We start from the raw sequence: 136679 nt of genomic DNA, 5'->3' as shown, positions 1-136679 counted from the left end.
AGCTATTTATCTAATGGCTGACCGAAAATCACTTTAAGGAAGACGTGCTGAGAAAACAAATTAGAGCAATATCGGACAGAAACTACTTTACGAAAGTAGTTTATAAAGTGATCAACTATCTATAAGTACATACTTAAATAAGTTGGTCATATTCAAACGCACGACGATAAATATATATCCTACATAACTTGAGAAGCTAGTTTTAGACGTAAAAATAATGTCTAGAAAGACTTATTTATTCACTGTGAAGCATTAATGTTACATTTCAAATATACCTAGCTATTTTGTTTGTGGGATTCCCGTATAGAAAACATAGAACCATTGTCAATTAGCCCTATATCACACCTGCTTCACAAATTCATTTTTTTTTTCTTTCATTTGACTGCATGCAGAAAGATTTTGTTCCCACTTGGAGCCCAAGTTTGTTTCCAAGTTGATTCCAATCAGTAATTTTACCGAGTCCATGCTCAAATTACCACATGGTCCAACCTACTTTATGTGGAATATGGTAGCTATTTATCTAATGGCTGACCAAAAACCACTTTAAGGACGACGTGCTGAGCAAACAAATTAGAGCGATATCAGACAGAAACTACTTTACGAAACTGGTTTATAAAGTGATCAACTAGCTATAAGTACATACTTAAATAAGTTGGTCATATTCAAACGCACGACGATAAATATATATCCTACATAACTTGAGAAGCTAGTTTTAGATGTAAAAATAATGTCTAGAAAGACTTATTTATTGACTGTGAAGCATTAATATTACATTTCAAATATACCTAGCTATTTTGTTTGTGGGATTCACGTATAGAAAACATAGAACCATTGTCAATTAGCCATATCATTTAACAGACGATTGTCCTGAAAACAACGGAGGGCATCAGCATCCAAAATCTGATCTTTTGCTTTGTAAGAACTCTTGAGGAATGAACATAGGCCACGTAGAAAGATGTTGCCGACGACAAAGATTAATGGCTCCATGCTGCTTCTCAGGATGGGACGCTGGAAAGTCTGAATGACGACCTTTTTACCTGCCTAATTGGAGAAATAAACTACTCAGCCTATCGGGTAAGGTTGATCTCGGTGAAATCAGAGGGCCAGACCACAGATTGAAAGTTGAACAACAGATCGATCCACAAGTAGATTCATGCTTAGAGGAGGCATGACACTGGCGACGTAGAAATTATAATACAACGTCGTTTTCCGCCATTTAGTAAATATTTTGATGAGATTGCGCCAAAAGGCAAGTACTTAAAACATTCAGCAAATCTAAATAAACATCAGTACCCCATGCGTACCCCTTATACCTCCACGCTTGCACAACCATCTGCGTTCTAGAAAAGGTCCAAGAAGTTGCTGTGAAATTTTGTGGAACCACTGTCAACTGTTTTTAAAGCCTAAATTGTTCAAGAAAGCGTGGTTTAATATTTAAATATTTTATTGTTTCCCCTCATGCTTAGACTAGTATCTTAGACTAATACTAAGCGTGGGCATATTAAATTGACAAGGCAAATGAGGCCCTGAAAAGATTTGAACTCGGTATCTCCTACTTTGATATTAGTACGATTGCCAAACATCTCGGAGATAGATAGAGAGGTAGGAATTTATTAAATGAACCACACTCCTTCGTATACATCAGGAGTCCATTGATGAGAAGGGCCTAGGGAAAGCTTGAACCCAATTCCTACAGTGATGAATAGAGGTGCAATTAAAATTCCTAGGGAGTTATACATTTGTGTATTGATAAGACCATGCACTATTTCTTGAAGCTCGATCTCTCCCCCGGATGAACCATATAGCCAAGAGAAATCATGAACCAGAATAGAAGAGCTTGCCCCTCCCATGAGTAAATATTTTATAGTAGCCTCATCAGACCGTACATCTTTCTTGGTATATCCAGATAATAGGTAGGAGCATAAATTAAAACGTTCTGGAGCTACAAAGATAGTTATTAAATCGTTAGTACCGTATAAAAACATTCTTCCTAGAGTAGCTGTTAATATGAATAAGACAGCTATTATTAGCACAAACACTGGCATGTTGATGCTATGCACATTTGTCTAATTTCCCTTTGCTAGCCAAGAAACGAGCTATGGTCAATAAAGGGGTAACGTGTTTAACTTCTACAGACCCTTGGACACGTTGATTCAGACATACAATAGGTTTAAACATTGACAACTACCTATCCTGGGAAAAAACAAATTGTTTCAGACTTCCAACCCTGGAGCCTTGGGAGTCAAATCTGTAGTTTCTCGCTTCTGCCTATACGATTAGAAAATATTGTAGCATTGGTTGAGTTTTTGCCTGCCGTATAGACGGCTCTAGACAATCGTAATTGCTTGGATATACTGTTGAACCGACAGTGAGAAAGACCATACCATCAGTCAACTCGACGCCTGTATGACAGCTCTAGACAATCGTAATCCGTTCCTTTTTTCTTTTTATTTTTCTTTTTTTCGCAGAAATTATTAATTGTATAATTAAATAACTGCTCATCAAGTATTATGATTGATAAAATATCAACTGGTACATCATTAAAATTGAAATAATCCAATTGTCAATTATGTGGTTGATTGGTATATTGTTACATTATAACCACATAAAGTATTAAGTTATGAATTAAAACGAGTTGTGGTTACAAATGAAGAGAAGACATTTTAGTGCACTAAAAAATATAGCCATAACTTTTAATATGGAAGTAGACAGAATTTACTATGGCCTATTAAAATCTTAGGTTGATTTCATTCGAAAGTGGGACCGTGATTGTCCCAGACACGGGGTCAACCCGGACGGTGGTTGTTGACTATTTTCCGAACCAAGAATTCTAACAAGCTATGCACGTTAGACCCGCCTGTCTGGTTGTCCTCCATTTGCTGCTGGATTTTTCTCCGAACATTTTCCATCTGAATGTCGCCTTCCACACGAGTCGTTCTCCTTTCCCTTTTCCCAGTCTCCCTGGAGAATTTGGCTCACGCTTGGTTTGACTTGGGCCGGTTAGCCCGTGTTCCAGTCATTATCATCGTTTTCTAAAGTCAAATAGGACTTATCTAGAAAAAAATAGCGAAGTCAAGGAGGAGCAACGCTGGTCCCACCATCGTTAAAGCCATGTTCAAATAGGTTTAATAATTTTTTGCTGGCACAAAAAAGTGATCAACTTTTGGTTATTTATCGTCAAGTGACAGATCAGTCGGTGAGAGCACAGTCTGGTAAATACATCAATGTCATCAATATCAACATCATCTTTATCCCAAACTAGTTGGGGTCGGCGGTCGATGAACTCAAAAATAAATAAAATAGAAGCAAAACCGATTGAGGGAAAAGAAATAATTATATAAATATATAAATATATATAAATAAAAATATATAAATATATATATGAAAAAAAGACTAAAAAGGATAGTCCGGAGTATAAGAATTATGCCCCTCCACAACGCTAATAGCTTTCCTCCACTCCATTCTAAGACAATTATACCCCAATCTATTTCCCACTTCATTAAATCTTGTTTTACTACTTCCTCCCAGGTAAGTTTCAGCCGACCTCTTCCTTTCTTCATGTCATGCTCTCGGTAACAAGCTTCTGTTCTTACCGGAACACGCTTTGGTAAATAAATAAATAAAAAATCGTTGATGAACAAAAAGATCAACAACTTGCCAATTTGAGTCATCGAGAACATAACGTGGAAGTTATCGGGGAGAGCCTTCATTGAGACTTGAGAAGTTAATTGACAAAGTGCTCGAGAACAAGCAATCGACTCAAAAACATAATGGCTCAGTGGTTATGTCCATAGCCGCTAATTTAGGATTTTATAACTTCTTGTAGATAAATACTGGTTAATAATAGGAGATTGTGAATAGTGTAATTTTGTATAATCGTGGATATGATTAGGAAGTTATTTGTTCACCCAAATTCAATAACCGCTTGTAACTGTCGATTTGGGGTTATAAATACCTAGATTGTGCTCTTTGAAAAGACCCCCTTAAATTACATAACTAAATGTTCTTTTGTAAATTTGTTCTTTTCTTTATTTTCCCGCAATTGACATTGCTGGCAACGCCTGTTCCTAGCATTCGTACCTTTAAATTCTATATCATTTACTATTCTATCCAAAATCAATAAAGGATTTTTTTTTTATAATTTTTGTCAACTCATATTGATTCATGCATATTCTAAAAGGTCTATTTGCTATTTTGTTGATTCGAGAAGACTATGATAGCAAGAATCAGGAATCAACCATAGTCCGACAATGCTGCTAACAATAGTCCAATGCTACAAACTAATGATGAGATTACTGCAACATGGTGTTTTACATGAGAAGACTGCTCGAAGAGCAGCAAAATCATATGGCTAATTACATTGTGAATCACATAGTTGAAGTGATCAAGCCAATCATCATTAACGTCGTGAATAATGCTTTGTCGAGACCACAATCTTCAGATGCGTCCCTAGATCCTTTGTTTATAATTATGTTAACAATGTAGGTCAGACTGGTTAACCCATATAGGAATAATACAAAGGCCTGAGTTACGAATCAAGCCAAAATAATGGAAACAATGGTGGTCAAAATAATCAAGTTGGTGACAATTTGGCAAACTACAACGATGTCAAATTTCGGATATGTAAAACTTGAGGCCTGCGGTAGTTTAACCACCACCTAATGCAAATATTCTCGTCAGGCTCTATTTGCCGATTAATATTAACATTGGTGGGGCTAAGATGGCTAACCATACCCACAACTAAATGCTGCACGATTTGCTGAAGAAGTTCAAGAACTACTGGGGCCAGATATGGATGTTATGGGGCTTGTTTGCAGGAAACCACATCGTGAATGGGTCAATAATCAGCCTTTTTGAAAAGGGCTTCAAAATCTCTAACATGTCATTTTTACTGGCGAAGAAGAATAATCGACCATCGAATACATTGGTCGACATATAAGCCAATGCGGAGAAGCATGGACAATTGAGTTTTTAGGATCATGTTTTTTCTTTTGTCTTTGCCGGAAATTGTCCTAACTTAGTATGCTAACTTACCAACCAATTCTGTTGATTACTAGGTTGTTTTTTTTTTTATAACTAGGTTGAGATGGAAAGAAAATTTCATCTTCAGTTTTATAGAACAATCCTGAGCTATTGACTACTTATTTGGCCAGAATATTTCAGTAAAATAACAAGTCCGTAGATCAATTTGTTGCTCTATTTAAGAAAGTTAGAAAAAAATGTCCGTCCTACTTCAATTTTAGAGAAAGAGTTCATGATTTTGGCTTTCGATGGAATAAAATTTAACATAAACGATAAGTGTCTAAGTACGAGCAACTACATAAAGAAAGAGATAAATGATCACATGAAGACTTTACATAGAGCATGGCTATAATGGAAAGATACAAGTCAAATGATGAATTTGACCAATATGAAAAATATTCAAAGAAGATTTAATAAACAAATAGATATTGCAAATGGCACCATTCATGAAGCCATAACACGGTAAATTTTATTGTTTTCGGTAAAATAATTCAAGAGACAATTATGCAAGGATAAATCAAGTAGGCCAAATGATTAATGACTCTTGCTTATGTAAATTAAAAGAATTGAATAACTTAATGAATCATTAGATTCTTTTGAAATTTGGCATATGTTGACACAAAAATAACAAGATTTTGTTATTATAGACAATCTACAGACTACTCAATGAGACCAAAGTTTGGTAAAAAAAGAAGTCATCAATGAAGAAAACGGTCAAAAACTTGAAGGGAGTCGACAACTTGCTAATGAAATAATTGATAACATGATAGTCATCAACATGAGCCTTCATCCAGACTTGAGAAGTTGATCGATAAAGTCATCAACAAGGAGCAATGATACAAAAACATAATTTTTGGGAGATGATGCCCACAGCCATTAATTAAGGATTTTTAGAACGTTTTGTAGACAAGTTTTCCTAGATAAATAAGACATCGTGAATAGTATGACTTCTAATAGCCGAGATAGGATTAATAAGTTATTTGTTCATTCAAAATTTAATAATCGCTTGTAAACATCGATTGTGGGCTATGTTACATTGTACTCTTTGTAATCAATTTGAGTAAGAGAAGAGGGGGCGCAATAAGGCAAAGGATAGAGAAGTAGGGGGACAGAACGGCAAAGGAGAGGAAATCTCTTAGGCAAAAATCAATTCCTAGCGAGGCATGACACCAGATAGGCGGGACAAGAACTATGAAATGAAAGACTTTTCCTTTCCCCTTTCAAGCACTTTTCTTTCATTGTGTCATCGAGCTTAGTTTAAAGGTTAGGGGAGAAGCTACTTGCCCCAATAGGGGAACTCATCTCGGAAATCCTTTGATTCATAGTACATGGGACTGCCCTTTTTTCGCTCCTCTTGCTATCATGAAATCCTGGATCAGGAACACAACACCAAGCCACTCTATTTCCAGCTTTGGGAGACCAATCAATTACAGACTTAACGTTTTTCTATAAATTTAATTTTTATTTTTACTTTCCTGCAAATTACGACTCTGACAATAATTGTTTTCAGTGTTTGTACCTTTAAATTCCTTGTCAGTTACTTTTCTATTCAAAATAAATAAAGGACTATTTATAACCTTTATTGATTCATCTATATTCTAAAAGGTTTTTAGCCATTCCGGTGAAACAGTTTCCAACATTGCTTAATGAAATTCCTATAGATTAATCCGGGAAAAAACACATGCGAAGCTGATTTAAGGGTCATATGTCTATAAGATAATAACAAGCATTGTGTTACGTTTCTTTTTTATATTTGAAACTCGAGCCAAGCTTATTATGTGACTACACCGATCATCGCAAATCCGATTCGACCCAATAAAGCAGTTGGAGACCCCGTAACCAGTCATAGTAATTAACAAGAGACACATACTTCACATTAAATATACAATAAAGTACCAAAATTTGCAAACATAACCGTTTGTTCAAAAGCTATGCACTAAACCCGGTTTTTAAGAAATGCAATATTTTCTAAAATGCCGACGATCCAGGAAAAGATTTGGGCCCGATATTCGACTCGCCAATTGATCAGGTCTAGGCCATAGACTGCCATCAATATATGAGGAATATAAAAGTTGGTGCCTTAAACACTCGCACTTAGACTTGTTAAACGGGTGGTTGAGTCGGATAAAAAATTATCCGACTTACATTAACTCATTCAACTCATTTTGATTCATTTTCATGTATGGTATTACAAATCTAATGACACATACCCAACTCGACCTAACCTATACTCGACCCGACTCATATTACTAAAATATTTCCATACCCAAAGTAAGGTGAGAGCACGGACTGAGCAAGAACCCATACCATATAGTAGCAATATAAAAGTTTAAGTTATTAGATGAAAACGTGATTTAATATTTAAGTACCAAACATAGGCAAATGGGGCATAGAAAGATTTGAACTGAAAACTTCATACTCTAATACCATGTGAGATTTTTGTGAAGCTACTACTGATTGTTCTAAAAGTTTAAGTCGTTAGATGAAGACATGACTTAATATTTAAATATTTTATTGCTCAGCCATCAAATATGGGTTAATGACAATTTGACAGTTCTATGCACACTAATATAAGGCAAAAGCCAAGGGAAAAAATTCTGTTTTTTTTTTTTTTTTCAATCAATACAAACTAGAGGTGTAGCTAATAAGTACTCCAAGGCAACGATTTAGCCGAATAGTTTAATACATAAACCTTTTTTAAACTTTGTTATGTGCTTACTTTTTATAACCTTAAATTAGTCCCCTGTGAGAAACTATTAAATTAGCATAGTATATAAGTCCCATACGAAGATGGTGGATCTAACTTATATGTAAGTCCTATAAGATCTGACGGTACATGAGATCCATATGAAGATGGTGGATCTCGTATGAATTTTATGTAAGTTCCATCAGATAATCGAATTATATATATATGTGTGTGTGTGTGTGTTAATGGAACAGTTCCTCGTGACTTGTAGACACTCATTTCTGAAGCCCCTTTTTGTAAAAAAAAAAATTCTTGAAAGATTAAGGGGTTCTCACTCTTGGAGACTATGGCTTTGTTCCCCTTCAATTAATATTTCTGTTCCCGACATGTAAAGCAACCTATTCAAGCTCTATGCGTTTAAATTCGAAAGCAGCCGCGCAATACTTCAAAATTCTTCTATCGACGTCGAGATGCTAACTTAGTGATGAACTATAGAAACATTTGCATGCAATTCAAAAGCATAAATGCAAACGTATAGTTCCTCGCGCCATCATATACAAACAACCTCATAGCTAAACTATCAAGTATCCACGAGTATTGTATTAATTTGAACTTACCGAGTTCATAGGGTTATTAATGTATTTAGTTAATATAGACAAATCCGACTTTGGTGAAGTAGAAAATGAAAAAATCCTTTAGCTGGGTGGGAATTTCTAGAAAGATCAACGAGTTTAGTGCATGGCATGACCATTTGTGAAGCTATTGTGCAGGCCGTCTAAACCAGGGGCGGGTTTCTTTCGCGAGTCATCGTTGTAAATCACCTTTTGAAATGGGAAAGCAGAGGACATGGAAGTTTTGAGGGAGAAAGCATTAGTAACGACCGGCCGGTAGAGCAAATCCTAGGGGCTAACTCAGTAAAAAGAGATGCAGGGCAACGGCAAACCATACAGTTCCCTTATTTCTGAGGCTTGATTTTAGTATAAGTTCCCAAAGTTCTCAGCATTTGAAAGTTTTACCGAATAGAGCTGGACACAAGGAATTTTGCACTAGTTTTTAGGGAAAAATGTCAAAAAAGTTCTAAACCTCTTGCATTAGTGCTAATTCAATCCTAAACCTTTTTTTTTTGTGCCAATTCAGTCTCAACCTTTTGTATTTGTGCCGATTAAGTCTTAAACCTTTTATTAGTGTCAATTCAGTCCTAAACATTTTACAATAGTGCCAATTTAGTCCTAAAAATTTTACATTTATGTCAATTGAGTCAATTCGATCAATTTTGATTGGAAACCACTAGTATGGACGTCAATTATCCTACGTGGCATGGTTGGCACTAATGTGGATATTTTTTTTTATTTTTTTATATTTTAAATAATTTTTAAAAAAACCAAAAAATGTTTACAAAATTATTTAAAATATTAAAATAATATTAAAAAAATGTCCAAGTTAGTGCTAGCCATGCTATGTAGGACAATTGATATCCATGTCGTTGATTTTCGATCAAAATTGGCCGGATTAACTCAATTGGCATAAATATAAAAAAAAAAATTAGGACTGAATTCGCAAAAATGCATAAGGTTTAGGACTAAATTAGCACCAATAAAAGGTTTAGGACTTAATTGGCATCAATATAAAAGGTTTAGGACTGAATTGACACAAAAAAAAAGTTTATGACTAAATTGACACTAATACAATATGTTTATGACTTTTTTGACACTTCTTTCGGAGTTTTTATCGGGGTGTGGTACATACTTTCTATCAATAGGAAATCAAAGGAGATGATTATAATTGAATCCTAATGTAACTGAAGGGAACATATCTCAATAACATATACGTACATATACGCAGTAGATTACACTAGATTACATGCCCTAGAATCATCTTGAATCACCGATCGGAAAAGTATATCATGTAAAACGAACATCCGTCGATAGCCATAGATTAAGAGCCCCAATCCCAAGTGAGAAAGAGAATCCGAATTCGACGATCGCTCGTTCTTCGAGAGAAATCACAAAGAGTTTTTTGGAGAGTATAATTGCTTCAGAACTTACGTTTGTTCCGACAAAGAGAATGTATGTATTTCTCCTCTTTTAAAATCAGAATAAAATCTATTAAATTTATGTCTCAAGTTTAAATCATCTGCGGGTATAAATCGGTTTGTTAAGGAAAAAGAAAATCTTGGAAATATTCACGTTTGACCGGTTGACCAAACGGTGGGCACCTTGAATGACTACAGTGGATGAGGCATAGAAGAAATCGTGTGGGTCAAGAGTATTAAGAGGAAATAAAATAAAAGAAAGAGATTTGCCACGTAAAGTCACGCCGTACGGAGCGCAGAAAAAAAAAACATAGATCGTTTTTTGTGGAGAAGCTGTATGTCGAGCTTCGCTTGGTTTTAAACATGTTGATTTGTGTCCGCGAGTATTATTATTATTATTATTATTATTATTATTATTATTATATCCAATTGTGAGTTATTCATTTGTAAACATTTTGAGTTTAGATATAATCTAGGTGCGGGAAACACGAGCGTATTAAGCGATTGTAATTCCAATTCTCTAATTATAGTAGATTGTTCATGCTAGTTCTCCCCGTGGATGTCGGTACCGACATTCGGATCGAATCACGTAATCTCCGGTGTCATTTATCGTTCCTTATTATTTTTTTGGCTTTCCGCATTGACTTAATTTGCAATATCTTGGTTAGTTTCTGCTCGTTTTATTACAACAAAATCTCTAATTATTACAATCAAATAAGACTTGCCTATTTCAATCTTATATTATATGATAACTGCTACCATACAAAAGCAATCTTTATGTTTGGCATTAATGGGCACAATTATTTTCAAAAGTAACAAGAGGTACGTGGTGCTAATTATAGTGGAATGCTCTGCTGGACGTAATCCTAGTTCACAGATGAATCAAGATAAAATCTTATGTCTCGATTTTACTTTCTCGATTTACGCTCTAAATCATTGTGATTGTGCGCTGAATCCTACCGGTTTCTTTATTTAGTTACTTTATTAGAAAGAGATGCAAAGTAGATCAAAGTCATCCAGACTCTAGGCAGAATTTGTGGTTAATTTTTTTTTTTAAATGAACAGTTGTATTGGAGCTTTTGGCAGGCGACATCTAAATGGTACATAACATAACAGGACTTGTCAAGAAGAGCGTCAAGGAACAGCATCTGAGTCTTCTTCAATTCCGGCAGCTATTGAACGCAAGCAATCTGTTCAAACTGCTTCATTCTCGGGCTTTTACCATCTGACCAGGTCCTCCAAAAGCCACCCCCTACGCAGCGCGCAGTCGTTTGGCAATTAACATAAGAAACACATGCAAATCTACTATCTCATTGACTGCATTCGAACACCAGAACGTTTGGAGACTGATACTTTTCTGTAACAAGAATTTCTTGTGGGCTTCAGGGCTTTGGTTGCCGCGATGGTCCGTCGATGTTAGCCGCCTTATGAGTACACAAGGGTCGGGTTTTAATATATCAATTAGACATACTACACAGGACAGAAAACTAAGTCTGATTATATGAACTTAATCATGCATATTTAAGGATTGATATTGATTAGAGGTAAGGGAAACCAATCTCCTGTTTCTCTTATCTTAGGCCATCAATTGAATATCATAACGAAACACAATCGGGAGCCGCAAGCATAGACAAGAGTCGACGTAGAAGATTGCTCTGATTACCAAACATGCACGGTATTTGCACGAGATCGTCCCCCGTCTAGCCTAGCTAACCTACTCATGTCCGAACTTCTAAACTAAGCAAACCATGACTAATCATTGTGGCCAAGCTTTCTATGAGATCGAAATTAAGAGGAATATCAAATGAATATCGTGTGCAAGATGCCATATACATAGAGTTTGATGTATCTTGAGAACATTGACGATTGCAAAGAGTTTTGTAAGCAATGCCTTTCACAGAAAGAATGACGATGAAGCTACCATTTCATATCACCGTATTTAAATCTGAAGCTTTTGAAAATCAATTTCATCTCTTCATTGCAAATTCGAAGTGAACTCTCTCTCTGTGTGTGTGTGTGTATATATATATATATATATATGTATATGTATGTATATATCAATTTGGTAGATCAAGCATCAATGCAAGTGCAAATGCTAATTTGAGAGCGGGAAGTGAATGGGGATTTTCTTTTATCTTTTTTTGGGCCAATTTGTCGATATTACTTTGTTCGTGCCGCCAGTGCAAAGAGATGGGCCTGGGCTTGGTCCAACTTGAGTGGTGGGCCTTCCGAGCAGAATGTCTTCTATTTAATGAAAATCAACGTCTTTGAACCTTACCCAAAAAAAAAACGTCTTTGAATGTTAATAAATGTACAACCAAATGAATGGAACCGAGGAAATATAGATGCAAAACTAACATTGAATTGTAAGGACAAAAATAGCAATTGTCGGTCATCTTTGCTCTAATAAAACAAAAATTTCGAAATGAAGAAGATTATTTGATTGATGAGATGGTAATACATCAATCTGTCCCCGCCTCCAAGTGATGGAAAGAGGACCCATGTGACACATTGACCTTCACATCCCGCATAATCGCCCTCCCCAGCTTCATCTCGGCGTTGAGCGTCGGTTCTTTGATAAGGGGACGCAAATCCATCCGCAGGAAAAGACCGGCCCTGTCTTCCAAGTCTTTCTTGTCACGCTCCGATCCCGAGCCCACAATAACTCTACCAAATCGCCTCGGGTCAAAAAGGACGACGTTTCAAGCATGTCATTGACCCATTATTTTTATTTTATTATTAAGCGCATGCGGAACGTGTAACTCCCAAACAATTATAAAATCTACAGAGATAAAAAAGTAAGATGTCAAACAAACAATCACATCAATTAACAAAACAACGATCATTTTTATTTATTTATTGTTAACCATGGAAAGTACGTACACAAACCCCGTCTCTAGGCCACTTTCTACGGTTCTCGCAAAAAATACCCGTTCAAGGTTGGAGGTTAACACTGCTCCATGCTACTAAAAAAGAAGCCACGCTTACTTCTAGCTTTTCATAACTAAGGCCCGAAAAATGGTTAACAATAACGAGATGAGATATAAAATCTCCATAAGTCAACGCCTAAGTCCGAGGAGGAAATTGACTTGCTCAAGACAGTCTAAACATGCAGGATAATATTGATAACATATCAATAGCGCGCGACTCTTGCCACACTCTAGCTACCACACGACCAAGTATAATATCACAGTGAATCTTCAATCACATGCAAACTTACCCCGCCTTAGTCTACATGACGAACAGTTCGTATCATAACAGCCAACAACATATAAACCAAGATATTCAATCGAAACACTCATCACAGTCTCATACACAATATATCACACGTGTTCCGGTTATTAGAGGTCATTAGGCCCAGCGCACACGACCGGTGTGACTTAAAACTACGACCGGCAGTGTCTACCGGCATGACCAAGCTTCGTCCCTTACTTCCGGCGACGACGTCCGATAGTTTATAAGATTCGTACGACTAGTACGACACGTAACTACCAAGAATCCCTATAGGGGCTTCGGTTCTTCATAAGCCGCAACCGACGTCTAATAAGTCATGTTATTTCGTACGACCGGCATGGCACAAACTTACTAGAAAACCGTACGACTAGCACGATATAATCTCATCATATGAGCACCCAAGCACATCAGACAATCAAGTCAATTCTTATCTTTGCATTTAATTCAATGCACTCACAAACAATCGTGCTCAAAACTTGACCGAAGGCCATTTTTATGCTCAAAACTCGGTCCACACGTAGCCACATAAATATATATATATCATCCACAAGATTTTGCAACCATGAACAGGGTGATCACTCACATCAATTCGGACAAATAGCAGTCATTATACAATCACCCAATAATAATACAATAATCGCCAAATAATAATACCGTAATAATTAATTAAGGTAAATAATTATTCCGATCACATTTAATTAATCTGACTTGATTAATTAATCAAGATTCCAATTAATATTACCAAAATATTTAGCAAGCTCGATTTCGGATAAATAATCCAATCACAAGCAATTAAATTATCTGGCTCTTGCTAAATAATCTAATTAGTAGTTAATAATATTAAATCTATACTTAAACGCAGTTAATTTTCTATTTAGGATTTAGGGGTTAACTCACAAACTCCGATAGTCGGTGTCAAATTGAGTACGACGGCGATGACTTGGGCTTGAGGTGTTGCGGTTCAACTTCGGTTCCATCTCGGTTCGGCTTAGTTTGTGGACGTCATGGGCTCGGGTAAGATTTTCGGGCAAGGGAGCTTCGGTTCAGGTCTCGTCATCGGCACGGGCACGACCTTGGACATGGCTGGATCACGAGCTCAGAAACTCGATCATGTGGGCCCAAATTCTCGACCACTTGGCCCACGATCTCAGCACATGGGTTTGGCCACACAGGCATAGGTTCTCGGCCATTCGGCCCAATTTTTTGGCCACGGCCCAGGCTCACGGGCACACTTTCCCGGCTTAGGGCCTAGGCTCACGGGCACACTTTCCCCACTCACGGCTCAGGCTCACGGGCACACGGGCCAGAATAGGGCACGGTCTGGTTTACGGGTTTGGGTCGCGGGACTCGGCCTCGGTTTGGCTCGGGTCGGGCACGATTCGGGTTTTTGGGTCCAGAAGCAGAGGGCTTCGACGGGGTCGTGGGCCTCAGCCAAGCTGTCGCGGCGGCCCGGATCGCGGCTCGCCGTAGTGATGGGAAGCTCGGGTCAAAACGCTGGCCGACGGCTTGTGGGCTGTGTACCTCGGGTGAGGCACGACTTGTAGTCTAAGATGGCGCAACAGTAGAGCAGGGGGTTCGGGTGAAAGCGTGACGTGGTCGAGATGTGGGGGGGTCGAGTGAAAGTGGTCAGGGAAGGAGGACGGCGGCGCGAGCCGCGTTGGCTCTCGGTCCCTGAGATCCCGCGGGTCCAAGATGGCGCGACGTCGTTGGGGTGGAGGCTTCGGGGGTGGTCGCGGCTGGTGAGCTCGAGTTGACCGCGACCAGCGGCTTCTCGGGCTTGGCGACACTCGGGCGACGGAACGGAGGGCTCGGGGCTGCAGGCTCGCGGGTCCGACTCGGCTGATGGAGCGACAATGGGTCGCGGGCACGGCTGCACAGCGACGGTCGAATGGGGGAGGCAGAGAAGAAGAAAAGAAAAAGAAGATGGTGATGGGCGACGACGAAGACGAAGCAGAAGTGAAGAAGAAGAAGAAGAAGAAGAAGAGGAGGAGAGAGAGAAGTGGGGTCACGTCGTTGGCGTGGGGAGGGGGAGGGGGAGGGAGGCTGAGAGAGAGAGAGAAAAACGTGGGGAGGGGGAAATTTGGGCGGCAAGAGGGGGGAAGAAAAGTCAAAAAAACAAAACTTGGGGAACGGAACAGGTGATGTCAGCATGGAGAGAGAGGGGGGTTCACGTAGGCGGCCGAAAAATTGGAGGGGGTTTCGGTCAAAAATAAAAAAAGTGGGGCCCATAAATTCAAAATCAAATAAAATCTAGGGACATTTTGGCAAATTGCTAAAATGATATTGAAAGTCATTTGGCTCAATCGACTAAGGATAAAATTGAGATTTTTGCATTTAGAGTTCAGACAAAATTAAATTTTTCGCGCAATTAGTCTTTATACTACGAGTCAAAGTTTGACGATTCAAATTTGACTTTTTCTAACAAACGTTATGGAATAATCAATCATCGTCCATTAAATTTTCAAAATTCAAATTTATTTTTCACGCTGGAATTTACAATTTTCTCATGGATGTTGAAATTCCAGGACGACATATTTCTCGAGTCCTTTGATGAAGTAACTGTGCCTTTCGGCCAATGTCCTCCTCTCTTCCAGGAAATTCTCTACAAAGACCTCATCGGAGAGCATGGAAGCAAGTAAATGCTGAGTCTGCAAAGTGACCAATCTGAAGGTCGGGAAAACCCATGTTCCTAGACAAACCGTAGATAAGGTGGACGAGATCGGGATTGCATTCGGTCTCTTGCATTATTTCCGAGGTGCTGGTGAAGGCGAGGAAATCGAAAACCCTGGCCAAGTATCTTTCACCGTGGAGATTCTTATCAGAAGTGAAGCCTAACAGGCTAGTGAGTGTTTCTCTACTCAAAAGTGATTCTCAGCAGTTTAGATGGGTTCGTTAAGATCACTCCTTTTACGTTGAGGTTGGCTTCTATGGCCTTGGTATGCGCAGATTCCATCTGTGGCACGGTTACTTGGAAGTCGTTGGAGCCATCACAGTTAATCGGAATCATCTTAATGCCGGTGAGCCGTCTCATGTCCCTATCAAATCATTTGAACTGAGAAACATCAATATTCCAAATCTGAAAATGTCATTTGTTTTGACCTAGGAACGTTAGGTCAGAGTGATACTTTGTAGTAATGTGTGGTTGATCAAGCAGGTAAATATAATTGAAATACCGCATATTTATGAGCTTAGTATAGCGGCCTTGAGGGGACCCAGATCCAAAATTATTCTCATGTATACTTCTCTCGTTTGTTAAGCATGTTTATACATACATGTCCCATGATTTTATTCTCATGTAAGTTTTCGAATTTTTTTCCCTCAAATTTGATAGGGACATAAGATGGCTCACCAATGCGTGGATAATTCCGGATAACTGGGACAGCTCCAACAACTTTCAAGTAATCCTGCCACAAATAGAATCAGCGTACATCGGGGCCATGGAAGCCAACATCAACGTAAAAGGAGTGATCTTAACGAACCTATCAAACCTGCTGGGAATCACTTTGAGCAGAGAAACACTCAATACCCTGCCGGGCTTCACTTTTGAGAAGAACATCCACGGCGAAATATACTAGGCCAGTTTTTTTTATCTCCTCATCTTCACAAGCATCTCGGAAATAATGCAAGAGATCGAATGCAATCCCGATCTCGCCTGCATCATCTACAGTTTGTCCAAGGACACGGTTTTGGATTGTTCATCGGGGCTATATATGACAAAAATACTTGATAAACAATATAAGAGAGCACAAGAAGGGACGGTACCCTACGCTGGATGATACGAGGAAGGATCGAGGAAAGCATCAACAGGAAAGCCATTAATGAGCGTCTCGCTGGCTCCGGTCGCTCCATCGCTCATGACAATACCATTTGGGTCAAAAGTCGCCTTATCACGTCGGACCCTTCCCATCAACTTGGCGACAGGAGAAGCAATGTAATGCCCTAATAATTAGTAACAAGGGCAACACCCCTTTTTTTTTTTTTTTTGGCGAAATTAGAGAGACAATGTTTATCTTTTGGCTATCCACTTCCAGGAGGCCGTGATAGTCTTGGAAATTGGCGACGTCCTTGAACTTGCCGGCCCCCGTCTGAAGTGCAAATGGATGCCGCAGGTCTGTTCTTTATACGCCCTTCTATCAGATCGAACCAAAGCTGCAAACAATAACGCAAAACAAGGTGAAAAAAATGCGTGTCATTCACAAAGTTGGGAAGCCATGTCTGTGGGAGCTTGCGAATGGGGCAGCGCATGCTTTGTACCCGGCGACATGTTCCCACACATCATCACCAAAAGCGGATTACTAGACAAAGAGCTTTGGCCACTACCAGACCTGATTCTCGGCAAGACCCATCTGGATGACTCCATCAGGATTCCGAGTTGGGTGAAAGGGGTTCTTGTGGAGAATCCTCGTCTAGCCCTTCATTCCCCGCAACCTTTGAAGAGCGGCTGTGTTTTTCTCTCTCTCGAAACCCGTCGACTCGTGTATGTTAAAGTCGTGTTCTTTTTTTTTTTTTTGGCTGGCTTCCAAGATAAGAGGGGAACTACACTTTAGTGAGTTCTCAATCCCAGGACGATATTGAGAGACGGTACAGGAGATTTGCCCGTTATTTATAAGCGGCGGACCGATTTACACTCCCGTGGCCAATGCGTGTGAAAGCAGAATGACACTGTTCAATTCAATGGAGTTGTTGGAAGATCAAACGCATTTGCTTGCGTGTCTTCCTTCCTCAACGTCATCGAGAGTAGTAGGCCGTACGCAAACGAAAACAATCTTTGCATCTCTATAATCTAGTGCTGATTGGTCTAAAAAAAACGGAAAAGAAAAAAGAGAGAGGCTGGTGAAGAAATCGTGTTACAGTATTCAACGCAAAAGTGTTATGGAGATAATTTGTAAATAAATCCCACTAGATTTTTTGGTTTTAACATTCTTACATGGACTTAGAGCTAGGCTTCCGAATTCGTCACTCACGCACCATGTTTATTTCGCATATGCGTGGCTCCCCATTGTTCTATTTCACGAGGCTTCTCTCGTCGGTTTCGAATAATTTACACGCGATGATATGTTAACTTATTATCCCACGTCACTTAACTATTTCACACGCCTTTCTTCCAAATGGTTCTAGAGATACTTGTACATGAGAATGGACGTGGAAAGATAATCACACATTATCACTTGATTATTATGCTTGATTGGGCCACCTAATAACCTAAGTTTTTGAGTCGAGCATTTTAACAATTCCGTGCACTTTTCATGTATAGAGATGGTATCCTAAATGACTAAAGGGGTCGCGGTTAAATGAGAATTAAGAATGGAAGCAGGATATATTTATGGCCTCATCTAAAGCCTGTCTTAGCAACCCTTAATTATTCTCCAAACCCCTCCAATATCAGGCGCTGGTTTGACATAAAACTTCAAAGTCGAGTCTGCAAAATAGTCGGATTTCCACAATTCAAATGAAACCTATGGAAGGGTCATCTAGATAACAAGTCACGTCGAGGGTCGGCAAGATTTTCAATGCAAGATTGTCAAAGTCTAAGATCAAAGATCACAAAGATTTAAGATCTGAAATGGGAATTTAGGCCCGAAAGTACAGTTGTTGCAAAACAAAATTACAAAAGCAATTTAGGTTTGTCGAGAGAGCAAAATCAAGGGCAGCTGTGTGACAATGGAATGGTGTCACTTAGCAGCGGAAGGATCACAGAAGCTTCGCCACGAAGAAAAGGTCGCTGGGGCCCGACTGACGTCCTTATGGGCGGCGGCTCTTGGCTGTCTTTGCAAATAAGCAGTCCTTTTCTCGCCAGCTATGTCGCACAGACACAACAATTCTTTTCTCGTCAGCTGTGTAGCATCGATACGATACAATATGAGATATGAAATACTACACGATACGATATGCAGATATTTGATTTTTTAAAAAATAAAAAAATTTGATTTATTATGACACGTTATATATTAAATATGTATTTTTTATTTTATAATTTTTTTTATCGAATTTTTTTTTATGATTCCACGTATTAGATTTCATAATATTATTTTTATCAATTGGTTTTTTGCGAGGTCTCAATGGTAGCTGTCACTAGTCAGTCATAAATTAGGGGAAACGTAAAGCTACCATTACCGCCCTTTTGTCTCCCCATCGACCCTGACCGGGAAAACAACACCCTCTCTCTACTTTCTCTCTCATCTGCGCATCAAAGCACCCCAAATGTTTCCTGCATCGACGAACCTCTCGTGTCTCTCTCTCTTTCGATTTCAGCTTCCAATGGGACGAGCTCTATTTTCGTCTAGTTTCGCTGTCCATCTTCAACTAATGAGCTTCCCACCCATTATCCTTTGAAGAAGGCGAGCTGAGGCGAGGCCGGCGGCCACGAGGCGTCGAGGGGCCTGGTCTTCTGATGCGAGGCAGCTTTCTCCGCTTCCCTCGGAAACGACGGCCGCCGAGGCGTCGATGGAAGGCGATCGTTGAGCTTTTATTTTTTGGAGAGAACCTATAATAATTGTGTTAATTCAAGATTTAACCCTTTTTTTTTTCAATTCAATCCTAACCTTTTTATATTTATATCTATTCAATTTTTTTTTGGCCAATTTTCCTGAAAATCGCTAACGTCTCGTGGCCGGCGCTTACGTGGCGCAACCGATACTGATGTGAATAATATTTTAATAATATATTTTTTATTTTAATTTTTTTTCTTTTCCTTTTCTAGCAAGGTCGACCTCGCCAGGTCAAAGGGAGAAAGAAAGGGAAGGAGAAGAAAAAAAAATATTAAAAATTATTCACTTCAGCATCAATTGTCAAAATTGACCGAAAGAAATGGATTGTCATATATGTTAAAAGTTTAGGAATAAATTGACAAAAAAAAAAGATTTAAAACTGAATTGGTATACTTGCCCTAGGTTTAGATCTTTTTTGTAATTTTCCCAACTTTCTTCAGCAAATCTTTTAGCTGATTAGCCTCTCTTCCGGGCATTTCATATGTCTCGGTCCCGACAAGGTTTCAATTTTCTCTTTGTTCTTCGAAGTTTGAGATTCAACTCTTGTTCAAGGTTGCAACGTTTGCACTGCTTGGATGTGCCAAAAAAAAAAAAAAAAAAGGAAGAAAGAATAGATTCAGAGCATACAGACCCTAAGTATAGCCATTTGTCCTGAACATGTAAGACATTGTCGACACTAGCCAAATTTTTGACTTAAACTTGAAAAGGCGAATGGCCCAAATCAAATCATAATAATATATTGGGATAAGTATCGTGGAAGTTTTAAAACTTATCACGAAAGTACAACCGAGTGCTAAAACTTTTAAGAAGTATAATCAAGTCCTAAAACTTATTACGAAAATCAATTTGAGTCTTAAAACTTTCCAAATGTGCAATTTAGTTAAAAATTTCTTACAAAAGTATAATTGAATCCTAAAACATTCACAAAGTGCAATCAACGGAATGACTTGATTTTATCAACTTGACAAGTTTTATGACTTAATTGTACTGTTAAAATGTTTCAAGACTCGATTGAACTTTCCGATAAGTTTTAGAGCTTAATTGCACTTTTTGAAGAGTTTGATGACTCAATTGCTCTTCGATAATAATTTTTAAAACTCCTAACACAGTTTGTTCCTCATACCTTTAACCCATTAAGCTCGCTCGATGAAATGCCTGACGACACTCATCAATCATGAAGGACGTCTCTCACTTATTCCATAGTTTATACTTTATGCCTTTACCCATCCTATATTGTCATATCTCATAGTTTTCTAGCAAAGTATTTGTACAGCCAAATGAATTGAACTAAGGAAATGCAGATGCAAAACTAACTTTTTTTTTTTCGTCGAAATGCAAAACTAGCTCTAAAATGCGTATGCATTATGTGAATGAATCTATTTATATCTCTTAATGTTTTTTCCCAATTTTAACATTTAAGAGACAAAGAAATCGAAAGGGCTAAATGGTCAGAAGGCTAATGATCGTACATTCAAAGAATTGTGTCTTTTTTTGTTTTTTTTCAAATTCTTTTCCTATTTGCAATCAATGAAAGAAAAAAGATGAAAGAGATAAATATTAGAGAATGCATTTGAGATACGTTCTCTTCTTGGTCCATTTTTATTCCTTTAAACTTAAACCCAATAAAAGACAAAATTTTCGAGGATTAAAATGAATAATTAAATTTTTATAATTCGAGCATGAACTACTTGGCAGAAGCATACCATGTTCTCTGCCATATGGCAACGATGGAGGGGAAATCAAAGCGCCGCGAATACGTGAGAATGCTCTCTAAACTCCAGCTTATACTATATATAATAATTGATAGCGATTACTGTCATAATTTCCTGTTCTAAGGATGAGAATTCTTCGTTAGGCGGATCATAAACAAGAGACAACACAATACATACGAAAGGAGCTAAAACAAAGCGGCTGGTCGGTTAATGTTTACGATCCCCTCCCCTGTTATTGTAATAACAGTCTTTCATTGTTGCCCATGCCCAATTCCAAATCCCATAAAATAATCAGCAAACAAAAGCAAAGTAAATAAACAAATAAGTAAATAAAACGAAAAATGTGACAGAAATCGCAGCTGGTATTCAGAATTATAGAATGTCATAAATGACCTTGGGATTTTAGCTCGTTCGTAAAGTATCCCAAGGATGAAATCGCCATATTGAATCGAGTGATCTCTCTCATTGTAGTTTTCGCAGGAAAAGTAGTCTCTCTCTCTCTCTCTCTCTCTCTGTAGCGCTCTCGATCTGCTCCTACCGGAGGACAGAGGAAGGTGGAATCCATCTGCAGCATTTCTTCATCTCTCTCTCTCTCGCTCATCTAGCACGACGAGGTGCCCTTTCTCGTTGGTCTTCCCCTTTACTTTCTTATCTAATGCCGAGATCGCTTCTGGGTTTCCGTTTTCTCGTTCAATTGTGCATTTCATACCAATTCGCGGAAAGACATAGCGTTATGCATTGGTTCCAGTTTGTTAGGATCGCATAGCTGCTGAATGTAGCGTTCTTTAATCTCGGTTCAGCTTAATCTGCTTTGCGAGATGTGGGAATTGTATGCTTTGTTGTTTCGAAGCAGTTGAGCTCAGTTCGAACCCAGTGCTTCCTTCGTCGGGATTCTCGAGCCATTAACGGAGGAACTTGAGCTGAATTTGATTACTAGAGCTGGCAGTTGTGTTCATGATAAGAGCTTGAAATTGTGTGACTGGATTTAGAGCTAGAAAATGTGTTCATGCTGATTATTTCTTTTGGTTCGCGAATTAGATGAAGGAGACTAGAGATGGACCCAGGAACGATAGAAGTGCGAAATCTTCATCGGTCAGTTCGCTTCCGCTTATTTTGGATATGGAAGACTTTAAGGTAAATACCACGGAGTCGTGCTTTGCTCGTGTGAATTTTGTATTCTAGGATGATCTAAGTTTGGTCAACTGGAAATCAATGCTTGTTTCCTTGAAGGGGGATTTCTCCTTTGATGCATTATTTGGTAACTTGGTCAATGATCTCCTCCCATCATTCCAAGAGGAGGAAACTGATTCAGCAGAAGGACATGGTAATATCATTGCAAATGATGTTTTGCCGAATGGGACTCTTAGAGCTTCAGCCGATGCTGCTAAATCAGCGCAAGGGCTTTCTACTCCTTTGTTTCCAGAAGTTGATGCTCTTCTGACCTTATTCAAGGATTCATGTAGGGAGTTGGTTGATCTTCGAAAACAAGTATGACTTAAGGAATATCATGTAATTTCACAGTTTGATGCAAATTGTTGTATCAGGTTTACTTTTGATCTTCTCCCATCAACCTGAAAACAAGTATTGCATTCCAGGTTGATGGCCGACTCTATGATCTCAAGAAGGAGGTCTCAGTTCAAGATTCCAAGCATCGTAAGACACTCGCTGAGGTTCGTAGACATGATGTCAAGTATAGCGTCCTCTAATAATTTTGAAGGACTAAAAAGCGCAGGATAATCTGGAGTCATGTTGCTGTCCAAATTCAGTTTCCAGGGACACAAATTCAAGTATTTGTGATTCTTGAATTTCTTGGTCCATTGTGCGATGGCCTTGGCCCTTTTGTTGTCCCCACTTCTGGAATCAATCAATTTATCATTGATTTTCCTATCGCATGATAGAGCTTCTACCATGTCTGTTCCATGTGGCCTTTGTGGACTTTATTATGACCGTAAACCTCAGTTGCTCTTACCGTGCTTTGCTACCTGACCTATTTTTCAGCTTGAAAAAGGTGTAGATGGCTTGTTTGATAGCTTTGCGAGATTGGATTCCCGAATTTCCAGTGTTGGGCAGACTGCTGCAAAAATTGGAGATCATCTTCAGGTGAGACTTGGATAATTATGTCGCTGTGTAAATGGTCATTGTATCTGCAGCCACAGTATAAATTCATGTTCAATGGTCAATTCAACCCTTACCCGTTGAAAAGTGAAAAGAGTCTTTCTTCCCCTTATCTTAACTAACTTAGCATTATTTATTAGAGTGCAGATGCTCAACGTGAAACTGCAAGTCAGACAATAGATCTTATAAAGGTATTTCCACATGTATTTTATTTGATCTTCCATTGCATGGAGATACCATCCGATTAAGTTTGGTAACATTAATTACTATTGCATAGTGCAGTACCTGATGGAGTTTAATAGCAGCCCAGGTGATCTAATGGAGCTTTCACCTCTTTTCTCTGATGACAGTCGTGTTGCCGAGGCCGCTTCAATTGCTCAGAAATTGCGTAAGTGGAATCTCAGTCATGTAGCATTATAGTGCTCGCATCGATGTCGCTTTTATTTTTGAAATGTTATTCCTGCAAAAAGCTTTCTGAGATGCCTTCTTCGTTGTTTGACTGGTGGTTCCTGCTGTTAAAATCATGTGATTGCATGCCTGCGTGCCTTTGTACATATATGTATTGAAACACATGTTCATGGGCGTGCGCAAAGAGAGAGAGAGAGAGAGAGAGAGACTACCAACCCCCCAAGTTTTGCTTTTTAAACTAAATATTTGTATGCCAGTGTTCTCCTTCTTTCCTAAGGCAACTCTTTCTTTTATTTAGATCCGCCATCATCCCCTTTACCCTGTGAAGTGAGTTCCTTCAGCTCTGTTCATTTTTGCTGTTCTTCTTTAAGCATGAAGCACAATCAAAATAATAACAAAATAGATGAGTTGTGTGTGCTACTATCCAAGTAAGGGGGTTTTATAAATAGAAATGTCTTTAGTTAATGGAGAAATGAATGCCCTATCATTTTAAGGAATGAGTAACGTTGAGGCTAGCAAAAAGTCATGCATTTGTTTCTTACCGGAATTGGAAGAGGGAGCAGAGGATTACTGTGCAATCCATTATGAGTGCTCTTGCCTGATGATGACAACGCAGACTCAAATTAAAAGGCACAAATGTTTGCTGAATCATTGAAAAATTGCCCTTGCTTTTGTTTGTGAAATTCATGAGCATGAAAAATTAGCAAAAGAATAGGTTTAACAAGTTGAATAAGGTTAGAGTTGGAAAGGTTTAACCTTCAGAATAGGGACGTTCGACAAAGTTAATGATTATGTCATATCTCTTGTGCTTGATTGACATGCAACTATTAAATGAGTCTTGCCTTGGATGTGCGGTCGTTCAGCTTAGTGCAATTACTTCAGTACATGAAGTATCCTAGTTTCCCTTGGATTTGGGAAAGAGATTTTTGGAGAAAGAAAGTCAGATGATGTAAAATTCAATATCATGGCATGAACCTTCTAATAATTTTGATATACATCACTATCGCTTTTTATGTCTTGCAAAATTTTTGTGCCAACACCATCCCATGGAGATGAAAATCAAGCTATATCGTCCATTTTGGCCATTGACTTTGCCTTGAATACCCATCCTGTATTTTTTATTTGTTACCCTCATTTTGAACAAGTAGAATTTATGATATTATTTTCTGGTAAAGGGTCATTTGCTGAAGAAGATATTGGAAGACAAGGCATAGCTGTGTCCTCAGAAGTGGGAACTGCTACTGCTAGCCGGGGGCTGGAAGTTGCTGTTTCTAACCTCCAGGATTACTGCAATGGTATTGTTATTTTTATAAATTCCTGGATTAAATATCTTAAAGTGAAATAAATCTAATAATAACTTGCCTGTTTTCTGTTAAATCTTCAGAGTTGGAGAACAGATTGCTGGCGCGATTTGATGCTGCGTCACAGAGAAGAGAATTGTCAACAATGGGTGAATGTGCCAAAATTTTATCTCAGGCATATCTCTTTATACTATCTTCCATTGGCATTGTTCTTGAGTGTCCACTCATGAACACATTCCCGTACTTCCATTGACTGACGCACAATTGATGTAGTACTCCTTTTGGTTTTGTCAAGTCGCCATCCTTCACCTCACCATCTCATAATCATGGGATATGTTTATCCTTTCCCTCTCTTTGTTGCCTTTCCTGTTGATGCTATCTCTTGGGAATTGCTTGAAGCTAAATGTAACGTACCTAAATTTATTATTCCTTAATAACACGGTCAGTATTAAAACATTTTTGATTTTTAAACAAGGAAGAAACTGTCATTACTTCACACAACCATCTTGCTTCATGTCCCAAAGGCCCTGGGATACAATGCAAAGATCAAGGAATTTCACATATTTGCATGTTGATAGTATTCATTCCATGACATCCTGCAATGGGCATTCCAACTTTAAGAATATCTTTGGTTTTCTGGTACTGAAGTCAAAACCGTGGCAGTTGCCACCATCTATATCATATATATCGTTTTGGACAATAACAAGAAGCACATATTTAGATGCTGCTACATGATGGATAAGATTAGTTTAGCAACAATTTCAACAATCCCCTAGAATTAAGTGAATGGTCATTAACAAAAGAAGAAAATCGGTTGCTCAGAGATGTCTCTGAGATATATGCTACCTGCTCTTTTGAAATCCTGATTTTGTTGAACCTTGTAGATTGAAATAGTTCTTGCATTTTGTGTTCATTTTTATTAGCTCCTTGTCATCTACTGCTTCTAGATTTACTTGGATGGATCTGAGATTGTTTATACGGAATTCCAGTCTGTCAAGGGCACTTTTCTTTGAATCATACCTAGTTGCTTCTGTATCGCAGTTTAACAGGGGAACCAGTGCCATGCAGCATTATGTGGCAACACGACCTATGTTTATTGATGTGGAAGTCATGAATGCAGATACAAGGTTGGTTCTTGGTGAACATAATTCACAGGTTAGCCCAAGCAATGTGGCTCGTGGCCTATCATCCCTGTACAAAGAAATTACAGGTTTGAAGCATTGGCATAAATCCTACATCGAGGGTCCTAATTATAGTGCATATTGACATCGTCGTTCTTGTTCTTTCTTTCTTATTGTGGAGTAGATACTGTGCGTAAAGAGGCGGCCACCATAATGGCTGTGTTTCCTTCACCCAATGATGTAATGTCAATATTGGTTCAGGTGCTGTAAAACACTCTCTCCTTTCTAACTCTGTACTTCAGTTGTCTCTGACATATTGGATCGTTTTTTTACATACATTCTGTTCTTGAAGTGCTTCAAAAATTTTATGTTTGCGCAGAGAGTGTTGGAGCAGCGAGTTACAGCCCTTCTAGACAAAATACTATTGAAGCCATCTCTTGTAAATTTACCTCCAATGGAAGAAGGCGGGCTATTATTGGTGAGTAATCACCAGGATGAATGTTAGCCTTACTCCTTGTGCGATTCTAGCAGGAGCTGACTTTTGTTTCTCATCTGCTTTGAGGCTTCAGTACCTAAGAATGTTAGCAGTGGCATATGAGAAGACACAAGAACTTGCTAGAGACTTGAGATCTGTTGGCTGCGGTGACTTGGATGTTGAGGGTAATGATTTGATAGTATCTTCATTTCTCTGCTGCATTTTTAGAGCTTTCTGCCAAGAGGAAATTATGTATCACTTGGAAAAATAATACATGTAAAACTGAAAGCATGTTACTTTCTGTTTTAACTTATTCAAGAGATGACAGCTTAGTTTCAAGATGTATTTTCCTTCTAATCCCAATCATTGTCACATATACGTTCAGTTCGTTCCAGACATATTCTAATGGCTAATCTCTATTGAATTCTTTAGGCCTCACGGAGTCTCTGTTTTCTTCACACAAAGATGAGTATCCTGAACACGAGCAGGCCTCTCTTGGACAACTTTATAAAGCAAAGGTAATCATCAATATTTTTTCATTTTCCTAATTCATTTTCTTTTTTTTTTTCACTAGCATGTTTCATGCCTTTTGCTTCACAGATGGAGGAAGTACGTGCAGAAAGCCAGCAGCTTTCTGAGTCAACTGGAACAATTGGCCGATCCAAAGGAGCTTCAGTTGCATCTTCCCACCAGCAGATATCAGTTACTGTTGTAACAGAGTTTGTGCGTTGGAATGAAGAATCTATATCAAGATGCACCCTGTTTTCCTCTCAAGTAAAGCTTCTTCTTGCTGACATCAGTTGCAAAACTAGGCAGTGTCTCCTATGTTAAATCATAATTGTGGCAGTGGACTAGATTGTAGGCATGCTGGATAGTGATCTTCCAGGACCAATTTGAGAAGATAACTAGTTTCTCATGGCCAAAAGATCAGGGTAGCTAATGAGCATTAAGACCTTTTTAGTGTAAAGAGATATTTTAGAATGTTCATTTAATAAAACGTATGTAAGTTGTTCCAAAGATCCCAGTGGCAGTTGTCTGATTATTAACTTCTACGTCTCCTTTTGTGTGTGGTTTGTGCTGAAGATCTCATATGGTGAATAGTGCGGTGCTCAAAGTAAAATTTACAGATGTGAGAGATGCATTGGGAGCAGATCTTAAGAATAACAAATGAATCAACTTCAATGAAGTGCCATAAGATATTAAGATCATAGTGTCTTTACAATCTTTGACATATTTATTGTGCATTTTGGTGGTAATTCTCATCGGGAACTTCAATATACACAGGAAGAATTGTGGAAAAAATTGATGGAATATCTCCAACGGCACAACAGTTTTTGTTGCTTGATTTATGTGATGGGAAACACATTGCTTAGTCATAGAGGTTTAGTTATTCCTTATGCAATGATGGAATAATCTAATTACGAACATTGGTTTCTGATCGATTCATTTTCTTATTTATATGCAGCCTGCTACACTTGCAGGTAATGTGAAAACAGTTTTTACTTGCCTGCTAGACCAGGTAAGGTCTTTGCCCCGTATTACCTTGCAATTTTTTTTTTTTTTTTTTTGCGTGGTACTTATATTTTCTTGCAATCCAGGTGAGTCAGTACCTAACAGAAGGGCTTGATCGGGCTAGAGACAGCCTCACCGAAGCTGCAGCTTTGAGGGAAAGGTTTGTGCTGGGCACCAACATTAGTCGAAGGGTAGCTGCTGCTGCTGCTTCTGCTGTAATTATCTGATCACAGGCCTTCCATTGGATTTTGTGTCCACTCTCTATGACTATGCACTTTGTTGCATCTCCTTGTGAATTTCCTACTCTAATTAAAAAGATGGATCGAATCTTGTGTAGGCTGAAGCTGCTGCCGCCGCTGGTGAGAGCAGTTTCAGATCTTTCATGGTTGCTGTACAACGCAGTGGTAGTAGTGTGGCTATAGTCCAGCAAGTATGTCCAGATGCCCTTTTCTTTTTGTTGTTAAAATCAGCTGCATGAGGAAATAGCTGCTGATCGATATCTTGAACTGGTTCGAATTCTTTGTCAGTACTTCGCGAATTCAATATCTCGGCTCTTACTACCAGTGGACGGTGCACATGCTGCTGCTTGTGAAGAAATGGCGACTGCTATGTCTGGTGCTGAATCTGCTGCCTACAAGGGTCTTCAACTATGCATCGAGACAGTAATGGCTGAGGTGTGTGTCATTGAATGTTCTATATGATGTGTAGACTTCTCATAAAATGAAATTTTCATATATCATGTGTAACTCCTTCATTAATGAAAAAATTGTGAAGTAGGTTGTCCTAGCTCTGCAGGTGGTTCTTGAAATCAGTAGGTGTTTGTTTATAAAATTTTTGCCTTGTAATGAACCCTTCATATATTATTTTTCTTGCTCTCTTTTCCACATGTTCATCAAGCCTCACCCCTCCAAAAAATTCTGGGGAACTCACCACCATGATGCAGGTTGAAAGACTGCTATCAGCTGAACAAAAGGCAACAGATTATAGGTCACCGGATGACGGCATAGCTCCAGATCATCGGCCAACGAATGCCTGCACACGGTAGGTTCATTTTGATAAAGATTGGTTCAACTTGTGAGAGTAAAACTCATGTGAACCTCTGAGAACATTGTTATTTTTTGTGACACAAACCTTAGGAGCAAATAAAGCATGCTCATGTCTCATCCTTATTTATCCAGATGACATTCTGTTTCACCTTCAATCTACTGTACTTACGAGAAGAATCTGAAATTTCTGTCTTGTGAGTGTTTTCGGGCTCATCCTAACGTTTCTCTTTTGTACTGACTAGGGTTGTGGCCTATCTTTCTCGTGTGCTTGAAGCTGCATTCACTGGATTAGAAAGTCAAAACAAGCAAGCGTTTCTCACTGAACTGGTATCTACTTTTGTTGGTTTTGAACTGAGCTACTAGTGTGCCATTTTGTATTTGCATATTTACATACCTTGAAAGGACTTCGCTTTTCTTTCTGAATTTTCCTACATCGCTTAATTGATATTGCTAGATTTGCTTTCAAACAAGTTCAGAACTTCATTGCGAGCCATCCCCATAGGCTCTTCATTCTTGTACATAAATGCCCATTTGGGTGTTTATACATAGATGTGGAACCACATAGCCACAAGTTTTGTGAATTGGTCACAAAATGAGAAGCTGGATCTTGCAACCTAAAGTTCCTTTGCCTGATTTACATTCAGTTGCATGCTTATTGTTCGACATCATGCAGTGGCTTTGATTTTTCAGGGTTTTATTGAATTGTCAATGTGTTTGAATCTAACTTTCTGATGCTATGAATTCAGGGAAATCGCTTGTACAAAGGGCTGCTTAATCACTGGCAAAAGTTCACCTTTAATCCCAGGTAAGTAGCACTCTGTTTGGATCACTTATTTTCAAAATTGAATCTTGTCCTAATTCATGCTTTGATGTTTGGCACATGATGATAGTTGTATGCACTTATCTTTTTCTTTGGGTGTGCTGGCCAGCATGTGTGAATATTATAGTCTTATTAGTTGAACTTCTTAATTCTTTGTAGGCATCTTTCTTCTTCGAAACATAACTTTTTGTCCTGTCTTCTCTTCTGTAGTGGAGGTCTGCGGCTGAAGCGTGACATAACCGAATATGGAGAATTTGTGCGTAGTTTCAATGCTCCTTCCATTGATGAAAAATTTGAGACGTTGGGCATGTGAGTCAAAGGCCGTTTATTCTCCATTGTTTGCTTTGACATCACTGTATTCTTAATAACACTTTATTATTTTGCTTGCAGCATGGCAAACGTCTTTATTGTTGCTCCTGAGAGCCTCTCCACATTGTTTGAGGGAACTCCTAGCATCCGGAAAGATGCACAAAGGTATATAGGAGCTACTGGCAATACCATATATATTCCCCTGCCCCAAGACAAAAATGCAGCCTGAAAAAAGTAACAATTTAAGTGGATGTCATGGTATTCCCAAAAAATTCAAAGTTATGCAGTTGCTTTTTTGATGGATAAATCGCTTTTGGACCGGTGGTCTAGATTCTAGGATACAGTCTCATGATGAGGTCTCAGAGTGTCCATTCACTCGAAAGTGCTCCGCTTCCTTCGGGAAGAGGATTTATCTCTCCAAAGAAAGATTCATTTGTTCCTCTGCTGAATCATGGGAATTTCGGGTTTTGCTCAATAGTTGGTAGAGTGTTATAATGGCATACCATTGAATCTGTTTTCCACAGCATGTTGTGGCTGAGAAGTAGATTTAAAAATCAAGTAGTACATCAAGTAACTTGGGTAGGAAATGGTTAAGAACAGAACTCGGTTATGAGACTGTTTAGATCTTCTCTCTCTCTCTCTGATTTCTTGAAATGCAAATCGCATTTGCATGAGTGATGACTTCAGTTTGCTTGTAAAACAGGTTTATCCAGCTTAGAGAAGACTATAAGAGCGCAAAGCTAGCAGCCCGACTTAGCTCCCTATGGCCAAGCTCTAGTTGACACTTGATCCCCTGTCAATACAGTGTTTACCACCCTCATATAGTTGGGCGGTTCATCTCTGGTGCTCAATCAGCCGTATCGTACTTCCTCGGCTGGATTCTTCTTGTAGCACCCATGAGGAAACTAATTTGGGGGTAAAGCTGGTGCCGGACTCTTCGGACTTATGTCAGGATTATGTCAGTTCTCCTTTTTCCTTCTACTTGGTCGTAAATTTTGAGTTGTGGATACAAAGATGAATTTTGCCATAGCTACTATTTTATGAATTATCAGTGCATAATTTATTTATTCTTCAGATGCGAGTCAAGGCATGAGTCAGTCTGGTCTGTATTGCTGTTGTATATGAAACTCTAGGATGAATGACAAGATACTTTCGAGTAGTTCTTTCTTTTCTCTGGACGAAGAGTTATTGGACAGCCAATTCTGTTTTAAGATGAGTCTTTTTCTCCCATTTAAGTTTAATGTGCTTCAGGATCCCAGAGTTTCGGTTTAGTGTATCTGCAATTTCTCAGAGTTAAAGCAAGGAGAATCCTCTTCTACGTCCTTGTAAAGTAAAAGCTGGGGGGTGAAATCGTAATGCTCTTTTGATAAATAGAGGGATAAGGATCGCAAATCCATCAACTTGCACTGGTCACAGATTCGCAAGTCACAAATGAAGGACCATTTCCTTGGTGTCTTGGAGATGATGGGTTATCATGGTTGGCTGGCGTTGGTGGATATGACTAGAAACTTGATTTTCTTGTTGGAACCAAGTTCTTTTCGGACGATGCGATATCGACCCCACCCTGATCGATTGGAGACAGTAGCCTTTTCTGGGCCTTTCTCTGGGTTTCTGTAGGTTAGGATGTAATTCGGTACTGCATTGGGAGGGGACGACGTGGACATCGACTTCGTTTATGTATTTTGTATGTGGCAAGAAGTGAGACGAAGTGATGAACTGTGCAAGTTGAGGTCGGAGCCTTTGTGGGATTTGGAGTTTCCTCTGCTCTATTTGTGTAGATGTATTTTCGTTGCGTTTAAACATCCAATACCTTGAAACAGCACAGGCCAACCTTTGAAGGTGCTTCAACTTTTAACCTGCAAACGGATGCCCTTTTGTTAGGAGAGAGCCGGAAAGCCTCACTATCAAATCTCCATACCAAATTACTCTCTCTCCCTCTCTCTCTACGAAACATGTGTATGTGCATTCCATTTTAGATAGATAGCGATTGATCCAAGGAAAGTGCAACGTGGGGGGTGGGTAGGTAATGGTGCAGTGCAATCGCGACCTTTCGAGAGAGCGAAGGGCGATCCCGATCACTCCTTTTGCCAAACCCACATTCTCTCTTACCCCGCTTTGCAGTAGGATCCAACTCACCCATATCTCTCTCTCTCTCTCTCTCTCAGCACGCAACATTCATACGCCAACGATAAGAAAGTGCCTTCAAGAAGTTGAAGAATGGAAGACCCACCTCTTGCAACATCATCGTCCACGCTCAACCGGTCGATTTCTCGTCGTTCCCATCCATCTCTTTTACGGAAAAGTTCGCATCCCCAATCTGTTCTTGGTCTTCTAGTAACTAAAAGCCGCAACTCCCCCCCACCTCTCTCTCTCTCTCATCCTCGCTCTCGCTGCCTAATAACCAGATTGCTGGTCCTTGTTACAGTGTCCGAAATTCGGTCGGTTTCACCATGGACCACTGCTAGCCTAGTGCTTCTCCTCCTAACCACATCTACCCATATCTCCCCGAGATGGGCCAGTAGAGTTGCTGATTGTGGTGCAATCTATCACTCCCATAGATTTTGCTGGAAAAGCCATAATGGTGCAAGAAAAAGGGAATGCAAAAGTATTTTGGTGGTCCATTTGGTCAGGACGCCTCTGTCTTTACGAATCCGCGCATCATCGATCAGGCTAATCATTTCAACCAAGACTAACGTGCTTTGCTGGGAAGAATCACAGCAACATTGCTGCGACTAGTTGCTCGATAGTTAGCCGACTGAAGCGGGTTACGAGTGGCATGCTCTGAGCGTCGGAACAGCATTTCTTCTTATAATATGACGAAAGAGTATATTGTACAACCATCTTTCTTGCTCCAATCCACCGGAAAAGTAGCAAAAAACTATTACATTGGTATCAATTTAGTCTTAAACCTTTTAATTAGATCAATTCAGTCATAATCTTTTTACATTTGTACGAATTGAGTCAATCTAGTTAATTTTTGTTGAACATTGCTAACGTGAATGCCAGCATTGGTGTTGACATTTTTTATAATATTTTAATAAATTTCTAACTAATTTATATATTTTTGTTCTTTTTCTGTGCTTAACTTTCTTTCTATTTTTTCTATCGACCGGCACGGACCACTAGCCGACCCTCGCCAGCTCCGGGCGGGGCTTATGCGGCCGACGCCCAACCTCGGCAAGGGCCACTACGCCCTCGCCATATTTAGGCTAGGCGAGGCGCGACGGCCCGCATTGGATGCCCTCGCTTGTGGCCGGCGAGGGTAGGGCGACAGCCCTTGCCGGACAACAAGATAAAAAAATCAAAGCATAGAAAAGAATAAAAAACTATAACATATTTAAAAATTATTAAAAATGTTTACGTTAGCGCCGTTCGTGCCACGCAGGATGATTGACGTCCACGTCGGCGATTTCCAACCAAAATTGGTTTGACGGACTCAATTGACACTAATACAAAAAGGTTTATGATTGAATTGGTATCGATACAATAAATTAAAAAAAAAAATTTGATACTTTTCCTTTCCGATCCACCTCACCCTATCTCTACCACGCTATCTGGCAAAGTCAACCAATGAAGGAACGTAGGAGTCAAACCGAGCGGGCCGGGCCGTAACCCCGAAAGTCAACTCAGACGAATTTGTATCCGTAGTGTTATTTCCAGCCTCATAGACCTTCCCAAGGAGCGGCTGCCACGCGCTTTCAAGAATAAATGCAATTTGCTTCCGAACGAGGCATCGGATTCGACGTTCACAGAGAACCAAGCGAAGGGGACGTTCACGTTGCTATGACAATTGAATCTCCTCGTTCACCCTATAACATCCCCATCATGGAGTCGCCAACTCAGGATTCAAGTGATTTGAGGACTTGCTACAGTCGAGGAGTCGAATGAAAACCGATCTCATTTCGCTCTGCATTTTGAGGGGTAATCACGCCGCGAGAACTTAAAACTTTCGTTAAATTTTCAATCAAGCCAATGTGGCGACTTTTTTCCCGGCATGCTCGGGGCGTGTGACGACTATCTAACGGTGTCGGTACTTCACTGCAGGAGATCTCATATTGAATAACAACAACAAAAAAAAAATGATCTTAGATAATTGATTATATTTGATTCGCAATGGACGAGCCCGGTCGCGGTGGAACTAGCGGGAGGCGGATTTTTGCTTTTTTTTTTTGCCCTTTATGTTTTTGTCCCCTCTTCCCCTTTTCCTTTTTGCCCCCACGAAGCAAAGGTAGGGGGCAAAAAAAAAATAATTAAAAAGGAAAAGGAGAGGTTGGTGGGGCCCAGGAGATCTAAGCAGACTGCAAGATGTCGATCCATCCAGCCTCGTCTCGTGGACCTTTCTTATCCAATTTGCACAACCCAACATTTGCGATGCCTGATGGAGCGTCTAGTCATCGTTAGCAGCCCTAAGTGAAACCTCGACACAGATGATTTGTGGGTCTGCCACATCGCCATCTCCGGGGAGCAATTGACCGGAACGACGATATTGGAATTTCGCGTCAAGGTGTAGGACGACATTGATAAAATTAAAAAAATTTCTAATTGAATTAACATCCTTATAATTGGTATATTACGAATTGATTAATTTACTCTAAGTCATAGATCGTATAATCTTCTTTGTTTTAGAAATAACGAAGTATGGAATCGACTTAGACCAATCAAATTAGGGGTGATAGGTTCTCGATTTGGTCCGATCCCATTCTGGAATTGAGAATTGGACCGGTTTCCGGTTTCAAGGACCGAGAACCGAACTTGATTCGGTTCCCGGACAATTCAATCATTGAATCGGCCGCATTTTGTTTTTCTTTTTTGTGCTTTGTCATTAATTTTCTTTTCTCTCATCTCGTTAATTGTATCGCGTTGTCGCTAAACCTAGCAATCATACTAAGAGTCTTAGGTTTACGGTTTACTTTTACATTTAAGATTTTTTTTTTAAATATTATTCATACTGATCCGGGCGGTTCGGTTCCCCCTAGATCCGAGAATCGGACCGGCTGTACTGCATTCTAATTCTATAGAATCGAGAACCGGATCGAAGCCATTATGAAGCGAACCAAATCGGCCGGTCTGATTAGTTTTCGATCGATCCATTATGCTCAACCCTAAATCAAATCGTGCGATTCCGTTTGATTCCGGAAGTCCAAATTGAATCGATGTCATTCATGACTTTTCGGGACAACCCAACTATGCCCACCCTATGGAGCTCCAATGCCAATGAAACTTCCTTGCACGATCCAGAAAGAAAGGAAGGGAAAAAAAGAAAGAAAAAAAAAAAAGAGATACTTTGTACTATACACACGTCACGATTTGGGGGGAAAGGACGGATCGAAGCTCCACAACGAGCGGCTCACAGTCGAAACCAATTTTTTTTTTCTGCTCTTTGTCGGTAAATCCCAAGGGAAGGGAAGGGAAGGCAATCCATCCTTAAGCGCGTGGACTTTTCTCGCCTCGACAGCATGTCCGAAAGCTTCAAACCCCAGTTGTCCGAAAACTTCACTTTGTTGAGGAACCGCCCTTTGACATTCCCCCAAAAGTCAACCCCCGAAACCACCTCTGGTTTTTCCAAGTGCCCCACTAGCGCCCAAAAAGAAAAGAGGAGAGCACTAGCGATAAGGCGTTCTTAGATGCCATCTCTCTCTCTCTCTCTCTCTCTCTCTCTGACCCGTCTGTATGTCTCTCCCTTCATCTGCCCTAAGAAAGTCAGCGCCTTGTTCATTCCCTCTGGTAGTGGTTGCGGAATCCACGAAGCTTGTTGCTATGGAGGCAGACTGGGATCTACACGCGGTGGTCAGAAGCTTCACCGCCTCCTCCACCGCTGCTGCCGCCGCCGCCGCGGCTACAACGTCGACAGATCTTGCACCCCATGTTCCCGGGCCTTGCTCCTCTTTTGGAGTGGTGAAGAAAGATGAGGGCTTTGTCTCTCCGCCGGATCCTTATGAAGCGAGGCACAGCTCGCTTGCGGAGTTGCATGAACTGTACAAGCCCTTGTTCCCCAAGCCCCAGCCTCTCGTCTTTCAAAACGCTGCTGTTCCTGCTCCTCCTCCTTTCGGAGGAGTGGATGGTCGACCCGCGCTTAGACAACAACCTAATCCTGCTAACAATAATGGTTCTGCGGCTGCCTCCTCTTCTGGCTCCTGCATGACAGGCTCCCAGTCTCAAGCTTCTCGCTCCAAAAGAAGGTAACTTTGAAGGAATCCCACCATTAGGGTGATAACCTTTTGTCACAGCTCAGGTTTACACCGTGTTGAATGGTCTCACTTACTGTTTCAACAAAAGCAGGAAGAGCCAGCTAAAGAAGGTTTGCCATGTTCCAGCAGAGAGTCTGTCTTCTGATATCTGGGCTTGGCGTAAATATGGCCAAAAACCGATTAAGGGCTCTCCATATCCAAGGTAAATTCCCTAAGTCAGACCACCCAAAATCTGCTTTTACCTTCTGAGGTTCTTAATTTTTCTATGGATACTAACAAGGTGCAGTGCAGTCACTTATGCTTAGTCTTGGTTTATGCTCTGTGACACAGGGGATACTATAGATGCAGCAGCTCGAAAGGGTGTTTGGCCCGGAAACAAGTGGAGAGGAACAGATCCGACCCCGGAATGTTCATAGTCACATACACGGCGGAACACAACCACCCTGCACCTACCCACCGCAACTCGCTCGCAGGTTCCACGCGTCAAAAGCCCGCTCAGACCGACGCTGTCGAAGACCCCATCGCTGCAGCTGCTGCTGCCTCGACAAAACCTCCTTGTTCCTCACCAACTACCTCCATGGAGGACGACGTGGCAAAAACTCAGAGCACAAACACTGAAAGCAGAGAAGAAAAGGAGGGTAGCATGGCTGATGATGAAGAGGATGGGGAAGTTGGGCTATCTGATATGGCTCTGAGTGATGATTTCTTAGAGGGTTTGGAGGGATTGACAGGAGGTGGTGATGATGAGGATTGTTTCTTGGATCGTTTTCCGGCGAACTTTGGCCATTCCTGGACGGCTAACAATACAGCAGCCGCCACCGGGGGTAGCTGACCCAACTGGTCAAGCATATTGTTTTGCAGTCGAGTTGGAACTTTCTGGAACACCTACAATTCATCATCTTCTTTTCATCCATGTCGTAACAATTAGCATCCCTGTGCAGCTAAGCTTTATATATGTGTTCTTCTTCAATCTGTATAAAGATTTCACTAGGCAGGCGGAGAGAAGGAAAAGCTGCTCATCTCTCTGTATTAAGAGATCGACAATCCGGTAGCGCAATTAGAGACAGAAACATCGGTTTTAAGAACAGCCAATATGATACTTTAGCTCGTCCTTTTCAGGTTCTTTTGTTTTTGATTGATTTCCAAGAACTTAGGCTCCTTTTGTTTCGCGAAAAATAGATGAGTTGAATAACATTTCCCTGTAAATAATCACTTGAAATAATTAATCACTGAAAAATATTTTTATTATAATGACAAAAATCTTGGTCTAAGAATTTTCATGGATGAAAGAAAATATTTTTTGTTCATTCACTTTTTTAAGCGATATAGACAATCATTTTTAGAAAAATATTTTCTAAATTATCTATTTTTCACAAACCAAACGGAACCCCCTCAAAGGCATGTCTGACGGTGGTTAACCTTATGTCCTATATGCTAGATGATATTTCTCCCGGCTCCCACGGGTAATCTACGCTACTGACCATACTTCTCCCACCAGTAATCTACACTAATGACAATATTCAGTTTACATTGAAGTATACAACAACCACAATACATTGTTAACCCAACTAAGCACACACTAAAGTCCAAACAGATCACGTCAGGGTTTACAAAGTAAAGAGAATTCATATTTTGACCCCAAAAGAAAGAGAGCATTCATACTTATTGAAAGCCAAATGATATCGTAACCTAGCATCTTATGGACCATATAAGTCAGAAGAGAAGCAAAAGCTTCACATATCCACTTCATTCCACATGGTTATCAACGGAATCTCTTTCTTATTACCAATACAACTTATCATGCAAATTGTGGCGCGGGACAAGCAAAATTGGACAAAGCTTAGCAATAAATATTCCAGTATGATCACGGCGCAGGTAACTTCTTCGATTATCTTGAAACAAGGACTGTGGAATCTGATGGAAGATGAAGAAAGTACTTCCCAAGTATGAGGCCTTTGAGGCATCTCCTGGGTAACCTCGCGGGCACTCTTTTAAAGTCCAAAAGATCGTACACTCCTTGGACTCTGAATGAGTGGCTGGTTTCTACTGGCTATGGCCTACAGATCAGTAGAAGAAGATGCGCAAGAATCCTATCCTTCACTTGCTAAGTCTGCTTTAGGCAGTGAAAGCTGCAACTTCATAGCCCTGGACAAAACTCTTAAGTTTCCCTACTTCACCCACGGCTGAAAGCCATTCCATTAGAATCTCCATCGTTACATAATCAGGTTTACAAGCATGTTCATGCATTCTATCCATCACTTCAAACGCTTTCTTCAAGCAATTCGTCTGACGAAGGCCTCTGAACAACGCGTTGAACGTAGTGGTATTTGGCCTCACCCCTTTTTCCATCATATCATCCATTAACGAACAGGCACTGTCCACTTCGTCATTCCTGCACAGACATTCTATGAGAATGTTGTATATTACTGTGTTGGGTGGGATCTTTGACACGGAATTCATCTCCCTGAAAATTTTCATGGCTTCCTCAACATTGTTTTCCAGGCAGTATCCATGAATCAGTGCACCATATGATACAACAGTAGGAACGAGGCCTTGTTCAATCATCAGTCTCATCAACTTATTTGCAGTTGTAAGATTTCCAGTTTTTGCATTATACGATAACCAACAATTATAAGTGACAGCATCAGGCTTTACTCCAGAGCTCTCCATTTCTTTGACCATCTCATAAGCCTCCTCCAATTTATTTTTCCTGCAGAAACCACCAATCAGATTATTGTAGCACACGGCATCAAGTGAGAACCCAGCCGCCTTCAACTCTGTTGCAACAGAACTGGCATCATCCATTCTTCCAGCAGTGCATAATCCAGAGATCAATGTGTAGTAAGCAATTGAATCTGGGGAACATCCAGACCTAGAAATTTCCTGGAACAACTCCATGGCTTTCTCAAAATTGTTGGCATTGCAAAAAGCCTTGATCAGTGATGTATACGTCCTAACATTAGGACTCAAACCTCTTACTTTCATTTCTTTAAGAAACTCAACTGCGCTATTGACTCTCCCAAACTTGCACATACCATCAACCAAGGTATTAACAGTGACTACATTTGGTTGCACCCCTTCTTCACTCATCTGATCAAATAGCTGAAAAGCCTTATCGATCTCACAGCATTTACAGTACCCATCGATCAAGCAGTTGTAAGTAATGACATTAGGCATGCAGCCATCCTGCAATGTCATCTTTCTTAGTAGTTCTGCTGCTTCATCTAGCCTTCCTACTTTACAGAGTCCATCAATAAGACAATTATAAATGACTGCATCAGGTTCCCACGAGAACCCATCATCGTGCATGGTGCAGATCCTCTCAAACACCTCCAATGCATCATCAACTCTGCGAGATTTACACAGACTATTAATAAGTATTCCCAAGGTCACAACGTCGGGTTGAATACTAATTTCTTTCATCTTAATCATAAGCTCCCTCATCCTATTGAACTCGAGACGCTTCCCCAACTCAACCAAAATAACATTGCAGGGAGCGGCTTCAACAGGTCCACCTGATTGAATCACTCGCAGCAAAAGATCCCATGCTCTTCCAATCTCCCCATTCCTACAGAGCTTCTTAATTATATTCAAAAGTGCTATTGAGTCGGGAAAAACACCGAGTTCGAGAAGCTTCACGAAAATCCCATCAATCTCATCCTCATGGCCACCCCCATCTCCTTGCAGTCTCCTCAACAAGGCCGAGAAAAAAATCTTACGCGGAATGTCCGAGGCGGCAAATCTCGAATGTAGCTCGAGCATTTCGTCGAGCACCTTCAATGCACTCTCAAACCTCCCGTATCTAAACAGCATGCCAACAAACAATTCATAAAGGTGCCTGTCTCTCGCATTTCTGTCAATATCATCAAACACAGAAACCGCCTCATCAACCATTCCAGCCCTCCCAAAGAAGCTAACCAGGAGGGTCAACGCATTGATAGTCAAAGGAATGTCCCTTTGTTTCGACATCTTATAGAGCTCAAGCAGGGCCTTCTCCCAACCGGGTTCTCGGCTCGCTAGCTTGACGATGGACTGGAATGTGTGAGAGAGGAAAGCCGGCGCATCTTTCTGGGGCGAATGCGATTGAACGAAATCAAGGAACTTGAGGGCTTTGCCGGAGGCACCCAAGCCGAGGGTGATCTTGGAGAAGTGCGTAGGGACGGTAGTAGGAGAGTTGGAGAAGAGGAGGCGGTTGAGCTCGGCGGGGTCCCATGAATTCTCGGGGGCTTGAAGAAGGTCAAGCGCTTGGGTGACTATTGGGTCGTTGTGGGGTTGGTGCGACGGTCCAGGTTCAGGCTCTGCAGCAGGTTCGGGTTCATGGTCCGTGGAGAAGCAACGAAGGAAAGGAGAGAGGTCGACGGCGGGGTTTAAGAGGGGTTTAAGGGAATGGAGAGATCGGAACAGGCTCATTCCGGTGTTAGAGAGAGAGAGAGAGAGAGAGAGAGAGAGAAAGAGAAGCAGAAGGAAGGAAAGGTGTATGACAAAATGCAGTCGGGGAAGTTGCTCTAGTTGGCTGGGTTTCGTGTCTCTTCTTGAGAACTACGGGCCTTGGCCCAATGCATAGTTGAACTCCATTTGGATTCCATTCATGGGCCGAAAATTGACCTGAATAAAACTGAAAAAACAAATGTTTATCAGTGCGCTTTTGGTGTCGGCTAAAACAAATTTGGGGAGAAAAGTTAGCAATTTGCGTATATACTGTCGAAAAAAGTCGATAAGTTTATAAAAGTGCCGATAAGTTAGCAACAAGTTACTGAAAAATCGAGTGATCATTTATTTCTTTTATTGACATTTTTTCACGCTTACCGATTCATTTATAGATATACCGGCATGATGATAAGTAAAATCGTGGGCGTTGGTACCTACGGCGCATGAAAATAAATGAGCTAATTATCTTACACACCTAACTTAGATATAGATGACTATATGCCAAGAGTTCATTTTATAGTTCAAACTCGGTCAGTTATTATCAATTAAAGTATCTGAGCAAGGTTAAAGAAAAAGGTTAAACAGAGGATGTCCCATGAATGACATACATGTGTACGTGTAATTTCCCTCTTCCGAAAGCAAGAAAACCTAGTCAGCATCGAGGAAGCAAAGCGGTAATTAACCATTGCCCCTCCGTCGGTTGGCAAACAAAATTGCGACGTGCTTATTTCCGAGTCTCGAAGTCGTCCGAAACTCTCTCTCAAAAAGTCCTACGTTCACCTAAAACGACACCGTATGCATATGTTCTCGTACTCGTTCTTGTTCTTTTCTAACCCGAAGTCCTGGACCGACCAAGAATCTACCCGGGGATACATATTGAATACATCATGCCTTGACCATATCGACTCCATAAGGGCTCTTGAGTACGTCTTTCTCCTAAGCACGTAAAAGCGTCGGTTTGTTGAACAGAAGTTAGGTTGTTAGTTGGGCTCTTTCACCTCTTCTCTCAATACGCTGCGTATCAAGAGACTGTACTCTCTCTCTCAATGACTCTGTGGGATCGGTCCAACCTCTTTTCACCTTCCTCTGATCTTTTCAACCTTTAAAAGTATCTCCCACCACAAGCATTCAAGCCTTCCCTCTTTCTCAAACATTCTCTCCGTGGAGCCCTTCGATGGACAGCGCAGACGGCCCTCCACCACCACCCCCGGAATTGCTGCCGCCTCCCAACAGTCCCTACCTCTTCGCGCCACCGCCGTCGCTTCTGTCGTCCCCGCTGTTGCACCCGCTGATAGACACCTCAGCCTCGGCTCAAGCGTTGGCTCTTCCTTCATCTTCGTCTTCTTCGGATATCGATTGGGTTAGCCTCTTGTCTGGCCAGCTTGGCGGGCTTCGCGAGAATAAGCCGATGATGATGTCGATGGAGAATGCGCCGATGACCACGATGTTGCCTGAAAATGGGGGAGTAGAAGACAGGAGCGAGGGGGATCTTAAGAAGAAAGTGACGTGTAGGACAAGAAGGCCGACACAGCCTAGGATTGCGTTCCAAACAAGGAGTGCAGATGATATTCTTGACGACGGGTATCGCTGGAGGAAGTATGGACAGAAAGCCGTCAAGAACAGTGTTCATCCCAGGTATATTTTTCCACGTTAAAGGTTCATATGCAGGGAGTTCACAGATAATACACCAATAAGTACACGTCTTTCGAGTTTTAGCAACATATAAGAATCCTATAATTGAACTGGATTATTTTGGTAATTAGATGCTCTTGACTAAATGAGAAGTTTGCTATTTCATCAATTCCCTCCGTCGTCCTCCGATCATCGATGTCTTCCACCATGCGATAGGACGAAATTATAGCCAATGTTCAAAGAGATGAACTTAGGGTTTAGGACATTCTCAAGAAGAGGAGACTTGAATTTATTATCTCCTCATTTTCATGCAAACTGATTAATCATGGCCATGCATGGCCCCAATTTTGGGGTGATAGATACTTAAGAGATGAAATATTATATGATGAGGATTTGGTTGATGCCCAAGATGGTGAGCATGAGCATACATGAATTCGAAGAAAAGACAGATCCGGGACTGCTCCAAGAAATCACCATGGGAAAACCTTACACACAATCAATAGGGGGATGATGATTCTCTTCCCTTAGTGCCTCCACAAATCAAAAAAGCGGATGCACAGCAAGTGCCAAATTTCTTAATTATCGTTCTTAATAGGAATCAATGCATGGTTCGATAGATTAAGGCATCAAATAGCAGTATACAATGGGATAGAGAGTCTCCATCTTTATATGAGGAAACTAAGATAAGCAGCGTCATGAAGGTGAGAAGAAAGATACTTAAAATGAATCTAATTCTGTGGACTAAACGCTATGACAACATCGATGGCGGAAAAAACAAGAATTTATGTTTCCGAACCCCCCTGCTTATTAAATTGTTTCAAAAATAACAATAAATTAACAAAAATTTTAAACTTAAAAATGGCAACATTAACTGGAAATTAATTGAGGATGAAAGATAATTCATGTCCGGAAAAAATTAGGGGAAAGTGTTCGAGATACTCGAAATTTATACATGCATCTATGCACATGTATTCAATGATCCGGGGTTTCATAATATATGTATTATAAAGAAGCAAAAATTCTGAAAAGAATTTAGCCCTAATATTTTCAACTGTGAATATGATAAAATTCATGCTTGCCTTCATGAATAAACCACACATTTCATACACTTTGATCCTTCCTTTCAATGTATACTCATTTATTCTATATGTAAACTAAACCTATCTAGAGAAGGATTTCGGACTCAAACTTTTACCTAATTTTTCATGAAAGTTCATGTAAATTGTTAAGGCAAGATTTTTCACACTTTGCAGTGATTTATGTTAAATTATCCAAATTTTAGAAAAATTCAAATGCTTTTCTTCTAAAATAGGTAAAATCGTCCAATATTTTTTGTTTCTTAACTTATTTAGAACTTTTTTCATTACTATTTATTCCACATGGAATGTCTACGTGATATTTTGCTAGAATAGGAAACAAAGCTCATTGTAAAATGAAGGAAAACGTTATGGGTCGGGTAATGTCGTGGCTATGTTGATAATGTTGTGGCATCCTTCAGGAAATATATAGAACTTAACATAAATTGTATCATTCAATGGACCTAAATATAAACATATAAGTAGCTATTACACACGAAAAAACCTAGTTTCAAAATCTATTCTGTTGACTCCTCTAGAATGCTCGCTTGAGAGGGAGAGAGAGGAGCTGTCAATTAATATATTACGACTTGCAACTAGTGCCCAGGTACATTCGACAAAAGACCATCTTACTCATCTTAATTAGGTCTACAAATCGACTGAATATTGGTGCAATTAATCTCGAGAAGTATTCACGTAAGTATGGCTTATATCTATAATGAGTATACACGTGTCGAACCATGGAGTCTTAATCAAATGCTTAAGCAATGCACAATGTATGTGCAGAAGCCACTATCTATGATAAGAGGAAAGATACAGATCTATCGATCTGCTAAACTAGCTCTTTATATCTCTGTAAAGAAAGGTATTGAATGCATGCATGCTTGTATGGACATATGTATTGCTCTTGGCAATATGATCTTATTACTGTCCGAACTCTTACTTGTATTCTTAATACATGGAATGGGACGAGAAGGAGCTATTATCGGTGCACACATCACACATGCAACGTGAAGAAGCAGGTCCAAAGGCTGGCGAAGGACACGAGCATTGTGGTCACCACGTACGAAGGCATCCATAACCATCCCTGTGAAAAGCTAATGGAAACCCTAACTCCTCTCCTCAAGCAGATGCAGTTCTTGTCCAGATTTTAGCTTAGCCATCGAACTTGAGGATCACTTAACTATGTCAAAAACTTAATCACTTTTGTATCATTCGATAGATAATTATCTTGGGGTTCCATAGTGTACAGAACTAATCAAGTTCCTAGACACATACCGGCGTATACGAATGGCAGACTTCCTGTACATGGATAGCTTGTCAATAGCATCCCTATACATACTAGCTTTTCTTCTGCAAGAGATTGCAATTTGCTTTAATGGATGTGTTACGCACATATATTTTCTAAAGTCATATTGACTGAATTTATCGATTCATTATTACTTGAGGGGACATCATGAATATTCTTGAAATATGTTATATGTCCATCATTTTGAATAATCTTTTCCCAATTGCCACAGATGTAATAGACAATATCATAGTTATAGGTGCGATCTAGAGTAATTACTGAGCGTAATCAAAATTTCCATCGTCATTTTCTTGTATTTTTATAAAAATATACACGTGAGATTTAGGTCAATAATTCCCCAAGGGAGGAGATCAATTCAGATTATATGGAAGCCCACAGGGCCACAAGCCAAAATCAATCTAGTTTCGCTACCATTGATTACGAAAGCCATCCATCCTCTTATTGACTTTCGAAGGAGGAGGTAGGTGGCGGTTGGTTATAGGTACCCCTGAAGTCATTGTACTTATCATGAAGAAACCCACCTGCTATATTACGCATTTATGATTTACATTATGATCTAATTTCTGAATTTATCGACCTACACAAAATACGGGAAAATTACTCAAAAAGTCTTAAACCTATTGCATTTTTGTCAATTTAGCTCTAAACCTTTTAAGTTTATCAATTTAGTCCTAAACTTTTTTACTTTTTGCTAATTGAGTCCATTTGGCCAATTTTGATTGGAAATCGCTACGTGGACACCGATTGTCCTATGTGGTATGGTCGGTGCTGATGTGGATAATTTTTAAAAATATTCCAATATTTTGTTGAATTTTTTAATATTTTTTCCTCTTTTTTAAAAAAAAATTTACTGGATTTTTTTGTTCTCACCGACCGCGGCAAAGACGCGATGGTCTGGGTGAGACCACACTCACCTGCAGTCACAATGGTCGAGATCTTCACCCTCGAGCAGTGAGGCGTCCAGTGCTAATGGTCCAACAAATTGCACAAGGTGCTATGTAGAATTGTTTTAGGAAATAGAGTTATAGCCATAAGAGATCATTTGTAATCATGTTAGACACTACTCTTGTTCTTTAGCCATAAGAGATGATTTGCAATCATGTTAGACACTACTCTTGTTCTTTTATTCATATTATTGAAATCTTCCGTAAGGATGAGTTAGCTTAAGATTATTAATCACTTATTATCTCACCATTTGATCTATTAATTTATGATGATTAATGGGCCTCACATCGCGTGGACATGTGGGACGGTGACTATTTAGAGCACTAACTGAAAAGAACGATAAAGGAATTTGACGAAAAGCGATTCGTCCCACCTTTTATCACACCCCCCTCCTCTCGTGGCGCGAACTCTTGTTCAAGTTTATTGGTTTAGACATGATCGTTGCAGCAAAAATTTGCTTAGGTCAATGGCCAACAAGGACCGGCCATTTGTGACAGATTAGGTGTGATCATGTTAGATTATGTCGCTAATCTCCCGAAGCACTATTCTTGTTCTTGTGTGGAAATTTTCACCCCCCATTGATCTTGATCTGGCCCTTTTCCAGATGGGGACACACCTTTGTGCCTCCTTTTTGGCCGGAAATAAGAATACTTAATGGGAAAAAAAGGAATGTTTTTGCACCATTAGGAAAAAGGAGTACATTCAAAACTGCCCATCAATTAGCACGGTCGAGGGACAACTTCATTTGCACAATCAAATTTAAATGTTAAGAGACATGGATATGCACAATTGTATGTTTCAGATCATGTGGCGGGTCATCAATGCACATTTAAAAAAAAGGGAAATATTCAACAATTCAATCTCGATTTTTTTTTTCGGTCGAAACAATTCAATCTTGATTATTAGCTTTGTAAATAGCCTTAGTTTAATCACCAAAAAAAAATTAGCCTTAGTTTTTTCCAGAATTATTTACATACCAGAATAAGGTTAGAAATCATAATATGGTGGACAGAACTCGCACAATTTGATTACCGTTCTCCATGGTCTTCCTCAGTTCCGTTGACCCAGACTGCGTGGACACTGGGGAGTGTGTCTATTCAGACCTTCAGTCGAAGGCATCATTCGAAAGGCAAGAGACGGGGCCACCCATGAAGCCACAATTGACAAAAACTTGAACTTGTCCAACCATCTGATCATAATGAGATGCACTGTAATTGCGAGGACAATAACGTTCGGCTCTGATGCAATACGAAGAAGACTAAATGTTGGGAATATTATACTCCTAAAAATCACTTAAAATATAGAGAGATGAGGCCCGAAAAGTCAAAATTCAACAGCTTGAAAATCCGGGCTAAAGCAGCCCGAAGACCTAAATTATAATTATACCAACATTTTCGGGAAAATCCCTCGCAACCCACTCCGAATTCCCACTCATTATAAATATGAATGAAGCACCAACTGAAGATTCCATCCCGAGTTCACCCAACATTTCCTCGATAACCTTTGGAGTTTGCTGAGCATCTCCTTCAAAAATTTGAAGCCATGGTCGAGAGAGATCAAGTTTGGCCGCTAGCCCCGTCGGGTAGCCTCCGGAGCGACCAGGATGAAGCATCTGTGTTCGCCAAAAACGTCCGGAAGCAGAGATTCATCAAGTGCTGCGGTTGCATCATCGCCTTCATGCTCATCCTAGCGGTCGTCATCATCATCCTGGCGTTCACGGTGTTCCGGGTCAAGGAGCCCGTGATCAAGATGAACGAAGTCACCGTCACCAGGCTCGAGCTCGTCAACGGGACTGTCCCCAAGCCCGGGGTCAACATGTCGCTGATCGCGGACGTCTCCGTGAAGAACCCGAACGCGGCATCCTTCAAGTACAGCAACACCACGACCACCCTGTACTACCACGGCACGGTGGTGGGCGAGGCGCGGGGCCCGCCGGGCAAGTCGAGGGCCTGGAGGACGATGCGGATGAACATCTCGGTGGACATCATCACAGACTCGCTCCTGTCGAACCCGAACCTGAAAACTGACACGAAGCTCGGGCTGCTGCCGATGAGCAGCTACTCGCGGATCCCGGGGCGGGTGAACATGCTCAACATCGTCAAGAAGCACGTCATCGTGAAGATGAACTGCACCATGACTGTGAACATCTCTAGCCGGGCGATTCAGGAACAGAAGTGCAAAAGGCACGTCAAGCTCTAGAAGACATAATAATAAATCACTTTTTAATCTAAGTTTGTGTATGTGTAGCTAGATATTTTCTAATTCTACCTAGCTAAAGGTAGATTATTACTGGTGAGCTTCAACATCTCTTTTTTTCCAAATTTTTGTGGCATACGAATTCGGTTTTTTTTTGTGGGCAATTTCTTTGAGTTTCAGCAAGGTGGGCATGTATGTGTAATTAAAACACTGGTCTATTCACATGGGACCACGAATTGGTCCATTCATATGAGTGGGTTGACTTAAAAAGTCAATGGAAGAGATTTGAAGTTGCCAATAATAAATCTGAACTGAAGTGGAAGTCAGGAAAGGCAGGCAAACATGCCTCACGGGTCCGGATTGTCAGGAAGAAAGATGTGTGGAGTTTCTAGAAGAAAATTAAGTTTTTTTTCTAGAATTTTAATGTTTTTTATAATATGATTAAAAATGAATCGGGTTGGGTTGAGTATGGGTTATTAAATATAGATCAAAATGGGTTAGACGGGTTAACATGAGTTGGATCATACTTGATCCGATCCACCAATTTGACATCTCTGCTCAAAACCCGGTTCGTTATTCGGGATTTGACGTGCGACGGTCCATGGTGGACAGAAGGGAGAGCAGTGATCTTCCATGGGCCGGACAGGCCCATATCTATCCAAAAGCCCGAATCCAGATCCATATTCCAACAATCCCCTGCTGCTAAATTGTGTTTGATCCCATTACATGGTGTGCCCATCAACGGCTGCAATGAGTCAGACGCAACCCTCTCGCTGTGAGCTGTACTACTATATAATGAGCTAAGCGGGCGTGCCAATTTCTAGGTTTTGCTTTCGTCGTCGGCGCGATTGTCTTCGTCCTCATTCGCAGTTTTGCTACTCCTCTTCCCAGGTAGCTCGATTTTAATCTTCTTCTCGAATCTGTATTCGAATTTTATGGATGCGATGAAGAGAGATAGCGGAATGGAGATGAGTGATTGAGGAAATGGTTCGCGAATCAAATCCTTGAAATGATCCTCCGCTTCTGGTTCGTATTCGCTGAGCATCGTCGTCTTCTCCGATTCTCTGCACTTGCTCGTGATTCTGCAAAACGTTTTTAACTAATATCGACGATCTCGTCGGTCTTTGTGATCTCACCGAAGGACCTATGGAGGGAGCGATATCGTGAGACATGCGCTCTTCTCCAAGTTTGCCTTCGAACAGCGAACCTCTGAAGAACAGACGGTCGAACTGCTAACTTTTTCGGTAATGGCGGTTTCGGCTTCGTTTTTCGCAGTCTGATCTTCTTACATTTGGTTATTTCGTGTGAGCGAGATTTGAGTGTGTAGAGCGAAGGTCCCAGCGGAGAGGCGGGAGCTCTGTGAAGTGAGGCCTCTCTAACGATTGAACGAACATTCCCTTCGCAAAATTGATCGCCGAATCGTAGGATGCCTGAAACTCTCGCCATTTTCGGAGCATCTTGAACCCTCGGCCACATTCACGGCTTCCATTGAATTTGAATCGCTTCTTCTGCTTTTCGCCGCTCGAATTACTTCCTCTTCGAGAATTGTAAGTGTCAGGATTGTTATTGTGTTATTGTTAGCGAGTAGATAACCGTAATTTCAAGTAAATTTCTTAATTAGCTATTCATTTGTTATGAAAAGAAGTTGACATCACTACAAAAACAAATGTTAGCCACAGAGCTTTCCAATTCTTAAACTTGCTTATTGCCTATAATCAATATTTATCATTACGAAAGGTTATTGATCATTAAAAAAAAATTACCAATAGAAAGTAAAAAAGTTTTTTTTTTTTTTTTGGTAAGGGAAAGTAAAAAAGTTGGTGGCTATGATCATTAAAAAACTTGGAGTTGGAGCTGATCAGTGATCAGATGCATCACACTTTGCATTCCGTACGTGTCAAGTTTAGTCCAAGAAGTTACATCCTGATAAAACTTGCAGTTCGTGTGTTTCTGTATAAGAGAGTGAGAGTCATGTATATTATCCTCTTCAATCTCTCTCCTTGATTCGTTCAGAAGGGGCCCGCTCTACCTTTGGAACTTGATTTCTGGGGAAGAACATCCCTTCCTTTGCGTGTAGAGTGTTGCAGTTTCAAAACTTGTGAATCAAATCCAATGTGACTGCATAAGCGGTGTGCCCGAATGCCTAATCCACATATTTTCCTTCCTCGAAGACGAAGGTGGGATTCTGTGTTCTATCCAAAAGAGTCCATCAAGTCTGGACGATGAGTAAACATGTCAAAATAGATCATAGATTCATTTCTTGATCTATTTGATAAGTTGAGTTGTGATATGAGTTAGTTATTTTTTTTATAAATGGGTCATAAATTAATTTAGAATGGTGAAGTCCAAAATAATATGTGTGTTAAAATCGTTCACAACTTATTTAGACTCAACTTACCTCACTTGCTCTCACGTCGGTTTGGATATGAGTTTTCCTAGAGTTAGTCTAATATGAAAGTGTTCCGGCAATATGGGTTAGGTCAAATGTGTGTTGGGTCGAATTTGGATCGCTAGATTTATATTGTATGAAAATTGATCAAAATTAGTTAAATAGGTCAATTTAGATTGGATCATTTTTTATTTGCCCTACCTATTTGATGGGTCTACCCGATCGATCGTCTCTTTGTAAAGCCCAAATCAAAGAAATCTCTTTGGAAAGCCCAAATCAAAGAAATGCGCTCCTCTCCAAGTTTTGCCCAAAATATACAGTCAAGCTTTTTTTTTTTTTTTTTTAACTTTCATTCATTTGTGGGGGTTTCAGCTTAGAGGGGTTGAGAATATGCATATATTGCTAGTTCGGAGAACTTCAAATGATGGTGCTCGTGTTTGGGGTGTTCAGTGTTGCCTTGCGAGATGGAGAAGTTTGGAGGATCGATGACGCAAGTTGGAATTGGCAACCTCCATATCGACAGTTCTCGAGAAATCACAGATAACATGGTAGACGGCGACCAGTTAAGAGTGCATAGTTCAGTAACACATCTCTCAGGCTCCCAATACAGGACTGCGAATCTGGAAAGCTCGAAATCACTTTGTTTTTCGAGCACAAGAGCCAGATCCAGAGCAGGTGGTGGATGAAGCCGTTGCGATGCAGCGAAATCTCGATTGATGGCTTCCTGTGAAGAAGAAAACTCGAGATGTAGGAAGCTTTCGCCTCGATCAATGGCAGCCACCAGAGCCGGAAAGCTCAAAATAAAAATGGATGGAGCTTCCTTGGCGGGAACAAATGAAGGCGCCGTGGCTGGTGTCTGCCGTGATAGCTCTGGGAGATTAATTGAGGGATTCGCGAGGTCAATCGAGGCGTCTTCAGCAGCTCAGGTGGAGGTGCAAGCCATGGTGGAAATCCTAAAGTACTTCTCCACGCGAATTGAAGTCCCACTTGAACTAGAATCATCTGATAAGTGCATTGGCTTGCGGAGCACAGATCATTCGAAGTACAGGGCCTTATCACACAAGCCCATTCCCTTCTCGAGGCTTTCAAGGATATAAAGCTGGTCCATATAAACAGAGAATCCAATAGAGTTGCTGATTGGATTGTAAAGGCACAGTGTAAAAACCGATCGTCTCGAAATTGGGTGTTTAACCCCCCTACGGCCCTTTCGGAGCTTCTCTGTTCTGAAGCAAATCCAGTGTATCCGCAAACTTATTTCTAGTAATGAAAGCCTTGGTTTTTCGACTGAAAAAAGGAAAAAACAGGACTGCAAAGAACACATCTCAGCGCATCTCGACAGCGCCCTGGATCATAACTCCAAAGAAGACAATTATTGCCTACCCAGCGTCCACACGGTTCAGATTTTAGCGGTGTGAACATCTATATACGCCACTTGAAGAAAGAATTGCGTGGGATTCTGGATGGCTGGCCTTTGATGTAAGATATGTCAGCTACATTATTCCGCTTGTCTCAGCAGGCCCACCTGCATAATTGCACGTAAGTTTGCTATCAGCTATTTGTTGCCTTTAAATACCAAAAGTACACATTAAGTGACAAAAAAATTTCCGGGTCTGATGTCAATCGGAGAATGTCTGAAAATTCGATTCATACGACCTCAAAATTTGTTTATAGGGCTAACAATCCAACAGCCTCATACTGTAGGGACCCTAATGATTGAAACATGAACATATAGGGAGGGAACCCCCGTAATGCTACGCTCTCTATTAGCTAATCTTGTCTTTCCGGATTTTCCTCTTTTGTGGGGTTATGCATTCTTTGGTTGTACTTGTTCCTGTTGAATCCTTTGATTTGATGGGGTCTCCTACCTTGTTTCGCAATTCCTGGCTGGTCCAAGTTTTGACTTGCTCTAAGGGAAGGTGAGCGAATGAGTTATGCCACTCTCGGGACCGACCCGATTTAGGTCTCGGCAGTCCAACCGTTAGCAGGCCATCTTTCTTGAGCACTGGCACAATATTATAGAGCCGGATTGGATAAATGCTGTCGACGATGAGTTTCTATATGAACAGTTATTTTGACGAATTGGTATAGGATTTTACATAAGAAACCACTTGAATCTCGAGGTTATATTTGTGACATAGCTCGCATCTTCCAAAACCAAATCATATTCGAACCAGATTGTTCCTCATGAGTTGATAATGACGTGAATTTTGACTGTAATCTTTCGCGGATTCCAATATGCTGAACTTTCTTTCTCTCACTGCAATATTCACTGAGCTGAACCATGGTTGAACCCTTTCCAAGTTTCAAACTGCGAACTGCAGATTGCCTTTTAGAGGTCCCGATACGATAGGACAATCGATTGGCGGAGACAGATTGGGTACGGAGCCGGGTCATAAAAGGCGGCAGTTGGTCTTATTTCGTTCGCAAACTGAGCCCATCGAATACAGTAAATGTGCCTTAATTTAGTTGGCAACTGCTATTTCAATTTCTCAATGTCCATATGTGTGTCCTCTCCTTGCCAGTTTATTAAACTCGCCGCCCATCCAACAGCAAAGAAAATGACAGAAAACTCTGTGTAGTTTATAGTTCCCCTCGTTCGCATTGTCAACCCATCATTTTCTCTCATTTTGTTTCTATGTACGATGGCCTTCAGGTTCGTGATAACTAAAGGCCTTTATTCATTCTTTGGCCAAATGTACCATCGGACTTGCTGAATCACGCGATCTAGAATCGGTTCGCTCTAATGAATGAATGTTCAACGAATGTGAGGACATCAATGTGGGAAGAGCGTCTGGAAATCTGTTTCTTTTTCGGAATTGATGCTTTATGATCTCAATTAAGATGGAAAAGTTTTCTGATACTCAGTAGGCACGAGGCGAGAGAACATGCTCGGTTAATTTGCTTTGTTACATGTTGCCATGCATAGCAAAGAGTAGAAAGATGTTCCAGAGAGGTACGAGAGATGATCAAAAGAGTCTTAAGTCCATGCAAGAAGTTCCAGAGAGAGAGAGAGAGAGAGTGCACTGCTTTAGCACATGAGAACATCGTAGGTTTTGAGAAAACCACTGTTAATCCCCTCATCTTTCTGTTTCCTTGTGATTCTCTCTCTCTCTCTCTCTCTCTGCACATCAGTTTCAACATTGAAAAACTTCCTAGCTCATACATTGGCAAGCTTAATGAGATTGTCCTATATTATTCACAAGACAATCATGGGATTCATGGCTTGTTCTATAGCAGCAATAGGCAAGAAGGTTTACTACTGCAGACTTGAAAAGAAGGGTTCAAAATCAACCATACGTGGGACTACAAGACCACCTGCAAATTCGGATAGAACATAACCTAGAACCCAATTGTAAACCATAGAGTTTTCTAACCATTTAAGAAACTTTTATAACGAAAGGTTGCACATCAAGTTCGAGACGGCGCATTAGCTAACCATCTATTGCAAACACATAGTCGTATGAACTTCGTAAACAAAGGTAAGGATAGTCTTTTGGTAGAATAGCTCATTTGGAAAAATGGGAAGACAAGCTACATAACTTCATCATGCAAAAAAAAAGAAACAATACATGTAACTTTCAGCTGCTGACATTTTATTAGTAGTTCTTCACACTCTCTGTAGGAAGCTTCTCCTCTAATTAAAGAAGAATTCTCGCCAAAAACCAAAGCAGGAAGAAGACACCGAGGCTGGGACAAAGAGAAGCCTTCGCTGCTAGGCCTCTTTGCATTTCTGAAATTTTTCTGCAATCTTTTTCCAGTTTCCATCATATAATCCAACTTCCATCCTCTAGTCTTTACAAGCATGAAAAGCAACTGTTCGAGTAAGAAAGAAAAGTGGATCAAAGAATATTTGTTTTTTTGGTTGAGCGATCAAAGAAAGTCAAATTGTGACTTGCCGACCTTTTATGCAACTGTGCACCTTTTGCAGTGAAGGATTGCCTCATAAATTGAGCTCTCGGTGTCGTTCCAGTCACCTGTTACATAGGCTGAAGCTGAAGTTTGAGGTTGAGATGGTTGCGGTGAACAATTCCAGCTCCCAAGTTCCTGAAACCTCCTATCAACATCAGCTTTAGTGCTTTTTCTTCCGTATCCAGACTTGAAGCATGAGGGTCTAAGATAAGCAATACACCTCCGTAGAGCTTGCACTGATGATTTTCTCAATCTTGCAGGAGCAATCCAATGAACCCGAATGGCCGGGAAAATAGTCTTTCGAGCAAATGAATAGAGTGACCGGGTAGGACAGGTTTTCAAGGAACTGGATGCCTGAAAGTTCTGATTGTCCGCCTTACCAGCAAAGAAAGGTTTTATGATGCCATCGGCGAAGAGCTCATCGGCATGTAGAAGAGTAGGGGATAGCTGAGAGATGGAGACATTGAAATTGAAATTCTGGGATTTCTCTGGATAACTTTCAGATTCGACGAAAGAAGGTCGGAGAGGCTCATCGAGACCATCAAAGGAGGTCCTTACTCTAGGCAACCAGCTATACGAAAAACTATCGATTGCTAGAGGTTTTGTGCTTTCCATGGAACTTAGCAGCTATTGGCATACAGCGTGATGAGGAGAGCAAGCGTTTATATATGTCCTATTAGGATTGAAGGTCAGAGACAGCAGGAAAATGAAAAGAAATAAGGAAAACAAATAGGTGATTATTTTGTCTGAATGGCTTTTGTCATGCTTGATTCTCAGATGAATTTATTTGTCCGGGGTGGTTGTATGCATCATACAGTCCATCTCTCAGTATGCATAATGCCAAAAAACATGCGCGGATAGATATTGGACATTTTCATATGAGCTAACTTGATTCCTTGCAAATCAATATGTCTGTGAAATTGCCGGAAAGAGACTCCATATTCATCACGAAATGAGCAAATATAAGTACTCGGGGTCATCTAATTGAAGGCGCAACATCATGGATTGAGCTGACCGGCTTATCTCTGATAAACATCAGTAACAGTGTAGCATCATCATGCAATATTAAAGAAGCTGGATCTTACAGCTGCATTCTAGAAGGGCCATATAAATATTCGGTGCAGGTTCCAGATGTCAGCACAACATTCAGAGAAGACAATGCAAGATCTAAATGTACAAATGTAGACAACTATATCCAAGATTTCATATTCTAACTTAATCTAAAAATGCCAAAATGAGTTGGTTCACGTAAATGTCCGAAGTGACAGTAGATGTGAAAACCTTGATACTGATGTAACCAAAGGGCTTATGCAGCCCAGACTACGCGCACTTGACAAAGAGTGCCAAAGTTTGAACAGTTGGGTAGATTTTTGACAGGGTACAGCACCAAGCAACCAGGATAACCATGAGTTGCAGAGTCCGCGGACCTCTCACGGACAGTGCATTCTACGATGTTGTGTCGTAAGATAAAAACAATCTTTTTTCAATGCAAAACTTGCGCATGTACTGCTTGAACTTCTGGACATACATAAAAACTATAGCGGGCGTTGTCTACTCTTCCGAAGGCCAGATTTATTCTGCTCAGGCCAAAAACTTATCCAGTTATGCAGCAATATATACCTCCAACTACACGAAACCGTAATTTCACTAGATTTTTGCTTCAATAATTCCACGAGCGACCTAAACAGCTATTTAAACTGCCTAGAGCATGGACATGTGCTAAATTTGCAGCTCTTTCTGCATAGCGCATTGAGTTGGGTTTGAGGGTACAGTTCAATCTGTTGAGAAGAGATCAAACATTTATTGATTGAACAATATGTCTCGTAAAACTTTTTGAAGATGCAAAACTGAATATAGCCGGGAAACACTCACGTCGGAAACTGAGAAACAAGTACTAAAAATAAGCAAAACTCAGGTTACAGATGAAGATCGCAAAGGAAAAACAAATGCCGAGTGCCATTTGTCAAAAGAATAAGCCACATCTCTTCCCATTTCAAAGGAGAGATGGCACAGATTACAGCGGACAGATACAAAGGAAAATGACGAGGTCATCACTGGCAGTGCATTCATGTAGGAGATGGTGTTGCATCAGTATCTATGATGATTAACAAAGCCACAGATACTTCAAATTGGCTCCTGAAGGTCAAGTTTCTTCAGTTTCAGTAACGACTTATAAAGACGAGAGGCAAGTTATACATCATCAGTCAAAAAGAGAGACCATTATGACAAATTCAGTATGTGTTCGGCCAGACTGCAGGGGGTCAAACCTCGCACATCTAATTCATATTGTGAAGCGTTGGAAACGCTGGGAATCTGAATTCTGACCTAATCTATTCTTACATCCCTCCGCTTCGACTCCTTTAAATGGTCATTCTTATCTAGCGGTCACTGCTGCTTGCTAGCAATTGTCAATTTGGATCGACCATCAAGCTCCAGCCTAAGAGAACAGATGTTCACATGGATACAACTTACAAAGTTTCAATGGGTCGAGACTCAGAGAAAGCTCAAAGTTTTGGAGAGGAGTATTCACTGAAATTTCATTCAAGTAAAACTACAGGAAGATTAACACTTGCACCTACAAAATTAAGCCACCACTAGCGCTTTCGCTATACATGCGCAAGTATGACGCGAATATGCATTCATTCCGTTCCAAGTCTTCACTGTAAGTCCATGCTCATGTCAGATTTGATGCAAAATTCAATCACTGCAGCCACAAGAGATGAAGAACCAAGTCTGAAGATGAAAATGCTGTCAATTTCTTATGCAGAGCTAAGATGTTCCCCTTCTTGCAAACATTCACTCTAAGTTTCGAAAATCTACACACCTCAAATTTTCTATACAACCAATGAGAACCTTATGATGAGCAAACTTGTGGGGATCGTGATTGAACTCGCAATGATCTAATGGTACGACGACCAAAGCAAGAATAAAACAAGTCTAAATGAATAAGCAAATCGAAAAAAGTCTCAACCTTTTTCATGGTGTCTCTAGTGTTTGAACAAGAAGGAGCTTACATTAGCTTGGAAGTAGGATTCATGTTATTGACCTAGAAATTTCTAGACAGTTTCCGGCATGACATAAACACACTATAGCTAACTTAGAAATACATTCAACATCAAAATACTATTCCTTCTACAGACAGGGACAGCTGCTTATGCAGGAAGTAGAACAACACCAAAACCATAAACCAGCAAGCAAACCTACATACAACAGCGCAAGCTTAATATCATCTCGTGCAGACTTTATTCATGCTAGCTTGGAGTACAAAGCCGGCGTTTACACATTAGTAGTCAAAAATTCGAACGGGATAAACTTTTTATGCAGCCTATAGTTTATTTGACAAATTTGGGATAATAAATTTGTGTTTTTTTTTTTTAGCAGCCTACAGTTTATGAGACAATGACAATCCAAAGAGAAGGGGTAAGAATCACGAGAGACAAAAGTTAGCTGCCAAAAGCCACGCACACTCTCAACAAAATTGTGACTGCTTGATCGTCATCATTCCTTTTGGCTTTAAGTCAAAATATGAAAAACAAGTATGAATTGATAACCATGGAGGATGGTTTTGTTCTGATCTTACTTAACTTTTTTTACAGGCCATCTACGTTAATCCACCACCACTGGTTGATGAAATATTTATCAGACTGCTCAGTTGCCAAGTCACGCACTCTCCCAAAAGACAAACATGGACATCATAGGTGGGCTCGATTTTTCTCCTATAAATGCACTTCATACCCAACCTTGTAAAGCACCAAGGTGAGAGTAACCAGTAATCGAGTATTACCAAGTGAGTTGTGAGAGAAGCACAAAGATGGCTTCCAAATCTTCGACCTCTCCGGCATTTCTCTTTTCGATCATTTTGGCTCTTGTGGTCGGCATCAATGGCGGTGGAATTTCCGTCTACTGGGGTCAGAATGGCAATGAAGGCACTTTAGCCGACACTTGTGCCTCCGGAAACTACAAGTTTGTGAACCTAGCTTTCCTATGCGTCTTCGGCAATGGCCAGATTCCTGTGATCAACCTTGCTGGCCACTGCGATCCTTCCAGCGGAGGATGCACCGGCTTAAGCTCCGAGATCAAGTCTTGCCAAGCTAGGGGAGTTAAGGTGATCCTCTCCATCGGAGGAGGCGCCGGAAGTTACTATCTCACTTCCGCCGAGGATGCTAGACAGGTCGCGACCTATCTGTGGAACAACTTCCTAGGAGGCCACTCCTCGTCTAGGCCACTTGGGGACGCGGTGCTCGATGGCATCGATTTCGACATCGAAGGAGGCACATCTCAACACTGGGATGATCTGGCTAGGTACTTGTCTGCATACAGCAGCAGGGGGAAGAAGGTGTACTTGACTGCGGCCCCTCAGTGTCCTTATCCGGACGCTTGGGTCGGAGGTGCCCTTCAAACCGGCCTATTCGACTACGTCTGGGTCCAATTTTACAACAATCCTCCCTGCGAATACAGTTCCGGGAGTGGTTTCGAAGATGCGTGGAAGCAATGGACTTCAATCCAGGCCGGCAAAATCTTCCTGGGATTGCCCGCAGCTCCGGACGCCGCTGGCAACGGTTTCATTCCTGCGTCGGATCTTACTTCCAAAGTACTGCCCGTCATCAAAGGATCTGCCAAGTATGGAGGCGTGATGCTGTGGTCCAAATACTATGATGATCAGACCGGATACAGCTCTGCCATCAATTGCTCTGTCTGAAAGTGAATTTTCACCTCGTGTAATGCTCTGTAATAAGCTTTACCTTTCCTGCTTGTGAACATGTCTTCTTGTATGTAACTACTCGTGCGGAAATCTCCTTGTGGGATCACAGATGTTGATCACGGTGCATATGTTTTCCGATTAATGTAAAATATATTAGTCACATCCATCGCCGAATGTTGAGATTTACTCTTTATCTTAATAATCGATCCGTGTATTCACTATAATTTGCATATATAATAAGTCGTGTTCATTTTTTTATTTCTAACATCAATTTTTGATCTATAAGTGTTGTGACGACTCTCAAAATCGAGTTTCGATCTCTCTAAGTTACAAACAAAAGATGCAAAATAGAACGTGGCGTTTCAAAGAAGTTGAAATTTGGAATTTGGTCGCACGTATTGCTTTGCCTTCAGGAAGAAACGACCAAAAAAATGCCGCGCGGGCAATAAATTCCAACGACCAATCACATAATTTCCTCAGTTTAATTACCGATAGTTTCTAATTATCCACAAGGAAACTCTTTAATATCCCAAACGGATGTCTCCCACTCCCCATTTTCCTCCTCCTGTCTGGCCAAGAAAATAGCTCATCTACATTCGAAATTTTCTCGGGAAAATGTCGCTTTGTCGTTTTACCAGCTCTTGATCCTCCGCGACTTTTTATCGCACCACCGAGTAAAACTCGCCATGGCCGTTCAAATCCTCTCGCCGGAAGTCACGACACTCCGCGCCATGCGGCGCGTCGAATTTGCCGCGAACGAAATCTGTCCCCGATGCCCTAATCCGAGAAGTCTCAAAGTTGTCCCGCTGCGTCGTAGGAACGAGGATTTGGGGTCTAGGATGAGAATCCGGGCACGGACTAAGGACGCCGAGTTGAGAATATCTTCGGATTGCGATCAGAATATGAGGCTCTACGGACACTTCTCTGCTCCGGTGAAGAAGAGCAAGGAGGAGGAAGAGCAGCAGGATTATTACTTGAATATGGGCTATGCGATTCGCACTTTGCGCGAGGATTTTCCGGAGCTTTTTTACAGGGAGCTTAATTTCGATATCTACAGGTTTGAACTTGTTGATCGCTCATGGTGTTTAGATGCTGTTTGGTTGCTTAGCTTCTGGAGGAATGAATTACGCGATTGTATCAATACATGGTCGAAAAGTTTTGGTTTTTCGAAATGTTTAGCTCATCTTAATTAGTTTCAGTTGATGAGTGACATCGTTGCTAATGCAAGTTAAGCATACGGATGGCTTGGGTAAAACCCATGGATTTTCAGCAAAATGCTTATGTAGCTGGTGATAATTTTTGGCGCAAAGTAAAATACCCAACTTTTCTTATGGTAGACGGAGATGCAATTGGTGCAAGTACAAGAGCTTGATCGATCATGTTAGTTCAGGTTCCATTGTTCAGTAAGTGAACAGGTGGTTTCTTGTTGGTTTACCAATGCATTTCTGGGCAATCGTGGTGTACTAAAACGAGATGTGTCTACTTGAAATTCATGTTCATGCTAGTTACTCGGTAGTTTCATTAGAAACTGATTGAACGATTCATTTGTTACTGGGTTTGGGGTTTAGGGTTACAGACTTAATAAACCATCAGATGGTTTCTTCAGAAGTTCATTTGGTATATAAGTTCCTGATTAGTATAGCTAGAGCCCATGTGTGGTTTCTAATATCAGCAAAAGTTTCAATGTACAAATACACTCGGAATCATCTATAGGAAAAAGGAAACGATATGAACCTGAATGAATACCCAAGCTCTTGATGTGGAACCAACTGTGAAGTCAAAGTCAATAGATATTTGATCACCTTGAGCTGATTTACCTTGCTCATTGTTTTCGTATTCTGAACTTGGGTCGTTGCTAGTTCCCATTGCCAGGACGGGTGCAGGTATAATCTGGCATCTCTTAATATATGACAGTCACATTTGGTGTTTTCTTAAGGTTGTACGGATTCGAAATTTCTGTGCTCTCATATGCACAAGTACTAAAATGGGAGGGAGGTCCTTATATGTGCATATGCTTGTTTTACTTATGTGCCTTTTGCGTGTGTATGCCGTCTGACTACTGGGTGAACTCTGGATGCTTATCTGTGCTGCTAATTATTTTCTGTATGGAGACCTATGCTTATTCATATCTAGTCTGTACCACTTTGAGATAAAACTGTGCTTTTAATTTTCTGGGTTGTATGCACTTAACTTTGTGTTATATCCTGCTACTGACCATCTAACTAATGGCTGTTCTCGATGATGATGCACATTTTGGAAGTGCCCAAAGGTTGTAGTTTTCCCTTTAGGAAAATATTAATAGCCATCCTAATAGTGGTGTCTCGGAAATCAATGTAAGATGTTCTTCTTTTCTTTATTTAGGGATGACATAGTCTTCAAAGATCCGCTCAACACTTTCACGGGAATTGAGAACTACAAATCTATCTTCTGGGGATTACGATTCCAGGGAAAAATATTTTTCAGGGCTTTGTGGGTTGACATTGTTAGCGTGTGGCAGCCAGTTGAGAACGTCTTGATGGTTCGGTGGACTGTTCATGGAATTCCTCGAGTCCCGTGGGAAAGTCACGGTCGGTTTGACGGCACTTCTCAGTACAAATTTGATAAGAAGGGGAAGATTTTTGAGCACCGTGTCAATAACATCGCTCCCAATACGCCCTATAAGTTCCAAGTACTAACTGTGGGTGAGCTGATCCAGTCTCTGGCCTGCCCCTCAACACCAAAGCCAACATATTTTGAGAGTTCATCCTCTTCATCTTCGAGAAGGAACTAGCATGGAGAAGCCTGTCAATTTTGCTATACAGTGCGTCCTTAAGTTAATCCCTGCAGGTTAAACTTTTGGCCTGCTTTTTGCCAGGCTCAAGCAACTTGGAACTGTAATGGCGGGTTATTAGATTGAGTCATCCCAGTAGACCCTTGTATGTAGCTGTATATTTGTATAGTATTGAACGAGCATAAGCTACCGTTCTTCCCTCGATGGTGGGTCCTGTATGACATCTTGCAACACTGAGTCTGAATTTATAATGCGAAACATTCTATGAGTTCAGTATCTTCTGGCGCCCGGGTGCGTAGAGGTTGAACTCTGCGACGAGTTTGAATGCTTCTCAAAAGCAGGTTGAGCTATAAAGATGAAGATAAATTCAGCATCATTTTCTTTTTCCTTTTTTGGACGAAACGACATCAGATCACTTTCGCTGCCAAAACAAGAATTTGCGACACCAAAAGCTCTTCAAAGGAGGAAAGCTTTCAGGTCCTCCTCCATCAACAGGTTACACAAAGGAGGAAGAGGATTGTTAACCCAATCTAGAGAGAATTCTCCTTTCCTAGAAAGAGTAGCAACCCAGTTGGCAACGGGATTACCCACTTCTTGCTAAAGCAACTCTTAAGCCTTTCCATGTCTCTACTGAACATCTTCATATCTTGGATAACAGGTGCAATCTTCCATGGCACTCCAGCTTGCTCTTTCACAAGTGGATCAGGTCAGGAACCCTCATGGAATCCCATTTCTGACAACTTCTAGTTCTAGTTAATTGTAATCCTTCCTTTGCAGCTAGGGTCCCTGCCAAAAAGGCACAATCAGCTTTTAACAATCTTTGACACTCCCCATCAATCTCATCTCTCACAACTAGAGCCGGCAATATGGGTCATATGCCCATTTTTTGACTCATTTTGACCCCCACTCTATATGGGTAACTCACTTTTTTTCTAAAATGGGATAACATGGGTTGAAAAAACTAAAGTCCAAAAAACAGGTTAAAATATGGGTTATCTTTTTGACCCATATTTTAACCCATTTTTCAACTCTACGTCACTCGGAAAAAGGCGAACCCCACGCTTTGGAAGCCATTGGAGTCTTCATCTCTGTTTCCTTCTTCTTCACCGAGTCCGAGAGTAACGAACACAGAGGAAGATCACTCGACGGAGACTACTTCCGCCGCGACGACCACCCGCAAGCGTCTAGCTTGTCCGGAATTCGCTGTTCAATCTTTACGCGTCCGGAGGCGGTGACATGACACTTTGCCGCCGAATGTTCGACGAAATGCCCCAAAGAAACGTCGTGTCATGGACTGTCCTCATCATTGCATACACGAAGGTTAGGAGGTTCGATGATGTTTTGACGGCGTTCGAGCGGATGTTGCTGTCCGAGTTAAACCCGAATCGGGTGGTCACGATGGTGAATGTATTGGCCACTTGTTCGAGTGTTCGTGAGGTCGCCAACCTCGGACGGAGGAGGGAGGAGGAGTCGTAGAGGGGGAGGAGGAAGGAGGAAGGAGGAAAAAATAAAAAAGGAAACGCTTAAGAAATACGGGGTCGGGTATGGGTCGAGTATGGGTCATAAAATTTGTATTATATAGAAATGGGTCAAAACAGGTTATATGGGTCGGACCATATTCGATCCGACCCGACCCACCCGTTTGACACATCTACTCACAACCTTAACCACCTAATTTGTGGCTAAGATGAAAATATTATCCCGTTATAAGTTGGATTAAGGATATAACTGAATCATACTCATTAAAAGCTTCCAAGACATCCGGTTCGTCCATAACATTTGATCGAATTTTGAGATGTCATATTTCACCATCACAGCCTTCTGATCGTGCGACTTGGTGAATGAAAAATTGAAGTAAATTTGGTTAATTAATTTGTGATTCCCAGGGTTTTTTTTCTTGGACAGATTCACAGGTTGATAGGTACAAAGTCTAGTAAGAATGGAGAATTTACGGGATAAATTGGAAAAAAAAAAAAAAAAAGCAGGTATGAGGTACCCAAGCCCGCAGTCGCAGTCGCACGTGCCGACAGCAAAAAGAAAATAAAAAGGAAAAGAAAACAGGCCATCAAACTTCAGATCCGACTGTCTTTGCCCATTGGAGCTGCATCTAAGCGGGGAGTCGCGCGCAAACTTACCCTCGAAAGATCGATTCACCTCTCAATCTCAATCGCCATTCTCATCGATCTCGCTATCCATCGGAGAGTTTCTGATTTTCCGTCGCTTGGGAAGTCCGCTGCAGCTCACGAGGTTCGAGGCCAGTTTTGCTTCATCGGCACAGTGGAGGCGAGTCACATCGACTCTCTTCTTCAGCGCTCCTCTAATTCACTCCGCAAGTGCAGCAAAATGTCGTCGTTTCTGCACCAAAGACCCCTCCAATCCACGCTCTCCTACTTCCATGAGCCGTCGTCTCATCCCTCTTCGACGCTCGCTCAGAAACATCCTTCGATCTTCAACCGTGCTGGCCTCTTGGTCCTCCTGTTGGTTCTCGTGATTCTCGGCGTCTTCATGCCGTGGTCGGAAATGCACGAGGGCATTTTCTGGAGCACGAGGCCTGCGCTCACCAAATGGCGGGACTACACCTTGGCTCAGGCGGCGTCGGTCGTGGCGAAGAACGGGACGGTGATCGTGTGCGCCGTGAGCCAGCCTTACTTGCCCTTCCTTAATAACTGGCTGATTAGCATTGCCAGGCAAAAGCACCACGAGAAGGTGCTCGTGATCGCCGAAGACTATGCCACGCTTTATAAGGTCAATCAGAGGTGGCCTGGGCACGCGGTTTTGATCCCTCCGGCTCCTGATACACAGACTGCACATAAGTTTGGTTCTCAGGTATACTAGGGCTTCTCTGGGGATTGAGTAACGTCAATGCTCATGTGGTTTTAACAGAGAGGCCGATGATGCCTTTCTTGCGATTATCGTATGGCCTTTGTAGAATTCGACCAGGGAATATGCAGTTCATTTGTTGTCAGAGATGAGTGAGTATGAAACCCATGCTATGTCGCTAATAAATTGAGTTGCAGTTGGCATTTACCTGCTGAGGTGCCTGATTATAATCTTAGCCATAAGGAGTCCTAGTAGAGGTGTAATAATGCATAATCTGAGCATTTCTCTCCCTGGGGGAGTATCATTGTATTCTGATGTGCTTGTTTGTGGCTGTCAATTGGCCGGTTCATGTTTCCTGTCCTTTCGTTTTCGTGATGGTTGTTTTTTTTCCGAGTTCAATGGACAGCCTTTATAAGCTTGCTTCCCTTTTCTTTCTTTTGTCACAAGGGGTTCTTCAATTTTACATCACGAAGACCTCGCCATCTGCTGGACATTTTGGAGCTTGGATATAATGTTATGTACAATGATGTTGATATGGTTTGGTTGGCTGATCCATTTCCTTATTTGGAAGGAAAACACGATGTGTACTTCACCGATGACATGGCTGCTGTAAGTATTCCAATCCTTGGAACTAGTGTTTCTCTCATAGATAGTATACTTAGTGGAGTAAAGTTTTTCATGTTGGCTCTATTTCACTCTATCTACCGTGAAAGGGGAAAAGAATATGAAGTTAAGGAACAATCTCTTGTACTTACAATTTGATTATGCTATATTTTCTCTTTATCACATTTATTGAGACATTATTCAATGATTTGTTATGGTGCTTGTTCGTCTGGAATGTTGCTTAGATCTTCCTTTCTATTTTCAGTAATTTTCTGTGTTCATTCTGAAAGTTGATACAATTTGCGTGATTAGTAACTTGATTGTCGGCATTCATGAGAATCGTGCCATCAAATAAGTCGGGAACATCGGAATCATGGGGTTGAAGCATCCAAATCATGTTTTAAGCCTTACAACCTCTTAAGAACCACAGTCAAGGCAAACCTCCAATAGTCCACCCAGTTAAGAAAATCAGCAATAGAGAGAGACAAAAGCAGAGAGCACGATAAACACCCAGTTATTTTGTAAGGCTTATTGCACTTTCCAGCATATATGGAGTCAGACTCCTGTGGCAATGGATTTCTTTGGTCGTGGTCCATCCGCACCCAAAAGTAAAATGTGTCCCATACTTACGAGTCTGGATAGCATGCAACAATGCTTTTTCCAACACCACCAGGCAGGGATACCTGTTTAAACCCCATTTTGAAATGCATCTGAACGAGAAACTGCCTTATCTTAATTATCCCCCTTTTCCCAAATTAGATTAGACAAAAAGATTCTGAAACGTGGAAGTACGAACCCATCTGGAGTTTAATATGTTTCACCTATTTCTGTCTTTATTTAAACAGCTGGAATAAGGTCTCTTGAACCAATGGGCATGGAAATCATGTTTTACAGTCTGTCTTCTTATCAATAGTATGCCCTGTGTACCTGGTTTTTACAGTCTGAAAGTCTGAATGAAGTCCATTGTTCTTATTATTAATATCTGTTACTCTTTCTTCTTTGAACAGGTGAAACCCCTGGACCATTCTCATGATTTACCGCCTCCTGGAAAGAAGGGTCGGACTTACATATGTAGCTGTATGATCTTCCTGCGCCCCACTGTCGGTGCAAAACTTGTGATGAAGAAGTGGATCGAGGAACTTCAAGCTCAACCGTGGACAAAATCGAAAAAAGCCAATGATCAGCCTGCTTTTAATTGGGCACTGATGAAAACCTCTGGACAGGTTTGTCGAGTCCAATTTGGACAGCAAATGTCAATTGTTCTCATGCCAACCAATTAGTTGGCTTTTGGAGAATGCATCACTGTTCCTTGGTAAATTGGAGCCTTGAATGAGTGGATGATAGAGCAAAATCACCAAAAACACTGACATCTACCTGTGTTTATCATCGTTTATACTCATCTTGTTCAAAATATCTGTTTTATTCGTGCAGTAGGGATAATTTCTTAATTCAGATGGCGACTTGTTTATGGAACTTGAGAAACCCCTTAATACACATTCGATAATTCTTGGTCATCTGGTCAACCAGTTTTAGTAGAGAACTTGGTCCTGCATTTCATGCGCCTGGTCCTATCAATTGATTATGATTCAGAATGATTTGTTGAGGGATTTGCTATAGAGATCCAGCGAAGTAAATAGATGCTACACCGACACAATTTGCATAATGCTTCTGTCATTCTTATGACCGGTTATATTCCTTCCATCGGCAGGTTGATCTCTACCTGCTGCCCCAGAAAGCCTTCCCCACGGGAGGCCTTTATTTCAAGAACCAGACATGGGTACAGGAAACCAAGGGAATGCATGTTATAATCCATAACAACTACATTACAGGCTTCGAGAAAAAGATAAAGCGCTTCCAGGATTTTGGTCTCTGGTTGGTGGACGATCACGCCAATGAGTCCCCCCTCAGCAGGTTGTGAGAAATTCATCACCATCCTTTTTCTTGTAGTGAGGCTCTGCAACAATTTCACCACTGCTAATGCTGACCCCCGGGGCTGTTTGTTGCTGCTGCCGCGACATCGCGAGGTAGATGAAGTCAGAGGACCATGCTGCAAATTCTGCAGCTCATACACTCCGTGTTTCAGTTTTGCTGTTGCTGCTGGCTCTTGTTAGAGCAAAGAGCCTCTGTTTCATTTAGTTACATTTTCGCGTAGATTTATGATCTTTGCCCATCTCACTGCAAAGTTTTTTTATTGATTCTTTGTATCACGAATCATACAAAAAGGAAAAATCAGAGGCAGATCAATTCGCCTGTGTAAAGCTTCTTTGAATTATGTTGCACTTAGCATCCATGGGGGGTCCTTTGCGAACTTCTGAGAGCAGTCCATGCTCCGAATTCCAGAGGTTTGGAGAAGCTAAATGAGCCAATTTTCTGAAGTCACGGTGCTCGCGGTTACTAGAAAAAAAGAAGGAAAATTCCAAATAAGGACCTAAAGCGTTTTTATTTTTTCGAATAAGCACCTGAAGTGGATCTTGTTTCAAATAAATAAGAGCTTAAAGCGTTCAAATCGTTTCAAATGAAGATTTGGTCAAAAGTTATTTTTGTCATTTACTTTTTTTGAAATTTTTTTAATTTTTTTCTTTTCATTTCATTTTCTTTTTTTTTTTTTTTTTTGCCCTTTCCCTGCGAGGTCCCCTGAAAAAATCCCAGAAAAAATGCAACTTGTCTCTGCATCTCCTGCCTGCTACGCCGTGGGGAGGAATCTTGCGGTGTCCTTCGCAGCTTCTCTCGTCTGTTTCCCGAAATCAACCAAAACATGGGAAAAAAGGGAGACGGTCTTTAAGGGCATATATGGTAACACTCCCTGGAAAGTGCTTCTGTTTCGAAAGTGTTTTCGAAATACTTTTGGAACAAAAACGCGTATGATAAAAAAATGTTTCAAAAGTGTTCCAAAAAACACTTTTGAAGCAAAATTAAGGAACAAAAAAAACTTGTTTCTTGCTCTTCCGAACACTTTTTAGAAACAACTCTAGGACGAACTTGTGCAAGACACCACAGCCCACCATTGTCGGAGAGGAGTTGACGCGGCCGCCGCCACCCACCCCCCGCCGCCGCCGGTGGCTAGCCGGCCGCCATCGGTCACCCGCCGTCCTCCACCACTGCTCGCCGTCCTCCGCCACTGCTCGCCGTCCCCCGCCACCATCGCCGCCCGCCGCCGCCACCGGTCGTCGGTTGCAAATCCTTCCTTTTGGTGAAATTTTTTTTTTTTTTTGTACTTACCAAACGCGTTTACGTTATTGCAAATCGTAGCCCGGAACAGAAACACAAAAAAATGTTTTTGTTCTAAATATGTTCCTAAGAACAGAAACATTACCATACAAACCCCACACCAGAAATTCGTATGGTAAAAAATTATTCTATCGAACACTTTTGAGAAACAAAAACATTTTTGGAGCAAAAATGAGAAACAAAAAAAACTTGTTTCTGAATTTTGGAACAATTTTTAGAAACAACTCGAGGGAGAGCTTGTGCAAACCACCACCGCTCACTATCGTCGGCGAGGAGTTGAAGCGGTCGCCACCGCCGGCCACCTTCCGCCACCGCCGGCCGCCTTACGCCGCCGCTAGCCGCCATCCGCCACCTGCTGGCTGCTGTCGGTCCGCCGCCTCCGTTGGTCGCCGCCGTCACCACCGCCGCCCGCCGGCGATTGTAGATCTTTTTTTTGGTAAAAAAAGTATTTTTTTTTTTTTTTTTGCATTTGCCAAACGTGTTTATGTTCTCAAAAATCGTAGTCGGGAACAGAAACACAAAAAAATATTTCTGTTCTAAATATGTTCCCGGGAACAGAAACGTTACCATACGGATCCTAAATACCCTATTTGGTAAGTTTGTTGACTGGCAAAATATCAAAAGGGGATAACAGAGTAGTTCAAGAAGGAGAAGAAGGCACCGCGGTAGACATGAAAGCGTTGATCGGGGTCTTCAACAATGGGGGACAGAGTGCCGTCGTAGTCATGGATCTTCTTCCCTGCCGAAGCTCTCGTTATCTCTTCGAACAAGTTCAATGCCGACGGATGACGCAGCTGTAATCATGTATCAGAGAGTCAGAGACGGTACTTTAAGGCTCTGTTTGGCGGTGATTCTAATCCTCTGTTTCTGTTCCCAGAAACAAAAAAGGATCAGAAACATGTTTGGTAATGTAAAAAGAAATGATTTTGATTCTGATCCCGGGAACACTTTTGGACCACTTTTCAAAAGAAAAAAAAAGATGATTATGGTGTTTTGGAACACTTTTGAGGATCATTTTTTTACATAATATACTTATGACTTATCCCTCATACTTATAATTAACTTATTAATATAAAATGATATTATTTAAAAAAAAAAAAGTTCACGTGGATTTTCCGACTCTACATAAATTAAAATAAATTAAAATTCAATTTTAAAAATTTCGAAAAACTAATTTTCTTAAATTAAAAATTTTATTTAAGGTAACTTTAATAAAAAAAATTTAAATTTTTAAGAAATAGGGGAAATAAAAAATATTTTTATTTTAAAAAAAAATTAAGATTGAAAAAAGCTAAAATTTTGAAAAAAAATTCTTGTCACCAAATTCTTCCCCTCCCCTTTTTTTTTAAAAAAATATTTTTTTTGTAAAATTTTAAGCCTATTTTTAAATTAAATTTATATTTATATTTTATATTTAAAAAATTATTTTTTAGGAAATTTTTAAATCTAATTTATTTTTATATTAAGGGACCTCTAATACGCATGTTTTTTTTTCTAATTTTTAGTTATTTTATTTTTTATTCTAATTAAGTTTGTATTTTTTATTTCCTATTATGTTTTTTTCAACTTTTATCTTTTTTTTTTATTAAAGACTGGACCCAACCCTCCGTGTCGCGAACTAAATCTCCATTTTTTCTCCATTTTTCGAGCCGCACAAAAAATTTGTTGAGTCGGGTGAAAAAAAAAATCAATGTAGTTGAGTTGTAGTCTTGTAAGCTTGTACGATGTGTAATTATAAGAGTGCAAAACTATAGGCGGTTGCACAATGAGGAGCTTTTCTTTCATTTTTTTTTTTTTGTAATCAATCTAAAAGTCACAAGAAATAATAACAAACAAATGATTTATACAAATTCTGTAAATGTAATACGAATTAATTTTCAAACAATATAAACGATTGCATACTCATGACAAATCGACAAACGAATTGGGGACGGAAATTTTGTTGCTTTTTTTTTTTTTTTTGCTCCATAATCATCACTATTTGATTATTTTCAAATTTTGTTGCTTTTTCTTTTTTTTTTGCTCCATAATCACTATTTGATTATTTTCCCTATTCTTTGCCATCAAATGTGATTATATAATTATTTGATTTAAATGACAAATTGGGAACGGAAATTTTATGCAACTACTAAACGCGTTTTTGTTCCAGAAACAAAAATTTTAAACGATTACCAAACGCGTTTTGATTGTCAAAAAATCATCCAGGGAACATAATAAAAAAAAGTGATTTTGATCAAAATCATTTTTTGGAAACAGAATCATTGCCAAACGGAACCTAAATCTCTGAGGCGATTGCCTAGGGAGAAGGAAAAAATGGCAAATCGTATTCCTCTGTCCGAGGATTTACGATCCATGACTTTTGCTTGTCATCAAGAGAAGCTGCTCTTGTGGGAGCACTTGTAGGCTTTGCTCGAGCTAGAGAGGATGCTCTCATGGAGTCCAGCAACGTGCTCGCTCTGGCCTCTCTCATCTCTTAGGGTGCGCATGAAAACACTTCAGAAATTACATTTCTCTGCCGGAAGCCCATCTAGCAGAGAAATGTGTTTGATAAAAACTTGATCGAAGTATAAATTCGTTTGGTAAAAAAATTGACTTATGGTAGGATTTTTCACTTATGGCAAGATTTTTCACTTCTGATAGGATTTTTGGCAAATTTTGAGAAGTAAAAAATTTTAAATTCTCGGTTTCGGAATCACTTCTTGGACCACACTCACCTCCGTCGACCACCGTTGTTGTGATCGGCGGCCGCCGACCACAACCGCCGCCACCGCCGCCGACCCCCACCAACCGCCGCCAACCGCCGCCGCCGCCGCCACGGACCACCACGACCTCTGCCGTTGCCTCCGCCGACCACCGCCGCCGCCTTCGCCGACCACGATTGCTGTGACCGCCACCTACCACCGCCGACCACCGCCCCCGTCGATCATTGCTGCCGAAGATTTTGTTAATAATGTTTCAAAAGTAGAAATTTTTAACTGTTATCAAATGAATTTTTCTGATTATAAGTCAATCCGGAGCGAAAGTAGAAAAATCAACTTCTACTTTTGATGAGAAGTAAAGAAATCAACTTCCGATCAGAAGTTGATTTCTCATGGAGAAGTGTTTTCATGCGCACCCTTAACGACCGTCCTTAACGCTCTCGATCTTGAGAACTTCTTCCTCGGCTAGGCCGACAATGGCCTCGGGAGGGGAGGAAGAGGAACAAAAAAAAAAAAAATAGAAAAATGAAAAATAGAAAAAGAAAAAAAATAAAAAATAAATAAAAATGTCCTTCGACCAGACCCTTCTTAAAATGATTTGAGACTTCGGACCCTTATTTAATTGGAAAAATTTCAAATAAGGGCCTCAAGCTCCCTTATTTTTTCAAATAAGGGCTTGAAGTTAGTTTTGTTTCAAATAAGGATCCGAAATGCCCTAATTGTCTCAAAAAATGGCTTAAAGTGGACGTTGTTTCAAATAAGAGCTTGAGTGACCATAAGAATTTCAAAAAAGGGCCTAATTCATCATCAATTGGGGACATTTTCTTAATTTTATTTTATTTTATTTTCCAAAAAAAAAAACGAAACTTGTAAAAAAAAAAAAAAAAGAGATATAGGCAAGAGGGGGCTGCCCTCCCACCGGCGGGGTGACGACGATGGCCGGCGTGGCCCTCGCTAGAGCCGGGAGAGGGCACAGGCTCCGTTAGAGCCGGGGAGAGGGCTACGACCCTCTCCCAAATATGGGCAAGGATCGCCGGCCCTCGCCTAGTTCCGAGGGTTGGCCACGGCCCTCGGCCCGACCAGGGTGACTCTCACCTACATATCTCCTTCTTTTTTTTTAACTTTAACTTTTTTAATTTTTATTTTAATTTAACTAATTAAATTAAAGTTTAAATTTTATTTTGACAAAAACACCCTCGATCGGTCGGAATATTTGGTCGGCCGGAGATGTCAGCCCCTTATTTGTAACAACCATGGTTATTTCATATCCTTATTTGAGACAAAGAGGGCATTTTAAGTCTTTATTTGAAATAAGGATCGCTTCAGGCTCTTTTTTGAAAAAATGAGAGTACTTGAAATTCTTATTTGAAATTTTCCCATAAAATGACGACACTTTAACTCATTATTTGAAAATTTTCCGAAAAAAGATTCCATAAGTTTTTTTTTTTTCGGTGTTGATTCTGCGACAAGCAAAGACTCTCTCGTTTTTCCCCGGTAGAAAATCACATGATATGTGGAGTGAAAATCCAATATTGCCCCCCCTCAAGCGTCGGTCAACAGTGACGGGCAATACTAATTAGGCCCAGGAATTCTAAAAAAAAAAAAAAAAAACAAATTGAAATTGTTGCTGAGAATTTGAAAACGAAAGGGGGACAAGAGACCTTTCTTGGGTAATGAAAACAAACCGAGCCGGGGCAGGTCATTTCATCTTTTGATTATTAAAATCCTCTCGTACTCCTTTTTGTTAATCAATTGTTGTCGATCCTTTCCTTGCCTCCTTCGTTTTAAGTCTGACAAATCCCGGGAGCGGGCCACGTCACAAAACGGGGATTAACCGAACCACTCAAAAATTAAATTAAAAAATAAAAAAACAGAAGGAGAACTATAGCATTATCGAAAATGTCCATCCACATGTCCGTCTGCAAATCCAGTTGTCCGTCTTGTCAGATATAAAATTAGGTCAATATGCTTGGGGGTGCTGCCTTCCATAAGCAGTTGTCTCTCCGATTTTATTTACTCTTATCTCTTTATAAAGCACCCTCGCAACTATGACACTCGTCTCTTTATCGGTAGGATCGGAGTTAATTATGCTCGAAAGAGTGCATTACTTGAATCGGCTAATTAGGTCACGATATTAAGAATTTTTTATTTCATATCCGAACGGCGTGAGAAATATTCTCAAAAAACTTTTTTTTTTTAAAGTGTAGTTCGATAAACGATTATTACTCAATGCTTTCTAATCGGAAAATAAAGTTAAAAGTGATTCGTGCGTTTATTTGTAATATCTAACACTTATCCATTTTAAAGAAAGTTTCCGAAAAGGGTATAAGAATTAATTAGGATTAATAATATCTAGCCAGTTTTTTTTTTTTTTTTGGGGGTCTCTTTTTCTAGCTGACCAGTTAAATAGGCGACTTATAAATTAGTGCAGCCTCCCTATAAACAAGGGATACGAATTTCACGGGCAAAAAGCAATTTCTCGTCGTTTTTTTAAGTAACGAGCATCATCGACTCTAAGTCGTTTTGTTTCTTTACCTCCTCTCGACGTTTCGGCCAACTATAAAAACCCGCGTCAACTGCGTTCTAACAAAATCTTAACCTCTCTCTCTCTCTCTCCGTCCATTACTGAGCTCACAAGCTTCTTCAATGAGTCGCTTTCGCCAGCTCGCTCCGCGTGACGATATCCACTCGTGCAAATAGCCATTGCTGCTGCTGCTGCTGCTTTGCTTGCTCTTTTCGCTGCTTCGCCTTTCGTGCTTCGAATCGATTCCGAGGACCTGCGCTGATGATTTGATTCGACTCCGGATGGGTTCGCTAGAGGACTGCCTCCCGGTGAAGAGGGAGCCTTCTCTCCGCGCGCAATCGTCGACCAGAGCGCGAGCTAGATCGAGGTTCTCGCGGTTCCTGCTCCTCACGAAGCTAGATTTCCGGAAATGGATGTGCGCGGTGGCCGCCTTCCTCTGCATCGTCGTCATGTTCCAGATGTTCCTTCCGTTGGAAAAATCCCTGGCTCCGTCCAAATGGAAGGACATATATTATGGCGATTTGGCACACTTGGAGGAGACAGGTAGTCTAGATTTTGGGAAGGACTTCAGATTCGGAACTCCAAAGGTTTTTGAGAGATTTCGCAAGGAAGCTAATGTGTTGAACCGGTCATACCATCATAATTTGACTCTACGTCGTTATGGACACCTTAAACCCCAGCTTGCACTGGTCAGTATAACTATTCACTTTAGTGTTGAAGTTTAGCTTCTACATGGCATTTTTTTTTTTTTTTTCTGTTTTCTATGTCTAAATCTGACGTGCTGGAAATTGCAATATTGCCTGCCGTTGAGTGATGGTTGAGTATCCTGGAAATTGTATACTGTCAAGTTGTGATTTCTTCTCTGACCATACTATTGGCATCTTGTGATTTGTTGTTTTCATTCTGTGCGAAGGTTTTCGGTGATCTTGTGGCTGATCCGGAGAAGCTACTAATGGCGACTGTTGCAGCTGCCCTCCAAGATATTGGTTATGAATTTCAGGTTCTCACGACTGATATGCATATGCTATCATCTTATTGATGCATAATGTTTATATTTGAGTGACTAGATAGAGAAGTACTTGATTGCCATAATTTTTCCTTATATTCTTGTGGTCTCTGTGAAGAATGCGGTTAATTCTTGGTGTTTCTACTGTTGAGTTCTGTACTTCTCCCAATCCCAGCATGTCGGAAATTTGTTAAGGCATGATGTGGGATATTAATTATTACTGAGCAGATGAAATTTATTTGGCTTGCGGATTGAAGTGTCTACGCTTGATCATTTTTCATGCTGCTGAACAACTAGTTGCCAAAAAAAAAAAAAAAAACTATCAGCCAAAGAAGATGCATAGCTAATAACTTTTTTATCCGAAACTTGCTCCTGCTGAGTAAGAGGCTGTTGTAGGGATCAGGGGTTTTTGTAACTGTCTTCAGGATTACACTTTGCTACCAAGTTATGTCAACCAAGTTATGTCCTGTAATTGTCTTTGTTGAACCAGATGACCAATAAGTCCAACCTAAACAGGTATTTTCGCTTGAAGATGGTCCAGTCCGTGATGTCTGGAAAAGCTTAGGAGCTTCCATTACGATCATTCAGAACTGTGACAAGGCAGACTTCTTTGTTGATTGGTTAAAGTATGACACGCCATCCTTTTTTTGTTCTTTTCAGTATCTTGCTTTTTGGCTCATTCCTTCCTATTCGTCTTCCTTACTGGTCTATATTTAAGTAGGACTCCTGCTTTCTGCACATGCAGGTGATATGGGACTTTGATTCTGTCAGTTAATGCACTTGTCGGTAGTTGAGATAGTTATCCGTATGTTCCTTCCCAGTGGGTTCCATTTTTCTTTTTGTTCTTTTTCTCTTTTGGGAGGGGGGGGGGGAGCGGGAGATTTCAGTCCCTTTATCTAAGTTGGGGCGGTGAAGAAATTAGTGCAGCAGACGAACGTTTGAGGGTGTGGTTTCTGAATTGTTTTGCTCAAAGTTAGGAGCAATCTCTCTATTTTGCATTGAAGGACTATGCTTTTCACCATAACTTTACTAAAATGCACTCAGGGTTCTCTTGAGCGACAGGGAGGGTGGAGCTGGATTGGTTTCAATGCCCTATTTCATTATCTTCCAATTGCAGTCTCAAGGATTTTGAATACTTCATATGTTATTAGCTCTGACATGTCTGTATGCGTGCTTACAAAATAACATTAGTTGCTCCTTAGAAGAAGAACGTAGAAAACATAACTTTGTTGGGAAGGATATTTATATTACAAAAGGAAGGCATTATTGCCTCAACTCATCCTCACCGTTTCTAACTTTGCTTACCGTGGTTATGAAGTTGATACAGTCTTTCTTTTGACAATTGGATGTGAATTTATTGCTGTAAACTCTACAGTTCCTGTGGCTGTGATTTCATCCTTTTGTCTCCATCCTACCTGACTTGTATGTACTTCTCTGCAGCTTCAATGGCATAATCATTAATTCTCTTGAAGCTACAGATGTATTTACCTGGTAAGCTTTTCCTATTTTCGTCTGCTACTTTGCAGTCGGCAAATAAATAAGGAGCAACCATCTGTCTTTAGTTTTTTTAATATTTACCTGTCAAAGGAATGCAATTGTGCATTTCAACGATGGCTGATGATCAGATACGATGCTACACTTTCATCTCATTGAAGCAGTCAGTTTTGGTATTATGTCGACTCCTAAGTCTTTTATGTAGGCTTAGTTACATAAGGAACTTTGTTGCTTCCATGCTTGCTTCTTTTTGTGGTCCCATGCTTCTATGTTGTAACTCTTGAAAATGAAAGTGCTTGTTCTACATCGCGTCGGTCATAGTAATGAATATGGCAAGGAAAGAGGAGTTATGGTCCATAGGACGAGGACCGAGAATAGGTTCATTTGTCTGTCATTTTCTGCCAACTATTTATTTAACTCCCTGTAGTATTCTGTCGAATTTTCTTCACAGTCAATTATGCCTCTTGATGAGGCTTATTTTTTAGGCTAGAGATGCTCTGGTTGATGTTCTTCGCTCATCTGAAGAAAGTCGTGGAGTGCAAGGACTGTAGATCTGGAATTTTGCATTTATGGTTCCTCTTGGCTATTTAAGCAGATAGCTCCGTGAGCTTCATGAGGAGTTGACTTAGGGTTCATTGACTTAAGCATGGCTTGTGATATTCATTGATGCCTTGGATTTCCCTTGCATTAGGCTCGTCCTTACTCAATGAAGATGAATTATTTCACTTTTTGCAGTTTTCTGCAGGAGCCTTTCAAGTCTTTGCCTCTCATATGGACCATCCATGATGCAGCACTTGCTATTCGCTTAAGACAGTACAATTCACATGGGCAGATAGAGCTTGCAAATCATTGGAAAAGGTCACTCAATCGTGCCACTGCTGTTGTCTTCTCAAATTATGTGCAGCCAGTAAGTTCAAATATGAAATACTCCTTTTGATCTAGTAACAGTTACTGAATCTCATCCCCTAATGTATGGAGCGTCTGAAAATGAAAGGGCACCAATCAATAACTGTTTGCGGGGAATAAACAAATATGACAGGACTCAGCTCAAGTTTCTTCATCAAATAAATTCTTCTCGTTTCCTCTTCTTTTGTCTGTTTACCTCCTTTTCGAACTGGGTAGTAAGATTAAGGTCCTAGTGAAGACTGTAAGTAGATGAAGCTTAAAAATTCTTGGAGACCACAAGTGAAATGAAAAAAACTTCCTATTTCTGCTTTGGTTGTCTTCCAAGTACTGATGCCCTTTATCTGAATTTCTTTTAATGTTTTCATCTGTTCTTCAATGGACAGATGATCTTCTCTGCATTTGACAGTGGAAACTTTGTAGTTATTCCTGGTTCTCCAGCTGAAGCATGGGAAACAAACCCTATGATGGCATCATACAAAGACAACATTCAAGACAATTTGGATCTTGGACCTAAAGATATCATGATTGCAATTGTTGGAAGTCAATTTTTGTACAAGGGTCTGTGGCTGGAGCATGCGCTAATTTTAGAGTCTATGTTGCCACTTTTAGCTGATTTCCCAACAGATAAGGATTCTAATTCCCATCTCAAAATCATTATTCTAAGTGGTTCACTTGGCAATTACAGCGTGGCTGTGGAGGTATAATATTACATCTCTTGTAGTTAGGGAGGCTCTTTTTAACTTAGATTGTGTGAATTGATTATATTTGTTTTAATTCTCTAGGCCATTGCGCATAATCTGAGATATCCTAGCGGAATTGTGGAGTACAAGGCTGTTGACCAGGATGCTGACACTGTCTTGAGCATAGCTGATCTTGTGATATATGGTTCTTTTCTTGAGGAAGAGTCTTTTCCAGAAATTCTGGTGAAAGCAATGTGCTATGGGAAGCCAATCATAGCTCCTGAGCTTGCTGTAATTAAAAAATACGTACGCTTCTAACCGTTGGTTTCGCATAATGCAAGCCAACCATCAAAAGTATTCTGTGTGCATGTAATTCGTGGATGATACACTGACAATCTACCACTAAGGGAGTACATGCATCATATTTCACTCAATTGAGTGGCTCATCTAATTCTTTTCACAGCATGCCCTCATACAGTCGGGGACGCATTGACCTACCCAAATTGCACCCTCTTCTCATGGTCATAGTTCTTTATTCATGTTGTTTGACCTCTTTGTCTTGGGAGAGAATTAGCATCTTACTTGCATATTGCTATTTTCTCAATTGCTCATACTCTTTCTTAACTGAGGAGTGGCCAAAGGTGTAATTAACTGCTATGGTTCCTAATTAATGAGTCTCAAATGGAACCATCTAAGAAACAGTGTTAGTCCATTTTAAGTTGTAGTAACTTCTCTTGAATGATGAAATCTGGGTCAGTATTGTCATGTGGTGCTTATTTGTGGATTGGGACTATCAATTTACACATGGAGTATTTGGGACAACATTGTCATGTGGTCCTCATGTGGGTGGGGGGTTATTACATTCATCATGAAGCATTTTGTGCAATAAGCTTCTTATCATTCTATGAAGATCCAACATTCTACTACTATCCTCTATCTTGAGAGCATTTTCATTGAGCTATTTACTGATATATTGTTGATGATGGTTAGGTTGATGATGGGGTCAATGGCTATCTTTTTCCAAAGGATAATGTGAAGATGTTGTCAAAAATTATTAGGCACGTTGCCGTGAAAGGAAAAGTGTCTCCTGTGGCTCATAATATTGCTGCGAGAGGAAAGAATACTGGTAGGGACCTCATGGTATCAGAAACTGTTGAAGGGTATGCATCATTACTTCAAGTAGTTCTGAAGCTGCCATCTGAAGTTGCCCCTCCAAGGGATGTTTCTGAATTATCTCCTAACCATAAGCAAGAGTGGCAATGGGATTTATTCGAAACCATACCGAGACCGACGTATCAGAAGCGAATTTGGCGGAGTGACCTTTTTCTGGACAAGATTGAGGAGCGATGGAACCATACTCAAAAGGAGAGCTCCAGCTCAATTAATGCTGTTGATGATACATTTTCATATAGCATATGGGAGGAAGAAAAGTATTTAGAGGTGGCTGCTACTAGAAAGAGAAGGGAGGAGCAGGAGGTAATAATATTTAAACAGTTAGATGTATTCGATTTTCACTTTCTTGTGAAAGTTCATTTGTTGCTTATAATTTGATGCAGCTAAAAGATAGAAGTGATCAACCTCGTGGGACATGGGAGGAAGTATATAAGAGTGCCAAAAAGGCTGATAGGTTAAAAAATGATCTGCACGAAAGGGATGAACGGGAGCTTGAAAGAACTGGTCAGCCCCTTGGTATCTATGAACCTTACTTGGGAGAAGGAATCTGGCCCTTTCTGCATGTTTCTTCAATCTATCGTGGGATTGGACTGGTGAGATGCCTTATGCATGTTAAAGTTCTCATATTGTCATGTACTTATTCTAAGTTTTAGCTTACAATTAATCAGTTTCTTCTAATGTTCATGGACTAGAGCCCCATCTGGTTCCTGGGAATTCTTGAAAATTTCTGTTTTAATTTCCATATGAGAATGAAAACATTCTAAACAATGTGCTTCCGAACACTTTAAAAATGGTTTTTACAAAACTGAAGATATGGACTGGAAACAGCTTTTTGATGTTTTCGGGTTAGCACATATCCAAAGGCAAAGACATACTTTTCATCGTAAAGGTGCATTGTAAGAAGATTATTGCAGTGCTAGTCCTTTCATCTTGTGTTTTTGAACTGCTGTGGTTCACTGAGATTATTTGCTAAGATATTAGTTTATATGTGTACGGTTATATTATCTTTGGATCTCTTTGCTGAGGTAAAACTTTAGCTGTAAAAAGTAAATGGTATTAGGTTTCTAAAAATTGCAAAGCATATGAACCATATGGCAGAGAACATTATTTCCTATTACCTAGAGCTCAGAATTTTCAGAACACCAGAAAACCCTGATCGAGGTGTTGTTGATGTATGCCTATAGTGTTTTAATTTGGGGCATATGCGTGAAGTACCGAATTCCTTGAATTTGATGCTTTACCTGGTCATTGCAGTCAACCAAAGGGCGAAGACCTGGAGCTGATGATATTGATGCGCCTTCTCGGCTTCCACTTCTGAATAATCCATATTATAGAGATGCTTTGGGTGACTTTGGGGCCTATTTCGCAATTGCAAACAGAATTGATCGCATACACAAGAATGCTTGGATAGGCTTCCAATGTTGGAGGGCAACAGCAAGGAAGGTAGATATTGGAGATCCATTCTACACCTAAAAGCTCGAATACAATTTTTGTGAAGTGGTTATCTGTAGCTGTGTCCGTGAAAATTGCCAGTTAAGCTAGTGGCATCCTTCACAAATCTCTGGCCGTACTGCATCATTGTGGTGAGGCAATGCCTGGAACTTCAAGAAACAGTTGATTGGTAATTGTCAAAATTAACGAAAATCGAATTATTATTAGATGTCCACCATCAGTCAGTCAAGACATACAGTGGACAAAGTTATAGCTGACTTAATAATGCCATTTACATGAAATGCTGTGTTATGCTTGAATATGATGACCAAAGTTCAATAAAGAGGAGTTTATTAGCTTTTAGACAAGGTCAAGGAGGTCTGACCTATGTCTCCTACGTCCGTAAATTCAAGTGTCAAAGTAGGAAAATAGGGTGTAATAATATAATAATATACCTTGAATGATATTTGTCGGGTTTAAAGAGCCTAAATTTAATTTCCATACCCATTGGTTGAAGAGACCTCATTCCAGCTGTCAAAGAAAAGACAGAAATGGGCGAAACATATTAACCTCCAGATGCATTCATACTTCCACAGTTCATTTTGATTTTGTTGAATCTATATTGGGGAAAGAGTGTGCCTTAAGGTAATGCAGTTTCTTGTTCAGACTCATCTTAACATGGGGTTTAAACAGGCATCCTTGTCCGGTGTTGCTGAAAGAGCATTATTGGATGCTATCCAGACACGTAAGCATGGGGACACATTTTACTTTTGGGTGCGGATGGACCAGGATCAAAGAAATCCATTGCAGCAGGACTTTTGGTCCTTCTGTGACTCCATTAATGCTGGAAACTGCAAGTTAGTCTTAAAACATCTCTTGGTGTTTGTTGTGGTCTCTGTTTTTGTCTCTCTCTCTCTATTGCTGATTTTCTTAACTGAATGGACTATTGAAGGTACGCCTTCTCTGAGGCTCTTAAGCGGATGTACGGCTTAAAACATGATTTGGATGCTTTACCCCCTATGCCTGTAGATGGTGACACATGGTCCGTCATGAAGAGCTGGGCATTGCCAACTAGGTCTTTCCTGGAATTTGTGATGTTCTCAAGGTACGGTCATAGGGCAATTAATCAAGACCCAGTTGTTGGTGTTGTTTTCCGTAAGCATGTGCTGAACTATTGGAGTGAATCATTCCTTGTGCAGGATGTTTGTTGACGCATTGGATGCACAGATGTATGACGAGCATCATCAGACAGGACACTGTTATCTGAGTTTGTCCAAAGTAAATTGCTTTTCTTGGAATTTGCCGTTTGAATCTTCAATTAGGGCTTTCATTGAGTAAACTCTAAGGCCATGCTTATAGCTTATCATGCTGCATGCTGGAGGCTATAATTGGTCTTATCGACCCGGCCTCCATTTTAAAGCACATCTTCCAAAAACCGCATTTCAATAGCAGGATCCTATTATTGCATCGTTGGGCTGCAACAAACTTACGAAAATGGAGTCCTTCCAATGCTGCACAAATGAACGTAATGACTTTGAGATGGATGAATCACTGGAAATATACACAATCTGTAGTTTGTGCAAGTTTGGGAAAATTAGAACACACTGTCTGTATGTTCTAAAGCTGTGCTAGTTTCACACTTTGATGGAACAGTAAGAGGAACCATGTCATGGATGCATCTCTTGCAGGACAAGCATTGCTATTCGAGAGTGCTGGAGCTACTTGTGAACGTTTGGGCATTCCACAGTGCGAGGAGAATGGTATACGTGGATCCAGAGACCGGTTTCATGCAGGAACAGCACAGGTTGCAGGACCGAAGAGGTCGGATGTGGGTAAAATGGTTCTCATATGACACGCTGAAGAGTATGGATGAGGACTATGCAGAAGAATACGATTCCGATAAACCCATGAGGTGGTTGTGGCCTTCAACAGGGGAAGTCTTGTGGCAGGGTGTATATGAAAGAGAGAGGAACCAAAGACATAGGCAGAAAGAAAAGAGGAAGCAACTGAGCAAGGAAAAGCTCGGCAGGATGAAAAAGAGGAAGCGTCAAAAAGTGATAGGGAAGTATGTGAAGCCTCTGCCTGAGGAAACAGATACTTCAAACTCGACAATGGTTGTCGAGAAGTCTCTATGATCAAGTCGATCAACCAGGTTTATAGTGAAAATTCTTTCGTTAGGTACATGCCCTTGATTTTCGATTCTTTTTTTTTTCACCCCAGAAGGATGCATCAATCTGATAATTTGCATGCGAGGTTCTTTTTTTTCTTTTCTGTATTTTTTGTTCTTTTGTGGCTGTAAATCCCGCGTCCTTCTGGTAGCTGATGTGCCCAATTGGGTAGATGTGCTCATAGCCATTCTTTTCTCATCATAGTGGCGTCAATAGTGACACTGATAGATGTACAAACAAGAAAAAACTGTAAGTTGTAACATCATCTCGAGAGATCCGATCTGTTGCTCCGTGAATACACCCCCCCCTCCAATTACATTTCATTCATTTCATCCATGAGAAATAGGAAAGTATATTCCCGTATGTCTCGCCAGCTTAATTCCATTAAAAAGAATCCCTCTCTCTTCTTGATCAAGTCCTTTGGTCAACTTGGAGCCCTCTTTCACGTCAATCTCTGTTTAGGTTGATGCGATGCCTCTTGCGATACGCTTGTTTAGGTTAAATGTAGCCCAACGTTGAGTTGATGACAAATGTTAAAAAGTAAGTTTAACTTAACCTCGACCCACGGTTTCTTCTAGCTCTTAAATAGTAAGTGAGCACTTTGAGTACCTGCTCGGCCAGTCCAAGTCAGGCCATGCCGTGTCTCGCTCTTCAAGGGATGGGAGGCGTTAACAATAAACTAGTTATATGGCCCGCCCTTTGCGCGAATGGATATTCATAGGTATATCTTTCTTGACATGTGTTTGTACACAAATAAAACTTTAGGAAATTCCTAAATAAAAATATGGAGTGTTATCATTTTCTCAAATAAAGGCTTGAATTAGATATTATTTCAAATAAGAGAATGAAGTAGTCAAATCGTTTCAAATAAGAGTTTAAAGTGGACATTATTCAAATAAGGGCATGACGTGGCTATATCCGTCTCAAAGAAGGGCTTGACATCGCCAGCGAAAAGACATTTTCTTCATTTACTTTTTTGAATTTTTTTTTTCTCTTTTTTCTTTTTCCCTCTTCTCTCTTCCAGACCATCGTCAACCCTCATGATGTCAAATTGGACTAGGTTATATGCCAATTCAATTTAGTAATTGACTAATTTTCTTTCTCTTTATCTAATTTTAGTTTTTGAATCTAATAATTAATTGAATTTCGTGGATGACTAGAGTAGATAGAATAAAAAGTATTGCTGTTGATCAAACAAAGATATAAAATGATTTTTTTTTTTTAAAAAACGAAACTTGCAAGACTCGGCTGGGCCAAAAAGGCATTGGGCTGAGATCTTTTGAGTTCAGCTTGTACGTAAAGCCCTCTGCTTTGAGCTCAACTCTGCCAACTGCCAAGGCCAACCCCGCGACCGACTGAGATGGTGCAACCGCCCTAGTTTGGTCTCCTCCGCCGCCTTGCTTCGCGCCGCCTCTCTCTCTCTCTCTCTCTCTCTCTCTCTGTAACGCAAACGCACGCCAAGAGACCGAGCGAACGTAGATAATAGATATAGAAGCGCATAATCGTCCTCTCCGGAAGCAGGAGGAGCAATTCCGCTGAATCTGTGTCAACGTCGTCGTCGACTCATAAGGCACAGGCCACGAGAAGGGTTTGAGGTGAAAAAGAGATGGGGAAAGCCAAGAAAGGCCCTAAATTCGCAACCATGAAGAAAATCATCACCTCCAAAGCCATCAAAAAGTAATTTTTGTTCGGCTCTCTGTTTCTGTTTTGCTTGTCCCGCTCGCTGTGTGTGCTTGTCGGGGTTAATACAATTGGTTGCTGTGTGTGGTTCAGTTACAAGCAAGAGGTTCTAAACCCTAACAAGAAGGACCTTTCCAAGGAGAAGCTCCCCAGAAACGTGTAAGCTGATTCCTTGCGCGATTGATTCATCGTTTCGTATGCCTTCGTTTTGTGATTGATTGATGGAACATGAACCCCTTTTGATTGATATAATCTTCAGGCCAAATGTTTCGTCCGCGCTCTTCTTCAAGCACAACACCGCCTTGGGACCGCCTTATCGGGTTTTGGTGGATACCAACTTCATTAATTTCTCCATTCAGAATAAAGTGAGACTTCGTGTCTGCTTTTTCATTTTTTGTTGCACTTTCATGGTTTTCTTCTCTTTGGATTATTGTCCTTTGAAAGGGATTAGATTTTCAGGTGATTTGGGAATTGGGCCTCAGCACTTGCTATTTGTGCCAGTGCTGTTCCATCGATTGGATCCCATTCGGTTAATCGAACCTTGTGACAAAAAGCTATGTAGTTTAAGTTGCATTTCATGTGCAATGCCTTTTTCCTGCCTTGTTCTTTTGGGATTCATACGAGATATAAATTAAACTGTTTTCCCACTTTCTTTATTCATTTTGAATGGCAACCAACATGAGTTCTTTATTTTCTGTTAGCTGGATTTGGAGAAGGGAATGATGGACTGCTTATATGCGAAATGTGAGTCCTATCGGTCTTCTGCTCATATTTTGATTTCAGTGATGATTTAGTTATTTTCGCTCATCTTTTAACTAGATTCTGTGTTCCTGTGTTCCATTCTATTCTATGGCCTTACATTGATTTTCCTGTCATTCAACTTCAAAGGTACTCCCTGCATCACGGATTGCGTGATGGCAGAGCTCGAGAAGCTGGGCCAGAAATACCGTGTTGCTTTGAGGTTTGTTTTGGTTCTTTCTTTTTGTTATCGCTGAGTTGTTTTCTCTCTTTGCTTTTGTAATCTTTACCTCGGTGTCTTTTTTCTTTCACCTTTACTATGATTGCTGATCTGAGGTTTCGTTTGCACTTCCTTTTTTTACAGGATAGCAAAAGATTCTCGGTTTGAAAGATTGCCATGTACTCACAAAGGGACCTATGCTGATGATTGCCTTGTTGAGAGAGTTACTCAGGTGTGTTCGCATCCAGATTTTTTGCATTAGTTGGAATTCTCTCTTTTCTGCCCCTGAAATCGGCATCCCTGTTTGAAATTTTATTTATGTTGAGAACTTCAGATAGTAGGAGTTGTTCTGTTGATGTCGAGCTCTGCTTAGATTTTGTGAATTTGCTTGCTGTAATGGATAACCTTCAAGACCCCGTAACTGATTTTACATTGAACGTAAGAGCACATTGTTTGCCAATTGGTATTCTTTGTGGAAGTCGGTGCTAAAGTAATGCGATGAGATTTACCATTGGAACTCGTGGAATGAAAAGCTTAGCCCTTACCTTAGCTTCGCCATTGTGGAACAATGATGCTGTACATATGAATTTAATCTGTAGTCCCCCTCAAGTTCCTCAACGTTGTTGGAATATTTCTCTTGTACAATATTATTTGGTGCCGTCTTGTGAATAAGTTGATGATTTGTTAGATTGACTGTGACATGATAGTCTTTCTGTTTTTGCATTGTCAATAGAATGTAGAACTCTGTTCCATGGTGGACCGCCAGAATTTTATGTCATCGAATGGTCCTGGTTTTAGTTTGAGCTCATTGGCTTAAGAATTGACTTATTATAGGTTTGGAGATGGATATTGTTGTGTATGTACCCTTTGTTCCGACAGATTCTTGGGTTTTCTTTCTTTATTCTTTCAAGACTCACTTTAAATTTATGAATTGAACAGCACAAATGCTACATTGTTGCCACATGTGATCGAGATCTAAAGCGAAGGATCCGTAAGGTATAATAACTTGAAAATTGTTTGATTGTCCATCATAAAAATATAAAGCTGTGGAAATAGTTTCTGATACCATCTTGTACCAGCAGATCCCTGGTGTACCAATCATGTTCATTACACAGCACAAGTATTCAATTGAGAGAATGCCTGAAGCAACAATTGGTGGAGGTAGGTTCAGCATTTTAATCCAAGCTTAAACGGCATTTTTCATCTTCCCTGATTCTGTTCCTTTGTATGTCTGTTTAATAGTTCGACACCTGAGGCATGTAATATTTGTGTTGCAGCTCCAAGATTTTGAGGATGGCATCATGGCGTTGTGGAGAAGACTTGGTTCCACCAAAAACTTAACTTACACTGGAAATGCAGTAGCGCCGGATATTGTTCCCGCTCACCGTTAGACTTCGGTGCCAGTTCAACTGGGTCTGCTCGCGTAACTTTTCAGTGCTGAGATCAAGACCCTGTGATGTAGGATTAGCATCTGATTTTCGCTTGTCTAGTTCTCTCAAATTTTGTAGCTTCCTCTACTTGAGCCTCCTGATCGATTGGTAAATTGATCTGCTTTTAGTATAAGCCGTCTCTTTTCTTAAAATGGTTGGCCAATAGCCGTTACATTAAACGAGGTAACATTGATCACAGTGTAATTCAATCAATTCGAATGCGTTCGTAATTCGTAGTGTTCAGTTCTAGTGCGTTTGCGTCCTCTTCAGATTACGCACAAACCTTCTTTTGAGTTTTGTTGGAAAGAAAAACGAGGTGGGTTTGGATTCTTTTCCAAAGTACGAAAACCTTCGAACGAGGATTCATTCAAGTTACTTGAATTTTGGTCGGGGGATATGATGCGTGAATCGTGATTACTGCTTTGGTGTCGCACCTTGCTGCTCGGTCTCGTCAACTTGGTTCTTATATGCTATTTGGCGATCCTGTTAACTCCTCCAATTGGCGAAAGCCCCAGGTCAAAGGTCAAACAAACTGCATGTATATATGCTGACTGACTTCATCAACACCAGAAGGTCTGGAGTCCCACATCGCCTGTCAGAAACCAACCTACTCTGTATATAACTTTCGGGCCTGTCCCTGTGCCTCAGAGCTCTTATAGGAAGAAACAAATCAAAACAACCAACTTCAACCTAGAAGAGCTCTTTTGATTTTTAATATTTTTTTTGTTAAAAAAAATTAAAAAAAATCATTTGTTTCAAGTCAGTCACTGAAAATCGCTGATGCATTATTTTATTTTTTTTACTGTTTGGCAACGGCTAGGGTCGAGACGCCTTGCATGGAGAAAATTTAAAAAAAAAGGAAAAAAATTATTAAAAATTGATCACATTAGTGCCAATTGTGCCACCTCAATAAATTTTTTGATCAAAATTAGTCGGAATGACTAAATTGACAAAAGGACAAAAGACTAGGACTTTTTCGACGATTTTTTTCATGTGCCCAGTGATTGATTCCCATGATGAAACTTGAACCGAGGTTGAATATAACTTTGTGAAACTTAAATCGTTTATTCATCAAATAGATGTCCAACGGTGATAGAACACTAAAAAATTCGTGGAACTAAATCAGAGATCAAGTGTCTGCAAGTGGTGAATTTCAATGGGGGATGCTGATTGTCCAATAATGCATCATGCATCATCTGCTGTTCTTCTATATTCAGTTAAGTTGTTTATGAAAATAGTCTGTTAAAATGGCTTTTGTTCGATTGTCTATATCACTTTAGCCCAACTCGCAGCAGTTTCTGCCATTCTTATGCTCTCTCCCTCTCTGTGTGCGCCAGTATGGACAACCACTCGATCTGAACCGCGAAAGAAACCGTTAAAAATTATTGCACCCGTGAGCTCCAACCGTCTTCCTCACTTCTTCTTCTTCTCTCGATCTCTCTCCACTCGCCGGCGGTTCTCGCCGCCATCTTCTTGGCTGACTCTCTCTCTCTCTCTCTTCCCCGCTATCCCCACAACCGCACTTAACCATAACAAGATCAATAAAGAAGCTCCTGAAGAACCCACGCATTCCAAATCCCGAAGAGAGAGAGAGTGACAGAGTGATGGAAAGGGATCGCATTAGCGGAAGTGCGATTCTTGAAGTCCACCTGATCTCGGCCCAGAACCTGAAGCCGCCTCCGGCCAACATGCGCCGTACCGAGACTTACTCCCTCGTCTGGGTCGACCCCGCCACCAAGCTCCGTACCCGCCTCGACCGGGTCGGCTCCGATAACCCCACCTGGAATGACAAGTTCTTCTTCCGGGTCGGCCCGGACTTCCTCTCCAGCGACACCTCCGGCGTCACCGTCGAGATCTACGCCGTCGGGTACATCCGCGACTACCTGGTCGGCTCCGTGCGGCTGCTCCTGAGCACCGTCCTCTCTTGGCCTGATTTCGTGGGTAACAGCAAACTCCCCTATTTCACGGCCGTCGGCATTCGCCGTCCTTCCGGCAAGTGAGTACTATCAAATTCCTTCTTTTCTTTAGCGAATTTTTCCGGCGAAATCAATCCAACGTCTTTGATTGCGCAGGATACATGGAGTTCTCAACATCGGAATAATGCTGACCAACGGCTCCGACTTCACGGCCCTGAAAGGGGCGTCCGCGATCGGCTACCGCGATTTGATGGGGCAGTCGGCCGGCGCGCCGAGAAGAGGCGATCGCCGGAGGGAGAAGAAGAAGAAGAGATTGAGTGCGGTGGGGGACCATGGGGAGGTTTCGGGCGGCGAGTCTTGCGAGTACTGGTGGCCCGACTCGGCTGGGGACGTCTCGGACGGGGGCGATTCGACGACCTCGTCCTCGTCGACGGCGTCGACGGTACTCAAGGAGTGGAACGGGATGAGGGAACTGGCGGGGAAGAGCCTGAGGCGGTCGTCCTGCGTTGGGGGGTTCTTGTGCGGACTTCCGCTTCAGAGATAGTGGACGACGACGCCGATGCCGTCGATTCTGTTGACCGGATTGGTCAAAGTGAGGACCAATTGGGGGTATGCGTTGACTTTCTGGTCAAACGGGTGTTTTGTTTTTTTACTGTAGGCGCTGGGTAAAGTGCCTCTGCATTGGAGAAGCAGTGAAAAAGTTTTCTTTTACTTTTGATTCTGCGGATGACTCGTAAAGAGCAGGAGCAGGAGTACCCTTTTCCATGTTATGTAACTATTAGAATTCACCCAATTCATCAGTTGATCAGTTTGGTTAGTTTGTCACCATTTGTGTTTGCAGGCGAAATAGAGTCCCTGGGCAATTGAACCTCTTGCTAGTTTGGTCATGGATCAGAGTTGATCAGGTTGACAGTTCATCAGCGATCGTAATCGTAACGGGTTTTCGATTAGGTCTGTCTCTTTCTTTGATGTGCGATTTTCTTTAACCCCTCTTCCGGAACAAGAGAGATCCTGTCAAATGTACGTGCAAGTTGATAATCCCTTTTTTTTTATTTTTTTGCCATTTTGTGAATTTAAGCAATCACAACAAAAGGAAAGGTCCCTTACCAAAAAAAAAAAAAAAACAAAACGAAAGGAAGGTCTGTGATTTCTTCTGCTAAGATCCTACAATTATAATGGTTGAGTTACTATTTGTATAGAACTGTCTATGAATCACCTCCACTATGTATTCGAAAGTTCGCAACCACTGGACATGTGAGGGAACAATCTTGCTCCAGTTTTGTGATTCTTCGACCCGCGGTAAGGCTCCTCGTGTTTCAATGTCTTGGCTCCTCAAAAGGCTTGAACTAGTGGCTTAGTGAAGTTGCTGATATTCCACCGGACAAGGGTGAGGGCCGGCAAACCTCGCCCAAATCCAGGTGGGGGTTGCGGCCCTCTCCCATCTCTGGTGAGGGCTTGCTGGCGCCTCGGCGAGGCGGGGTCATCCAGTCGGCCATTGCCGACTCCCCACCGACCATGGAAGGACGGATAGGGGCAGTTTGTATTTTTTTTTCTACTTTTTAGTTTTTTAAAATTTTTAATTTAATTTAACTAAAAATTAGGTTGAAATTATCTTTGGATGAAAATGCCCTTAACCGACCGATTGGCGAGATGCGACCCTTATTTGAAATTAGCATATCCCTTCGGCTCTTATTTGAAATAAGATCCATTTCAAGCTTTTATTTGAAAAAATGAGGACACTTCGAGCCATTATTTATTTATTTATTTTATTTTTGCGAATGATGAAAGTATTTTTAGTTAATATATTTTTATTAAAAAAAATATAAGCAATTATCTTAATTATATTTTCGCGAAGCCAACAGCGCTAAGTCACCATGTTTGACTATCTATCGGCAAGGGTTTTTGCTCATTCTCGCTTAAGATTTTGAGAAACTCGAGCTTTCGACCCCTTCCTTTCCTCTTCTCGTCTCCCTCCTCACTCCGATCTCAGGTTCTTCCACTTGCTTTTTCGATCTCATGTTTCTGTTCAATTCATTAGTTTTATGCGCACTGCTTCGGTCCTTGGCGCTATGTTCGAACCGAAGCTTCGTCGATGGCTCTTTCAATGGTTTTTCTCGGTGACTTTTGCATGATTTAGCTTGTCGCTGTTTTGATTTCTAACCCCATTAGTGCCGCAGCAAGTCTCTTCTGATTGTTTTGCTCACTTTGGAATATGATGCGCGATGTCGTTCCCCTGGCGTACTTGTAATTTGGTTTTCAGTTGGATTCTGATTTGACTCTGTATAAGTGTAAGGAATCGCTTTATTGCCTGTTTCTTCTGGGAAAGATGAGTGGACGACGGGATGAATATTGGGTTATCTGTTTGAGGAGAAACATGAGGAAGTTTCGCACGATATGGATCACCATTCATGTAGTGTTGACTAGACCTCGTGGGTTTTGTGTACTCGAGCTTGGATCCTATATTTAGTCAGTCTTTTGCTCTTTTTCTCTCAGTCAAGCTTCCTTTGAGTTAATTTTTGTCATTAAATTCTTGATCTTTGCTGCTTCTTGTGGATGTGAGCAAGAGCATTCATATGCACGAGCTAATGAATTGCTAATTTATGAGGACATGTTGCCGCTAGCTGAAGTATCAAATTGTTGTTAAAGACCTGGTCGTGAGAATTGGAAAGCTAAAACTGGGTTTATTGAATTGGATTCGAATGGACTTTCCCAATGATGTGCATGTCTCGCTGTAGACCTTCTCAGTATCCATGTGTGACTGGCAATCGATTGGGCCATTTTGGGTGTTCTTTATGCTTGGTTCGTCTCCTTTGTGCAGAATGGATTCTCAGATTAAGCATGCTGTTGTCGTCAAAGTCATGGGTCGAACTGGGTCGAGAGGGCAGGTGACTCAGGTGAGAGTTAAGTTCTTGGACGACATGAACCGGTTCATCATGAGGAATGCGAAGGGACCGGTGAGGGAAGGAGATGTCCTCACCCTTCTGGAGTCCGAGAGAGAAGCAAGGAGGCTTCGTTGAGCCATCGCTTTTACGTGTTCCCTGAATTTTGGTATGACTACACCGGGGTTTTCTGCTACTGGTTGATCCAACGTGAGAGTGTCGAATTTTACTTTCAGTTTACATTTGAGGATAACATCTTTTGTCGCTTGAAGTAAGAAGACATTTGACAAATTTCTCCCACTGAAAGAAGTAGACACTCAGCAAAACCTTATCTAGGGTAGTTCCCGAGTCCAGGACGCATCGCCTCTGGTGTTGAGAACAATTTCCGCTTTTTGAGAAGTTGGCTCTTGACGTTCAAGCAGCTGTCTTTGTCTCCAGTAGATTTCGCTCTTCGTGAGAATCAACAGGCTCTTATTTCACGGCATTGAAAACCTATCTTCTCCAGCATCTGTGCATCCTGAGCAGAAGCTTTACCATCATATAGAGATGATCATAGTCCGTGCTTGTGCTCAATTTCTCCGGACGTGGGCAACTTTCAAGCAACCTCAGGAAGTCCCCTTCATGAAGATTTGTTCCTAATATGAGATGATCACATTGTGCAACCCACAGAGCTGATCCCATCATCCTTTCAGCTTGTGCGAATATTGTGCCGGACCGTGACGAGGCAACGAAAAATGGAGCGAAATGGTCAATTACTCTCGTATCAAAGTCATAAAAATCTACACATGTAACCAGCATACGATCCATTACAAAGCTCTCAAGTAGAACCCACCGTGCGGTCAAACTTCTGATGATCCCATGTGGAACATTAATTACCTCAATAGTTTCGAGTGATCTGCACCTCCAAACGGTCGCTTAAAGTGGTAAAATCCACGGATTGTATGGTAGGCGAGTCTGCAAAATGATCACGCTCTGTGCACATTAGACCATTCGATGGGACTTCCAGAGACATTGCAATGAAAAGTTGGCCTCCATTCTTCTAAGAGTAGGATGATGAAAGATTCAATATATTTGCATCAAATCCCTTCTCTTTGGAACTAATTTTAAGCAGAAACAGGCTGTGTTTACGTACACATTGAACAACAAAAACCTTATCGAAGCAACAATTGAAAATTATTGAGGATCAAAAACTAGAAGGGCGAGAATGATTTAAATGATTGCAGCACGCAATTAAAAATTTAGTATCGCTCGTGCGCATCACTTCCCCCTCTCGCGCTAAAAGAATCACGGGCGACAAGGTCCTCAACCCATGTTGAGTGCCCCCCTCTAAAAAAAAAAAAGATCCTCAGCATATAAATTTTCAAAGACGGAGCACGAAAAATCATCCTAAACAATTATCCATCTATTATTGGTATAGTACAAAGATCAATCTATGCATTGAATCTCGGGTTTGCCAGGAAAGTGTTAGCCAACATTGTTTTCTCGTTGAAACAAATCCCAGCACACCTTCAAAAGCTCTACCTATGCACCGCATTGCATTGCTCAACATGATACATGCCCCGTGCAACTGACGAAACGGTGTGTTCTTCATTATGCGTTCTCTATTATGCTTCATCAACATTGTGGATAGGTCTTTCGCGGACAATCATCTGGCAAAAGCTCGGGAAAGTTATCAAAAAAGTCTTAAATCTATTGTCGTTGTGTCAATTTAGTCATAAACATTTTCATGTTTTGCTAATTGAGTCCATTCGATCGATTTTGACCGAAAATCACCGACGTGGATATCGATCGTCCTACGTGACATGAGGGGTGCTGATGTTGACATTTTTAATATTGTTTCGAAATTTTTTAAATTTTTTTATTAGCTTTTCTATTCTTTGCTCTCTCTTTTTTTAAACTTAAGGCCAGTAAAGGAGCCGTGGCCCTTGCCAGCCCTAAGTTAGGAAAATAAAGTAAACAAAAGAAGAGAACAACAGGAAAAATAAAAATTCTATAAAATATATTAAAAAAATTATTTATAAAATATCCACATTAGCACCGCCCATGCCTCGTAGGACGACCAACGTACACGTCTGCGATTTCCGACCAAAATTCACCGAATGAGTTCAATTGAAAAAATATGTAGAACTCAATTGACACAATTATTCGACCAAAAAAATGACACAATCAAAAAGTTAATGACTAAATTGATACAAGTGCAATAGGTCCGAATAATCTATAACGCAAAAAATTATCACATAAACATTTGATGGGATCTACTCCAGCGATGCATTGTAAACTATGCCCACAAAACCCGAGCGACGAGTAGAAAATATCGATGGGATGGATACATCACGTGGTGGTGATAACGCGATTTACTCCATCAATTACCGTTGTCCGCGTGCTATGAATCTCATTATGCTCGATGCCGCATGTGCGCGTATTTTACATGTGATTGATCGATTACATCAACCGCTTATTATGACGTGATGTATTCTTCTCATAGATTATTACATTTCCCGCGACGACTAAAGAAGAGAGAACCTCTCCTCCCTCGGATATTCCTGATAAGATCTGCAGTCACATTAACTTGCACTTCTCAATGACACGATCAAAGCCGATGCAAATGCTCGCGTTCAAGAAACGAAGAGATGACTGCTTTACCGCTCGGTGTCCACGCATTTAATTTTAAGCTCACTGTTACGTCTCCAATCGGCAGTTCTGTCGGGCCATGGAAAGGGGGTTGAGCTTGACAACCCGACCCCCCCAATGCTGTCTAATCTTTAAATTTTTCGTGTAGCAATTGGAATGGAACGACACAAAACTGTCGCTACTGGTGTGAACGAGCTGGGAAAGTCTCCGAGCACAGAATTTCAAAGAAATCGGCTGGGCGGGGGACATTTCCGTAAATAAGACTCAAATCGGTGGGCCTTTTGACCCATGGAAAACCCAAAAGGATGAATTTGAAAATCACGGACCAGCGGATCGGATCCGATATCCTATTCCTATTCCCCACCCCCCTCCCCGAAACGTTTTCCCTTCGGGTCCACGTCAACACCGGGCCCCACCTCCCATTGCGTAATTAAGGATTAGAGAAACCCAAAGTGTCTGCAAGACACGTCACCCTTGTCGGACGGCCACGCCTCGTCGCCTTGATCAACGCTGGGCTGGCATTAAAAAAACTCCTTTTTCCTTTTTCTTGTCAAAAAGTTGGTACGAAAATGAAAACGAACATGGTGTTGACACGTCAGCCTCCCTCCATCCCAATCCCCCGTGTCTCTTTCTCAATTTTTTTTTTTTTTTTGGCACCGGGAAGCACGCGATCGCCGTTCATCCCCCCCATCCCCACTCAACGTTCCATCTCGTCTCTGACGTGGATCGTCTGACACTGGCGTCACGCTCCACTAAGCCTACCTGTCAAACGCGGGCTCGCGGAGCAAATTCTGGGGTTGTTCGCCGGACCATAGTCAATCGAAAATTCAGGAGTTACTTTTTTAAGATATTATATTTTGTTAACAATTTTTGGGCCAATGAGAGAGGTAACGACAATTCTTTTTGTGGCGCGAAGAGAGAGGGAAATATATATATATATATATATATATATATATATATTTTAAAAATTGATGTTTGGTGGGACTGCAATTTGTTCAGGGAGAGCAGGAATTTACATTTTTGCCCGAGCGGGCTGACGTGATAATGGATGAGGAAGGAGGGTCAAGATGGAGCCAAGCGAAAGGGAAAGGACGGTGGAGATCCGGTTTCTCCACGACGCCCACTAGCGAAACGGCACGTGGGGTTATACCACGTGGAGCCTTGCGTGGGTTGATTCGTGGGGCCATCTCTAGAGATCTCCAGAAAGGGACGCGATGGGGATGAGCTGGCTCAGCGGCAACATCTGTTTCCCGCCCTGTGGGCCCCCCCCGCACACTCGTTCAGTCCACCTGGTTGCGACACGTCGGTGCTCTGACCACCTACACCGACACACAGCCAAAGCTCGTGGGGACCACTTCCCCCACGTGGGCCCAGATGCGTGCTTCACTACTTGCCTCGGCCGGTTAAGTTATTTTATTGTTACGTGACACTGACGATTACCGAGTGAAGACTAAAATCAACCAGGATTATCGTCACCCATAATTTTTAAACAAAATTCTCTCTTCATTAAAAATTATATTATTAAAATAATCACTTATATAAATTAATTTAAAAAATATTTTTATTATGGTTAATATTTTATATTTTTGTAAAGGATGAATTTTCCTGTTAATTTATTTTTATAAATGACACAAATAATTGTATTTTTTTAAAAAAATCAGCTTATTCATTTTCCATAACACAAATAAAGCCTTTATTACTTAGATATTTTTCCTCTAAACTCTCGCCTTTTCTTTGAGAAGCTCCTAAGATTTGCAAAACTAATTAGGATAAAAATTCACAAGAACGCTAATGATTAATTAAGGGTGGCTGGGCTCAAGGCTATCCGTCCGATTGAATCGACGACATCCGCCGGACGTGAGATAGTGGGACCCGCAATCACCAAAATATCAGGCATCGCGTGTCTTTTCTTTTTCATTTTACTTTTTAGGCAGCGCAAGACAATGACACGTGTCTGCTCTAGTGAGATGAGTTGGAAAAGGAAAAGTAGAGGGGGGTGGGGGGGATTCCCGCATCAGCATTGGACGGTCGAGATGATAGGTTCCTCGGGATGTTCTAGATCACAGCGTCGAGGAGAGAAGGCTTTTGTCCGATGATGGAGTGCTCTCCGCGTAAGGATGTGCGGCACCATCCGTCCCGCGTGAATTGTGCCGTTGCTTTATTATAGTTACGTAGATGGATAACGTCCATGTTTTGTGTAACTGCAATTGAGCGGTGATTAGCCCCGTTAAATTGATGGATCGGGTCAAATTGAAACGATTCGATAGTAATTATCTTATTTAATCCGTTTTGATTTATTTTACACACAATATAAATTAAGCGATTCATACCCGACTCAATCCGAGATCCATATTTAATAATTTCTCATTAAATTATTGCATTTGAATAATAGATGGCTTTTTTTACTACAAAATAAAAAGGAATAGGTAGCTCTATGGACCGGCTACTAACTGACCTACCAACATCAATTTTTTTTTGGGTTACTTTTTCAAAATCCATTTATGGCATAGATTTTGAGCTTAAACTAAATCATATATGACCCGTTTAAATAAATGTGGATTAACATTCGGATTTGTGACTTATTTTGATAGATTCGGTTGTAATTTTCGATACGATAAGATCACGTTGTCAAATATTGCAACTTATTTTGTCGGCGCTTTGGGTATTTTGAGATCGCAGCACCTAACAATTCGAGGAGATAGTTTTTTGAAGACCGTAACGACCATTTTCGAATTTTCAAGTGATTGAACGGAAAAAAAAAAAAAAGACGTACCGAACGGTTTCGTATCGGTCGGTTTGCGGATAGAAAATGAGAAATTGAGCTTTGATTGAGAGGTGACTATACTGCGAATGGTGATGCAGAGAAACGGTGGAGGAGTATGTTAGAGAATTCATTAGTATCCCCATGTTGACTTCCGGTAATAAAGAGACCGAACATAACAAAAGATGAATATGGAAATCGTCGTTGAATGATCCGCGTGAAACTGAGGAGACGATGCAGTGAACAGTCACGTCAAGCAATAGTGTTTTGTTCGCAAGTCGCTCGATTCGTGCAGGAAAGCAAATTGATTGTAGAAGCAGCAAAAACCACAAATTGGTAGGGCAGGAAGAAAGGGTTAACTTCCTCTTGCGTGCTTGGAACATCTTATCTGTTCCATTTTTTCTATTTAGAATCGAGCGTGAGGATGACCGTGTTTGGACATTTCTAGTGTGGTCGATGCAAGACATTTGAGAATTTGGAACATAAAAATTCGTCAGGATGATTATAAAAACAAAAGTCTTAAACTTGTTATGGGCATGTTAATTCGATCTAAAATCTTTCAATTTAATTCGTTTAGTATTAAATATTTTAATAATTTGCCAATGCAGTTATTTAGGGCGGTTTTGACGAGAAATCTCTAACATAAACGCTAGACACCCTACATGGTACGACCGACGTTAAAGTAGACGATTTTTGCAATTTGACCACCGTCAAGGCCACTAGCTAGCAGTGGGAAATAAGTAAAAAAAAAAAAATCAACATAAATTACATAAACTGTTTATGTCGGTGATGATCGTCCTATGATCATACCATGTAGGATAATCGACGTCTATATCGGCGGTCAAAATTGTCTTGTGTGATAACTTGATTTGCATCCGGGTTTCAATTGGGAGATCACTAGCTGAATTTGCTAATTTAATTCAAATGAGGAAACCCACTATAAAATAACGAAAGTACGAGGCATTTGTAATTTTATTATTACTAATTTGAAATATCAAATCTTGATAATGTTCATTAGGTCGCATTACAAATACTCGATAAAACATAGTATTTTGAGGTCGTATGTTTTCCTAATTAAGATCATTCACTGTACAGAGACAAATGGAATATATTGCCAAGGCATATAATAGTTTGCCACATAATATATGACTGTAATTCCCAAATCTTGAGGTGACCGTATTACCGCTTTTTTTACCGTCATTTTGCATTTGATTACGACGAATCGTCTTAACGTTATAAGTAGTTTTTATGACACTTTACAAACTTTTTGTACTTGATTCCAACGTCACGTCATAATACCATACGGTACGTCCAAAGAAGACAAGATATCAATAGTTGAGGCAGCGGAATACGGTGCTCGTGTGTTTGTCCCAATTAGATGCATTTTTTTGGGAAAGACGCTAAAAAAATCATAAACCAATTACATTGATATAAATTCAGCAATCGGACAAAAAAAAAAAAAACTTAAACATTTTCACATTGGTACCAATTCAATCTATTTGACCAATTTGAACTAGAAATTGTTGACTTGAATACCGGCCATGTTACGTAGGACGACAGGTGCCGATGTAGATATTTTAAAAATAATTTTATAGTATTTATTCATTTTTTTTCACTTTCTCTCTCTTCTATGGCCTTTGCTGACCCATGCCCAAGCTAGGGAGGCCTCGTCCAATGTCGCCTTGGTAGGATTCACCTCGCTTGGCGAGGGTGACCCTTGCTTAGGCGAGGCCAACCCTCGTCGGCCATGGGTTGGCACAGGCCTATGCCGGTGGCAAAGGTCATAAAAGAGAGAGAAATGGAAAAAAAAGAGAAAGAAGAAATAATAATAGTAAAAATATTAATAAAAATTATTCACGTCGGTATTGATCGTGTCATGTAGGACGACCGACGTCTAAATCAACAATTTTTAATCTAAATTGTCCGGATTGATTGAATTGGTACAAATGTGAAAAAAATTAGGATTAAATTGTTCAAGTTAAAATGGTCAGGAGTGAATTGATACTGAAGCAGTAGGTCTAAGCCTTATTTTTTGGGTACTTTTTCCCCCATTTTCCACGGCAAGAAACCTTTTCCCGTTCGCCAACATCCCATGCGTGCTTGTCCGAAGTGGCAATGAATCCCATAGGTCAACCCGTCTTTAAATGGCGTAATCACAAGCGCAAGACCGGGAGTCAAAAATCGTCGGCCGCCTCGCGTCGCATTGAACGACTGGGGCAACAGGAAAGATGGCTTGATCGAGCGAGCTCTTTGTGTTTGATCAGCCAGACGAGCACCATCACCACCTAAAAACTCTTTCAATGGACGATGTGTTCCTACTAAATTGTTCTATTCTCCGGGCGAGAACATTCAGGTAATATACTTACGTATTTTGGCCAACAATGTTTAATTTGTGTTTCGGGGAATTTGTAATGCTTCTCATTCGGAGACATATTTATTAAGAGTATAGTGCTCGAGTAGAATTCTGAGAATTTAAAAAGGTGCGTTTGTTCGACCGAAGTTAATTGAGTTTCCGGACGTTCACGGGTTTGGTTGTTATGAATGATTGGCCTACGGAAATGAATTTCCAATGGGAAATAACATTTTCTTGAAAATAAGAACACATCGAGAAATTCATACCGAACCGCGACGAGGAGACAAGTAAGTTCATCCATCTTTCGTTAATCTATATTTCTTTAGTTCGGCGTAGCTGAAAAACGAGGCTCGTTCCGCAACTCTTCCGTCACTCAGAATATGTGCCCTGTAAAGTTGTAGAGAGAGAGAGAGAGAGAGAGATTAATCCAAATGGCATGTACACGTTGGCTAATCCCTTGATCAATGCAACAAAAATCGGGGTTTATTTAATTAATCAAATGAAAAATATTTTTCCTTTTCCAATTTTTAATGAAGGGCCAAAATATCGGACCTCGTCTTGGATTTGACTAAGGGATTTAAAACATCATCGGGGACGTCAGAATTATGTGGCGAAGCAGGGGAGGGCCGTCGTGGACTGGACTCCAAAGCGGCTATTCATTACCGTTAATTGAGAACTTTCGCCCCCTTCTCCTTTTTCGCCCCGTCAATTTATTTTAATCAAAAGTTTAATTAAATTAATCCGATTATCTTGTGCACAGCATGGACCACGTAAGCCACATGACGGGGTGGCATGGGGTGGACGCTCTCGAGGCGAGGCGAGACGGATCCGCAGGCGACCACGTGTACGGCCAGCGGTGACGCTGGAATAAAATTCTGTAAAATTAAAAAAATTGACCAGCACGATCGTCGAATTGGCCAGCTCAACAACCACCCTCTCCCTCCCCTCCTGCCCTCGTATATACGCCGTATGCGTACGCCCTCGTATCGATACGACACGTGTGTGGTGACGTGGATGTTGCCTTCTCTCTCTCTCTCTCCCCTCCCCCCACCGTGCTCCGTCTCCCTGCTCCTCCATTCTCCCTCTCTCTCTCTCTCTCTCTCTCTCTCCCCTCTTCTTGGCTCCGACAGAGCTCGATTCGTTCGTCCGGTCTCAGAGACAGAAAATGCAGTTTCGAGAATTGAGCTTTCTTTGACTGCTGAGCGTCGAGCTTTTCCGTCTTCTGCTGAACTCCTTTTTTCTCTCTCTCTCCCTCTCTCTCTCCGTCGAGATAATTTGAGCTTCGAGTCTCTGTAAATCCAAGCGTCCAAATTCTGTCGTCGTTTCGTTTTTCCCAAAATTCTTCTTTCTGGGTTTGGCGACGGAAAGGAGCAGGACTCCAGTTGTGCAGTAGAAGGTGCGTTAAGCTGCTGTTTTGATTTGTGTGAGTTGAATATTCCTTCCGTACTTGGAAAAATGCTCCTGGCTGCTGAAAAGCGAGGATGACCGACGAATGCGTGCTGAGTTGAGTCAGAAGTGTATGTGGAAAATATAATCGTGATGTGCTTTGTAAGAGACGTTGATTGCAGCGAGCATCATCGAGATTTTTAGTATGTAGTGCCGATATAATGAAATTTTTTTTGTAGACGAATTGTGTACAAATTTCTCTGTCGAATACATATTTCATGCTCTGTTTGAAGGGAATAACAGCAAGAGAGGAGGGCAACCTCTAGAATTTCGATTTTGTTTTTATTTCTCTGTTCTTCCTAGAATTTGTGTTGCATGGAGGTAATGAGTTGTTACAATCCAGCAAAGAACTTTCTTGCATGGGATATAGTTTGCATAAATTGTTGATTTTAGTGTGATAGTAGGTGACTGTGTAGTTGTAATTTTAGATCTGGGGATTCTGAGCATGAATTAGGAGTCAGGACCATGATTTTGGAATGTGTAAAGACGACAGGATCTTGAAAGTTCTGCTTGCTTGTTTGTTTGTTGCCTTTTCCCTCTTTTTGGAATTTTGTTTTCTCAGTAATCAGTATAACTCTAGCCAAACGAGCAGTTTTAACTTAATACTGTGATTCCATGTCGATTTCGCTTTAAAAATCTGAAAGGGTGGTAACTTATCTTCACTGGCTAGGCTTGTTCTTATATTTTCTTGTAAAGGTTTCGTTGTATCTTCACCTTACAACTCCCTTTTGACGAACCATCTGAGAAGCTAAGGTTTTTAAGATCTCAAAAGTGACCTTCTCTGTGTGAATTATGGGCCCTCAAAGTTGCTTCTTCCCTTTTGTTCACTTTCTTCGAGTAAAATGGGTAGTGGTTAACTACGAATTTTTTCTTCACGCCTTGGGTGAAAGCTGCCTCTCATGGCGGATCTGATTTTTCTTTGCTGATACTTATTAGTTGCCGAATAAATAGTTTGATTCGGCGTCAAATGAATTATTACATGAGATTTTCTCGTCGAGTTTGAGGTGTATTCGAGGTTCTGATGAAGAGCCACAGGCTTACCAGAGTGTACCGCCAAATTTTGTTTTTGATTATAATTGGCTTTGTCATTCATAGAAGGGTGCCAGATGTTTAGGAAAATATATCTGAGGAAGACCATTCTGCAACAAGTGTCATTGTGTACATGCCATTGCTGCACGAGGTTATAATGAATTTCTTCTCTGCAGTTGGAAGGTTCTGTGAATCTCTTAAATGATCTGACTTCTGCCTTTTAGTGGTTGTTAGTTTCTTGGTGATTTATAGACAAAAATGACCTTCTCCAACTACTTTTGAGCTTGAGTGACTTGGTTGTTATTTGGTGCAATTGGAAGCTGTTAGTTATATTCCAAGTAGGCTCTATGAATTTTCCTTGGCTATAGAAACTTTACATCACCTTTCCTGATGCAGCTGATTGCATACTATCATTGCCAAGAGAGGAATCATCTGTATTATTTACTTGCTCCATAATGGGGAACAATGAAGAGACAAAGTCATCCAAATCTGAGAAACCGTCTTCACCAGTAACACCGGTGAGATGAGGAACCACATACATTTTGTGCTTATTAATTCTGAAAGCATCTTTTCTATTCCTAATAAATACCATGGGGAATTCTAGAGTAGGATCTCCTTCCTGATACTAAAGCTGAAAATATGTTGAGGTCCTGTTTTCAATTAAATATTTGTTCCTTGTGCTACAGGATCAGACGGGTATTCATGTGTATCCTGATTGGGCAGCTATGCACGTAAGTTTATTGCTTTGGCTGAATGCTTTGGAGCAGAATCGTAGGTCAATAAAAATGTTGACAAGATCCGTTGCCCCTCCATCTTTTCAGGCATACTATGGTCCAAGAGTTGCTCTTCCACCTTATTATAATTCTGCTGTATCATCTGGTCATGGTCCTCATCCCTACATGTGGGGGCCTCCACAGGTAGTGTTGAAAACATCGAACTAACCATAAATTCAAATTTTTTATATAGTTTCGGCTTGCAACTTACTGTTATGTTGATCTCCAGCCTATGATGCCACCATATGGGCCACCTTATGCTGCAATATACTCACATGGAGGTGTTTATGGACATCCTGCAATTCCTATTGTAAGTATATTTTTTTTACCTTTCTTTACCCAACAATTGGATCAATATATAGTAGGAGAGTGACCAAAACTTGTGCACACTGGGAGACGTGCTGTGTTGTGCGTATTCTTCTTTGTCTTAGAGTGCTTTGCTCTTGGTGATGCAAGCTCTGTGCTTAAGTTGCTGCAAGTGAAGACTGCTTCTGATGATTGCAGTGTTCTAATTCCCTGTCATCACCGTCTGCATCTAGTGCCTTTTTTGAAAAAGCAAAAAGTAAGAGAGAAAAGGTTTAACCCACTGTTTTTGTAAATATCCTGGTTCCCATTTCATCTTCTTTTTACTCCACAATTTGTTACTATGCTGAGCTACTTCTCTGATTCTTCCTGAACTATATAATCCCCTGCATGTTTTCTGGGCATATGCTTGAATGATGGTTCTGACGTTCTTGCAACTATTCAGACACCGACTCCCTTGGCTGCGGAAACTCCTAAAAAATCATCTCCTAATTCTGATAATGGACTGGTGAAGAAGTTGAAAAGTTTTGAAGGGCTTGCAATGTCAATAGGCAGTGCGGATGCAGACAGTGCTGACGATGCATCTGATAAGAGGTCATCACAGAGGTTTGTCGAGCAAGAAACTTTTTGTAGCTCCAAATTGAAACCATTGTGCTTACACTTATGATTCTGGAAGATTTCTTTATCTTAGTCATCCCATTGCTATTATTTCCCTAACTGCTATCTTGCTAATTCTTCAATGTTGTGATTTGTAAGCAGTGCGTACACAGGAGGCTCAAGTGATGGGGATCAATCAGGGGTGAGAACTAAAACTCTATTACTCCTTTATTGCCTCATCTTTCCTGTTTCTGGGAATATTGTAGTCATGACAGTAAGCGGTACTAAATTGTGCACTCAATGTGTCAGGCAGATAAAGCTGGGAGGAAAAGAAGTCGTGAAGGAATTTCATCCATTGGTATAGCATCAGCCTTCATCGACTAAATTATCTTGATTGTGAGATAATTCTATTTGATCTCACCATTCACCCTAATGCATTTTTCTTTTTGGGTGGGTGGTGGGGGCTCGAGGGGTGTTTCTAGAGTCCCTACCCTACTACTTCAAAGACTGTCCATTTCTTGTAAGTGGCTTCTGATGTAGAACCTGTAGATTCTTGCAGTGATGAGGATGAACTTCTATGAGATATGCTATGAACTTACCTAGAAAGTTCTCTCTCTACCCTTGTGGAACTACTCTGTGCCGTTGCTTCCGTGGGCACTAGTAACTGAGTTGGTAGTCATATACTCTTTCTTGCATGAGAAACTCCATGGAGGTGAAAACAGATGGGCTTAGTTTATGTAGGTGGCAGCAAATAAATTTGTTGGTGGTGGATACCTCCGTCAGGAGAAATCATACATTCCTGGAGTTGAATTTCTTGTTACTTTGGGATGCAACAATGCAATTAGGTCTGAATTTGGAGCCTCATATCTGCAGGCGATGGAAAATCTGAAGTTCAAGCCAAGGGTGCTGGGAAGGTGGATGCTGCTTCTGAGAATGTGTCAGGTGGAGCCATTTGTCATCCCAGTGCCACAGGAAAATTGGTTGCACCTGTAATCTCGCCCAGCATATCTGCATCATTAGAGCTAAAAAATTCTTGCATGGATGCAGATGCCAACCCTGTTAGCATTTTGCAACCTGGTGCAGTAGTGCCATCTGAATCCTGGTTACAGGTAATGTCACTGTGTGGTATTTTACGTAAAATGTTTTCACTGCAAGTCCAGTACTTTTGTTCTTTCAGCTGTTTCTTCAAGTTGCTGGCTACAATATCATAGACTTCTCTTCTCTTCTCCAAAATTCTCTTCATGCAGAATGAAAGAGAACTGAAAAGGGAGAGGAGGAAACAGTCGAATCGTGAATCTGCTAGAAGATCAAGACTGAGGAAGCAGGTATAGATGATGTGTGATAGAAAGTGTTGTGCTCTTTTCGGTCTTTCTGCTTTTCATTTTCACCAACGTGTGTGTCATTTAAAGGGAACGGCTTTTTCTCTTTATGTTCAGGCTGAGACTGAAGAACTTGCCAAAAAAGTGGACGCTCTGACTGCAGACAATGTGGCTCTTAAATCTGAAATTAGTCGACTAACCGAGAACTCGGATAAATTGAGGCTAGAAAATACCACATTGATGGTACCTCTTGCATACTTAGCTTCAGCGTTCGTGCTGAGTCATACATGTAATTTGCTAGTTTTAATGAATAGAAGCTGTTTCTACTTACAGGAAAGACTTGGAAATGCACGGGGAGGGGAAAAGGAGGTTGAATCACTAGGTAAATTCAATGACAACGGGCTTCTCTCGGACAAAACAGAGAACTTACTTTCAAGGGTAAACAACTCCGGTGCCATTGATCGAAGAAGTGAAGATGAGGGAGAAATTTATGAAAGGAAGTCGAATGCTGGTGCCAAGCTTCACCAGCTCTTGGATTCAAAACCCAGAACCGATGCGGTGGCTGCTGGCTAACAGCTCATTCTAATTTCTGTTAGATAGTTTGCCTTACTTATTGAGCTTCGGAAAATTTCGAAATCAATGTCACAGCTAACGGGAGAAGGATGGGGTAGCTGGGCAAAGAGCTAGCATCCAAGAATACGAGGACTCTTAATTTTTATTGTAGTATAGATCTCTCATGGCAGAACTGATGGCTTTTTTTTTAATCATGTTCGGAATGCCATGATGGTCCCAGAGGCTATGTACATTTGAAACAGGATTTGGTTCGTACTTGGGTGTTTGTAACGGTTATTACAGTGAAGTGGACCACTGTCTTGTAATTAAGTTCGTACAACTTGTGAGTAAGCTTGTTATCTACTTGATTTTAAAGGCAACTTGACAATGTTTACTTGACTCTCGTGCCGGTTCTACCTCAAAGTTTTGACTTGCGGTTGCACCATGACTCGTTTTTACGGTGGCCTATGTCGATGCAGGATTCTTGAGGTTAGCTTCCTTTGACTGCTTGGGCCAAGCACGGCTCAAAAAGCCATTTCTTTACTTTCGATTCAAAAGCAAAAGGAACATATACAGAGTGTGGCCACGTGTCGCTGCCTGGCCCTTCTCATCTTCCTTCATAATCGTCATCTCTTTCTAGTCAAATGCATTTTGTTCTTCCCAAGTTTTATTTCGCATCCCGAAGAGAGAGCAAAAAAAGGGTTTTATTTCGCAGGAAAGACTCCATTTTTGCGTGCTCATCCATCAATCTTGGACCTTTGAAGGCAGGGCTTCATGCCACGGTGAATTCATGCGAGGAACGAAAAGAGTTCATAAGACTATACTTACTGTTGCTGACGAGATAACTAGGACTGGTTCCGCTAATGTTCTCCCGAGATCCTCCACCGTTTGGACTTTGGAGCATTGTTGCTTCTTTGTTTGATTGACAGGCAGCCTGGTAGTTGGATTCTGAGTTTGACTGGGTCAAGAGCAGATCTATGGCTATGGAAGCTAGTGTTATTACTTTTCTGATTTACTTTTCTAATTTATCCTAAATTATTTTTTTAATCATGAAAAATCACAAACTAATACATTTATGATAAATTTACCCAAAATTATTTTTTTGACAATCAAAAACCTTAAATTGATAAACTAGTGATAAATTTACCCCAAATTAATTTTTTTGACCATTAAAAATTTTAAACTGATACATCTATAACAAATTTACCTTTCGTTAAATTGGGTTAATATAACGAAAAATCTCAAATTGATACACCTGTGACAAATAGATGGTGAAAACCGTAAAGTGGTCTGCCATGTGCCATCTAACTTCACAATTTAACGGTTAAATTTAAGGAAAATTAATCGAGAGCAAATTTGTCACTGGTGTACCAGGTTGGGGTAAATTTGTCACAAGTGTACCAGTTTGAGGTTTTTCATGGTTAAAAAAATAATTTGGGGTAAATTTGTTACTAGTGTAATAAATTTAGGGTTTTCCGTGGTATTAACAAAAAAAAAAAAAATACCTTTTGCATTCACAATTTGTAACACCTGGGGTTCAAGTTCTCCATAATGTGAGATTGGCTATTAAAGCAAAATTGTTACTGCTTCTCTGTCCCAGATTTGCGCGAATCGGATTATATACTTTAGTTGAGTGGTTTCTAGCCTAATGTAGTTTGGGTCGTGCCATCGTCGTTTCCCTGGGCTGGAAATATTTCGAGATGTTAGCTAGCGCATTCTTTGATTGCTGTGGTGGTCAACTGTCCTCGGGACGAGTATTATGTTGTTCACTGTCTGTTCCATGGAGTTGAGCAAGAAGATTTGCTCTTGCTGGGCTTGCAATGGGATTTGCCCCCACGTTCTTGAGCAGTAACAAGAAGAGCTTATCCAATGGCAAAAAGATTTTGCAACTTTGAAGATCCGTCTCAGCCACATGATGCAGATTTTCGCTCATGATTCACGTTGAAAGATCCCCAGTTTCCTTCGTCTTTCCTCTGAATTTCTCTCCATTATTCCATTAATTTAATCACCATTGCACGTGATCTTCCTAACACTCCCACCCCCCAAGGAAAAAGCTAGTCAATCTTTGACTCCCCCCACTTTGCTTTCATGATGAATTCAACCAAATTCCAGTTGGAGAAACCAACCTCACCTCACGTGCGTCCACCATAAGTGGAGGGGTGTTCCAGTTTTCTCCTCCTCCAACTTGGCTTTTCCTAGGTTTCTTGGTTCGTGCTTCACCAGTGTGTCCCACCTTTGTTCCCTCCACTTGCTCTGCTTCACATGTCAGCTTCTCCCACGAGTTAGGATGCTCTCATTGGATGGAAGTCATTGACGTTTCCAGGACATGGCGGTCTTGAGCTCGGGTGCATCCAAAATATTAGCCCGGAAAGCTGGGAATTAGGATCAAGCTCGCACTAGTCCCCCATTTTTCGCGACTCGTGATTCGTGCTTTAGAGAGAATTTGTCCTCAATACTGAATTTAAGCAGTCTTAACAAGAGTTTTCGGAGAATAAAACCAGGGTCGAGAAGCTGTCTCAGTAAGCCGAAACTCACTGGTTTCGTAAGTATTAGACAAGATTGTGGTCTAGCTAGATGTTATGCCTAGCGATAGGTTCTTGTTCAACAACTTTGAATGCTTAAAGTAGTAATGAGTGACAAATGCTTAAATGAGTAATGAGTGACAGTAAGCTTAATACTGTGCCCACTACAGTTTCTGGGTAAAGTAGAGTCTCTTTCATGGCCCAATTCAACCTAACAATCATCCATTTGAACAATTTTCCTTTTTTCTTCTTCCTTGCGGTGATCCATGCATGAAAACGACAATGCGGGGCAGTCCCATCCCCCGTCGAATTAAGGATTTTTCTTCTTTAGTATTTTTATCTGAGCTATGGTTGGGGGGAGAGAAAATGAGAAGATATCCACTGTTCACAAGACGATATAAAAAAGTCGAGTTGTCTCCATCTAAAAAAATCCCCCGAAATTCAAAAACTTTGGCTGCTTGTACAACGTACCATGTACCTCGTATCTGCACGTTCCTTCTCTTGCTTCCACAAAAATGCCCAGGTCCCTTCCCTCCCTCCCAACCGTCCACTTCTTCAGCCCTTTTTCTTTTTCCTTTCCTCCTCCTCTCGTTCCTTCAGATTGCAGTTTCGGTATTTAGTAGGAGCTCCTTGAACATATTTAATTCTTCGTCCAAAAAGCCATTTCATTCGGTGCATGTGTTCTTTGGCGTTTCATTTCAGTTCTGAATGGCCATTGCTTTTCCATTAAATTTCGTGACTTTTATATTCATCTCTATGTATACAGAGAAGGGCTTTCTCTGATGAAATTCCTGCATTCAACCCCCCCTTCCCGTCTCTCTCTCTCTCGCTCGCTCTCTCTGATTTGTTATTTTCTTGGGCTGTTCGGAGGAACTATAGATCCATGCTCCTGAACCGAGTGCTTCAACTCTTTTTGCGTTAAAAATCTCTCCTTGATCTGCTTTTGGGCCGTGGATTTGCTGCTTTTTTTTTTTTTATGTCAAGTTTCAATCTTGTCATAGAGAGTTTGAAGCTTGAAGGAACTAAAGTTTCACCGATGCTAACAGCTCATCTGATGGCTCTCTCTCCTTTCGGTGTCAGCTATTAATGGTGTGTTGACATATGTGGGCACTTGTTCAAGACTCCTGGGATAGATAGTGGTTTGGGTCTAGAAGGCCTTTGCCAAATGTTCTCATCCTACTGGAGCTTCTCTATGTTTTATGTTTAAGCAATTGAGGGTTCTGGGGATATGGGGCTTTTTTTTAATTGGATCTGAGGGTAAATGCTGAGGAAGCAAATGGTTGTTGGAAATTAGCTTTTAGTTCACGTGTTCACAGGTTTTGCTTAGAGAAGCCTCTGGTGCAACTCTAATGTTTCTGTGATGGGGTGAATTCTGTGATTCTTCACTGTCCATACGTGCCAGTTTCCTCTGAATTGTTTAGAACTCTAGCAACAGAAGCTCATCTTCCAATCCAAATGGAGCATTCTGCTGCTGTGTGGGATTACAAAACCGCAGTCGAAATGACAAAGGACTGGAATGGGATTGACCATGTCGTGCTTCGGAGTCCACAAGGGGCTTCATTGCGGGTAGGGATTGTGCATTTCACTATGGGATGATTGTGCTGGGATATTGAATTTTTGCACTTGAGTATTGCATTTTGTGTGCTTGGTCGTGCTCGACTTTTTTCAATCCTGTTGAGTGCTCCCATTTTTGTCCATGCAGGTTAGTATGCACGGAGGGCAGGTGACATCATGGAGGAATGAGCAAGGCGAAGAGCTCCTATTCACTAGTAGTAAGGTGCGGCTTACTCATTGTATTTGTTGGAATCTTTGAGCTCGATGCTAATTCCACTCTTATAAGTTGCAGAAATTAATGTGTTAGTTTTCGTTATCTACTTGCCTGTAAAGCACTCTGCTTGTACAGTGGGCGTAGCAATGTGAGCTTAGAACATCAATATAGTGGTTGTGCTCATCAACATTTAATGTGTTAGGTTGTTGTAGATTAATGCTTTCCATTCTTCAACTCGTGCCGTTTGAGGTAATTTGAGAATGACCCAATTCAACTGAGTTCAATATGGATTGTTGCTTTTTCTTTGTTTTCTGGGCTAAGCTTCAGCAAGAATTGCTGCTAAGAGGCAGGGATGTCAATGTCTCCAACTATAATCTCAGACTGATTAGCTTGTGTATTATCTTCCACTACAGGCAATTTTTAAGCCTCCCAAAGCAGTGAGGGGAGGAATTCCCGTGTGTTTCCCTCAGGTACTCTGCATATTTTGATCCAATATTTATAAAGAACTCGACGTTGAAAATATTTTACTCAACTTCTTTTTGAACTTTCGAAGTTTGGCAATTGTGGATTGCTGGAGCAGCATGGTTTTGCCAGGAACAAAATTTGGACAGTTGATGATAATCCTCCACCCCTGCCCTTGACTGATTCTCAAGGCAAATCCTTCATTGACCTATTGCTTAAGCCTATTGAAGAAGACGTAAAGGGTTGGCCTCATAGGTATAATCTCAATTGTAATTATCTCCAAACTCCACCGCCAATAACAATGCCTTGCGATGCTTTCTTTCTTCTTAATTAAATCTATGGCATGAAACATTATTGTTCAAAGGCTCCTGCTGATCGTTTTCAGATCTCTTGTTGCAGTTTTGAGCTTCGCCTTCGGGTTTGCCTTGCAATCAATGGTGATCCGAGCTTAATATCGCGAGTCAGAAACATCAATGGAAAGCCATTTAGTTTCTCATTTGCGTATCACACATATTTATCAGTTTCTGACATCAGGTATGGACCATTATTTGCTGATCATCTTGTCATTGGCCATAGATATGCTTTTTGTTAGAATATATAAATATTAAACCACGCCTTCTTCTATGAGCTTAAGCTTTTAGAGCGGTTAGGCGTGGTCCCATCAAATCTTACATGGTATCGGAGCGGGTGGTCCCGAGTTCAAATCTTTCCAGGCCCCTATTTGCCTCCCCAAATGAATATTTCCACCCTTAGTACTAGGCAAAAAGACCGGACTAAGCGTGAGGGGGAGTGTTAGAATATATAAATATTAAACCACGCCTTCTTCTATGAGCTTAAGCTTTTAGAGCAGTTAGCTGTGGTCCCATCAAATCTTACACTTTTATTACCGTCGGTAAATATGATATTCTGAAGAACCGGCATGGCATATGGGCTTCAGGTTTTCTAAGCTGATTTTGCAGGGTAACATCTTTTTTTCTATAATTTTTTACTATCATTTTCCATCAACATTTTTCTGGAATATGCTGTGATCTTATGAGTTTGAGGCTGCTATCTGGGGTCACCGAGAAGTTTTACCACAAAGCAATCAAAACTGGATGTCATATATGAAATAGCCATGACATCTAGGCAATTATGGGTGTGGAGACCTATAATATCGTGATGTTTGGAGTTCAAGCAAGCACGTTTTGCTGCAACACACTGTTTAGACTTGAAATGCACAAAAGTTTATAACACACTACAAAATGCAGCTGAAATGATAACAGAAAGTTCATTCTCCACGTAATAAAGCAATTGAATGTGCATCTGTCGCAGTGAAGTGAGAATTGAAGGATTGGAGACGCTTGACTATCTAGACAACCTTTGCCAAAGGGAACGCTTCACAGAACAGGGGGATGCCATAACTTTTGAGTCAGAGGTAAACATCGAAGTTTTTGTGTGATTCAATTCATTATAGCCAACTTCGTGCAATGGAGTACAGAGCTTCATATTCACTGGAGTTCTGAATTTCCCAAAAAGCAAGAAATGAAGGAGCATCCTCTTCAATGGTTCTGAAGAACCTAGAGAGAGGGCCTTTTCTATGAATTTTTTGGTTCTCAGTGAGAAGGACGCATTTATAGTAATTTCTGCAGAAAGAATGAGGAAGAGTGATGACGCCTGCATGTCGAAGTATTCTATTTGTGCCTCTACATGGATTTCCATGACCTTGCCTTTATACAGCCCATAATTAGTACGTTTTCTCTGCCTCACCCAATTCTGGCAGGTGGATCGAATCTACTTGAGTTCTCCAAATGTAATCGCGGTGCTTGACCATGAGCGGAAGCGAACTTTTGTGATCAGAAAGGAAGGTCTGCCAGATGTCGGTAAGAGCCCTTTCAATTAAGAAAAATGTCTTTGCATTCTGTTACACACTCCTAAAACATTAAGTGGGATACCCGAACCCGAGAGGTTGCAGAGAAACGGGTGCGAGTGCATGATATTAGTCACTCAAGTTTCTATTACGTACTCCTAAAACATCAAGTGGGATACTCAAACCTGAGAGGTTGCAGAGAAACAGATGTGAGTGCATGATATTAATCACTCCAAGTAGAATTATATAGGGTTATCTTGTTTGATTATGCAGTTGTATGGAATCCTTGGGAGAAGAAATCGAGGGCGATGGTGGATTTTGGCGATGAGGAGTACAAACAGATGGTATGCGTCAACGGTGCATTGATAGAAAAGCCAATCACATTGAAGCCAGGCGAGGAGTGGACAGGAAGATTGGATCTCTCGGTGGTCCGCTCAACTTTCTGCAGTGACCACCTTGATTTCCAAACCAGAGGCCTCTGAAGACCACCGAAGTCGTCGTGGCCATATTTATCTTTTTCCTGTCCTGTTTCTGATGGCAGAGAACCAACCCAAGGCATCGCTTTGGACCAGTGCTCAACCGGTAAGCCTGGGACAGTTGACAGTCCCATACCCGACTCGCCAGTGTTAGTACACTATTCCGGGCATGCTATAGAGATAGGAGTCCCATACCTCATGAAGTGTTTCACCTTACTGTGGGGACACTGTTGGTGAGGCTGGTAGATTAAGTAGTTTTGACTTTGGACGCGGTCGGTGCAGAAAGAATTGCAATAATTTTGCGAGAGTGGATTCGTCGGAAAATCTGCATCGAATAAAATCGGAATTGCAACTTTTAGCATACTTGGAATAGTCATATAGATGTCAGTATTACCATATTATGATTGAAGGGCTTCTGTAAGTATCCTTTCGTCCAGGTTCAAGCCTTTCCTTTTCTGTAGAATAGGTGGTTCAGAGTTCAGACTGCTTCCAACTTTTCTCATCACCCATTTGTGCATTTTTCATGTTTTTATCTTTGACTTTGGCAAACAAAGTACAAGGAAAAAAGAAAACAAAACCCTCATGACTTTGGCTCGTAGGTGATTTTAATTCCGTTTGCTTCGCTAAAAATGAATGATTTGGAAAACGTGTTCCTAAAAGTGACCGTTTGTAATTAGAAATAATTAGCTAATGAAAAATATTTTTGTTGTCGGCAACAGTTAATGTCCAAAGATGCTCGGGAACGATGGAAATGTCTTTCATTTGTTCGCTAAGAAGGTAATTTATGAACTTCGCATTTCTCGCTCCTTCATTAAAGATTGTTGTTCCCATCAAGGCATGTTAAGGATCGTCTCGAGGGCACTTGTCGAAACATAATTAATTTGAAATAATCCGATTTTGAAAGTAGTGGCTGTACATAGTAACAAAGCACAATTGATGCGGTACAAGAAGCATCAAAATTTCGATTATGAGTTATTTAACAAGGATTAATAGAATCTGAAGAAATTTTTGTTAACTCAACGGAAAAGAAAACCAAATAACAAGAAGAAGATCATAATAGAAAATTGATCAAACAAGAAGGGTGCAAAAAGTTGGGCGTTAGAACAAGGTGTTTGCGCCAAGTCAGCAGGAGGGCGCCGCGCGTGGATTTCGCGAACGAATTCCTGCCACTGCTCCTTCCCCGACTATGACATCCCCTGTTTTCCTCTGCCCCTTCACCCTCATATTTATTCACCACCCCCATTAGATTTTTCCTTTAGCTTCCTCTCTCTCTCTCTCTCTCTTTAATTTTCATATTCGTTATTGATTATCTTGTGAAGTTCACCACCTTTTCATCGGATCGAGATCTTTCCCCCCATTGAATTCTCCCATACCAACTTGCGTTTCATTGGTTTCGTTGTTTCTGCAGAATTCGGCACTGTTCCGGGTCGAGTCTTCCAAAAGGTCTGAATAATCTCTCTGCTTGCCATTTTTCTTTTGTGGTTCGTAGACGTTCCATCCCTATTCTTCGGAAAGGAAATCACATTATCGAATTCTTTCAAGAATTTAAGCAAGGCAGGCATGTGCCTATGTGAAGTTTGTGTCTCTGTTCCTTTCCAATGGATCGTACACAAAGCTGTTCTTCTTTTTCTGAGTGAGCTCGTCCATTTACCCTTTTGTTTATATATAAAAGATGAAAGTAATTTAGCGTCGACCATCATTCAATGGATTTCAACGGTTGCTTTCGATTGCAGAGCAAGGAGGAGGATTTGATCTTAGCTTCTCTAGTTGACACGATTTCGTTCATCGGGGCATTTGCATTGTTGTTTTCTCCTTCTCAATGAATTATTTTACATCTTTAAAGTTAGTATTTTTTGGTCGCGTGCAGCGCCATCGTAAATTGCTCATTTTTTCGGCTGATTCCGCTTCTCTGTTTTCAATGCAGAAACAGAGCATCGAACCGGAGAGCCGCCAAATGGCCGAACCACCGCAAATGCCGGTACTCCAGAAGCCACCGGGCTACAAAGATCCGAGCGTACCGGTCCAACCGCCCCCAAGATATCCGGTTAGCAAACCGGTCATGCCACCTTCATTGTACCCGAAGAAGAAGCGCCGTGGCTGTTGCCGCGCGTGTTGCTGCTGCTTGTGCGTCTTTATATTCCTCATCTCCTGCGTCCTCGTATTAGCTGGTGCGGCATTTTATGTCTGGTTCAGCCCGAGAATCCCGGTTTTCCACCTCCAGTCGTTTGAGATCCCCCGGTTCAATGTGACGGTCAAGGCGGACGGCACTTACCTCAACGCCCGGACCGTAACGAGGGTTGAGGTCAAGAATCCGAACGAGAAGCTGGGGTTGTACTATGGCAGGACCAGCGTGGACATCGGCCTAGGGCAGGACGGGGGGATCGCATTGGGGTCTGAGAGCCTGCCCGGGTTCATCCAGGGGAAGAAGAACGTGACGAGTTTGAAAGTGGGGACGGAGGTGCGGGACCAGCCGTTGGAGGACGGGGCGGGCGCGGATCTGAGGTCGGGGCAGCGAAGCAAGAGTTTGGTGGTGAAGGTGGCGGTTCGGACGAGCGTGGGGGCGATTATAGAGGGGTGGAAGGTGGGGAGGGTTGGGGTAAACGTCGAGTGTGGGGATGTGACGGTGAAGGATGTGGAGGGTGGGGACATGCCCAAATGCAAAATTAAGTTGCTCTATTGGTAAGTTTTAGTTGTGTTAGTTTCGGCGGTTCAATGCATTTTGTTGGTTCATCCCTCTTAGTACTGTGAATTGGACCGTATGTCAAATGCTTGGTACATGATGCATTAATGAGCAAAAAGCTTAGTTAAGACAAAGTTGTAATTAGGAGGGGGTTGCTTAGCCTTCACGACGTCTAAGCAAGAGTGTAGCATATATCTCGTAGTTTTGATCATTTGCAGTACCATCTACTAGTTCACGAAACGACAGGTTCATGAGTAATTAGGGTTCAATTTTCATGAGATCCGAAAAGGGCGCGTCTTCTTTTTGAAATTCGATAGCCTCGTCATTGTAGATTATTGCAAGAGATTCCGATCTAAGAGCCGAGGCCATTTCGATCTTTCATTGCATTGTTAAATGTTCTCCATGTCCTTAAAGAAGGCAACGACCCTAGTTTCATGCTCTATTCTGCCTCGACGCGTCGCTATTGGTAGAGTGCCGTGTCTAGATCCGGGTTGACTTATCTGACACCTTTGATTTCTGTTTTTTTCCTCGTGTTGGAATGCAGGATCCCCTTATATTGACATGATGATTACTGTCACGTGAAGATAAAAGAAGGAAGAAACAAGACCTGATAGAATTTGAACGACGACATTTGGTGACCCTTGCTGCACATGCCGCTGATTCTGATGTTACTTTTGACCGCATTAACCATAACGCAGCCGTTTTATGTTTTCCTTTTCAAATGTTTTTTCTCCATACATACAAGGGAAAAAAAAAAGAAAAAAAAGGAAAACAGAAGTCAGATGGCTCCCCACACAAGGGTTGAAGGAAGAGTCGAAGGTGGTGGGGTTATGCGTCTCGGCCCTTCGTCTCCTTCTGATGTAATTTACTGCACATAGCGAGCTCTTCTCCTATTTGTTATATTTGGCCTGTCGATGATACGGAGATCTCTCATGTGTTGTATGTTCTATTTAATCTATTAAACTATAAAGGAATCTTCGAGGGTGGTGTGGTGGCTGGTGAGGATGGAAATCTGGTTCTTCAATCTCTTCTTGGAGACCAAGAATTGTGGCTGCCTATCTTAGGAATATGGAAAGAGAGGAACACGCCATCTATCCGCATTTTGCGTGATCTAAGTAGAAAAGATGGCCACGGAGAGAGACGTGCAATCTGCATGGCGTCAACAGGCCACTTCTCCCTTGGCCAAAAAAGAAGCTTCATGTTGCAAACCCCTATTAAATTTTCTAAGATGACACGTGCTAAATTCTCGTTCACACAGTCGGACTGCAAACGGTCAACTGATTAGGCACCATTCGGACACAATACGCTGGCAGAGCAACAGGGCAAAAGAGAACTTACTAATTTAGTTGTGAACTGAGTACCTTCGCTGAGGAGACAATTAGCAACAACAGTTTGACACATTTGAATCTTGGCCCCGATTGAGTTGATCATGTGTCGGGTGCCAAAATGGTCTAACGATTTCCACCATGTGGATAGGTTTCTTCTACAGAGCAAGTGGTTGACAGTAATGTCCGAGAGCTCAAACATTCAATCACGCCTCAACTGCCGACTCTAGTTCTTTCAGAGAAAAAGAGGTCATAAAGAAAGTTGCCTCACGTTCACTATCAACTCTCTTATGACATCCATCGGGCCAATCTCCTATACATTTATCATTCCATTAGTTGGACTTTGGCTTTCGACTCAAAGGAATGAGCATGCATACGAGCGCCAAAATGTAAACAAGCAGCAACCATAGGAGTAGAGATTAGTGGATGTATAGCGAGTCACGCAAGTGAAAAAAAAAATCCATACTCGCCTTGTCCTGGAATCAATTGCGGTTGAGTAGACAAGAACAATCAGTACGACAGTCTGCAACACATCTAAATTCTCTGCTGGTGAAACAAATTTCCGATTCAAATCTTGCAGCAATTCCCATGTACACTGGAAGTGCATTCTTGAAATCAATTAAAGCTTCACGTCAATGACAATAAATCCTTAAATACAACTCGCACATAGCTGACACATCTCAAGTTTGAACAATTAGAACCCCAAGGATTTGGTGACTAAGCATGCAGTGAGATTCTGCATTCTTTAGAAGGTGAATCCTTAGAAAGGAAAAGCAATTACATACCCAAAAATTCTCACCACAAACAACTGAACGTTTCACACAGTAAGAATCCTGCCAGAGACTTCACTTACAATCCTCACTCTGATGCTACTCAAACCTGCAATTGATAGGTCGCCATAGTCGCCTCTCCAATCCAAGCTGGTAAATTTTCCTGCAACAAAAAAGTTATAGCTCACCAACTAGTACTAGATATGCGCAGGAATGTTGATAAATTCAACAGATCAAGTAAATGAGTTGAGTCATGGGCGAGATCCAACTATCCCAGCATCACGGAGAATGCTGTTTAACATTATCAGGGAATCAGTAGAATGGATGAATAAGACAGAATTAAGACTGTCAATTGAACACCCAGCTCTTTTCTTTCTGAAATGCTAATTCACATGAAGCCAAATCATGTCAGCATAAGCGTGTAAATACATGCAGTGTTTAGATTCCAAAATGACGTAGCACATATAAATTGTTATTGACTTGTCAGCTGTTACTGACTATAACTTACAGACATGAACTGCATATGACTCCAAAGCAGAGGCAAGTAGTTGATACGGTATACACTGGAAGTAAAAACCATTGCGGCTTACCTATGTTTTCATACATACTTTTATTCAGTTCAGACGGCTAATTTTGGATCTACAGTTCCCGTAGCATTTCCCTCTCCCGTTAGGATGTGATCGGGATCCTGCTTCAGAGAAACTTAACAGGTAAGATCTGATGTATGCTCAAAAGTTGAGATAGATCAACGAGGCAAAGTAGAGCATATACCTCCATTCCCCACTTAATGTAATCAGGAGATTCACATGCTTTATATTCGTCAACCAAGCTCTCAATTATGTCTCTAGATTCGTCAAACTCCGAGAGATCATTATCCTGTTCATGTGATTGATTGTGTCAACATGATGCCTTGGCATATTAGAAACACCATCTGGAGTAGGAATTATTCTCAAAATGGTTAATTTGTGTTAAAAAAATAATAACGACAACAGTTGCTTAGACAGCCTTCTCAACAGGACGTCAAAAGATCAATACACTACTCACAAATGCATGATCACTTGAACAAGCTCTACAACACAAGCAAAAGTTCACATTAAAGGTCTATAAGATAATATTAGTTGTATGAATTCTATCTATTGACAACTTACAGCAAACATTGGGAATTTCCGGTAATTGTCAAGGAAGGCTTGCTTCTTTCTCAACTTCTCGTACTGATTCAAACACTTGCTAAAAAGATGCCGTATGCTAGTGTGGCTTGCTAACATAAGACCACTGACCTGACAAATGCAACATTCGTAAGTTTTCATCATTATCCTAGTAGATTCTCAAACAAATGTCACATGTGCCATTGCTACCAAATTTCTAGAAGCAAAAATTGCCACAAAGCTTCATCCATACCCTATGGGCGGTTTGAACATATGGAGACTTTCTTGATAGAGCAACCTAAAAAATAGAAAGAACAAGAATGCATAAGATATGTTATAACATCAAATAGCTCCGGAAAATAGTCTAGCATGATCTAAATTGCTTTTATTGTATAACAAGACCTGAATACTCGCCGGGCCCCACTCAATGAAATTAACAAGCTTTCTTTCGCGTATCCTCTGTAAACTTTCATGAACCTGATTACAAGAAAAGGAAAATTTCAAGTACATCAACCAAGTTTACAGGAATTATGTAGTGTATCTTAAAGTTAAAGACCGTTATTTTAAAAGGAAATGATAGAAGAGATGTCCTAAACTTACTTATGTTGGTCATTTCACAACAATAAAATCTATGTTGAGAATTTTTATGAGGAAAAGATGAGGTTAGTACGATGGAATTGGTTTTGCAAGAGTTACTAGTAAATCATTTACTCCATCCAAGACGATGAAATGTAAATTATATCCGGATGACTCCTGGGAAAATATTGTCCAGAAAGAAAATTGAGCATTACAAACATAAAAACTTTGTGGTTTTCATGTTGCAAATAAAAGATTAACACCGGTGCCTCAAAACAAGACGATTAATTGTTGGTCACATAACCAGACTGAAGAATCAGACATGGCCTATTCCTCCATGCGTGACTAAATATAAGGAATTCATGCAGTGGCAAAATATACCTGAGTGGGATCCACTTCTCCTTGAATGATGTTCAATATGGATATGTACTTTGCTTGACTAGCTTCTTTTGTTCGAGCATAAGATGAAACCATAATATTCTTTGACTGAAACACATTCATACAGAAAAAGAATTAGGGAGAGAAAAGAATGATCAAAGAATCTCTCAACATGCACAATCAAAATATACACAATAAATTTCTCGCCTGCAAAAGTCTTCTCATGACATCCAGAACAGTAGTCTTCCGAATTACATTTGCCTGCAAAGATGAGAACTATTTGCATTACCCACTTTAGTCATTTAGGGATGCAAGTTTCAGCCATTTGAACAAGGTTTAGGCGAATCAATCAAGATTAAAACCAAGCTAGGTCCCTCCAAGAAATAACCAAAAGAACTCGAAAATAAGTCCATGTTATTCCCCCCTCTCACAACAAGGCATCCATCGATGCCGCATTAAAGACGAAGTTTCATGCCAACACATTATGCTTACCTAGATGGCCACGTAAACCTATAAACAACGTTTTTAAGAGAAAGGAAAGGAATATCAAATATGTTACCTGACGCTCTACAGTGAGAGGTGTATATCCTGTCATCAGGAAATGGCATCTTGGTGTTGGAATTAAAGAAGCAAGAAGGCCAACTAAGTCATTGTTCATGTACCCAGGATAGCGAAGGGTGGTTGTGCTCGCAGACATCACAGTTGAGACCAATGAATTTGTTTGAGCAAAGGTAGGATTACTCAGATGAAGGCGCTCCACAGCTATCCTATTCAGTGCAGTATTATCAAGAACAACAACACAATCAGCATTGAGGGTTAGACGCTTGAGGGTCAAAAGTGAGTTGTACGGCTGCACCACCACGTCGCTCGTCTCCATCTGGTTAGGAAACACGCTGTATGTTTGAACCAATTTTTTGCTGTAGCGATCATTCAGAGTTTCCAATAGATATGAGCCCATACCTGCATTGTTTTGCTTTTGAGAAAAATAACCGACATATGCGTTGTGTAAAAAGCGATAACACTATACATATAGGTGTTTTGGTATGTCGAGCATGTTTGGATGGTGAAAATCAATTTAGAAGGTAGCAATAGAAAGTAAAGATCTGCATTCCGTAGCTTACAGAAAAATACTTCACAAAGTGGCTACAAGATGAATAACTCTTATAAACTAGACCATCCTACGGTTGGTGCAAATTAAGCATAATATAGGCCTGCACACTCAGAAAGAATGCCAGGCCTCAACAAGTGGGAATGACTATGAATTATATCAGTTTTCAATAAGTCCATCAACCTTAACTACAAAAAAATGAAAAATGTAAATAGAAGAGCATGGAAGCAACCTGAGCCTGTCCCTCCAGCAATAGAGTGGCAGAGAACAAAACCCTCAAGACTATCGCTACCATCTGCTTCTCTATCGATCATGTCCATTATATCCTCTTCGACACCCTTCCCCTATCACAATGGTATGAAAAGGGGTAGTAAGAAAGTCTGGTAATTATGATTATCCTAAAAGAATTGGTACACACATCACGCAGGAGTTGATAATACGTTAATTATCATTTAGTTCTGTCACTCAAAATTAAGTGATTACAAGGTAACAGAAGGACATTACTTTACATGATATGCAAGAGCAATTAATGACTAGGAGATTTTCTTTCTCAGTACGTCCAATCATTAAGTGGGATGGAATCATGGGCAAAAAAGGTTTTTATTTAAGTAACAATAACCACAATTCAATATAGTCAACTTTAGTAAATGGCACAACAAGAATCTGAAGACATTAGAGAAATGAAATGGAAACTGATGCAGTGGGCTGGTTGAGATGACTTTCATTATAGACGTAGTACAGACTTAGGCAGCCTGATAAGAAAACTACGTACTGGACCTCTGATACCATCTTGAAAAACCAATTCTCAGGCACCTTTCTTATTATTAAAGTTTAGCAAAAACAGTGCAGAAACGATAAGATAGCAAACCTGATGATATCCACTGGCCCAATTATTCCCAGCACCTCCTCCATGATCAGACACAAATATGTTCTCATGATTGTAGAGATTACGATATTCGCTATTCTGAATACCATTTATCACTCTTGGCTCCAAATCCATCAATATAGCCCTCGGAATATAGTGCTGATCATCAGCTTGATAAAAAAACACATCTTTTCTGTCACCTCCCTAAAGCATCGCAATAGCGAAAGTTTCACAAGTTAGTGATCAGCTGCAAACACGATGTCTACACCATGAAATCATAACTAGTACATGTGCTAATGATACATATCTTAAAATCCTTTTAACGAACATTACCCGGGAATAGGCTGATCATCAGCCTATGTCATGACAAGTTCAATTCCAACCTAAGCTTCACGAGCTAGAGATCAACTGACAGCACCCGAAACCCCAATCAGCCCATAACTATACACAGTTACTCTACAAACTGTATCGTGAGTTTCACGGGGAAAAAAGAAAATCCCACTTTCCACTCGCAAAAGGCAAAATTGCGCATTGCCTAGTGACCAAACGATATTCCGCTTCCTAAGCTCGATATCTTCACAAATTTCTTACCAATAACGACTACGACCTCACAATGCTTCCCGAGTAAAATTAGTCTACAACAAACCGCGACTTTGTGGAGTTTCGAACCTGAGTAGCGAAGTCCTCGAGCATGCCATCCTTACTGATTCCGTGCTCGAGGCAGAGCTGCTTCCAGAACTCCATTCCAATCTGGTTCCCGCATTGTCCCACCTGCAACGTTATGATTTCTCTCGGCATTTTTCCTTTCGTTTTCCTCTCGCTTCTGCTGGAGAGTTAAAGATAGCGGCGCTCGGATCGAAGGCAGAATCGAGAGCTAGGGATCGATTTGGGTATTGCAGCGCCGAATCATTTCAAAAAAAGAAGAGGGAAAATGCAGGGCAGAGAGAGCGAGAAAATGAGGGAAAGTGGGAAATTTTTCGCGTGGGAAGGAAAATGAGCAGGTCTTCGAGCGTCAAACTACTGTGTCGACTCAGTGACTCGGTGTGCCGGCACTCGCTATCCTGCGCGGCCAATGCTACCGTGCGCCTTCCGCGTCCTTTAAGCAGCTTGGGCCTTTCGTCGTAGAGGGAGCCCAATAATCATTAAAGTCCCGGTAATCGCGAGCCCAGTTTCAATTTGTTGAAGTAACTTTGTTCCGATTGGGCTCTTCTTTGGAACGACGCCCCTGCTTTGGGCTCTGCTCGATAAGCCCAGTTCATGAGAGAAATAAAAGTATCTTTAAAAAAAAAAAAAAAAACTTTGTTCCGGTTGGGTTGATCTGGTCAACATTCACTTATGAAAAGAGCCAATTCCAGATGAAATTGCTAAATTAAACGAGACACATGAATGCTAATCACACGGGTCGAAATCGCATCGGTACAACGGAAGCGCGCGGCCCATAGAGCGCCGGAGGTTGTGACTAGTGAGCGGAAATATTTCACCGGAACACGACGGTTGTTATTCAATTTGGAAAGCACAAGTGAAATTAGACGTTAACTTCGAACTGAAATTCGAAGTATTAGCAAGATTACATGACCCGACCATACGCACACATAACGACACACTACTGTCCTATAAACAAAGCGATGGCTGATGTTTGCCAAACCATTCTTCGCAGAATGCAACGGGGACTGAAGAAGGCCAGGGGAGCCGCTAGTTGGGCCAGAGGAAGCACCCGATGGCGAAGTTCCGCTTGTAGTGGAGGTCGCCGGCAGTCGGGAGGCCATACTCCTGGAACAGGGAGTCGAGCTTCCACTCGGGCATGGCCTCGTAGTCGGCTCGGGTGAATCTCGGATAGTGGAGCGGCATCTGGAAGTTCTTGCACCGGTCGGTCGCGTGCTGGTGCCCGCCGTTCGCTCTCGCTCCGGCGCTGCCGCCTCCTAAGGCGGGGGCAGGCGTGGCTGCCACGGACTCCATCCCCAGTCGTCTGCTCGTATCTGCTTTAGCCCCTTCCGAGCTCCTGCGGGACTTGAATAAATGTGTGCGTGATGCTGTGGAGGTTCCGTATTAATAGCACTACGACTTCCTTGATGACCTTTATATAGAATTTAGAGAGAGATTGCTTGGCAAATATTCGCCTTGTCGAGGTCAATACTAGTGGGGAAAATGTATATCGTGAAACTTCGATTTCTTCGTAGAATATTCATGAGAATTATCACCTTCCCTTACTGTAAACCCCAAGGAATTTCATTAGAACGGGGTTCAATCTACTAGAAAAGGGTAATATTATCGTCAATAGTTACATAAACAGAAATTCAGAAAAAAAGCATTGTGTGCGCTCAATCTATCGCTGAGAAATTGTCCATAAAATACCGGATCCATCGTAGGACAGTCAATTTAGTTCTAAACTTTTCAATCCGACCTGTTTAGCCCTAGACTTTTTGACGATTTGCCAATTTAGTCATTCCAACCGAATTTGCCAGAATCCGCCGATGTGGAGGTTCGATTAGTGCCCGCCGTCGTACGTGCCACATGGCAAGATCGATGCCGACGTGGGACGAGTTCTGACTAAAGTTGATTGACAGAACTACATCGGCACATCGCCAAAAAATTCAGGATGAAGATTGGCTAGACTTTTTGGACAGGTATCCGCATCCCAATATGAATGAGTCAGCACTTTTTCTCCACAGAAATTTGGTTTTGTAACACAACTTATAATCCCCTGCAAGCACGTAATACAAATTGGAATTTTTTAGGGTTTAATCTCAAGTTCTTATTCAACTAAGAAATGAGCCGGCTTGGTTATTAACAAAGAGAATTGTACTTAGTACAAAGTACGTGCTGGGGACTTGTTCACATCAACATGAACGAACATTATTTTTTATGTAGATGTTGGCGTACTTGCCAGTTGCCATTACAAACCGAATGCCTATTGAAATGCACGCCTTTCTGCAATGAGCTTCGTCGCGACGCCACATCGCACGAAACGGGAATTATCTTACGTTGCCCATTAACATATGATTATCGTACCAAGCAGCACCAACTCAAATCGAATTAAATGATTGGCAGCGCGGCAAAATTTGACGATGAGAGAGTTTCGAGTTCGATTCCTCACCTTCTTCTTTCACACGTATGTAGGGGATCCGTTTATTTATGATAGCGTATAATAGTGGGATTAAAATATAATTTTCGAACGGCTTAAACTTTTAGAGCTATTGATCAAGTGCTCGGTTTTTCAACAATATCTGCCGCATTGAAGTCTCACTTAATTTACAAGACTAAGACAGGTGCTGCTTGTGATTTTCTTCTTTTGGCGAAAAAAATCCGGTTTCGAAGGATATCAGAGGAACTTCGTGAAGGTTTTGCTATTATAGGTATCAGATCTGTGCTTGTTCAATATTTTGACCCTGCTAGTTAGGTGCTGGTTGTGATTTGCAATCGAATTATTGCTGCTGTTGCTCATCGAGTATGCCGACCTCTTCATTGCAAAAAGGCACAAGCAATTGCAAGAGTATCCTCATCTTCTTATGTCCTGGACCTTCCTTGGAGGGATTAGGATTTAGGACTCTCCCATTCAAGAACGTATGCCGCATTTTGTCTCCACATGAGCAGCACGGTCTTTTTTTGTTGCCTAATTCCCTTAAAAAGCACCAATTTCAGGTCGGGTTCTAATTATTAGGATTCGGCACATAATCACAACGAAGTAAAAGCGAGAAAGAGAAATCGAGATACGAGATTTTATCTTGGTTCACCCTTAAACTAGGGCTACATCCAGTAAATGATATTACTATAATTAGCACTTTTGTTACATCACAAAATTACAAACGAAAAAAAAGTATATATAGCGATAGCTATTCATGGCCCAAGTGCAAACTACCAATGGAAAAATATTGACCTAAACTATAAAAATCCTCTGATGTCCAAAGGGCATTGCCCCTTAAGATCCCTGCTGGGGCGGATCCTCGGGACCATCGGGCTTTCTTATCGAAAGGAAATATGAACCATGCTCCAATACTAATTTTGACCCAAATTTTATACCAAATCCCGATTATAGCTCGAACTTTTTGTTGTCTAATCAGAAAGCACCAACTTATAGTTGGTACCCAAATCTAGCTCCCGTCAAGTTTTCGCCCAATGATGCCATGGAAGAGTCAGGCATGTACTCGTTGGAAACTTGACGGAGGACAGATTTTGGTATCAACCGAAAGTTTGTGCTTTTTCATGAGACACAAAAAAAAAAAAAAATGGTCCATCCCAGATTTGGGAAATGAGCTAAAGTTGGTATCTCCGTGGACATGCAACCTATGTTGCAAATTAGTGTTTCTTCATCAGCATTCAGTACCACTAGCACATGCGCTCCATCTATCTATTTAATGCATCAATGTATGAGTAGGTACACGACACAATGTTTCTGGTCCAGGCAAATATGTTGCCGTGGAGGCGCAAGCAAACGCAAGAGAAGAGAACGAATCAAATAAGGATTCGAGAGCATCCTGCAATTTGGTTGGCCACCACTGGACACCCCACCAATTACTGCCGAGATCCCAACTGACATGGAGGGAAAGATCTCAAAGGAACTTGAACCACACGTTTGCATCTTTGCAGACCCAATTCAATGTTGGTAGGGTTTTGATCAGTGGAGTGGAGTGATCGAGCGAACGCAAGCGTGGCTGTGTTTCGACATCGAGTAACGTACGGTTCCTGGTCGGGTCCACTTGTCGATGATGAGCCAATAGACAACGAAGTGATCATGTGAAAGCTCAGCGAAAGCGGCCCTATCTGGGCGGCTTTCCCTCTCTCGGTCCACGGTCGAACCGTCGGGTTAATGTTAGACACTCCCGAGCTTTCATGGCAATCTTTTCGCTAGAGCAATGGTATGGATTGCTATGATATACTGCCAAAAACTTATCACTCATGACCCACCAGTCGCCGAAATTTGAATCAGCACACCACCACATGTAAAGGCAACATAATTAGATGTCTCTGGCTATCTCTAGGCGACAGGATCAACATCAGCATAAATAAGTGCAACCATCCAAATTTGTGCTTTACTCATGCCGTCGACCACACATCTCTCTTATGCGGAATGAATCAAGGAGCATTCAGCAGGTGCACTAACCTGTGCCATCCTAGTGGCCTCCATTTCCATCTGTTGAAGCAGTTGCAGTTGATTCCCAGTAAGTGATGGAGATCAGGAAGAAGAACAGGAACAAAGCATGAACCACACGAGGTGGCTTGACGTTATGTTTTTGCACCAAAGTTGGGTGTCGGCTAGTTGCGAATCTTGGGACGAGTGTAGATCGGGATTTCGTCACAGAGAAAAACTTTACGACATGGTACAAGAGCGAGAGACCGTAACCCTGACGTAGTTCAAGCAGACACGACCAATTGCATGTTACGGTCTTATGAAACACGTCAAATGAAGCATGGGTTGACAACGTGGACCACTTATCTTATTTTGCAGCTGAAGAGCAGGTCCAGCTGAATTTCTAGACGGTGAACAAGGAAAGAATCTTGATGCATCAAGATAACTTGAGTATCAAAATGGCTACGAGCGCGAATTTTTGCAATGAAAACCACAGAATGATGTAAAGAGAAACAAAGATCACATTGCACACTCTAAGACGGTTCCCTGTTTTCACCTCAAGCTGAGAGCATAGAAGAACGACCTCCAGTTGCCCAGCTGAAAGTTTTCTGAACCATCTTTCTGCGAGAAACGCCACCATCACTATACATTTCTAATCATTTCATATGTTTGTCCATGGAGTAGAGGATGAAGCAAGACAAGTTTAATTAGAGGATCTAAAATTCCTAGTAAATGAAGCTTCGTTTTCTGAGATGCGGAGAGCCATGAATGACTCTTTGCCAACAGCAACCAGCGATGGAAACGTTCCATCACTTTGACAAAAAACTATGGAGTATAGACTGTCACCAACGAAAAGTATACAAGATGTAAAAGTTCAGAAACAACTCAGGTTTCTTTCGCCGCTCCTGCCATGCTGAAATTTCTACATGAAAAACCAATCATCAGTTTTCAGTGGTTCATATGGTCAGGCTCGTGATAGAACTTTATTCACATTAAATGCTTGTAATATGTCGAACTTTCTAAACTGCTCAAAGGTTGCAACTAATTGATTGTATGGCTATGAGAAAAGATAGAATTCTTTACTAAAATGAAAAGCAGTGAGACAGTCATCTACTTGAACAAAAACCATAATCTATCAGAAGATATGACACTAGAGCGATGTCACCTAGATCAAAGTCTCAAATGATACCAAGTGACCTCATACCTGAGTGAACCCCCTACTGCTGCTCATGAAGTAGAAGAAGCACGATTGCCCATGAGCGACCAATCAAGATCAGATTCGTGACACTGCAGCATAAACATAGTCGTCAGATATTGCTTGCTCTCTCCATCACAGAAGCCCTGCTACATGCCGCCTCTAGAAAGTTATGGCTTGTGATTGTGCCAGGATCAGCTGATCCATTGCCTCATGCTATCCTGCTTCGTCTTCATCCATTGTACATACTAACAGAAACCTAAGTGATGCTAGGTCGGCCAGTTATATTCTCTCTATTTTTGTGTTCCCGAGACAGCTTGCTTGAGGTGAACTTACAGCCACATTTGCAAAGCAGAGTCTCAGAACTCACAAGTCAATCCAAAAGGTTTGTCTTGAATAATGTCAAGAGAAGATCAATTCGTTCCCCTCAAACCATCTGCTACAGTTTTTACCTCCAGCAGAATTGACAGTGACAATCTTATATGTCTTCCGTCCCCAGCAAACACTTGAATCAAAACTGTTTTTTATCTCAAACCATCTGCAAGATCTTCAAACTTCCAGCAGAATTGGCAGCGACAACCATATTTGTCTTTCGTCCCCAGCAAACACTTGAAACGAAATTACCATCACTATTGCCAATCTTGGTTCCAGAAATAGGATCAGAAGATCCAAATGCATGAGAAGTGATTGGCATCGGCAGGGATCTATAGTAACTATAAACCTGATAAAAACAACTGATTGTATTTAGTCAGCTTATCCTTCATCTTCACAATTTTACACAAGATTATCTTTGGAACTACCAGGAGAATGACAAATAATGGAAATATCAAAATAAGACCTGGGTTTAGACGGTAGAGATCTCTAACAAGGAATCCAATTGGTTCGTCAATATAGTTCTTTTTTTCCTTCAAGAAATCTCTTCAAGAAGGATGACTTTCTCATAGGTGGCATATCTTTGTCCAGCTGAAGAAAATGCATCTTGGTCCAATAAGAGAAGGTTCGGGTAATCTTAGTAGGTTTACTATGAACATGCACGATTAATCACACCACTTAACATTGATGAAATACCAAAATTTCCATCCCCTTTGCCTATACAATGGTCCACAAATAGATTAGAACACCATAATCTAAGTCTCAAGCACTGTAACCGTTGACTCCTAACTTTCAACAGCTTATTGCTGATTTTCAATTTCTCTCTCTACATTTGGCAGTACAAAACAAGCAAACTCATATCCAATTTACTCGCTAGTTATCTGAGGATAAACACTATTGTACACACAAAAGCTGAGACCCAAGTAATGTACCTCATTAGTCTCTGAGCCACATGCTATGTATCCATCCAAAGTGGACAAACCTACAAAATTCTGCAAAACCAGAAGCTCACGCTTAAGATAACCAAACCAATTGTATGCTTGAAAATCTCAATAAATATAGTGTAGAGATAGCAACCTTATCGTTAGTATGACCCCTATATGTTAAGGTGCAAGCATTTGAGGACAACCCATCTGAGTTTGCTTTCTTTAGATCCCATAGCTTTAAGGTGTTGTCAGTGGATGCGGAGACGATGCTTTCAGAATCCAAAAACTTAATATAGCTGATTGTTTTCCCATGGCCAGCTAAAGTGCACCAAGGAATTTGAGTGTGCCGAAGATCGTAGCAATAGATTTTGTTATCAGCACATCCAAAAACCACAAGATGAGTCGAGTGAGGAGAAAACTGAACACAGCAGACATTGGCTGGGTTCCAAATGGTGGCAATGGAGTTTTTCTGCAAAAAAAATCACATCTATGACCTCATTCTTCCTTTCTGAATTAGAAAATCCAAACATAAGACTCCAAGACGATAAATTAACTAAGAGTCAAACCAAGAATCTGCATCCATGCTGCTTGAACTTATGGCTACAGCTTAAGTAAATATTAACGGTGCTTTCATAGGCCAAGAATGATCAACCAAATTCATGAAGTCTACTGAATTTCCTTGCCAATCCGATTCCCCCAATGTGACTCAGTCCAAGCTTCTTTTCTATTGAAGCTTTGGTGCATGCATAAATTGTAACCAGGGGGAGGATTATGTCTCTTTTCCAAGAAGATATTATACTACTGTATGGAACCAAGAATGTTAAAAGATACAAGAGATGGCATGCCTCATTGATTGCCCACAGCTTCACAGAACAATCATCACTACCGCTTGCAAACTTCATAGGATCTGCTTGAGAGAAGTCAACAGACCAAGCCCTCTTCTGGTGCTCCATATGTTGTGAAAATGCTTGAGCAGTGCTCACATCCCATATCTAGGTTCAAGCAATGTAAAAGTAATTATATGCACAATTAGCATGGCAAAGAACCACGACAAACATCTTGATTGTTGTTCACATCGGATCTTTTTGGAACTTGCAACACTAAGTTTTGTAAGTCAATCAACTAGAAAATCAAGAAAGTAATTCCAGGTTCACAGATGGTTTTTAACAGTAATTTGCTGCTTCATCAAACTCCCAAGAGACAGACAACTCAACATTAAATGGGTTCCCTGTGAGGGAGATCATTTAGATGACCGTGAATGCATACAGTTCCTAGTCATCAAAATTAAGAAGGAACTGTTTAATGATATAATCTCTAGACTCTAGACAAACAAGAAAGTAAATACCAGCTTTGTAGATAGTTTAATTTGAGGTCGCAGGGAACTTTCATGAGACAGATATCTCATCACTAAATTTGTACTTAAAACCAGAGTTCATTTAGATGGAAGCACGAATGCATACACTTCCTAGTCATGAAGATTAAGAAGTAACCCTCCAGTGATCCATAGAATCAACAAAGACTGAATTCATTATGCTTCACACACCTTAATTATGCCGTCATAATCAGTTGAAGCCAGGTAGTTTCTCATGTAGCTGTTCCAACAGACACAGCTAAGCTTTGAATTGTTTGACATCTCAACTGCTGGATAATGTAGGTCGATGGAGTCATCTAAAAGAGCAGCAAACTCGTAGATTTTTATCTTCTTCGACACACCAGCAGCTGCAATATAATCCTCGTCACGGTCAAAACCTATAGATCGAAGCACATTTGCAGAATTCAGAAGATCTCCGCTTCTCAATGCTCCCCGTACTTCAAACTTACTATACCGAGCAAACTTGCATAAACCATCGAAAAAGTCATCTGTAAGATCAGATGGCCTTTGCCTGACATTGAGGTCCTGATTTACATGCCATACCCCAGACCATCTCTCTTGATTGCTTAGCAATCCTTCGTCAGGATGTGCCGCCACAGAGCCTTTTCTAGTCTGTAACTGAGATCTCACAAAAAAGTAAGCATCCTCAAGCTGCCTTAAATGTCTTGACAAGTTCGTTTCACTGGTTGGGAGCAAGTACGGTCTACTGTGGAATCCGGAAGTCGTGAGATTTTCTGAAAGGAACTCTGTGCGCGTCTCACTGAGCAAAGAGGAGGTTAATGAACAGAATCTTCTCTCCATGTCTTTAAGATCTTCTTCGATGTGTCCTATATCTTCTGCTAACTTGGTGGCATCCTTCAACTTTTGAGCTCTCAGTGAAACCAAAAAGTGAAGTAATAGCTCTGATTCTGCATCATTTTCACGGCCCAGATGGTTGTTTTGGTGCAACTCATGCGATTGCGATGAACATAATAATTCCGACTGCAAGATTTCCCTGGTGAAACAAAACAAAAAAAAAATTGAGAAAGCTCACATTTCTTATTCTCAATTTGTAGTTGGTTATTGAAAAATTAAATCACCGGCTAGAAGGTAAGAATGAAAAAAAATTGAGCTTCTTGAGTGGTCAAGCAATTTGGGACTAAAATCTGCATGTACCACTGTAGAAGCTGCATCTCTCAGCGCAAATTTCTTGAGAAAATTCATGGATCGATTCAGAATTATTTACCTCTGCATAGGATTAGGTGAATGGAAGGTGATCAACATATTCACCAAGAATGCATTTTTAAAAAAGCATAAACGATCTTCCTTTCCTTCCCCTTCCAGCCACGGAATAATGAAGCAAAGAGGCAGACATTAATAGGCATGCAGAGTGTCGAGATATGAGCTCATATCACTTGCTCGCAAAACCACGTGCAACACTCTGCTTGAATCAAAATGGGAGCATTTCATGAACTTGCAAGATACTCAGTTGTGACCACTTAATCTGTAGTACATTTTGGAACTATAGCAATAAAATGCAAATGGCATTGCTATGTTAGGGGCAGGATCACAATTCTTATTGGTTCTGAATCTCTAGATGACAACATAATTTGAACTACAGGTGTTGGGTGCTAAGGTCACTAGGACAGCATATGTAAGGACCTATGACATTTGCTTAATACGTCAAAATATTGGTTAAACAGTTAGGAGACTCCATATTCATTATGCTGAGAACAAAGCAGTTTTCGGAGTTTACCTAGTCTTTGGACGGGAATTGTATTCAGGATGAAGAAGCCAAAGACAAAACCCAGCTTCCTTTGGGTTCTCCGAAAGAAAATTTGGCGGCAGAATCCGTTGACTCAAGTCCGACATTCTCACAAACTGAGCTTCCCATGACTCAAAGCAACAGAGCAACTGAGACAAACAGTTAAATTTAGTACACACTCTTATGTCCTAAAATAGCGCCCTCAAAAGAGATGCGATCTGAGTTTGGTCATAGAAAAGAATCATAATGACTAAAAAAGCAGATCAGGGAGATGTTCCTTCACTAGAAGGAAAACTATTTCAGTTGATTGATGTCAGGCTGAGATCATACGTAAGCTGGTCATAGAGGAATTTAGTAGGGAGAATAAATGGTTATATCTTTTTCCTAATGGAGAGCAAATATTATGTGTTTCCACTTTAACTGTTAAAGCAGCTCATTCATTTACAAAAGCCAAATACTCAAAACTCAAAACTGAAATAACAAGCATCGATATAGATGGGATCCCAAGCAACCAAGGTGATCTCTGATCATTTGTTGCGTGAAACGACACCACTATTATCCGTACTCGGTGCAATCTCCAACAGGTAAACAATCTTCATTAGTTCAACCAAGACAAAGAAGTTTGTGTCAAGATGACCCGATGTATGAATTATGACTCGATGAAAATATACGAACCAATGTGCGAGAAATCAAAAGTGTGCGAGCTTCAAATTGAAAAATTGTTATCTTCACCTCAAAAAGTAGGATGCCCAGGCTGTATAAGTTAGATGCAGCAATGCAGCCTACTTCAGTGAGCTCCTCAGGACTAGTATACCATCTCTCTTCCAACTGAGAAAGCACAGATTGAATGTCTTGGTGGCTGAAGTTTGTATTACATGGTTCAATGTTATGTGTTGATCCTGGAAAACCTGTGACATTTGTATCTAACTCAGCGATTATCGGACTTCTGAAGCCTGGACTGGAGCCGAACTGCGGATATGAAAGAGCTTTTCTGTCTTGACCAAGTTTTTGTTGGTCCTTTTCACCAAAGATGCAAAAAGCATGCTCACCCTGTTCCCACGGCCTTTTCCTTTTCAAATCCTGATTAAGGACAGTCGCTGCCTCTCTGTTGGCTGACGAACCAATATATCTGATTTTGTTCAAGGAAAGCAGAACAAAGTGGGAAGGCCTCAAATCTAACAAAACAAGACCTTGTGAATGAGCAAAATCCACCAACTCCACTATCTGCCTGAACAATTGCAAGCTCTCGAGTTTGTTTATCTTGCGGCACCCCGGTTTGAGCAAGTCTCTTAAGTTAGTCCAATCATGTGAAATCTCAATTTCAGACTTACCGATGTCACGCAGTGAATGCTTTTCGGTGCTTGGCATGGCTTCCAATAATGCCGGAGAAGCTACTTTAGCTTCAGAACTCAGCTTCTCAGGTTCGCAGTTTTTAACCCCGTCAGCGGAACAGCCAAAAGTCCCCTTCCCCTTCATGATTTTCTCAGCCTCGCTAGGTTGTTCACTGGATAACATCTGCTCATCAATTGCCTGAATCAGTTCAACCGGTACATGTGAAGGCATTCCCACGTTTACCTCACTGACCATTGCCATTGCTGGAGAACTATCTCGGGAGCCTAGACTTCTACTCAGCAATTGAGGAAGATGCTGTAACTGGTGTTGCCTGAAAACATTATGGCCGCTACTCAAAGCTATCTGATGCATATTCTTCACTGTCAACTCTTTAACCTCTGGTCTCGTATCCTGAACACTAAAGTTGGCACTTGCAGTAGTAACGGGAGGCTCGGAACATGAGGCGGAGGTCACACAAGCACTCGGATCTTTCTCCTCCATACACAGAAGAGTGCGAAGAGCTCTCTGGCCACTTGCTTTTCATAAACGAACGAAGACAACGATCCTCCAGTATGAAAAATTCATCAGATTGTCTCTTTCCGAGTTCTCCATCCCAAGAAACAGAAAATGCAAATCTTTTCTCAGTCCGCGGTTCCATACAGCCCAATTACTCAGCCTGACCGTTTTTGCATTCGATATACATGACTTCTCATGCAAGTGACCTATCAAGACCACAAGTCGCAAGAAATCTGGGTGATGGAGGAATTCCAGGAATTGGTACTTCAAAATTCGAGCAATTCTAACAACTGGAACAGAAATGCAGCACATAAAACCACAATGCATTCATCTGCCTTGAAGGAACTGATCAGAAATCCTTACACACATACCGTCGAATACCAAACAGTGTGTTAACCCAAAAGAAGATAATGCAAACTATAGTAGAAGTGCATAAGCAATATAATTAACATGCTTGAATGAAGAACACAAAAAATTCCAGACAAGTTCCCTCGAATTACTCTTTTCCTTTCCTTCAAAAGAATTGAAAACCAATGGTTGTATCAGGAAAGCACACTCCAGAAGCCAAGGAGAGCAGGTTCAAGCTGGTTTTTTTTTTTTCCCAAATTTTTTCCGCCAAGTACTGTCCTCAAAGATCAGCATGTCTCGTGCAAAATGCTGAGATGGTGTATCAGCTCCAAGAATCTGAATACTTTATCCTCAATCTCAACTCAGATTGAGAAACATTATCATCAACAGTGCCAAGATATTTAGAAGAAGCAAAACCAACCCAGAGGACAGAGGAGAAAGAGGAAAGAGAGAGAGGAAAAACTTGCCTGAAATGGGAAAAAGATAACTTTCCTCCAAAAGCATCACAAACTACCACGCCACCAATTGTATACCGCCCAAATTCGGATTGATTGGGCGGAAAATGAAAAGCAAAAAGAAGACAAAAAAGAAGGGACCTGTCTCCATCGCTGCCTCAGATATTTATATATACTCCCTTCGCAACCAAGTGAACCCAGTCTCTCCACATCACCCAGACATTATGACCTTTCCCCATTACCTGTTCCTATTATTTAAATTTTAAAAAAATTCGTCTTAAAGTGTTTCTTCTGTTGAGGTCAGATTCTCAAAACAGGAATTCTATCGGAGAAAAGACTTTCCTTTTGTATGTGGTGTGGGAAGGAAAAGCGCAAGCGCCACGATGGCCTTCGTTCGGACAAGTCGTCGTTTTTGCTTTTGTTGTTGGAGTTTCTGGGGATTGCCCGCTGGGCTCCCCGAAGCGTCGTGCATAGAGCTTCTTTGGGTGGAGAAGAATGGCGGCTGCGGCTTCACTTTTAGCGCCACCCAGAGACCGCCGCGAAGCGTGCCAACCGACTTTGCTGCAACGTACGAAAGCGGGTAACTTGTCGGTGTCAGTCACTGACACGTCATCATATGAATGCCGGTGGCGCCGTATTCTGGGTTTTTTTTTTGGGAAGCAAACCTTTCCTGCTCTCTCTCGCGCTTTTTCATTTCTTCTCTGTCACATCCGTTAAAGGGCTCCTCAAGATGTGTACAGTGTACCCCATTGGACCAAAAAGTGAAAAAAAAAACAACATGTGCATCCTACGGTGAAGTGAAATAATTTTAGCCTCCATTTGTTTCGTAAAAAATAAATTATTTAAAAAATATTTTCAAAAATTAATAATAATCGCTTATATCACTTAAAAATAATCAATTAATAAAAAATATTTTCATAATTGACAATAATTTATATTTTAATATTTTTCAAAAAGTTAATCACTTGAATTGCTTAAAAAAATAAATAAACAAAAAATTCTAAATGTTTTTCACTGTCCAAAAAAATGTTCAAATATAAATTTATTGCATATAATAGAATTTTTTTTATTAATTATTTCAAATGACGTAGGCGATTATTTTACAAAAATGCTTTCTAAAAATTATTTATAATCTTCGAAACTAATGAATGTTAATAGTTGAGTTTTGAATCAAATTGGTTCTATATGATTGGCCATTGGTTAGTGCATGACGGTTTCTTCATGGTATTTTGCTTGGTTGAAAATTAGGGGTGAACTATTTCGGGTTACGTATACCTACCTGTCGAAACAAGTTCTTCATGTTTTTGCAACTTGAAATCAGAAACCTATCCCGTCACAAGTTCCAAAGTCGATTTCAACGTCTACCCGGATTCCACATATACTCTTAATTGAACGATTACAATGAATTATTATATCTAATGACCATCACTTATCGTTATAATCTACTGACCACAACTTATATTTATACACGAGAGGAATATGAAATATTAATGAAGTAAAAGTCTCAATCATAAATATAGTCAGAAATGACAGCTCAAACTAGTGATTCTAAATTATACACTCATCGTCGGACGCCTAGAGCATTGCGAGAACGCTCAAAAATATATATATTAAGAAAAACACAAAAACTTATTTCGTGGTCCATGATCCATATTCCAGGTTCTAGGTGGGTAAACCTGAAACCTACTCATTAGAACAAATTCCTCATTTTTTAAAATCAATAATTTACTCGACATGTCATGAAGCTTGAAATCAGACTGATTTCCACAGGTTCCGCTTCCAACCATCCTCTCCCCTATCGAAAATGCAGGCAGGTGAGTAATGTGAAGTTCACATACAGCAAGTGGTACTGCTGTAAATAAGGCCAACATCAGTGGTATTGCAATAGATTTTGCCATTCCTTTATTTTGTTGTCTGAATAAGAGGAGGAGGTTCAGACACGTCGCTGATTTAGTTGGGAGAATGCATGGAATAATATGATAATGTCATGGTGATAAAAATCCCAAAAAGGGCATAATCAATTCGCATTAAATGCATGCGTTGAGATTTGTCCACACTGCAATTCAAGCCTAATCATCCGTAATATTTATAGCGATAAGAAATATTTACGGTAATAACATCTTTGGTCCGCTCAATATCTTACTTTTTTTCAAGTGGCATGTCGTTACTTTTTTCACTAGAGCAGTTGATATCTCTTCTTCTTCTTCTTCTTCTTCTTCTTCTTCTTCTTCTTCTTCTTCTTTAAATTA

The 136679-nt window shown here is 40.8% G+C and overlaps 18 protein-coding genes, 1 long non-coding RNA gene, 1 other non-coding gene and 1 pseudogene across 31 annotated transcripts; 15 read left to right on the top strand and 6 right to left on the bottom strand.

Annotated features, from left to right (window-relative positions):
• Nucleotides 1-12202: 12202 nt before the first annotated feature.
• Nucleotides 12203-21180, bottom strand: LOC115753502 (annotated as a pseudogene).
• Nucleotides 21181-21553: 373 nt separating this feature from the next.
• LOC115753493 (exocyst complex component SEC10b-like) lies at nucleotides 21554-31440 on the top strand. 2 transcript variants are annotated; one of them, XM_048276698.1, is made up of 25 exons: nucleotides 21554-21728; nucleotides 22213-22308; nucleotides 22405-22662; nucleotides 22770-22844; nucleotides 23173-23274; nucleotides 23430-23480; nucleotides 23572-23677; nucleotides 24873-24992; nucleotides 25082-25173; nucleotides 26040-26208; nucleotides 26304-26380; nucleotides 26499-26597; nucleotides 26689-26779; nucleotides 27027-27112; nucleotides 27195-27368; nucleotides 28060-28118; nucleotides 28198-28321; nucleotides 28444-28536; nucleotides 28634-28780; nucleotides 29050-29147; nucleotides 29395-29479; nucleotides 29899-29957; nucleotides 30183-30281; nucleotides 30363-30446; nucleotides 30985-31440. In XM_048276698.1, the coding sequence occupies exons 2-25, from the start codon at nucleotides 22213-22215 to the stop codon at nucleotides 31061-31063; spliced, it is 2523 nt and encodes an 840-aa protein (XP_048132655.1). In that variant the 5' UTR covers nucleotides 21554-21728; the 3' UTR covers nucleotides 31064-31440. The 2 variants fall into 2 exon arrangements, with proteins under 2 accessions (XP_048132655.1, XP_030547975.1); XM_030692115.2 differs by having other exon boundaries at nucleotides 21557-21788.
• Nucleotides 31441-35929: 4489 nt separating this feature from the next.
• On the top strand, nucleotides 35930-37522 carry LOC115753495 (WRKY transcription factor 22-like). 2 transcript variants are annotated; one of them, XM_030692120.2, is made up of 3 exons: nucleotides 35930-36460; nucleotides 36561-36671; nucleotides 36800-37522. In XM_030692120.2, the coding sequence occupies exons 1-3, from the start codon at nucleotides 35952-35954 to the stop codon at nucleotides 37299-37301; spliced, it is 1122 nt and encodes a 373-aa protein (XP_030547980.2). In that variant the 5' UTR covers nucleotides 35930-35951; the 3' UTR covers nucleotides 37302-37522. The 2 variants fall into 2 exon arrangements, with proteins under 2 accessions (XP_030547980.2, XP_030547979.2); XM_030692119.2 differs by having other exon boundaries at nucleotides 36558-36671.
• A 452-nt stretch (nucleotides 37523-37974) lies between these two features.
• LOC115753512 (pentatricopeptide repeat-containing protein At5g28460-like) lies at nucleotides 37975-40930 on the bottom strand. Its single transcript, XM_030692143.2, has one exon. The coding sequence runs from the start codon at nucleotides 40877-40879 to the stop codon at nucleotides 38585-38587; it is 2295 nt and encodes a 764-aa protein (XP_030548003.1). The 5' UTR covers nucleotides 40880-40930; the 3' UTR covers nucleotides 37975-38584.
• A 1106-nt stretch (nucleotides 40931-42036) lies between these two features.
• On the top strand, nucleotides 42037-45105 carry LOC115753500 (probable WRKY transcription factor 24). Its single transcript, XM_030692124.2, has 2 exons — nucleotides 42037-42532; nucleotides 44582-45105. The coding sequence occupies exons 1-2, from the start codon at nucleotides 42072-42074 to the stop codon at nucleotides 44757-44759; spliced, it is 639 nt and encodes a 212-aa protein (XP_030547984.2). The 5' UTR covers nucleotides 42037-42071; the 3' UTR covers nucleotides 44760-45105.
• A 2152-nt stretch (nucleotides 45106-47257) lies between these two features.
• On the top strand, nucleotides 47258-48108 carry LOC115753497 (late embryogenesis abundant protein At1g64065). Its single transcript, XM_030692122.2, has one exon. It carries the CDS (start codon nucleotides 47402-47404, stop codon nucleotides 48056-48058), a length of 657 nt encoding a protein of 218 aa, XP_030547982.1. The 5' UTR covers nucleotides 47258-47401; the 3' UTR covers nucleotides 48059-48108.
• Nucleotides 48109-49381: 1273 nt separating this feature from the next.
• On the top strand, nucleotides 49382-49535 carry LOC115753594. The gene has a single exon (XR_004016891.1). It is a non-coding gene; the product is annotated as a small nucleolar RNA snoR145 (small nucleolar RNA).
• A 4427-nt stretch (nucleotides 49536-53962) lies between these two features.
• Nucleotides 53963-55041, bottom strand: LOC115753498 (probable membrane-associated kinase regulator 6). The gene has a single exon (XM_030692123.2). It carries the CDS (start codon nucleotides 54966-54968, stop codon nucleotides 54348-54350), a length of 621 nt encoding a protein of 206 aa, XP_030547983.1. The 5' UTR covers nucleotides 54969-55041; the 3' UTR covers nucleotides 53963-54347.
• Nucleotides 55042-57917: 2876 nt separating this feature from the next.
• On the top strand, nucleotides 57918-59187 carry LOC115753496 (acidic endochitinase-like). Its single transcript, XM_030692121.2, has one exon. The coding sequence runs from the start codon at nucleotides 58165-58167 to the stop codon at nucleotides 59050-59052; it is 888 nt and encodes a 295-aa protein (XP_030547981.1). The 5' UTR covers nucleotides 57918-58164; the 3' UTR covers nucleotides 59053-59187.
• Nucleotides 59188-59584: 397 nt separating this feature from the next.
• Nucleotides 59585-62101, top strand: LOC115753571. The gene is made up of 2 exons (XM_030692231.2): nucleotides 59585-60112; nucleotides 61417-62101. Exons 1-2 carry the CDS (start codon nucleotides 59742-59744, stop codon nucleotides 61823-61825), a joined length of 780 nt encoding a protein of 259 aa, XP_030548091.1. The 5' UTR covers nucleotides 59585-59741; the 3' UTR covers nucleotides 61826-62101.
• A 1956-nt stretch (nucleotides 62102-64057) lies between these two features.
• Nucleotides 64058-67506, top strand: LOC115753588 (UDP-D-xylose:L-fucose alpha-1,3-D-xylosyltransferase MGP4). The gene is made up of 4 exons (XM_030692257.2): nucleotides 64058-64651; nucleotides 65093-65254; nucleotides 66256-66471; nucleotides 66957-67506. Exons 1-4 carry the CDS (start codon nucleotides 64169-64171, stop codon nucleotides 67164-67166), a joined length of 1071 nt encoding a protein of 356 aa, XP_030548117.1. The 5' UTR covers nucleotides 64058-64168; the 3' UTR covers nucleotides 67167-67506.
• A 6260-nt stretch (nucleotides 67507-73766) lies between these two features.
• Nucleotides 73767-82797, top strand: LOC115753546. Its single transcript, XM_030692192.2, has 14 exons — nucleotides 73767-74388; nucleotides 74613-74699; nucleotides 75222-75331; nucleotides 76146-76196; nucleotides 76935-77106; nucleotides 77489-77803; nucleotides 77888-78091; nucleotides 78776-79261; nucleotides 79342-79551; nucleotides 80213-80401; nucleotides 81083-81246; nucleotides 81342-81494; nucleotides 81589-81667; nucleotides 82078-82797. Exons 1-14 carry the CDS (start codon nucleotides 73981-73983, stop codon nucleotides 82522-82524), a joined length of 3075 nt encoding a protein of 1024 aa, XP_030548052.1. The 5' UTR covers nucleotides 73767-73980; the 3' UTR covers nucleotides 82525-82797.
• Nucleotides 82798-83928: 1131 nt separating this feature from the next.
• On the top strand, nucleotides 83929-86868 carry LOC115753593 (rRNA-processing protein FCF1 homolog). Its single transcript, XM_030692263.2, has 9 exons — nucleotides 83929-84234; nucleotides 84331-84396; nucleotides 84497-84602; nucleotides 84939-84981; nucleotides 85126-85198; nucleotides 85340-85427; nucleotides 86135-86191; nucleotides 86278-86356; nucleotides 86473-86868. The coding sequence occupies exons 1-9, from the start codon at nucleotides 84164-84166 to the stop codon at nucleotides 86484-86486; spliced, it is 597 nt and encodes a 198-aa protein (XP_030548123.1). The 5' UTR covers nucleotides 83929-84163; the 3' UTR covers nucleotides 86487-86868.
• Nucleotides 86869-87968: 1100 nt separating this feature from the next.
• LOC115753549 lies at nucleotides 87969-89504 on the top strand. The gene is made up of 2 exons (XM_030692194.2): nucleotides 87969-88621; nucleotides 88698-89504. The coding sequence occupies exons 1-2, from the start codon at nucleotides 88230-88232 to the stop codon at nucleotides 89083-89085; spliced, it is 780 nt and encodes a 259-aa protein (XP_030548054.2). The 5' UTR covers nucleotides 87969-88229; the 3' UTR covers nucleotides 89086-89504.
• Nucleotides 89505-90407: 903 nt separating this feature from the next.
• Nucleotides 90408-92631, top strand: LOC115753552 (40S ribosomal protein S28-2-like). 2 transcript variants are annotated; one of them, XR_007197937.1, is made up of 3 exons: nucleotides 90408-90531; nucleotides 91360-91661; nucleotides 92565-92631. XR_007197937.1 is itself a non-coding variant. In XM_048276776.1 (2 exons), the coding sequence occupies exon 2, from the start codon at nucleotides 91361-91363 to the stop codon at nucleotides 91556-91558; it is 198 nt and encodes a 65-aa protein (XP_048132733.1). In that variant the 5' UTR covers nucleotides 90408-90531; nucleotide 91360; the 3' UTR covers nucleotides 91559-91708. The 2 variants fall into 2 exon arrangements, 1 of the variants encoding a protein (XP_048132733.1); XM_048276776.1 differs by lacking the exon at nucleotides 92565-92631 and having other exon boundaries at nucleotides 91360-91708.
• Nucleotides 92527-93673, bottom strand: LOC125314458. The gene is made up of 2 exons (XR_007197942.1): nucleotides 93643-93673; nucleotides 92527-92680 (listed from the first exon to the last, which is right to left on the bottom strand). It is a non-coding gene; the product is annotated as an uncharacterized LOC125314458 (long non-coding RNA).
• Nucleotides 93674-100210: 6537 nt separating this feature from the next.
• LOC115753509 (common plant regulatory factor 1) lies at nucleotides 100211-105559 on the top strand. 5 transcript variants are annotated; one of them, XM_030692139.2, is made up of 13 exons: nucleotides 100211-100561; nucleotides 102037-102158; nucleotides 102324-102371; nucleotides 102462-102557; nucleotides 102643-102723; nucleotides 103162-103322; nucleotides 103476-103515; nucleotides 103623-103671; nucleotides 104187-104255; nucleotides 104361-104422; nucleotides 104561-104638; nucleotides 104750-104875; nucleotides 104966-105559. In XM_030692139.2, the coding sequence occupies exons 2-13, from the start codon at nucleotides 102096-102098 to the stop codon at nucleotides 105203-105205; spliced, it is 1113 nt and encodes a 370-aa protein (XP_030547999.1). In that variant the 5' UTR covers nucleotides 100211-100561; nucleotides 102037-102095; the 3' UTR covers nucleotides 105206-105559. The 5 variants fall into 5 exon arrangements, with proteins under 5 accessions (XP_030547999.1, XP_030547995.1, XP_030547996.1 ...); XM_030692135.2 differs by having other exon boundaries at nucleotides 100214-100561; nucleotides 104187-104422; XM_030692136.2 differs by having other exon boundaries at nucleotides 100214-100588; nucleotides 104187-104422.
• Nucleotides 105560-108105: 2546 nt separating this feature from the next.
• LOC115753510 (putative glucose-6-phosphate 1-epimerase) lies at nucleotides 108106-112441 on the top strand. 3 transcript variants are annotated; one of them, XM_048276748.1, is made up of 9 exons: nucleotides 108113-108797; nucleotides 109023-109272; nucleotides 109409-109483; nucleotides 109888-109944; nucleotides 110028-110191; nucleotides 110336-110470; nucleotides 111248-111350; nucleotides 111696-111795; nucleotides 112056-112441. In XM_048276748.1, exons 2-9 carry the CDS (start codon nucleotides 109162-109164, stop codon nucleotides 112262-112264), a joined length of 954 nt encoding a protein of 317 aa, XP_048132705.1. In that variant the 5' UTR covers nucleotides 108113-108797; nucleotides 109023-109161; the 3' UTR covers nucleotides 112265-112441. The 3 variants fall into 3 exon arrangements, with proteins under 3 accessions (XP_048132706.1, XP_048132705.1, XP_030548000.2); XM_048276749.1 differs by having other exon boundaries at nucleotides 108106-109272; nucleotides 110055-110191; XM_030692140.2 differs by having other exon boundaries at nucleotides 108113-109272.
• A 906-nt stretch (nucleotides 112442-113347) lies between these two features.
• LOC115753551 (NDR1/HIN1-like protein 6) lies at nucleotides 113348-115879 on the top strand. 3 transcript variants are annotated; one of them, XM_030692201.2, is made up of 3 exons: nucleotides 113348-113701; nucleotides 114189-114937; nucleotides 115483-115879. In XM_030692201.2, the coding sequence occupies exons 2-3, from the start codon at nucleotides 114213-114215 to the stop codon at nucleotides 115496-115498; spliced, it is 741 nt and encodes a 246-aa protein (XP_030548061.1). In that variant the 5' UTR covers nucleotides 113348-113701; nucleotides 114189-114212; the 3' UTR covers nucleotides 115499-115879. The 3 variants fall into 3 exon arrangements, with proteins under 3 accessions (XP_030548061.1, XP_030548060.1, XP_030548059.1); XM_030692200.2 differs by having other exon boundaries at nucleotides 114183-114937; XM_030692199.2 differs by having other exon boundaries at nucleotides 113348-114937.
• A 930-nt stretch (nucleotides 115880-116809) lies between these two features.
• On the bottom strand, nucleotides 116810-122124 carry LOC115753550 (tubulin gamma-1 chain). Its single transcript, XM_030692196.2, has 12 exons — nucleotides 121775-122124; nucleotides 121109-121309; nucleotides 120473-120584; nucleotides 119692-120092; nucleotides 119340-119393; nucleotides 119136-119240; nucleotides 118581-118655; nucleotides 118432-118476; nucleotides 118182-118310; nucleotides 117805-117909; nucleotides 117642-117721; nucleotides 116810-117196 (listed from the first exon to the last, which is right to left on the bottom strand). Exons 1-11 carry the CDS (start codon nucleotides 121901-121903, stop codon nucleotides 117653-117655), a joined length of 1425 nt encoding a protein of 474 aa, XP_030548056.1. The 5' UTR covers nucleotides 121904-122124; the 3' UTR covers nucleotides 116810-117196; nucleotides 117642-117652.
• Nucleotides 122125-127893: 5769 nt separating this feature from the next.
• Nucleotides 127894-134436, bottom strand: LOC115753565 (protein SUPPRESSOR OF PHYA-105 1-like). The gene is made up of 7 exons (XM_030692222.2): nucleotides 132512-134436; nucleotides 131771-131928; nucleotides 130207-131029; nucleotides 129509-129655; nucleotides 128815-129132; nucleotides 128670-128729; nucleotides 127894-128086 (listed from the first exon to the last, which is right to left on the bottom strand). The coding sequence occupies exons 1-7, from the start codon at nucleotides 133610-133612 to the stop codon at nucleotides 127895-127897; spliced, it is 2799 nt and encodes a 932-aa protein (XP_030548082.1). The 5' UTR covers nucleotides 133613-134436; the 3' UTR covers nucleotide 127894.
• Nucleotides 134437-136679: the final 2243 nt, after the last annotated feature.

The sequence above is a fragment of the Rhodamnia argentea genome, chromosome 3 (genome assembly GCF_020921035.1).
Source record: "Rhodamnia argentea isolate NSW1041297 chromosome 3, ASM2092103v1, whole genome shotgun sequence".
Classification (NCBI taxonomy): domain Eukaryota; kingdom Viridiplantae; phylum Streptophyta; class Magnoliopsida; order Myrtales; family Myrtaceae; genus Rhodamnia; species Rhodamnia argentea.
The sequence above is the reverse complement of the archived record's forward strand: the minus strand, read 5'-3'. Positions and strand labels throughout refer to the sequence as shown.

What these genes read in the sequence shown, in the direction of transcription:
- LOC115753549 (XM_030692194.2), top strand. Translation starts at nt 88,230, where the DNA reads ATGGAAAGGGATCGCATTAGCGGAAGTGCGATTCTTGAAGTCCACCTG. An exon ending in ATTCGCCGTCCTTCCGGCAA is followed by an intron (nt 88,622 to 88,697) that starts GTGAGTACTATC and finishes TTGATTGCGCAG; the next exon opens with GATACATGGAGTTCTCAACA.
- LOC115753593 (XM_030692263.2), top strand. Translation starts at nt 84,164, where the DNA reads ATGGGGAAAGCCAAGAAAGGCCCTAAATTCGCAACCATGAAGAAAATC. An exon ending in AAATACCGTGTTGCTTTGAG is followed by an intron (nt 85,199 to 85,339) that starts GTTTGTTTTGGT and finishes CTTTTTTTACAG; the next exon opens with GATAGCAAAAGATTCTCGGT. An exon ending in TAAAGCGAAGGATCCGTAAG is followed by an intron (nt 86,192 to 86,277) that starts GTATAATAACTT and finishes TTGTACCAGCAG; the next exon opens with ATCCCTGGTGTACCAATCAT.
- LOC115753565 (XM_030692222.2), bottom strand. Translation starts at nt 133,612, where the DNA reads ATGGAGGAGAAAGATCCGAGTGCTTGTGTGACCTCCGCCTCATGTTCC. An exon ending in TGGGCATCCTACTTTTTGAG is followed by an intron (nt 131,929 to 132,511) that starts GTGAAGATAACA and finishes TGTTTGTCTCAG; the next exon opens with TTGCTCTGTTGCTTTGAGTC. An exon ending in GGGGTCATACTAACGATAAG is followed by an intron (nt 128,730 to 128,814) that starts GTTGCTATCTCT and finishes CTGGTTTTGCAG; the next exon opens with AATTTTGTAGGTTTGTCCAC.
- LOC115753495 (XM_030692119.2), top strand. Translation starts at nt 35,952, where the DNA reads ATGTCTCTCCCTTCATCTGCCCTAAGAAAGTCAGCGCCTTGTTCATTC. An exon ending in GCTTCTCGCTCCAAAAGAAG is followed by an intron (nt 36,461 to 36,557) that starts GTAACTTTGAAG and finishes TTTCAACAAAAG; the next exon opens with CAGGAAGAGCCAGCTAAAGA. An exon ending in AAGGGCTCTCCATATCCAAG is followed by an intron (nt 36,672 to 36,799) that starts GTAAATTCCCTA and finishes TCTGTGACACAG; the next exon opens with GGGATACTATAGATGCAGCA.
- LOC115753498 (XM_030692123.2), bottom strand. Translation starts at nt 54,968, where the DNA reads ATGGAAAGCACAAAACCTCTAGCAATCGATAGTTTTTCGTATAGCTGG.
- LOC115753493 (XM_048276698.1), top strand. Translation starts at nt 22,213, where the DNA reads ATGAAGGAGACTAGAGATGGACCCAGGAACGATAGAAGTGCGAAATCT. An exon ending in TGGATATGGAAGACTTTAAG is followed by an intron (nt 22,309 to 22,404) that starts GTAAATACCACG and finishes GTTTCCTTGAAG; the next exon opens with GGGGATTTCTCCTTTGATGC. An exon ending in AAGCGTTTCTCACTGAACTG is followed by an intron (nt 29,480 to 29,898) that starts GTATCTACTTTT and finishes CTATGAATTCAG; the next exon opens with GGAAATCGCTTGTACAAAGG.
- LOC115753571 (XM_030692231.2), top strand. Translation starts at nt 59,742, where the DNA reads ATGGCCGTTCAAATCCTCTCGCCGGAAGTCACGACACTCCGCGCCATG. An exon ending in CTTAATTTCGATATCTACAG is followed by an intron (nt 60,113 to 61,416) that starts GTTTGAACTTGT and finishes TTCTTTATTTAG; the next exon opens with GGATGACATAGTCTTCAAAG.
- LOC115753497 (XM_030692122.2), top strand. Translation starts at nt 47,402, where the DNA reads ATGGTCGAGAGAGATCAAGTTTGGCCGCTAGCCCCGTCGGGTAGCCTC.
- LOC115753588 (XM_030692257.2), top strand. Translation starts at nt 64,169, where the DNA reads ATGTCGTCGTTTCTGCACCAAAGACCCCTCCAATCCACGCTCTCCTAC. An exon ending in CACATAAGTTTGGTTCTCAG is followed by an intron (nt 64,652 to 65,092) that starts GTATACTAGGGC and finishes TTTTGTCACAAG; the next exon opens with GGGTTCTTCAATTTTACATC. An exon ending in TGATGAAAACCTCTGGACAG is followed by an intron (nt 66,472 to 66,956) that starts GTTTGTCGAGTC and finishes TTCCATCGGCAG; the next exon opens with GTTGATCTCTACCTGCTGCC.
- LOC115753552 (XM_048276776.1), top strand. Translation starts at nt 91,361, where the DNA reads ATGGATTCTCAGATTAAGCATGCTGTTGTCGTCAAAGTCATGGGTCGA.
- LOC115753551 (XM_030692199.2), top strand. Translation starts at nt 114,078, where the DNA reads ATGAATTATTTTACATCTTTAAAGTTAGTATTTTTTGGTCGCGTGCAG.
- LOC115753496 (XM_030692121.2), top strand. Translation starts at nt 58,165, where the DNA reads ATGGCTTCCAAATCTTCGACCTCTCCGGCATTTCTCTTTTCGATCATT.
- LOC115753546 (XM_030692192.2), top strand. Translation starts at nt 73,981, where the DNA reads ATGGGTTCGCTAGAGGACTGCCTCCCGGTGAAGAGGGAGCCTTCTCTC. An exon ending in TTCTTTGTTGATTGGTTAAA is followed by an intron (nt 75,332 to 76,145) that starts GTATGACACGCC and finishes ACTTCTCTGCAG; the next exon opens with CTTCAATGGCATAATCATTA. An exon ending in TTGCTGTAATTAAAAAATAC is followed by an intron (nt 78,092 to 78,775) that starts GTACGCTTCTAA and finishes GATGATGGTTAG; the next exon opens with GTTGATGATGGGGTCAATGG.
- LOC115753550 (XM_030692196.2), bottom strand. Translation starts at nt 121,903, where the DNA reads ATGCCGAGAGAAATCATAACGTTGCAGGTGGGACAATGCGGGAACCAG. An exon ending in TCATGAGAAGACTTTTGCAG is followed by an intron (nt 119,241 to 119,339) that starts GCGAGAAATTTA and finishes AATGTGTTTCAG; the next exon opens with TCAAAGAATATTATGGTTTC. An exon ending in ATGTTCAAACCGCCCATAGG is followed by an intron (nt 118,311 to 118,431) that starts GTATGGATGAAG and finishes TGCATTTGTCAG; the next exon opens with GTCAGTGGTCTTATGTTAGC.
- LOC115753509 (XM_030692135.2), top strand. Translation starts at nt 102,096, where the DNA reads ATGGGGAACAATGAAGAGACAAAGTCATCCAAATCTGAGAAACCGTCT. An exon ending in GACATCCTGCAATTCCTATT is followed by an intron (nt 102,724 to 103,161) that starts GTAAGTATATTT and finishes GCAACTATTCAG; the next exon opens with ACACCGACTCCCTTGGCTGC. An exon ending in GATAAGAGGTCATCACAGAG is followed by an intron (nt 103,323 to 103,475) that starts GTTTGTCGAGCA and finishes ATTTGTAAGCAG; the next exon opens with TGCGTACACAGGAGGCTCAA.
- LOC115753500 (XM_030692124.2), top strand. Translation starts at nt 42,072, where the DNA reads ATGGACAGCGCAGACGGCCCTCCACCACCACCCCCGGAATTGCTGCCG. An exon ending in AAGAACAGTGTTCATCCCAG is followed by an intron (nt 42,533 to 44,581) that starts GTATATTTTTCC and finishes TGGGACGAGAAG; the next exon opens with GAGCTATTATCGGTGCACAC.
- LOC115753510 (XM_048276748.1), top strand. Translation starts at nt 109,162, where the DNA reads ATGGAGCATTCTGCTGCTGTGTGGGATTACAAAACCGCAGTCGAAATG. An exon ending in CACAAGGGGCTTCATTGCGG is followed by an intron (nt 109,273 to 109,408) that starts GTAGGGATTGTG and finishes TTGTCCATGCAG; the next exon opens with GTTAGTATGCACGGAGGGCA. An exon ending in TTCCCGTGTGTTTCCCTCAG is followed by an intron (nt 109,945 to 110,027) that starts GTACTCTGCATA and finishes GAACTTTCGAAG; the next exon opens with TTTGGCAATTGTGGATTGCT.
- LOC115753512 (XM_030692143.2), bottom strand. Translation starts at nt 40,879, where the DNA reads ATGAGCCTGTTCCGATCTCTCCATTCCCTTAAACCCCTCTTAAACCCC.